The sequence below is a fragment of the Atractosteus spatula genome, chromosome 3 (assembly GCF_055471065.1).
Source record: "Atractosteus spatula isolate fAtrSpa1 chromosome 3, fAtrSpa1.hap1, whole genome shotgun sequence".
Lineage (NCBI taxonomy): Eukaryota > Metazoa > Chordata > Actinopteri > Semionotiformes > Lepisosteidae > Atractosteus > Atractosteus spatula.
Window position 1 is genome coordinate 53259580 of NC_142708.1, and position 144179 is coordinate 53403758.

Here is a 144179-nt window from a genome sequence, read left to right on the forward strand (position 1 = left end):
TGAAAAAAAAGTTTGAATCGATTTCTGTTATCTTTCTACAAGACATGGTCTAATTCCATTAAAAGTTTTCCATTTATTAATATAAATATAATATAATATAATTAATATTAATACAAGACCAGTCTTTCATGCATGGAAATGGCCACAGCCAAAGATAATGCCCTATCCAATCTTACAAACTTACAAAGATGCCCTGGTCTTTTGCTCATTTACTGATCTATAATCTTATTATGAATTGCCTGGCAGTTTTTTAGACTGATCAGCAAAGTGGTTTCGCAAATCATGACATCTCTTCCTATCTGCCCCACAGCCCATACTACTTTACATTCTAATTTGTCCACTTATTACTTTTCAGAACTTTTTTCTCCTTTCTTTATTTTCCCCTGTCTTTAATCAGGGAATTGGTATGACATCTGTCATTTTGCATGTGAAAATCAATAAAAAAACATTTTAAAATGTGAAGACATTTGTAAGGTCCAATAGTTTACATCAAGAAAAAATAAAAGGTAAGTCCTAGAGTTAAGAACTAGAGTTAACTATTTAAATCCCAGACAATACTTGTTACGGTTCGCTGCCCTTCTGGATGTTTGGGGTGGGTGCAAAGGTGTTACATACCCAAGAGCAAAAGAGCTACAGTCCAGAGGTTGTGGCTGGCAAACTCCAGAACGGACTCTGCTTCACAGAGAAAGATAAAGGAAGGAGAATCAGAGAGATTCACCTGAAGCTGGGCAAAACAGAGCACACACCATTGGGGAGGTCTACTGGAGGTGCACCAGGAAGAGATTTGAATGGGGCTCACACTCTCAGAGGGAGTCTACTCTAGAATCCAGACCAAGTCCACTCCAAGACCAGGCTGGACGTGCAGGCAGGAGTGTAGGCTGGACACAGGGCTGAAGTGCAGGCAGGTGAGAACAGAGACCACCATTGCCAGTAGCTGTGCTGAACTCCAGCGCACGATGCTGAGCTGTCCAATGTATGACTTCTCATTACTGTCAGATGCTCCGCACATCTTGTCTCTTCGGCAATCAGTGCTGAAGGCAGGAGGATCACAGGGGGATGGATCTAAAAATACCATATCAAATACCCAACATGTATTGTAGGTACCTTATGCTAATGAAAGTAGATTTTTAAACACTGTTGAGCAACAGTGGTTCAGAAGCTGCTCTTACTTCCCCAGTATACATAATATACTAAAAAATAATACTGTTTCTACGATTCCAGTGCCTTGCAAACATATTTGCCACCTTTCAATGTGATTCCATTTTGTTTGGAGAATTATCTCGTTGGTGGCAGCATTATGTCATGGGGCTGCTTCTCACCAGCAGGTTTTGGGAAGCTTGTTAAGACTGAGGGGAAAATGAAGCAAAATACATTTAAACGTTCAAAGAAAACCTGCTTCTTCCTTCCAAAGACCAAAAACTGGGAGGAAAATTCACCTTTCAACACAAGTCCAAACCTACACTGGCCTGGATCAACCTAAAGAAAGTACATGTTTTTGAATAGCCCAATCAGAGTCCTGATTTGAATCTGACTTGAAGCAAGACTTGAAAGTTGCTGCCCATTAATGATCTCCAGCCATCTTGCTAGTGCTTGAGCAAGCTTGCAAAGAAGAAAGAGTGAAAAATGCACCCTGTGAGCAAAGTATCCAAAAAGATTCACAAATGTAATTGCTTCCACCAAGTACTGATTCAAAGAGGGTCGATACTTATGCAATTAATATATTTTACTTTTTGATTTTTCTATTCAGATTTTGCTGACTGCTTTGCGGACATTTTCAGAAGGGTTAAAATTAAATTTGTCTGATAAGATGAATCATATTGTTTTGTGCCTTAAAAAATAAATGAACATGTTAATGGCAAATGGCACTCAAAGATAACCTAAGGAAAAACGTAATGTTTACCAAACCCCTTTGCCGAGCAGTTTTATCTGTCACTCTGGAAGAGTAATTTCAAAATAAGCAATTAAATGATCAAACAATTTATCACTACCACATTCAGCATCAATTACTTAATAATATAAGCCTATTCCTGCAGCTGAATATGACATTGGTTTGCAAAAAACAAGAATTATTTGTACTTAAGTAAAAAAAAATATGAGAGTGGAACATGGAAAGATAATTTGTAAATTCCTGACTTGTATTATTGATCATTAGTTGAAAAAAGTGTTATTTTTGTTATAAATTTCCAAACGTTGAAATATGGTTTCCAACAAATGGCAGCTATATATAATACAGTATGCCCTTACATTTCTTTCACACTGAAAATTGTGAGATGCTGGTTAAAATATTATTTGTGTTACCCTTCTCTATTAATCAATGTGTTAATGTGATAATGTGTGATAATGTGTAATGTGATAATGTGATAATGTGTAATGGAATAAATATATTAAAATTACATCTACTGCATGTAATGATAATATTATACTTATTATATATATTATACTTATTATGTGTATTGTCACAATAAGTGTAATTTACATTTATGACATTTAGTTAAATTCATCCATTAATTAATACCAAGCTAGCACCACACAATATATGACAGCAAAATATGGGAGACCATTCTTTGCGTATTTGCCTCATGACTGTGACTTACACACATAACTAAAAGAAAATGAACTACAGTAGAAACAAACAGTAACCATGCATCTGGAGGGGCTTCAAAATGGTGTTCTAACAACGAGGAGTGACTGCTGTCCCTTGAGGATCTGTATCAGCCACCCTCAAAGTTTCCTCCTTTCCTAAAACGAACAATATGAAAAAAGAATCAATTCCGAACATCATGCAGGGTCCCTTTCTTCTTGGAAAAAGAGTTCTATTCCCCTGTTTCTTTTAACAAAGAAGGGGAAGTGGAAGTGAAAAATCGTTCCCTGAAAACCCTGGAGTCCTGTTTAAACATATTTTTGTCAAGCTCTGCTGGTGTCCCAGATAAATAGCCCGAAAACCATTGTGCATAACATTAGAACTGGGACAGTACCATTTCTGTAAGGGTGGGGCTGCTAATATGTTCTTGAATGTCTTCTTTAAAAGTCTAACATGTAGTTGATAAGTGGGAAAATAGAAGCTGAGAAGAAGAACCTGACATTGTAATATGTATGGGAGTAACGACTGTATAGTTTCCCATTAACACAAAACACGCAGATGTACTGCAAACTCCCTAAAATGGACAATGAAATGGTAAGATCTTAGTTCAGGAATATTTTTTCTTTGTTAGCATAGTCATTTCCTGTACTCAGTACTATAATTTTTGAAAAATTTACCACTACAGTTACCAAATACGTTTGTCTTTTCACATTCCTAATAATTTCTGACCATTGGGTAGAAACAGACAGAATGTTGATAGTGAAAGTAGCTGTGCTTCTCAGTGTTTCTTTCTCAGTGTCTCCTGTTTATTATAACAAGAAAACATTTAGACTTCAGTGACTTACAAATATCTGTTCAAAGACTAGGGTTAAATATACTTTGACCGACAAAGGTATTTGGATATCAAATATAATATACTTTGGGGTATTCAATTCATACATTTGATCATATTGAAATAAAAACATACTTTGTGTACAACACAGCAATTTCAAGTACTGAAACATCTTTACTTTGAGCAAAAATGTATGAGTATAAATGTCACTATGTGGTTGCACTTCTGTGCAGTCTGCAAACCAATGAGCTCACCAGACATATTCTGTGATCATTTCAGAAGCTTTGCTGCAGCTTCTACCAATCTCTTTGGTTGGTATTACTTGCATGGTCAGCTACACTCCTATAATTAAGAAATATCCATCAATATCACCTGTTTTTAACTTGCTGCAATTATTAGACCAAGGGACACATTCTTGTTGCAGTATGTTTTAACATGTGGCATAGGTATCTGTGTAACAGCAATAAAGGATTTACTCAAAACCAAAAGAGTTTTCCACTTTTATAACAACTTTTACAATTAAAAGCTTTGTTCAGGTGAGAAGAAATAAATATTATAGATTAGCACTGAGTGAAAAGAGTACAATAGTGCAAAATATTTAAGCCTTTTGCACTGCACAGCACTGTACTGTACATTGTTTATACAGTACATACCCAGACCTTCTATATTGATCTTTAATGCAAGTGATTTATGACACATCATTGAACTTACTAATATGCAAAAGGCAGAATTTTGAATTTGACCAAACTATTCCAATCTGTACTGTAAATCATTTATTCCATATTTGTGTTTTTTTTCCCCCACCGACAACCACTAAGATAGACCTGAGGGACTATGTTGTCTCGGGTAATGTAAGTGTTTTCACAGTAATTTTTTAGTGTGCATATTCCTGATGTCTGATCGCATCATGCTAGATCTGTAAGTACTGTTGCCTATTTGAAGGTCAAGGAGGCTACACTGATGATGTTTAGTTGGTAAGATGTGAGCATGCCTTTTTTATGGGTGATTTGAAATGGACATTTATTACTCAATGAACATACACTCTTAACCATCCCTAGGTGACCTTTGATTGGATTAGTTTAACTCTAACAGGAGCGCTGTACAATGGCTGACCCTGCACTCTGACCCCAAGCTTCTCTCTGTCTGTGTGTCTGTGTGTCTCATGGAGAGCAAGCTGGGGTATGCGGAAAAGACAAATTCCTAATGCAAGAAATTGTGTAAGGCTAATAAAGTGATCTTATCTTATCCTATCTTTTCTCATGTGCAGAGCTGTTTATAGTCTAGAGACTATAAACTGGAGACTATTTTGGACTGGAGTTCAAAATAATATTATGTAAATTTCATTAATATGTTTCTAAGGTTGGCAAGCTACTCTGATATGCTGTGAATTGAAAGAACTGTGTGCTGTATTGCAAAATATTTATTTTTACTGTTGATGGCTTCATGCAGAGGCTGCCTATGTTCACTAAGCTCACTAATTAAATCCATTATTTTACTTAGTGAAATACACCAGTCATGTCTGATGTTTTAAGATAAAGGTCGTAACATTATTTATGAAAATACTTCTAATGGTCTAGTCTGCAAATTTTAAATTAACTTCTGAATGTAAAGTAATACAGAAGCACATCTGCCTGTTCTTCCCTTATATTTTCATTAAACTGAAGGCTCTGTTACCTGTAAACATATTTCCCCTGAAAGTAAAAATATGGAAACTCTCTCTCAACAAAATATATCGTCTTTTTAGTGGTTCTCTGTTTCTGTTAATGGTGTGGAAAGCCAATCACAAGGATGAAACTAAGAATGTAAAGAAGAAGTTGTCATTTCCTCCTCTTTTCCTCTTTCTGCTTTTTTAGCCCTGGCAAAAGCCTCATCGTTTCACAGGATGTCTCCCACAAAACTAGAAAAAAAGCAGTGAAAGATTTTCGGCTGCCAAATTAGGTAATGAGATCTAAACTTGTACTGAAGTGAAACCGTTCTGAGTTAATATTAAAACACTTATAAATTGCAGCTTTGTTGAGAAAAGGTTTTGTGTGGTGAAAAGAGAAATCGGCTTTGGTTTTCTGGTTAAAACTGCTTAAGGACTGCATCTCCAATTCTATTTAGGCTGCAGTATATGAATGACATATATCATCTCAGCAAAGCTGGTGCCAAGGTCAAAATGACAAAAAAGATTAAAAAAAATTAACAAAGCTGTTTCCTTATTCTTTTTCAAAATATTGAGGAATGTGGAAATGTGTTAGCCATGCATACATTTTTCTTTTTTATTCTTTACATAATTCTAATAATTGAAATATTTCTTTTGAATGGACTGGTATACCATCCACGGTCTATCCTGCCTTGTGTTTGTTGCTTGGTGGGTTAGGCTCTGGGTCACCCATGACTCTGTACTGGATAAAGCAGTCAAAAAATGGATGGATGGAGTACATTTTTGACATAGCTGATGGTTTGTACTGCATTGTCCTGTTCCCTTTAAATCATTCTCCATTCTGTGCAATAAGTGAGTTAGTGGCTTATTTAACTGACTTAATTAAATCACTGTGTTTGGAGAATGAGATGGCTATCATGGAAATAGTACATATGATAGATAATGTCTCTAGTTGTGAGAGAGTATTGGTGGAGGAAGTTCTTTGAAAATGTAAGCAGCTAAAGCTACAGGCCGGTGCAAAATAAAGGAACTAACTACATAAAAAGTGATTATCTTATTTAAAAAAAATCTGAACCTCTATTTTCAAATCTACTTTCTCATATCTACCAAGACATATATACTGTACACTATATATATAGAATCCCCCAAAAAGAGAATGTGCATGACAAATAAAGCAAACCAATAAACGTTCTCTTTTTTGTTATTCATAAATTGTACGGCAGTCAAACCAAATATTTCACATGAAAACTGCTGGCAATGGAGTACATTTCAGCATAGCTCTTCATAAATATCTTTAATTATACATGCATACTGTACGTCCACTTCATGTCATTCATTGGAAGACATGTAATAACTGCATATTAAGAAAACAGATGGACTGTACAAAATGATGTCATGATTGTCAACAAATAGTGCCATCAAGCACTGGATAACCTTCAAGCTGGAATGGACCAATAAGGTGTTCAGATATTACGGAAACACTTGTGAGATATTACAATCATCATCAAAGACAGGACACATTTAGGACATCCACAAACCTAAATGTAATGTAATACCTGCATAAGACACATGGATCAGGGTCGCACCCCTCAGTCATTTCCTTCCAACAGCAGCTTAAACAGCTTAGCACCCAAGAATGCAACAGCAAATATAGAAGTCATCTTTATGGCCACATTTACATGGCAATATGGCTAGTTACCAGCATTGTTATTATGAGGTTATGAAGTTTCCCCTGGAGCAGACAGGACTACAGAAATAATACAGTAAACCTAAATTCAATAGGATACACTCCTTCCATGGTTGGCTAATTTGTTAGATTTGTCTCAGTTGAGAGCTATCTTTTCTTTCTCATAAACCTATGACAGTTATGGACTTGTGCCAGAAACTGGTCAAAGTTTTAATCTGATATACATGGTAAATCATGGTTAGTGAATATTCACTGCACCTATTGTTGTGCTTGGGATAGACTTTTTCACAGTGCACATCAAAACAGACATAGTGTGCATGTTCTGTGTTGTTCTAAGCAAAACGTTATCAAAGAAATTGTGACGTGAATGTAGTGTCCACAGAAAAGTCATGGCTGCAACTCAAATGAGAAGGGAGGACCTAAAAGTGCTTCAAACCCCTTTCATACTTCTTAGGCCAGCACAGGGTCAGCTATTAGCTGCCTTAAATTTGAGATTTAAGGTGGCCTAAAGCATTTATAAATGCAAGCTGGCTACATTTTGACAAATGCTTATAACATGCTTATATAGCCTAGATTAACACAAAATTAAATTTGGTTTATCACTTTCCCTTTCTGTTAATATTAGTCAAAATGTCTCCTTTAAAATGTTTGATAATGACAAGTATCACTTAGAAGGCATACAAACCCATTAAAATCAGTGTCAGCAAATGTGTTTTTTCCCCAAATTGAGGAGGTAGTTAGAATGAAAGCCTAAATTGTTCATTTTTGTTTAACAACAATATAGAAATTAGTTGAAATAATGTTTGAGTCCATTTTACACCTTTTGGCAAGACAAATCACATTACTTAGGTCTTCCATTTAACAACATACTAGGGCCAGGGATTTATGTAATCTGTATTGTATATTGGTTTCTAAAGCTGCATTACCTATTAAACATAGATTAATTTAATAATTAGTCATTAAGGTAACCATGAACTGTAGATTTTTATTTAGCTGTAATACAATCAGTTTCCTCCCAACGTGTACACCCCCAGTGTACTGCAGATATAATGCAATAGGTATTTCTAACAGTCACTCCATTAAAAAATTATGCAAAATGTAGATGCCAAGTTAAAAATCTTTACAAAGGTAACCAATTAATGTTGTTGCTAAAGACAAATATTACATCTTTTTTCATTTTTCTTATTACTAAAACAGGCATGTTGTCAACTCAAAGAACACCTTAACTTGCCAGTGCAAGAATAGCATTGTTTATGTCTTAAGGAAGCTGGTGAGTTTACGATTGTCTGATTAACTATGTATTCTTACTCTTTATGTGATTCAAAAAGGCAGTCCAGGACAAGAGCACATACATGCACATTTGTCCAACTCTGGAACTGCCAGACCCAGGGTTGCATTAAAACAAAGACTAAAGTTTGGTTACAAAGGCTCTCCTTTTCACTCAGAGTGTTGTTAACACTTGGGAGAAAAAAACAGTCGAGGGCCAGAGGTCATTAGCTATTAGCCTCTTTAAATTACTTTTTCCAGTTTTCTAGGAAAAAAAATGATTTAATATAGTTAAATTGGTCCAATTAAGATAATATGATCTCATTCAGGTACAGTAAGTAGGAGCTCAAGTAGAATGAAAAACAAATCCTCACGATGTACTGTAAAAGAGCATTTGCAGAGAAAATGATATGCTTGTTGTGAACAGTAACATATTCTGAGAGATTTTAAAGTTTGATGTTCTTTAAGACATTTTCAGCTCAGAAAATTATTCTACACCAATAGAGTCTACATTAGTGTACAATTGTTTAGCTAAGAATACAGGGGCCCCTGAAAGGTCACAGACCTCTTGAATCGCCTTAACAGTGAACATGTCGCTAGACTTTTAGTCCATTCTAATTCTAAGCCAAACCACAATAGACCCACTTTAGCCAAACCCTAGGGTTAATGGAACATGATGTAATTAAAAAAATGAATCATTTTGAGACCAAAATGAGTCCAAAGCAGTTTTCAGCAATGGTTCCTTTAAAAGAGAAGTGTACATGAAATTAGAAAATATAGGCAAGAACCATCTTAAATCAAGAGTAAAATTGTCAGCATCAGTAATTATGGACCTTCAACCACTGGACAATACTTTGAATTATTTTCAAGTCATTGTCAAATTTTACTACTGTTGTGTATTAGGAAAGAGTCCTGCAAGCTTATTGTATTATATATACAGTATGTAAATATATAGTGTACATATAGTGTATGTACTGTACGTGTGTGTGGGTTTTGTGGATGGAACTTGCTTTATATTGGTTGATTTGAAGTGGATGTTTGTGGTAAGTTTGTGAGGTCCCAACTTTCACTGGGAAGGGAAAACTTTTCAAAAAACATTAGGAAGTTTTTTTAGGGTCCTGAAACTGTTTCATAAGCTCAAAAAGAAGTTGACAGGGCCATTGTAAATGAATAATCTAATACTTTAATGTCTTGAAAACAAAAAATTATCATCATGAACCCAGAAGAAATTTATTTTAAAACCCCTTTTGCTGAGGGGACAGGGTAGATACTGTGTGCGTTTAAAAGGTGCCAAGCAATTTACATTTAACAGAATTTTTAGATGTAGCACAATACTGTATATTCCTATTCCTTGGTCACTTGCAGTCATTCTAACCTGCTCTATTGCAGTATCAGTGCCACAGCTCTTATGGAGATTCTGCTATTTGCAAATGTAAATTGTAATACTTCTTGGTTTGAAAACAAGGAATTCACAATCATTCAATGATGTGAATACAGAGCATCATTCTCTCATTTGGTACAATCACAGAACACTGACCTGCTCTAATATCACAGTCGATTTTAAGTGTATTCTCCTGTCCTTTAACATTTGTCTTCTTTTTGAACCAAACAGGTTAATGTTCAACCACACTGATGCTGATTAATTACTGACAAAGTTAATAAATTACACATTTTATTTATTACAAAATAATTAGTTTTAAATTACCAGCTTCTAAATAACAAGTTTCTAAATTACCAGCTTCTAAATTACCAGAATTAACTTGACAAAGTTGCAGCAATTTTGTACAAGCATAATAAGCATTTTTGTGCGGTTTGCTTAACAACTATCTCCCATAGCATCTCAATGAATGTTTTCTGAAGAAAGGGAGCAGGAAACACTGACAGTTTAAGAAACTGTTAGCTATATAATACCATTATAAGGTTTTAAACCTCAGCTCTTACAGAAAAATAACTTTTTGTTACTACCTTTTCTGTAAGATTGCAGAAACCTCCTGTGAGAGGAAAATAAAACGAAAAACCAAGTTCTCCAAAACATCAACCACAATCCTGCACATTTCATCTGATTTTAGTACTTTCAACACTACGCTGCCACTGAAATGTCCACAGAAGTGGGTCTTGTTTGCAGATAGATGCTACTCGGACAACAGCACGGACTGCAGAGGTCTGAATGTCCTTCGGCTCTTTTTTCTCTGATCCAATGTGACAGAAGGCTTCTTCTTAGCATTGGGAACGTGACACAGCATTTCATCCAGGTTCAGTGCGGTAACCTGACCTGACATCTGCAGCTTGGCCAAAGCCCCTTTCACTTGGCTGTGCAGCACAGGGATACTCTTGGTCCGGTCTTGGATGGCATCAATCTTCAAATAGATACGAAAGGGATTTTCACTGCTCTTTTCTTAAGCTAAGATCCGTCCTAACTAGGGTAGGGTAGGCTTTCTATGTTCTTGTGACAAACTGATCATCTTTTTAGATCAAGAATAGCACACATATAGTTATATATATATAGCCTACAAGGAACATGTCTCAGAGCATGCAGCTGACGTGAATAATGAGAATAATAATTGGCCCTTGTACTTTCACAATGGGGATGGGGCCAGACCTATCTAAAGAGATGTAGAGGCACAAACAGTATACCACTGTATCAGTGTTCGGTGTTAGCTATGTCCAGCTGATGAGCCGCAAGAATGGTGAAACAGCTGTCTATAGCTGCTAACTTTGAGATTAAACAGGCAAAAGGCAGAAGGAGATCTTTTCAGACCCCTTGTGAAACTGCAAGAGCAAACTTATGTTGATTCTAAATACATGCATGTTGTATTTAAAATGTATTTGCTCTTATATGTCCCCAGGCTAGTTGACTGGTATTGGCAACTTACCACTTCCTGAGAGAATTCAGGCCTTCTTACAAATTTCGGAACATCAGACAGAACTGCAGACGTCAGGAAAGAGAGGAGATCATTCACAGCTCCCGTCATGGCCAACAGTAGGACCTGGCAAGCATAAGTTTAATTAATCAACCATAATTGATGACATTTTATAGATCCTCATAGAACTGAACCATGCATTTGAACAGATCTGTAAGGATTTAATATTGATTACTAAAAGAATATTACACATTCTAAAAAATTCAGATGTCCTACCATTGAATACAGAATCAATCACAAATGTTTCATTCAGAAGTATTGAATTGCAGCATGGAACACAATAATTTATTTTAAAACTGGGAGATTTTTAAATGATGTTTTTTGACTGGCACAATTAAAGTAATGTATGAACGTATAAAGTAATGTAAGAACTTATGTTTGTCCAAAAATTCCAAGTTTTTTTACTGTCCCCAACTGACTTTAAAAGCTAGTCTCTAAAATAAATGCCACCTGCTAACGATGAAGAATTTCAAACATATTTTTGTCATGCAGGCATTTTTGAACATTTTAACATGGTAACAGAATTAAACTTAAACACAAAAGACAATAACCAAAACCTGCACAGAAGAGGCTGTATTGGATTTAACTTTATCAACACTTGTGGTTTAATACTGATGACACAAAGTAATATGCTGCTCCAACAAAGTTCAGATTTATGTACTAAAATATATCAGGTTTCAAATTCTTTACAGTTCTCAATAAGCCGGCAAGAATCATCGACCTTTAGTTTCTTAAGAGAAAGATGTTTTAAAAGGAGAAATGTAATCTAATTTAATCCATTTATGGATTCTATAGGAAGTGCATTCTCTAAGACATTTAACCGTGTTCCTGACCACTTGGTCATTTAAGATCCCATGAATCTATTGAAAGAGTAAGGCTGCTGGTTAAATTCCAATCTAGAACTGTACAATCAGGCCTCCCTTAATTAAACTTTCTCACTTCTCCACTTAAACTGCTGTGTGGTGGGGCTGCAGGTGCATAACATCTAATTAATTTCACTCAGGTGGGTGATGGAATGTTTTTTCTTTTTAAAAATCTAAACTGATATGGGACAAAAACTTTGAGATGACAGAAGAGGTCACAGTGATGTCATTCTATTTAGGAAAGGACTGCAAATACAGAAATAACAGAAGGATAAAAAAAACTTGCCAAATGGCTCTGCTCACTATAAGAGTTTAGACTATAGCAAGCTTTTACACAACCATGGACAGATGCCGGCACACAGTTTTAGTTCTTGGTGTTTTCAACTGTTGCCAAATCTGCTGTTACAATTGCAGACTCTATGAAAAAGACTTACTTTAAGATTCAGGCAAAGTTTGCTCTCGGTATTCATGATCTGTGAGTAAAAGTATCTTGCTTTTTCAACATCCTCCTGAAATTGAAAGTTTCATTATCACATAGCTATGGTTACAGTACACTGCATAGTAAAGCATAGCATTTCTCTTTTGTGTCAAACATTTTTCAATATCATTATTACTTATTACATATAATAATAATTAAATTATTAAGTATTCTTATATTAGTATTGTTATTATTACTTTTATATAGTATAAAATATATTATATATATTTGCTAAAATATATTTAATTACACTAATTATTCATGTGGTCCATGTGTAATACAGCAACATTATAAAAACAAATATGATTCATTGCTCAATAAAGTTGTTCTCTGGTTTCAGGTAAGCACAGCCTCACAATATTTGCACAGCCAAATCAATTCACAGCAACAATGCTGAGAAATCTCCACTTCACCTAATATGATTAACAGCAAAATAAATAATTTTCTCTTAAATGAAGAGCCTTATAAAACACACAACCAGTTACAGTTTATAACTGAACGTAAGTTTGTGAGCTGTCTCTGGAGCGCATTTTTTAACTGTTTAAAAATGCGCTCCAGAGACAGCTCACAAACTTATGTTGGCTGACAAACTGCATAACATATTATACACCCTCTATGATATTCATACATTTAACTGTATACATCCTTTTAATTACTGAACATTTTTAATACAGCAATACACATTGAGAATACTTTAGTTAGATAAGGTTGCAGAACTGACTAACCCTAATCTTCCAAATCATAGAAATTATAATAGAGACCAGACATTAGGAAGCACATGTGACCCACCTGTTTAAGAGCTAGGGCAACTGCAAAACAGTAAGCACGCCTGGGAACCACGTTTCCCTTCATCTGTGATTCTTCCAGGAGAGTTGTGCAGATTCTGAAGGACTCTGGGGTGTTCTGTCAACCCACAACAGCACATATAAAAGGCACATATTCTTCCAGCTTTGCATTTAAACTTTCTGATCCTAAACATTATGCATCAAAATCTCCTTAAAATACTCCTGTTCAGTACTAGGTAATGACTATTTATTTTTCTTGATTTACCAAAAGAATCAAGTTTTATTTTAAGTGCTTACAATGCTTACAAAACAGAAGGTATTTAAAAATAAATTGGGACAGTGTGACAAAGGAAAATGATAAAAACCCTTGGTTAAGACAATGTTTTATGACTATTCATTCTGGTACATATTAAAAATAAGCCCCCTGGATGTACTACTGCACGGCACTCACCAATTTATAGCAGCTTGCAAATGCCAGTGTATATGTGTCCTTATTGAAAGGTAGCCCCTGCCTCTTCATTTCTATCAAAACCTCCAAAGCACCTGGAAATGTAAAGAAATATCATTAAAAACCTGGAGTGGTTCAGCTCCCCATTATATTTAAAGGAGCATGCCTATTTTGCAATAACACATCTGCATTTGTAACATGAACATCAGCTTTCTGTGTGAATGTCAGTATCAGGCCCTGCTTTATGCACAAAGCCAAACAAATCCTTGCTGTGGTTTGGGGTGTTTTGTTCTTGGAGTAGTACAGAACAACAAATACAGTACATGGTCTCTGTCAAGGCAGCATATTATATTGTGGCTTGAAACCATATGAATTCTAATTGATCTGCAAAGCCCACTCTAATAGTGGATTACATGTACCTCTGGTTTGGAATTGCTTACATGGGAAAAGGTTTCAAGTTAATGAAGAAATTAATATGGGCTTCATATCAGCCCATCAGCAGAGGTAAATGTCCTGGTGAGAAGGCCCACGCTCTTACACAATGTCTGAGCTCCAGGGAATCCTAACAGGAAAGAACTTCCTGTTTTCCAAGTCAACAGAACTGAAGGTGTGCTCATTCACGCGCTGAATCTTCCAGCTTTTGTTACAGCAGGGAACACCACCCAAGTTCAAGTTTTGAGCAGTCTGTTATCTTCCTTTAAAACCTTTGGCACCCAATTTAAATGGAGATGCTAAGCTTCACTAAAATGGAATTTCAAATAAAGCTAACATACATTTGCATTACTGGAGTTGATTAAAAATATTTAGTAGCAGACTGTGCATCAAAAGCAATATCCAGATCCTGCTTATTTTAAATCTACTTCAGGAAGGTACTGATGATAGAACTCCATGCATATACATATTTTAACCAGTTAATTGTTCTCCTCTAACTGGGGAATCTCAACTCAGATAAACCTGTGTGATGCATGCTATAATCATGCTGTCCAAACCTGTAATACAAACATTTCAGCCTCTTCCCTTAAGATGTTTCAGAATTTAATGGATTAATCCCTTTCAAGGTGACTTTCTATTTGATAATTAAAGTTGGGGAAGGAGCATAAATCTAAAAACGCAGGCAACACTTGACCTTATAAACATTTCACTTTAAAAAAATTATAGAAATGAAGAATCATGACTTATGCAATTTTACACAATTAGGATTACCCATCGGGACAGTACAGTCAGCTCTGCAGGATTCCAATTATTTTTTGCTAGCAACTTAAATCACATTTGCAGAGGTTATGAACTTAATCTTTTTTTAAATTGTTGCCGACTTACTGTAAATCACACAACGTACACAAAGTTAGCTGCTACATCCTTGTCTGATTTCACAGGAGGCAGGTTATGGCACTCCCCCCATTATTTCCTGATAGAAAGGCAAAACAAATGTTTTTTTTGGTGCGGGGGTGGAGTCAGAGGTATTAAAACTTAGATTTCTTACTCTCGTAGCATCCTTTCATAAACAACATGTCCATCACAATGTTGAAGGAAGTTGAGTCTGAAAAGAATCCTTTTAGAGCCTTAAATAGAAAAGCAAAAAAAAAAACATTACATTAGATGTGTTGAACAGATTCCAGAAAAACAAACCTAATGTAAACAGTAAATAATTCAAAAAGAAATTCATAAATTGATAAATAAATCTCAGGATTACAGTGAAAAAGTGGTTGTTGAAAACTGAAGTATCTCTCACCATGTTGTTCTTGTGTCTGAAGAAAAATGCTTGGAAGTGAACAGGTTCTTAAACTGACCTTGTTAGTGTTACTTACTATTTTAGTTTGCCTATCCCTCTCTCTAGAGAAAAATCATTTACAGCTCTGTTTTTTCCTCAAATAAAAAATGACCATTAAGACATAAAAAATATATACCCTTTTTATATACTGTACATCTTTTAACATTTATTTTTCCTGTTGAATGAAAGCAACTGTTTAAGAAGTAACATTTATAAACAACAGCTCCCTCTGTTGGTTATCATGATGACAAATTGCGATAATCTTTTAAACAGACATCTTGCAAAAACTATTCCACTTCTCTTGAGATGGAAATGATATCTACTGGTTGAGGAAGCTGCATTTTGAGTTAGTTTAAAATATTTTAAACCAGAATACTGAATAAATGGGTAGCACAGAGGCACAGTGGTTAGCATTGCTGCCTCTCAACGCTGGGGCCCTAGGTTCAATTCCATACCTGGGGTCATGTCTGCATGGAGTTTGTATGTTCTTTCTGTATTCGCGTGAGTTTTCTCACACAGTCCAAAGACATACTGATAGGTTAACTGGCTTCTGGGAAAAGTGGCCGTGGATTTAGTATGTGTGTCTGCGTGTGCTCTGTGATGGACTGGCATTCTTAAAATGAGTGACGCTACCAGAAAATAGCTGAATGGATCATATTCAAGTAAATAACATTCAATATGTGCAAGAACTAAATTACAATGACAAACAATATAAAGATACCACAGGAAATGCATATAGTTGTTCCTTGTTACACTGCCAAGACTTACAAAGGCATTAAAGGTACTGATAAACTAGGATAGGTATGATAAATGGGGCAGTTTATAGATGATACAAGAATGTTCTAGAAGAAAATAGAAATATGAAAAGCTGGCGTGATAATGAGAAGACAGATGAACCACATAATAGAGATTTTGAAAAAATAGTTTGAGACAATGATTCATCAAGACACTGAAATTTACACTACAAATTTACTAAACAAATCCATTAATATTCAGTGACATAGCACAGACGTACACAGGTTAATGACCATTTTAAATGAATGCAATTTAGTGATTTACAGCATACTAAAAACTATACTGCAAAGGGATGAAAATATCCAGTTCCATACAAAATGTAGGGTGCAGTACAGAACAACATGGTCTTGTGAACATTTATAAATGACACACCGAGTTTGAAGAAAAAAAATCCTGCAAGCAATATATTTTAAAAAATAAATACTTTGGAGACCATATAGAAATTGATCAGGATAATAACAGCATTAATTCACATGATGGTGATGATTAAGAAACATATGAAGAGCTGATGAATATGTAATCTGGGTTTCTAATGAAAGGATCACCTCATCTTTTATGAGCTCGGCTGCAGTTTCTTCTAAACCCAACTCATAGCACAGTCGTACAAAGACAGGCCCAAACTTGAATTCTCCAAAAGCAAAATTTCTGTTCTCATCATGGTACCTAGAAGAGAAAAAGCAAACCATAACACAGAAAAAAAAATAAGCTCAGTTAGCTTAAAGTGTACTAAATTTTCAAGACATGATGAACCAGTATGTGTCTCATTTTTGCTATTTTGCTCTTCAGTATTGTTTTTTCCTAGGAAAAAAAAAACAAACAACCGTGTTTAAATACCTTGTCATGTCTTAAAAGACAGGTTTGGTCAATCTAAACAAAGCTAATAAAAAGCCTTGTATATAACCTATTCTTTAGTAAACTTGAACTGACCCCTGAAAAAAAAAACTTCCAAGTTTGCTCAGCACTGCTGACACTGAAATTGGAAATGTTTTGCCTGGGAGAGAAAAACTGCATTCCTTCATTCCTCAAAAGGACACTTTTATGTAAGTGTGATGATCTGTAACATTACAACACCCAGTAATTTGGAATTGTGACTCATATCAATTATAGTCATCCTATATATTTTATTTGAATATGCATTTGTTCAGTATATATTAATACACATTTTCTTATGGAACTAGACAAATACACTTACCCATACAATTAAGAGACCAAAAACAATTAAAAACAATTAAAAGATCCAAGTTTTGTTTTCACAATTAAGGGGTGATGTTATGGTAATTCTTTTCAACGTTTTTCTTTTCTTTGAACCTTTCCAATTAATTTGTATGCAAAAAGCACAGGTTTTCTGAGATTTTAGATGGCAGCAATCCAGTGCTACCCTTTCAGCATCTGTGATAAATAACTTTCCTCAAGAACTTACTTGTATATTACATTCTTTGCCATTTCTACATCATCCGGGGTTTGGCACAGATGCAAGAGCAATTTTAATTCATCTTTCAGAATGAGGTCATTTCGCTGTATCTTTTGTTCTAACTTCTGAAAATACTGTTCTGAAAAATAATGAAGCACAAAAAAGCAAAAGTAAATCAATTTTGTTGGATATGAGAGTGTTTCAATAAATAAGGCAACAAAAGCTCCCAACGTGATGCATTTATGTGCAGACAGCTACAGGTATATCCAACGCTAACTCTTTATTATACATAAAGAATTCTCCACATAATCTCTGAAATTGTTCAGGAGCGTGTTAAATTGCTGGACACACGCTTCTTTATGGGACCAAAGAGATAGGATTAACTGAGTGTCAAGTGACGAAAGTCCAACACCACAATGTCAAGGCTTGGCACAGACATGGCAGGCATTGTGTGACATATCATATAAGGGAAGTGCGATCACTTTAATGCTTTCTTTCAAATTGCATGTGGGATTTGAGATGCGTATTCCAGTCTTGCCATGCAGGCTAGTTTTGTTGAGTGGTCGGGATATTGTTGACATATCAACTCCGAAAGACGTTAGTAACCTCACTAGTTTCCTCTCACCCAGGTACTCAGTTCGTCTAGTTAGTGACTCGTTAGTTTTAGAATGCACCTTCAATGTCAACATTTAGTATCTTTGAAAGTTTTTATATCTTTCTCCTAAGATTTTGCACAACTTTATCCCTAAAATGTATCTCAAATCACTTTGGCTTTCATAGATGAATCTATGATTCTATAAAGTCTGAGGGATCTTTAAGAGCCTGGTGTATTTATTCTGAAATCACATGAACCATGATTACTGCACCCAGAGGCCAGTCAAATATCTGTGACTTGCCAAAGTAATGTGTTCACCTGAACTAATATATATATATAATATACAGTATATACAATATAGGTTTGTCATAGCAAATAGGTGAATACTTTATATTTCACTAATATTATCATAATAAACCAATATTTTCGTTTTTGTTTTTTCTGCACAGATTTGTTGACATTTAACTTTGTTCAGCAATAAAAGTGTCCAGCTTAAGCTTTGAAGTTTTGATTAACATGTAACTTAAATGTGTATACATCACTTATAAAACAAAACAGGAATCAATGGGAGAATACTTCTGCGAGGCATTCTAATTATTGCTACTCACCTACTGTATATTAAAATGAAATAAATTAAACAGTAAGAAATAACTATTTCAAATGCAATAAGAAATTCTAAGTGTAAAAGGATACAATGTACAGTAGAAAGAACACCCTGCGCCAAAAGGAAAGGGAGTAACTTGGATCCAGTGCAAGAAATCTTTAATCCCTGTCTGAATATCCCAAGTATAATAGTTACCTTTATTGCCATATGTCTGGTGAGCAACTGCTATTTTTCTTTGTTGGAATTCTTGTAGTCGTATAACATCCTCTGACAATAAGTACCGTTTTGCTGCAAACATAAATTAAATTATAATACAAAAGATTAGAATGTCGTTATTTAACATTGAATACAACAATGAAAATCCTAAATACTATCTTAGCATTGTTATTTGTTAAAAAAATCAATTTTACATTATTCAATAGTTAGTTGTTTTATTTTTTACTTTATATTGCCCAAATGTCCACTACTGACTTGACTGAAAAGACAACAAAATGGATCCAGAATGGTATATGATGTGTTTTTTCTTCTAGTGCTTTTGAGCCAACTTGATTTGTGCTCTCAAATGGTGCTAGGTTTTTCTAACCTTTTTTGTGACAAAATGAAAACAAGGGAGAATATAAGAAGAGTAATTGCACCAGGGGAAGCTTCAGATTTTTGGGGGGAATACTGGGGTTGTCTAGACAGCTAAAAAGGTGGCCTAATAACATAATTTGGGCATATCTGAGAAACCCAGGATAACATATGGGATAGGCAGGGTGGGAACTTTCAGAGATGGAATACTAATACTGTGAATGCACAGTTGTACCACTACAGTGGGAAAAACACCACATTACACTATATGATCAGCCTGCTACTCATCAATTTGTCGTAGTAAATTTACTACAAACAACATAAATAGATACATACACCATACACAGTATGGCATAATTTCCAATTACGCATACAAATGGCAAAATTGGGTTGATGATTTACAAAATTACAATACAATTTGACTTTGATCTAGCTTTGAACAGTAAGACTGAGAATGCAGTCTTCTTGAATGCAAGAAAGCAGATATATCACCTACTGTATAAGGAAGACGAAAACAACTGGCAATACTAAAAATTCTTAAAATCTCTCCTACGAAACAAATTTAAATTGCGTACTCTTCAGAAGTTTATCCGATACCTACATTATATACATACGTTGAAACAATAACTGCACTCGTACAGTAAGTTCAAGTCCAGCCAAACACACATTACACATAGTGTTAACTTAAACTTTTCAATACCGTAAAAAGGTGTAAATCACGTACCGCCTAATCTGCAAGTCCAGCATTCTGATGGCTTTATACCAGAATGAAAAGCTTTGCGTTTGACATTGCATAGAAGATTCCTAAAACAAACCCCCATCCCTCTCAACGCCATGCTGTTCTGTGCCTGTACCAATTGTTTAGAGGGGGTGACACACTTTATTTAAACGATCCGAGAAAGAAAAAAAACACGTTTTACATTCAAAAACTTCGTGGATATTCATGTTTTTATTAAATGTAGTTATTTACTTTTGATGTGTACATTTCTGTAGGTGTCATGAGCCACCTATTTTTAAAAGGTCATTTACACCCTTTGCGTCATCAAAAATTGCTTCATTCCAAAATGGCTGCTTCCATGTTACAACGCTGTATTTTGTCTACAAGGTGCTTAACAAAGTATGCAACACAAAGTATAACAGGTAATATAGCTAAATATGGGGAATTAAATAAGCTACAATAGTAGCGTTGATCTTTTTCCTACTGCTTCTTATTTCAGATTTTCAATGTCAAATTATTGCTGGTAGTTACCTAGCTGTAATAGCGACAGTCCCTTTACCAAGTAGTAAAGACGTCGGTACTCCAGAGGTTAATATTTTATTAACAGAAATGTTCGTTTAGGTTCTTTAATACTGGTTGATAAGGATGATAGTTTTGCATGCGGTTAGGGTAAGATCAAGGATACGTGTTATTTTCTGTGTGCAATGCAGCACCAGGTAACGTTCAATGCTGTGCGATGTTCAACGTTTAGCCGTCTCTTGGACTGCCTCATTCGCCTTCATTGATGATGTAACTAGTGATGGCAGTAACATTTCTCCGTTACATTTAAAATTAGTCAGTCAACAACAATTGGTCAGACAGGTCAGTCTCCAAATTTAAATTTAACGGACCGCGTATTTTACACGATCGAAGAAAAAAATAAATCGGAACATTGGCAAGAACTCAAACTGACTGCAACAGAACAGCTTAGAACAGCTTTTTGCAAAAAAAATCTGGTGAGCTCAATGCGTCGCCAGTTTCATGCAGTTTTTGTTAGAAAGGGATATGCAACAAAATGACTTGCACTCAATGTCTCAAATTTACTTTAGGTAACCTGAAATCTCTGTGTTGAACACAAAGTATGTTCTTGTTCTGATGTGATCAAAAGCATCAGTGCAACTATCTAAAAACAAAACGTTCCAAATATTGTATTTATCATTCATATTAATCTTATGATCACAAATGCGATCACAAATTGCTTAACTTTAAATGCAAAAGTAACAGCTGTGTCTTTGTTTCCCAGTACCTTTTTGAGGATACTTGTGTTATATTGTCCTTTTATTCTTCTAGCTAGAAGATACCTTCTGTCACCGGCATACACAGATACTGCAAAATGGGAAGGGAGACAGAAAGACCCTCAAAACCTGGGTATGTTCAAGCAATGTTACACTTGCTGAAACATAAATTAAACTTGGGTACCAAATGTAACAGAGAATCAATTTTCGCTATCAATATTTCAGCTGATTGTTACCTGCAATCCAATCCTGCAAAAACATCGACCTTTGGTGCATTTTCTGTTAACATTCAATTTCTTTGTTAAATGTGCAGTATCTTATGATATGAAATACGGTGTAAGATCATTGTATATTTTCTTATTTGTAGCGATTTTACCTAACGTCCCTTACAATACTGTCATAGCTGCAGTAAAAGACATACTGTAGGTGCAAAGGTTTTAGGATTATCCTTTACTGTACATGCATAAATAGGAGATAAAAATGAAAACTGAAGGTACAATATTAGTTTATTCCTACAAGTTACCTTGTAATTGTATTCACTGACACATTTCATCCTAGAAAAAATATATTTTTGTTGTGAGGATGACCCTTATACATACTGTGCTTGCTCTCAACCTAAATTACTTAAATTAGAAAGAACAATTGAGGGGCTGTTTGTCCTGTCCTCTAAGTTCAGCCCCATTGAAATGTTGCATAATGTGTGTGACAGGAAAGTGAAAAAGAAGAGTTTTATTAGCATAAATATCCTTTACCCAGGGAGATGTCTGGAGGAAAATGATCAATGTTAAGAAAGTAACCACACTCAGAAAAAGGTTAAAAAAATTAATTCATTTATATCTGCATAATATACAGCACCAAGTGTGTTGAAAACTGATGGATTATTGCAGAGCAAGAAAATGATGGCCAGCTTGTTCAGAATAGTAAAGATCTCTTTGCCAGGACTGAGTGAGACAACACCCATTGCAAATACTTTTACATCACCATAAGTAAAAAATGTGTCAATCATTATCTCTGCATCATTAAAATAATTTGAATGTGATATGAAGTCTTTCTTTTACAATGCAGAACTAAATTGAAGATAAAATCTGAAAAACAAATTCTTTGTTGTCAGCCTTAATTTTAACCTGTATCTTTATAAGTTATGCATGTCGTTGAAAATGGAATAGGCAATTATTTTTATTACTGTATATGATCACTTAATTTTGAATTTCCAAATATTCTAAAATAGAACCTTGGCAGAGATTAGATGCTGATTAGAGGAGAGGAATATCTCTCACTAATGTTCCTTTCAGGAGTTGCAGATTGCCAAAAAGCTGGAAAAGCCTAACTAATCACATCCCTATCTTGGTGGTGCTGTGATCATCCATCCATCAACTGTCAAGCAATACCATTTTTTCTTAGAAGGAAACAGCCTCGCCCTGTGTTAAATTTTCTTTTGCTCTAATCAGTATATATTATTATGAATTTGTAATCTGTGTTCCTTCTGCTTGCCGTACCAAAATGGATGTAAACATTTTTCCGCTGTGTGCACATCTCCTGGTCACCAACAGAGGGCAGCATTGCCTTGCACAAAGGATAGATTGAAAGCACCAGTCCTGGTCCTGGAGAGCTGCTGTATCTGTGGGTTTTCATTCCAGATTGGTTCTTAATAAACTAAACCAGCTGGTTATTATCTTAACTGGGCCAATTTAAGAGCTTCTCCCAGCTATTCAGGTGCTTCTGCTTTAAAACACCAATCCCACGCAGTTTCCTATTTTGTAAATATTTTTAATTCTGAGTGCACTATTCTGGTTTTCAGCTTCTCACCTAATTTGTAATTAACTCGAGAATATCAAAATTTCATGCTGCAGAAATGTAGACGCCTGCTAAGAATCGAAGCATCCATTACTTGCTCATGAACCCACACTTACTTTCAAAGTGCTATGCTAATAAAAAGGCAAAACCATAACGATAATGCCTACAAGGGTCTGATTTTGAGTTCCTTCTTGTCTTTAGCTTTCCTTATGCTATAATTAACTCACCTTTTCTCCTCTACCTATCAAAATTGTCATCATTTGCTCACCCAGCAGGTTTCTCCATGATGACTATATTGCTGTCCAAACACTATATGACCTTTAGTTTTCTGTTTTTTTCACCAGTGAATTTCATCGTTCTGTAAAATGAGGCCCTCTGCAAACATACTTAGAAGCATGGAAACAAAATGACATTACCATAAAAAATGCAATATGTAATTTATGCAGCGATTCAGGAAACATGACGGACATTTTTAAGACCATTCTCCAAACTCCTGCTTCTAACACAAGCCAGGTTTGGGCTTTTCAAAAAAACTTTCCATCTGCAAGAAAGTCCAATGTTTCACAAAGGTATTAGTATGATAAGGTACGGAGTCCCTCTACGTTTTTCTGAGTAGATGTATAACTCTGATGGAAATGATCCAATTTGATATCTTATGGAAAATCTAATAGTTTTTAGCCCTCTAGTTGGTGATGTTTAAGTCACACAAAAACATGCATGGATTATCAATAAACTTTGCTGTGGCTATATACACTTTAATTTGGGATATACACTGAAGACCTCAAAAGTGCCAGTCAGACCTTCTCACGTGGGTGATAAACTGATTGATGCATTTTCATTCCATTAAATGCAGTGGGAGTAGTTATGAAAATTGTTAGTACTGTACATAGGTGACATTCGTACTGAACTGAATTCATATGATGTAAGAGTATATAAAGCTGTCCCAAATTGTGCCAGCTGTTTTCAAGTTCCTATTTCTGTATTTCTGCAAATGCAAAATGGTGGAGCTTCTGAATGTTAATGGCCTAATTAGGATAAGTGAATTTCACAAGCCTTACTGCGGGGGTAATTCTGTGTGTGCTCGTCCTAAGGCACTTTTTTTTTTTTTACCATCATCACACAAATTTTAATTGCAGTGTTAAGGGAACCTTGAGCAAATGCATGCTGGCAGTGCTGTAAAAAAAATTCCACACCTGCTGGAAAAGCCAAGTGAAGAAAAGAAAGTGATTTTATCCAGTTAGCTGGCAGAGCTACTGCACACTGCTTTAAAAACACAATTTGATGGGTTTCAAGACTAATAAGCTTTAAAAAGACAAGCTACTCAACAGACAACCACACATTCATTCTTTATTACCTAACCTTTTTCCCCTGAAGTTTTTGTTCTGTAGTATTACCACAAAGTGAATCTGAATTATGTTAATATGAAAAGTTAAATACATCTATAGGATGCACCAAAGAGAAAATTATTGACTTGCACATTGTTAAAATTTCTTGTGACAGTGTCAAGGTAAAGCACAAATGTGCAGAGAGATAAAACCAACAAAAATAACTATAATATCTGTTGATTCTTATAATTTTAAGCATTAAATTCTTTGAACAATCTTTAATTCCTTAAGAAACTGACAAACCTTGGATGAATCTTGCTATACATTAAGCATTCCTGTCTAGAATACTGCTTATTTCCCTGTGTGCTCAACAAGATCTAAACTTCTAGAATATTTGTATCTACAGTAATAATACATAAATGCACAACACAGAATGCTCAGAATGCTTTTCTTCACCATTCTTTGTCTATTATCAAACTGGGTAACTCAGATACCAAAGTACACAGAAAGAGGCATCTTGGGGATATTAGTCACGTCTTGTTGCATTTGAGAAAAAGGCTTTGTAAGCACATACATTATTTTATCTAGACATCCGAGAGGTATTTCTGAAAGTCTCGTATTACTGTACAAGAAAGGGTATTGATTCTCTCTCTTCATTCTCTGTCTGTTCTGCCTGTCCATAGCTTCATCTTCCTTCTCTTCCTTCTTGAGCTTGGTTCTTTCTCTGTCATGGGGATCTGAGATGCTTCTTTCACATTCCAGACAAAAATCTTTTTTTATTGAGTGAGCTTTGCAATTTCTCAATACAACAACTTTGTATTGGGATTTAATATTAAGAACCCATGTTAATCTGATCTCATTTTTAAGAAACAATTTTTAATATACTTTTTCAAAAAAGTTAAATATTCAATCAATGAAGCTGTCAGTATCCCAGACAATACATTACTTTTAATGCCTTGTTTGTCAGTATTCATACTCTGCAGTTCAGAGAAAGCCCTGATTCCTCTGATGGTAAGATGTCTGCACTTTCTGTATCATACACTGTAACAGCATTTTTTTGCCCTTTATAAAGAAAAAGTCTGGAGTTTCCCTTTATCCATATGTCTTAAGTAAGAGAAGTGTACATTTTTATAATGTTAAGTGCCCATTTCATGCCTAGGTAAATGTTTTGACGTTTTTTCCTACATTGTTTGGACTTGATGGTTTGAGACAAGGAAGATCTGCAGTCAAAATGAGAATAAATTGAATCTGTTATAAGAGATTTATAAAAATAATAGAATATCTGATCTCATAGTCTTCATTTGCTGGTGATACACAATTTAGATTTAGTGATGTTAAATACCGGTATTTATCTTGTGTCCATTTTCCCTCTCTGAAATGAAAGTCACAGAATTGAAAAAGACAAAATGCTTCCTTGGTATTGGGCAATTCTCTTTTAACTAAAATGTTTTACATTAAACTTTAAATACAGCACAGACCTTTACTCTAACATTTAGTGACTGGTTCTGTAATTGAAAACTGAATTAAAATGATAATTAAAAATCATTTTCATATTGAAAGAAATAAATGCATTCTGACTTAATAGCCTGAAGTAATTCAAAGCAGTCCCGTTTGATTATTTTTCAATTAAATAAACTGTCAGTAGTATATTTTACGATGTACATGTACTGTAGGCTTGGATGCATCATCTTGTTGGCATCATTCTCTTGAATTTTCTTTTGTTTCTGCAGGATTACATTTTTGTAATGTGCCATTTAGGTCTCAGGTCTTTAGGTGATGTATTGTAAAAATCAATTGTATTGTTTGTACCTAAGCAGTTATTTTTAACTCAAACAGTAGTTAATGAATTATTTGCTTTATTGGTACTTGAAATTAATAACTGTGAGTTTACTTCCCCTCTAATTAAGCATGAGCATTGTCCTATTTTTATTTTTTAAACATAAGTGCCTAAGTTCTACTTAATTGATCATCTGTCACAAACCCCATTTTAACAGTTCTTGATAAGTTAGACAAGTTTGTGTGTGTGTATTTAAGTGTGTAGCTTCTCTCCACTGTATTTAATCATTTCTAATCTGTCCAAGCTGTTATTAATTTTCTCCAGTGAGGCCATTTTCTCAGATTCCACTGGCACATTATGCCCTATAATTTTCTCCTCAATGTAGTAGTAAATTTGCTGAAAGGTCTTGCTTGTGTGGATTTCACTAATCCTCACTTGCATCACTTGAAATGATGCCAAAAAAATTTTAATTTAGTCAGAGGAGATAACTATTTGTCATTTATTCCTCAAGGAATCTGTAAATCCAGTGTTGAAAAATTGTAAATGTATCAATGTAGACATTGATTTTATGTCATTCCATTGAAGACATCATTGGCAAAATCATAGATATGTTTTAAGAAGCACGGCGATCTGCTACTGTAAGGTGTTGGTAATTTTAATAACCATTAAGATTTTTCTACTTTCTTTAAAGTGCAAGTCAGGGTCAGATTATGGCTTAGTGTAGTATACCAGAGTATTCCATTAAGCTATCCACCCATTCATCCATCCACCCATCCAATTCAGGGTAACAGGGGAGCACCAAAGACACTGATTAACATTAAAAAATTAAGGAATTATCCGGATCACCCAGATGGCATCTTGTACCTCCAGCAACCTTATTTACTGTATCTCTTGCAGTAAATGCCCAGCCATCTACATTGGAGAAACAGAAAGGAGACTCGGAGACCGCTTCTGAGAACATGTTAGGGCTGTGAAGATTAAAGATCTCTCCAAGCCCATTGTTTCTCATTTCACCTCTGATGGCCATGACCACTCTAATGTCTCCGTCTGTGTTCTCAAAGACGGTTTTCCGAACTCATACATCAGAAAGGCTTCAGAAACCCAAATTATCCTGCAGCTAGAATCACACCTTCCCCCTTCTCTTAACGACAGACTACCTTTCTTCTAAATTCTCTCTCTTCATTGTAGGATTCATTTCACACCTCTCTACACCTGTTCTGACTTCACACCTCTTGATTGGCCACTCTTTCTGTCCCTTGCTACCGCCCCTCGCTACTCCTCTCTCCCAGCTTTAGTTCTCCTGATACATTACCTTTGCTTACTTCCCTATCTTTCTCACACCTGAAGAAGGCTCCACGGCTGAAACATTGTGTTTTCTTTCTTCTTTTTTCAGCATGGAATAAACCTATTACTTGTTCCTTTGCAGCCTACGCATACTGACGCAGCTACCCACCTGAACTATTACAAAATTAATATTATTCAGCTGTTTATTAACATCTTCAGCGAATTAGTCATTTGTTAAACCCATAAAATTTAAAAGAAAGAAAAAGGCGTGAAGGAAACATTCTACATTTTCCTATGGAAGTTATTGTAATGATGGCAAGCCTGATTATAGCACGAGGTTCCATATTGCCTGTTATCCAGTGTGGCAGGTTTTCAGAATTGATGTTTGAAAGTCCAAAAGATGTTAAATCTCTGTGGTCCCACCTTCCTGGAAGATGGCAGGATGTGGAGCTGGAGAAGAACTTTATCTTCATAAGAAGCAGACCACCTAGTTGAGAGGGGGCAAATCTTAGTTATTCACTTTCATGATCAGGATGTTTCATATTCCTTTTAACATGAGACCCAATCCACTGATGGAATAAAATAGAAAGCTCAAATTCTTATCACTTTGTGTTTGAAGCATGGCTGCTTAGTCTGATTTACCATAAGAAAGTTGGATGGATGTCTGAAGCTTAGAAAACAAAGTAATACAGCACACCAGAAAATAATTTTGATTGTCATGTTTTTATTAAAAATATCATTTTGGTCATTATACAGCTCAGCTTTTTTCATATGTTGAGGATCTTAATATCTTAGAAGTATTGCATCAGTCTGTGAAAAGCTTTATTTGGTTTCAGTGGATACATAAAATTACATTTTTAAATGCAGAGGAATGACTTAACGTATCATATAAAGTATTCAAACAATCGTGTAAATGATCAGGACTGCCTGTTATCTTAATTATGTCACTCTGTTTTCTCTTTAGACTATTATGAATAGCTTCTATTTTATCTTTTGTTTTAAACAAAGCAGTCCTGTGTAGGGTAGCTTTCTCTCAGGTATTAAAATAAGGAAATCGTAACAACATGGATAGGAATAATTTGATTAAATCAAGGGTGGGATTACTGGCACTAGTTTGTATGTTTAAGTGGTGTTTTTCATTTAAAAAGAAAAGAGGTAATCAGTTTACCACTGTCTAATTATCTGGCTCTTTCTTATCTGAATGTTATTTTCTCCACAGCTGAATTAGCATCTCTAATGGACAAGACTTATGAGAGGAAGTTGCCTGTCAGCTCCTTAACCATAGCACGGGTAAGATGAATGAAAGCTCTGACAATTATTGTCGATAAAATGAGTACTGTATGTGCAGGGCACGATCTATTCACATAATTACCTAATACCTTTAAATGGACCATGCAATTTAACTTATGTTTTAATACTACTAGCTGTTTGATGTTAACATGACTAAACCAATTGGGATGATTGCAGATGAAGCATTTAATCAATGCTTGCTGTGCCTGTTTGAGAGAGAGCACTGAATGTGGTCCATCTTCCCTATTGATACATAAATTCTTCTGCAAAGAGAGTAGTTGAGAAACTTCATTTCTTTTAAGAATGCCCTGTATACTATCCACATTTCGTTCCCATACGGTATGATAGGAATGAGGATTGTATAGTAGACCATTTGGTTTGGTTTGAGTTTTGATGTCACAGTCCTTAAAACACCTGCTGCATTCATTGCTGGCATTAGTTGCAGTGTTTTTCAAGTAATTGTTGGACTGTAAAAATCAGATGTGTGTCTTAAATGTGAGAACTTACACTGGGATTCTGTTCGGTAGATAGCAAAGAAACCTCTGAAATTTCTACAGCTGGATTTTTGTCTTCATTCATGATCTGTACGCTCAGAGTGTGGAGGTACAGTGTTAGTTTCGGTCCACCATGCTTAAATATTCAACTGGAAATCCATCACTATCATTTACCTTGTTTTTTTTTCATCTGTATGGTAGCTTTCATCACCTGTTTAAGTGGTAGTAGAGTTCCAAGCTCTTCTCCAATTGAGTGAGTGGGATGAAATTTACTTTCGTTGACAGTGGATTCTTGATAGAACAAATCTTCAACACCCTCCTTCCACTGGGCATTTTATGCCTCCCTTTCTTTTATCGGGTCTCCCCTTTGATATTTGGGCTATAAACCTTTTTTTACATTGATAAAAAACTGACATTGTTTCCTCTTGTAACATTTAAGTGGTCACAGTGGAATTATTCCATATACACAGACATTGGTGATTTAATGGGGACCTATAAAAACCAATTCCTGGACTAGGATAACACCTCACCTTCTTAGACACGTTTTCAAGACTTTCTGCCTTTCTCGTTGAGATTGTGATTTTAACTTTTTTTTGTACAAAGAACCCATTTTTTGGCTTTCGATTTTGATTTAAAATATTGTATTGAAAACAACTGTTTGTGTAATTATAATGCACCAAGAATGTGTATATTGTATTAACTAGAAGTCTCTAAAACATTGTGTTACTGTAAAAAAAGAATGTTGCCATTTTTCAGGCTTTTGATTTTGACAAATAGCTGAAAATCCTGAAATTGTTTCTGTTTGTGTTGTTATATATCCAGTATTAGTTTAGCATGAGTATTGATGGATATGGTTTACTATGCAGTTTATTCAAGAAGTTTTTAATTTTAAGATGTTCTTTAAATGATTGTAATCATACTGCATAGTTCTAAAATGTGCCTTTTCCTTTGGAGGGTGATTTTCATTTTTACTAAGTAAAAAAGATCATGCTTCAGTTTCCCAGATAAGCACTGTAGAAGAAGAACTCAGGAATAAAACATCCTTAATTGCCCGTACTGCATAAATACACTTAAATCTATCTTTGCTTATAACAGGACTCTTACAGTATATTGTGTTCTAAAAGCAGCACATAAATTACAGTGTGTTTACTATGTGCTTAATGTCTCAAGATTGATTCTGTGGTAACCCAGGGGAATAATTGTTCTATAGTAATAAACCCATAGGATTGTTTTTATTGTATTTGTCTGATTATGTAAATTTTAATATTTTCTGGGAAAACTATAAGATAAAACATTAATGCACGGAATCAGTGAAAACGTACACATTCAGGATGAGTAATTCTAGCAGTTCAGTTCGAACATAGAGATGAGGGTCTAGCAGTAGTAAATAAAAAAAATTAAAAAAATGAATGTTAATGCACATGCCGAAGCATACATTAAGTCTGAATTAACATTCTGCTGACAGAATCTGCTGACTGAGTCTTTCATTTCAGACCAGCACTGTTTTAAGAATGAAATCATAAAGAAGGCTCTCTGTGAACTCTGTGAATCAAATGCAACAGCCATTAGACTATTGCCAACATTATAGAAATGGATGTGAATATTATACCGTACTAAGATATGTGTAGAATTTGTAAAATTGATATGAAAAGCTTTTAATCTATATTTGTTTATATATGTATATTTTATGTATAGATCTTTGTCTATATAAACCTTAATATAGAGATGCAACCAGAATATTTTAACATGTAAACCTTACAAATCTTTATCTGCATAAGACATATTGACATATGTAAAATTAGCTTAAATCCATACCAGGGTGTTTAGGTAGACTGTAATACCTACTTGGCCAGAAATAAGAGTTACAGTTTCATGGGTTATTGTAATTAAAGCCGTGACCAGAATCCCACATATCTGTATCTGTGCATGTCTACATACAAATAACAGCAATTAGTTTAATGGGAATTCAATTTTTTTTTTACATTTAAAACATAACAATGAAGCCATTGATTAAAGCATTGCTATGTCAGCAAAATACATCTGTGAATCTAAGTTATATGATATTCCCCGGTAGACACAATGACAGATCCTTTCCAATGTCTGGATAATGACTTCTAGTGATACTGAAAGCATTTGCTGAGTAGATCCAGTCTTTATAAAGATTAAGTTATTTGCTAATGCACAGAAGTTGATGGGAAAAAAGTAAAGGTGCAGGACTTGGTGGTGGGACCCAAGACACTCAGCTGTGTCCCTAACTGTGTGTCCAGTTAGTCAAATACATGTGAAGAATCCTAGTTGCCTTGTCCTGTCACAGGTATCACAATTTAAGTATTTGATTCTTTTTGAACTTGTTTTAATACTGTAGTTTATTTTTAATCATCCTACTTGTTTATACTGTTATTATAGAGTATATTTATATTTTTTTGACAAAATGTTATTAACTCCTAGTGATGCAGAAAGCAATTGCTGTTGTATATATTTTTTTGTTAACTATGACAAATTCATGAACTTGACAATTTTGTAAGTACAAATGTGAGATTTTGCAGTAGCACAATTTTTACAGCAGCAAGATCTCTGTGGTGAAAAGTAAGTTTTGTCTTTACCAGTGCAGACAAAGCAGGTATTTTTAGCCCAGACTTGAGATAGGACAGACTACATCCTTGCAGCAGACTGTGACAAAATCGGAGTAGCATGTCCGATTAGTAATCGTGAGAGACCGAGCACAGTCAGCCAGGATCCCAGCATCTCCAAAGTGTGCAGGAGGCAGTGATAAAAAATACAGAAAATGGATCTTTCTGCAGGCACTGATGATTATGGGTTTATAGCTTTGAATGTCCAAAAGGAATTGCTGAAATACAAGGCTGGTTTCTTTTTTAGAAAAAGAAAAAATCTGTACCTACAGTATACCTGGCTGAAGAAGCAGCAGAGAAAGTGAGCCAGATGCCTCTCCCAACCCACATTTGCTCACCCCCCCGGTGAGCTCGTCAAAAAGACATTTCATTGCCAGCAACTACTGCTGCATGCTGTATTGCTGTGCATTTAATAAATACACTTTGATTTGATTTGAATTCTTTTGTACAGCTTTGTTGCACAAAGTAATAAAAATGGAGAAATAAAGTTGATTAGATTTCATTCTAAACGTACAGAACACTTTGAGAAGAGAGATATCGTTGGGACAATACAGAATATCGATTAACTGCCATTTTTGGGGGTTTTGGCTTCAGAGGGATAAGTTCATGTAGAAGTAAAAATAATGCCTTGCTCCAGGATACAGCCCACGACCTTGACACTCTCCTCTGATGTGTCAGCCTGATTCGCTGTGCTGGTAGTTGGCGCTGTGCAGCACCGCATGGGCCAGCCATTAGAGACATAATTCATCATGCGGGAGGGAGTGCTGGGAAGGCAGTTCCCAGGCAGCTTTGATGTGTCTGCTTTTCTGCACTCAGGCTGGTTTCCCTGAGCTCATGCCGCCAGACAAATGTGGCTGACCTCCAGCTGTCACTGTCGTCTTGGCCCAGTTGAGTTCTTATGAAAACCCTCCAAACTGCCAGGTGTTGTCTGGCTCGTAGTGCAACGCAGCAAGGCATATTTACTAATCTGGATACCAGGAAAAGCGTCTTCTCCTTTTTTTTCTTGAGGGAAATTAAATTGGATCATTGTGGATTTGTGGTGATAAATAACACACACATTTTAAAATAGTTCTTCCTGTTTTGAATGCACAAAACGTCTGCCTTCATTTGCTCATTTGTTTCTGATCTTGCACAACACTTCGAGAAGAAAAGGGAGCATTGTAATATTTCATAGTCTTAACTATAAAAGTACTTAGTCCCTGTAAGAAAATTGATGGATATAGACTAGTTTCTTTTAGTTTCTAGCTGACTTGATGAATAAATGTTTGACTTTATGGTTGAGTCATGAGGATCACCAGCTAGAATGAAATATTTTCATGCTACAGACCAGCAGATGGTCAGCCCAGGAAGTAGTTTTCTGCCACCTGAATTTTTTTCAGTACCTGCTTCTTAAAATGTATACACTCACAGACAGACATTCACTCAAATGCCATTCCTCACTGCAGGTTGCATTTCAAGTTTTCTTAATACTACATTTCTCTTTTTTTTGTGTCACAGCTCAGCCACCCTGCATATAAACAACAAGTTATATATTCACCTTCAATCTAAAGGCTTTTCTTGCTAGCCAATTGAATAGAAAGAATAGTGTTTGTAGTTTAGAAAATATTTGATATATAATATTCCTTTTTTTAAATCTAGTAACCTATTTCTAAAGGCCTATAACAAGAAAGTTTGATGTGAAGTGCATCAGAAAGCAGGGTGTTGTTAAAAGTAAAACATAAAAATGATTTGTGCAGTAATTTAACTGTAATTTAATTGTACTCTTAATATTATAAATTTGTATCTAATTTGTGGAAAGACTGACAGACTGAAAAGAGTTCTACAGTGATTTTTTTGTTCATATTTATTGCTTTGGTGTGCAATATCCTATATATGTAGTATAGTACTAAGGTATGAAAAAAGTTTTTTGATTTTATTCACAGTGATGTTTCAATTGTTTTTGTCTTTCCAGTTTGTTGACAACATATCCTCAAGAGAAGAGATTGATCAGGCGGAGTATTATCTGTACAAGTAAGTATGGATTGCTGTCTCATTTATTCCTGTATAAAAATGTGAAAATATAAACGCCAGTTCTTGTTTGATTGCCATTAACTTATGGATTCACATCCTGTCCCTTGGCGAGTCAGTATCCTCTTCGTGCCCACACTGTGGATTTTATATTTCCTCAGCTGTTGTGGGATTGTCAGAAAAAACAGCCAGAGTGCGTGGACTGGTTAAAATGAACTTGATAAAATGTCAAAAAGTAAAGAGCAGAGAGAAAGTCCAGACTTCTGCCGGACTAATACAGAGCACCTGAAATTATGTCTAGACTAGTGTCTGACTGAGAGTGAGAGTGGCAGTAGAGGCTTTGTAAAATGATTTGTGAAGGCTCCGTAGGACCCAAGAGTTAATTTTATTTTCAGTCAATATCTGAGGCAGCAGAATCATGTCTAAACCTGGGTGTGACACAAGCATCAGCTACTAAGATTTTTATATGGGCGGAGTGTGGCACTGTGGCTAAGGATCTGCGCCTGTGGCTGGAAGGTTGCCGGTTCAAATCCCGCGGCCGGCAGAGGAATCCTACTCTGTTGGGCCCCTGACAAAGGCCCTTAACCCTAACTGCTCCAGGGGCACCGTATAAATGGCTGACCCTGCGCTCTGACCCCAAGCTTCTCTCTCCCTGTCTGTGTGCCTGTGTGTCTCATAGAGAGCAAGCTGGGGTATGCGAAAAGACAAATTCCCAATGCAAGATAATGAAAGCTAATAAAGTGACCTATAACTACCCTTGCAATAAAACAAATCTGTAAATAAAGATAATGAAATCATACATATATTATCTTGTATTGAAGAACTTCATTAAAAGATGAAAAGTGGATCATTGTAAAAGAGTGAATGCTAGAAGGGAGTGAAGGAAAACAACATTAACACATATTAAAAGTAGAGCAGCAGCTTTAATATGTAACTAATTTAAGTAGGAGAGCATGCAAAAATACCTTAATTTCGCTTCTGCTATTGGTACAGTGTCAAGGGCAGGTCTCAATACTGGTGATATCCTACTTGGGTGACATCTGTCTTGTCTTCTGTATGCCAATAATTTGTATGCCTCCCTCAACATGATGTCATGATGTCAGTTTCTGAAAAAGGAACTGACATTTCTCCTATCTTCTGTAACAGGTTTTCAGTATTTGTATAACATTTCAAGTAGTAAAATAATGTGATTCATGTTAAATTTTAAATAATCATCTTATTAAAAAAAATCTACAAATTGTTATTCATAAGTAATACATAGTTTGATTAATACTTTGATGTAAATGTTAGTGACTGGTGATTTAATTAAAAAAATATCTGCCATAATTATCTCAGTATTTTCAGAGATATGCAAAAACACAAAACATACACCCTAAAAATAATCAAGACTTGATTATTGCTAGTTTTTGTGTGCCTCTTCCTTTCACTGGCTTCCTTATTTTTTTTATGAAAATTCGTAATCTATATTCAAAGAGGACTTCTCTTGCTCTCATAAACAAGATAGAGTACTGTATGTACAGTATACATGGGTCGGGAAGAGGAAAAAACATCATCCAGAAAATAACCTTTAAACATAAAAACATAGGAGAGATTACAAATGAGAGGAGGCCATTTAGTTGCCAAATTGAAGAATGAAAAAATTCATTGTCATGCAGTTGTTTCTTAAAAGAAGCCAGTTTTGACAAGATGGCTGGTTAACTTGATTGATAGTCTTACAACCCTTTGTGGAAAAAAAAATTCCTGTTCTCTTTTTACAGTTTTAAATGCACTTCCTTGTAGTTTCCACTTGTTTTTCCACTGTTGAACCTGAAAAAGTTAATTGAGTTGACTTTACAATTACTGCTTCAAGACTAAATGGATTCTATCCAGTATGAGATCACTTTTTATTAGTATAACTGACGTTTGACTCTTTTAGCATATAGTAATTGTTTACCATCCATAGTAAGATGATGTGAAATCTATGGAAGATTTAGAAGAATTTAAGTATGAGCACATTTTTCCTGTTGGACTGTATTAAATGATATTTGACTCCCAGTTGCCTGTCAAAACTGGAAGTCATCAGTTCCAGTGAAATAGATTATTTAAATTTGTGCCCAGACAGTGTTTTTCTGATACTGAGCATGTACACATAGCATACAGTATGTCTAAAGCTGAAGTGCAATATTTCTTATCTGTAAGTATGCAGACTCACTTACTCACTGGTACCACTGAGCACTTGTTTTTAAAATTATTGGCCATTTCATTTGCATAATGGAATGTTCAAAGTATTAATGGGATTTTTTTAAAGAGGGCTGCTTTCATTCAGTGATAGCTGTTTGTATAAGATATATAATTGCTTACAATGAAAGAGTCCCTTTTAGAATATTAATTAGAATTTTGCTCATTATATCATGGTACTTGAAGTCCTTTCTTCATGATGTCATGAACAATTTCTAAAAGAATGGAAAACGCTTTTCAGTTTTGTCATTTTTGCATTATGTGCAATGCATTAAATATTACTTTTATTTATATATACGCTTTATAGTGCTTCTTTTGACCTTTTAGATGTGTCGATGTTGTAATTTCTGTCACGTCTCTAGCTTATTAATGTAACTGATTAAAAGCAGCTCATATTAAGCAACATTGGAGGTTTAATGCATTAGATTATTTTAAACACAAAGTTTGTACAGCAAATGTCTGTTCTTGTGTATGTGTTGGGTTGGTACTTCATTAATATTGGGTCATCATTTCAGAAAAGGAAAGGAAAATCTACTGTTAGATTAATAGCCAGAAAGTTTTTTGGCTTCTTTTTTTCCCCATTATTTGGAGTAAACGTTTTCTCCCTTTTCAACACGTATGTTGGTAAAAGAGCATACGCGCACTGTATGAGAATAGTGGGTCAAATAGATCAGACAGGTGAAGCTGGTGAGGGCTGAGCTCAGTAGCATTTCTTTCCAGGGCCACTCATCAGGTTGCCTGTTCCGTAATGGTTTCTATGGTGTAATGAGGCAAATCAGCCACTGTTAATTTACCATGGCCAAGCCATTGGGAGAGTGAATGCCAATCTTGTGATTTCCATGGTTCTTCAGCCAAGACCATTTACTTGGCACACACTCAAAACAACTCAGTGTTCAAGTCGCAAAGCATGTCTAACGTATGTTTTGGAGTGGTTTCGCATGGTGTGCCAGTGTGAGACCCTCAGATGGTCTTCAGTTCTGAATACTATATTCATGGAAGACAGTGTGCTTAGCATAAATTGCACTTCGAAAGCCAGATACCACTCTTTTGTCTCTGTTTTGTACCAGTTAGCTTTTAGGTTAGGTTACAAGTACAATTATTTATAACCAGAGTTAAAAGACTATTACACTACTGTCTCCCTTTGTTTGAAATGTCTTAATTGAGCTGTGAAGAATAAAATGATTTTTGATTATTTTTTATTATAAATAGGTATGTGCAGTGTGATCTCCCAGCATGTTGGTGAAGATAATTGTTAATTTTGCACTGCATGAAATGGAGACTCTGGGTAATGAGTCATTTGAATTAATTAAAGCATGTCATTTACAAGGTCTAATGTCATTAAGCCTTGCTTTAAACAAGTGCTTTTATTTTTTAGTTTAGTTACAATTTCACAGGTTTGAATAGCACAACTGAGTGTTTGACAGGCATTGCAGTAACATGCTATTTCCTATATAGACAATAAATTAGGTCTCATTTCAGAATAATACAGTGAATAAGAGATGTGAGTTAGGATGTGTTGTTCGTTTCCTAAAGCATGAAACAGCATTTACACGTCTGATGGGTAATATTACACAATCAGAAAAGTTGGAAATAAAGTTTAACAACTTTAACAGTTGCAAATCATGGCTGTAAATCTGAGTGAGAAACCCATATCGAGCACATCACCAGACTCCTGGGGAAATCTTATTCCTGCGTTGCCGTAGCAACAGCAGCTCACCCCATCGCTTTGTGCTCTGCTCTCAACCTATCGGAGGCCAAGTTAAAAACGCTGGATTATTAATGACATCTGGGGGGTGCAGAATGACGCCACGGCCTTCGTTTTTCAAAAAGTGATTATACAGAAACTACCATTATCTTCATCACTTAAACCAATTAAAACAAGTAAATAAAAACACCAGGATCAAAAGTGAAAGCATTATTTTGCATTATCATTGATTTTGTACCTTTGTGATCAACTGACAATTTCCCAGTTAATTGAAGCTCTGCACAGAGTGCTACCTTTTATTCCTGTTATATAGACTGATTTTTCTTCCTATAGTTTGGTGTATGATTCTGTGTATTTTTTTTTAGATCTCTTGATCTCAATATGGAACTTCTTTGTGTCTCAAGATAATTAACTGTCTTTAACTCGCACATTAATAAGCAGTGTTATGAGTTAAAAAAGCTTTAGCTTAAATGTGTCCTTCTCTTGCTATGGATTGCTTGTTTATTCTTTGCAAATTAATCTACATTGTAAGTTATCATTAAAATAAGAGTTCCTTCTGGAAAATTACATGCACATGCTTTATTATGGCCTTTTTCCTAAATATACAGTACTGTATGCCTTCCACTGTATTTGTGCATTATAATTATACTGATCTTTATTATATAGCACAACATAAAAAGGGTAGTTAAATTTTAAATTATATTACAATAATATGGCGAGTATTGTAATAAAAATATTAATATAATATTGTAATATAAGTAAAATGTATGTAATATAAAAATATATATTATCTCTTCTGACATACAGGTTGTCTTGCAAGTAGATTGATTCTACTAACTTGTAGTTGATTCTGCCATGAATCACTGTGGACTGTATTAAATCAGGAGGAAGCAGCATGAATACAACACATAAACATAACTACAAATTGTGAAAAGAATGTGTGGTACAGTGCACTTGAGTATCTAGTTATCTAGATGTCTCAGGAAAGGAGGTATTGTGAGAGTTGTGATCTTTAAATTGTGCTTTGATGTTTAAACCAGGAGTTCCTAAACCTGCTCTTAAACAGACCTCAGTGGCCAGTGATTTTTAACAGTTGAGATCTGAGCCTTTCATTGTACTGATTGTACTTGTTAATTGCTTTCAGTTTATAAATCTTTAGGTATTTCGGTACATTCATAAATGTTACTTGGTGACCTAAAATCTTTAACTGTTTAGAATGAAAAATAAATAAGGCTTAATTAAGCAAACAGTTTAGTTTGTGAGGCTTAATTTGAATTGGAAATATCTGGAACACAAGCTGGAAGACCCTGTGGTCCCCAGTACTAGGTTGGGGAGACCTGATTTATGATGTAGTTGTATATTATTTTCAGTGCTATTCAAGAAGCCCTGATGCATACTCTAGTAAGATGTGAAAGCAGAAGACCCTCGTTGTTAATACTTCTGAAGGCTTACACTGGGTTGTTTATAGTGTGGGGAATTCATATATCTTTTTTTCAAAGGTTTGTAATTTGCTCCAAAGAGTAACATTTTATCTAATAAAATAAAAACTTAACAAATCTGAGGGGAAGCCCAAGTGGACATCAATGATTTCAGTTAATTGGCAAATGAATACATGCTAAATTCTGTTGCAAAGGTAGAAGGCTGAAGCCATCAATTGCCAATTCTTGTAGTCATTACTCAGGTGCTTTAAATGCAGGATTTAACAGGAATTTGCTGGTCTAATATCATTTTGTCTAATATTAATGGGATTCACACATTGGTTTTTTTTTCCCCTAATGCAATTAGGTTTCGTCATAGTCCAAATTGCTGGTACCTCAGAGAATGGACCACGCACAGCTGGGTTAGACAATGTCTGAAGTATGAGGCCCGTGACAAGGCACTACACACCCTGAAGAATAAGGTATTGTACAGTTTCTAGGAACAAAATCAAAGTCCTACACATTGTAGAATGCAGATAGGTCTTTTTAGACCATACATTGTGACTGTTGGTGGTGTTCTGTCTGAATTTAAATCACTAGTTTTGTCAGCTTTTATTTGTAAATATTCATAAGATACTTTAAAGCTTAATTTGTCTTAGGGGCAGAAGTGCTTATTATTCTGATTACCAGGACCAGAACTAGGGTATGCCCTCCTCTGGGCCCAGTTACAGTGTTACATTTGAAGAACTCTTTCAATGAGTGACAGGGATTCATTTTGTTTTCTTTAATACTTGAGGAATGCTGAGGTCTGGATGCCATGAAATGGTTAAACCATCTCATTCCAGCCCCTCAGAGAGACATGCACTTCATAGTCCTCAGCAATTTGCACAAACTGGTGTTCATTCCCTCCAATCCCTTGTTAAATTCCTGCAGGTACAGCAGTCTGTGCTTGAGGATTGTCTGGAATCCTTTTCATTTTGATATGAAATGTTTATGTTGTGACATAAATAGTATAAAGGTGTCTTTCGTGTCCTATTTTAGAAGTACTTTTCCCTGTATACCATATTAAACTGTATTAAACCATATTATACAATGCCATATTAAACTGTCACCTATGAAGCTTTATCTTCTTCATCCTTTTTTTTGGAAGGATATGGTCATTAATATACTTTATATATATTAATATAAAAGAAACATATGGCTAAGTAGCTGTCACTTAATAAAAGCAATTAGAAAACTTTCTTTTCTGTAGCAGGTGCCCTGACATTTTATTGAACAGACTCAATATTGGCTGGGTGAATTCATTATGCAGATTAACATTTGTCACCAACAGGGCTGATCAACAGGGGATGTACTGTAAAAGTCACAGTCATATAGCATGTGTTGCCACTGCTGGAAACAATAACAAACTGTACACCTGTGATGCATGCTTTGCACCAGGTTGCAGATGCTGTTTTATGGGATTGTGTCCTATTGCTCTCATAGAGTCTGAACTAGAATGTGTCGTTCCAGTGGTCTCTGAGCCCTTCGATTTCACATGTCATCCTGGTTCATTCAATTAATATTCAGTGGGTATCAGGTCTGGGGAGCAGAGCATCCATGAGATAATTGTCACATTCTCATCTTGCATCTAGTCTTTGTTACACGTGCTGCAAGAGGATGTGTGCTGTCCTGCTGCAGTGTTGTCAATAACGTGGTGAGCCTCCAGGAAGGACAGCAAATAAGGTCTAATGACTTGATTAAATGTGGCGCCATGCAGTCGGGGTTGTCTGTCTTTGGCACAGCAGGATTTATGCTTCCTCTAAACAGTCTAAACATCTCTTAGTCTCTTTTCCGGAATAGCTGACCAAAAGCAGTCACACACTCATCTCATGCCTCTCAGTGGCAGATTTGGGGGTATGAATCCTCTCTTCTAATATCCTCTTTGCCCTGTTTGCACTTCTACAGGCAGAACTCTCTCATCCCTCCCAGTTTGTCTGGGATTGTGTTCCCTGTAGGAATCTTCACTTTGTGGTCCCTACCCCTAGGTTCTCCGTTTTCTCTATGTGATTTTCTCATGCGTCTTCCTCTCACTCATCTCATTGTATTGCGGAGAAAGCAGAACTGCCCTCAGCCCTCAGCCCTCAGCCCAGAGTCGTGGGCAAGGGAAACATCTCTGTCATTCCTCTGTCCTGCCTCTGGGTCGCTGTAAGTGCAGAACTTCCTCTCCTCTTCCTGTGTGTTCTCAAGCTGACTCTCAGATATTCATTGCTCCCCATGGCTGTGAGCCTGTCATGACCACTGCCCTCCGGGAGAACAACCACAAGATTTTCTCTCACTCCACAGATGTCCTGCCAAGGCTTCCCCTGTCTTTCTTGGTTGGTAGAAATGACCGGAGCCTGTCTGGTTTTCTCAGTCCGAACCTGTCTGAATGCACTCTTTCTTGGTCCCCCATCAATGCACTGACTGACAGAGTCCTAATCTAACACTTCTTCTCATTTGGCCACAAATTCTTCACTGTGGAATAGAACCAGCCTGGAGACTGAGATGGTTTCCTGCTTTTCTTGCATCACTGATTTGGGTGCAGTTGGCGTTATGAAAGATTACAACAGAAATGACTGTTTTCCTGGAGATAGTGGTCCTTCTATGATTGAGTCTGGGCACAGACCGCAACTCTTTCTTAAACTCACCTAAGAAAGGTAAAGGTGACTGAAATTTCCATGTGAGGCATTTCACTTAAAAGTTTCATGTGAAAATCAATGGGACAGTATTTACACATCCTGACTTTCGGAAGGCTGCTTATACTGTGATTGTGCCATCTCTTGCTGATGCCTTGACACACCATTTTACTCTGCTGTATAGCTGGATTTATCTCATACAAGTTTTAATGAAGTAAACAGATGATGCTCATAACATTAACTACCATCTCAAGCAACATATTGTTGCACTTTAACCAGAGGTGTTGTTTAAATTATGTGCTTCATCCTTTACATTCCATCATGTTCTCCATATTAATTGCCAAAATAATTTGTATCAACATGTGGAAGTTAATTAATAAGCAAACTGTGAAGTTTTTTTATTTTCTTAACATGCTTTCCTGTGTCCTTTTGTCTCTGCTCCTCCTTTGAAAGTAACCCTGTGTATCCTGTATGTCCTGGGAAAATGTTTTATTAATTATTTTGTTCTTCTTTCTCTTTGAATTCTTTTCATTTCATGACTAAAATGGAAACAAATACTTTATATGCTTCTTACTGCTGTTCCAGATACCCCTACCCTAACATATTAAACTAAAGAGACATGAGTACTTTTTTGAAAATTTAGTTAAAAATGTCTCAAATAATATTTAACTAAACTTAATAATTTCCTGTTAATTGCTGGCTTGATGCTTGACAGTGTTTTTTTTCTTTTCTGCAATTTTATTTAAGGTGCAATATGGAATATTTCCAGATGACTTCACATTTAATTTGCTGATGGATTCCTTTTTAAAGGATAAAGATTATGAAGGTAACACTCATGGGAGATACAAGTGTTGTTAATGATTTACACTTACAAAGTCTCCTGGGGGAAATGCTTTGTGATCCTTTATGTTAATATTTCATTTTTCTGTCATTGGCTCTGCCATACAGTATATGTGTTATCTAGTGATTAAACGAGGTGGGAAGTTAGAAACCTGCTTGTGTGCAACCGAATTTAATACAACATTGAAAGATGTGGTGAATAAAATAAATGATCTCTTACTAGAGCTAATTTTAAACTTTAAAATAAAATAATATTAAACAATTAATAGGATTGCTAACTATTATTTGCTGTATCCCATCTACAAAACTTACAACCACACACTAGGCAGAAGAAGAAGTAGTCAGATTTCTCAGACACCCCAACCTTTGAGTCATTCATCTTTTAACACTGTCTCAGGTTGCGCAGCCCTGTGAAAAAGAAACAGCACCTCCTGCTGGACGAGAGGCATATCGCTCATAGCTCGTGTTGCACTAACAAGAGCATTGGGGTGGTCTGAATGGCTACCCCATACCGTAATAAAGAGCTTTCTAGCATGGCATTCCTTAACAGGGGACTGTGTCAATGTGCTATGCGCATTTGGCCTGTTTACATATTACCATTTCAGACAGAGGTATGATGGCTCCGTACCTCCTATTTCCAATAAGTGAGGTTCATGTTGGTCTGCAATGCTGTTGGTTTATAGTTGGGAGAAAAAAAAAAGATATTTCATTCGTCAGGTGCTTTCTCTGTGGTGGTGGAAGTGATGTTGCAAGAGGCCTTTGATCTGCCATCGACTCAGATTTTGTCACTACACGCTCTGACCAAGTATTTAGAAACCAAGCCTGAATTCAAGGTAATTAAGATTCTGATTATGTGGCTGTCTCTAGTAAATGGTTAAATTATATTTAACATCTATTTTAAGATAATTATGTTAATGAATATGTATTTAAGAATCTTTTTAATTCTGTTTCAAAGGTATTGTGATTACAGATTTGTGAAAAGTATAAAGACACAACATCATATTTGTGTTACTACAAATAGCAAATCATTCTTATGTTAAGTGTGAAGCTGCACACAATGACTGCTTGTGTGATAAGTGATAAAGCATGTGATAGCATATCTCAGTTTACATTTCTAACTACCTTCTTGTAAGAGCTGATAGTCTTGTAATATTTTTATTATTTTATAATAATTTATTTTAATGGGGTCAGGGAAAAACATAAAGGCAACAGGACTCTAGCTTGCAATTTAGGAATGCTTGAATCCTGTATTGAAGAGAGAGTACATTGTGAAGTTTATGGCAACAAATCATATATATTTAGAACACTTGAACTTATTATTCATGGAAAAATGATAAGGCTTTGTGTAAAAATGATGGAATTTTTACTCGATACAAACTTCACCAGGCTCCATAGTAATGGTTTGAGAAGATTAGTTTTCTCCAATTTTATGAGTGTGATGTTATCATATAGTTTTATTTTTTCCAAGGCACTGATGCCTTTATTGGTACCGGTATTGAAAGCATTATGTCCTGTCTTGGAAAACATTTTATTTTCCTTCAACTCCATGCTTGCATGTTTTCAACTGACAATTTTTTTAAGCAGCTTTAAAAAGCTGAAAAAAGAATTAGATGACCTCCCTTTGTTATCATCACTGTTCCACTGCTGGGTTACACTTTTGTTTGATGCTTTTTATCAGCTTTGTTTAGCTAGTCTGATTAATCATGAACATGGCTGATTTCCAACTCGCACTTTTTTGTCTTTTTTGTTTTTAAATCCCTCCAGTGGGAACAGGAGAGAAACCTCGGGGCCGCGTTTCTAATTGCAGCTATGAAACAAGAGAACACCGTCGGCTTCAGTTCCCAACTGCTTGGCTACTCTCTTCTCGGTGCCTTGTTGAGCCTTTCTCTTTGATTCTCTTGTGTTTGATAAGGGCACAAAATAATGAACACTTTCATGTTGTAAAATAACCTAATACCCTTTCAACTGTCAGGTTTAGAAGCTGTTTTGAAATGCTATTTTTATGATACAAAAAAATATTTATTTGATTTTTTTATTAAAATTTATTAAAATAATTCATGTTCGTAACTATAAAGTATCTGTATCTCAGATACATGTGTGTGTCCCTATGCATGTCCTGTTACCCTATTATGCAATCCTACCACAAGCATCTTAGAAACATTAGTTGAGAGCATTTAATAAGACAACGATTTGTCTAAAAAAGTTCACAATAGCGCAGTTCCCACATGCTTGTTCTTGTTTAGATTATTTATTGTGTGAGACATTGTTAATACTGTTCATTAAGTAGCATGTGTTCAGATGTGTTATATAGTACTCCAGCTTAGCAAATTTATTTTGGAAAGACCTTTGGCCAGTTTGTTATGCTTGGCTCCTAAAGTGCACCTAGCTGGTTTTCTGCCTTAATGTATGATATTATACTAATTTGAAAGGAAGCGGTATGTGTACAGACTGTTTCTGCTGCCTTGTCTTCAGGTAAAGTGGAACTATGCAAAGGAATCCATGCCGTCTTCCATCAGATGCCACTGATGTGGACGTCTGGCTATCTCAGCAGGGCCTTGGAAGTGATGGAGAAAGTGTCTTCGTCACATGGCGATATCGGACTGTCAAAAGAAGCAGTGAGTGTGAAATACTTTGTGACTTCTTTTTTCTGTGTTCTGTAACACTGAGTTCATCAAACTGAACTTCTGGGAATTTAAAATGTTTTTGATTCGTCAATCCATTTTCCAAGCTTCTTCCAATTCAGGGTCGCGGGAGAACCAGAGTCTAACCCTGGCAAGAAACACCAGTCCATTTCAGGGCAGGCAGACACACAGCACGCACACACTCGCACCAGAGCAGAAGCCAATTAAACTACAAGTGTCTTTTTGGAATGTGGAGGGAAACCAGAGCACCTGAAGGAAACCCATGTGAACATGGGTAGAACGTGCAGACACCACACAGATAGCTCCACAATAATTGAACTAAGGGCCCGAGAGCTGTGAGGCATCAACACTAACCACTGCAACACTGTGCCACTCTGTATTTTGGATCCTTTGTTCAAAATAGGACTTAGGCCATGGATGTTAAAGTTAAAATAGACATTATAGTATGTAATGGTGTTTAACCATGCCTTATGGCTTTGACAAGCATAAGCCTTTAGCTGTACGTTTTTCTGCTGACGTGCAGAAGTGAATTGAGTACCAGAGTTTTCACAAGATTGTAGGTTGTAAAGCTAAGAAATTGAGCTTTTCTTCCTCTCTTGTGGTCTTTTAAGGACAGCTGTTTATTTTAAATTAAACTATTATATGTTGACTGAAGAGAGTATTTATCACAAACATCAATGTTTGGGGTAACAAAAAGCCCTTTAAATATGAAATGTGAAATGGGTTCTAGGAGATGCAGACATCCAGAGTGCTCTATTAGTCCTACACCCTGGAGATAACTGTTTGAATTCAGGACATATCACCCACCTCTAGGACCTCTTAATATTCAATTTAATTAACTACTTAATGTTTAATTGCTGAGGCAATGGGCTCTGTATTCTGTTTGAGAGGACTATGTTAATTCAGGTTAAATGTAATTTGATTCCAAATCTGTCACACAATTAAAATATTGGCAATTGTGAGCAAATGGGAGGCAGAAATAAATGAAGACTGAAGAATAGACTGTATAGAAGGCAGGATGTCTTGATGGAAGGGAGATATATTTTGACAGATGGGTATGCATACACTGATGACTTTCAGTAAGATATTTGTCATTACAGACTTGGTTCTATTATGATACCAGTATGGAACACTAAACCAGGAAAATGCCTCCAGTATAAAGAATGTTTCATGTGTATCTATTCATTAATAAGTGTACTTGTTAAATTTTGTGTGCAGCAACAGTTGAGAAATAAGGATATATTTTGTTATGTTTTAAGCTTTAAGCCCAGTCATGGTAAATAAAATAAAATAGGGTAACTAGCTTTGACTAAAGTATTACAACTATAAAATGTAATTAATCACAGCAGTACAAAGGGTCATTAAAACAATTTTCTTATTGTTGTTTTCTCTTCTGTACTCTTGCTCCTTTCATCTGGCCAAAAGATGTACTTAATACTGCTTTCCTAATTGTTTTAAGTTTATCAGGACTGCCTTACAGAACATCTTTAAGAAATTATTTGAAATATGAACAGTGAAATATGAACAGTGCTTTAGATTGTTGCATATTAGCCTTTTCAGTCATGGGTTGCTTTTCTTTGCAAATGAGTAGAAATAAAAATGTAATTTAATTGTGTTGTTCTTCCTAACTTATTTATGAATCCCTATTCTAGGGTGGGGTGTTTGAAAGAAACAGAAACAAAACATAATTATACAAAATGTAGTGTGAAATTGATGTCAGAATATAACTCTGGCTAAATAAGCATTTTCTGGGCAGGCTATGATTACAGTGTATAGCCAATCAGCTAGAAGTTTTCTTCTGTTGGGTTTTTTGTTCTTTGCCAGGTATCATATAGGCATCCAGAATTATCTCTGAAACACCATGAATGAGAGAGGGAAACTAACAGGGTCCTGACTGGCCTCCGTTTTCCCGAGAGCACTGGCCTTGCACGTCAGAGATCACCATTGATTCAATTTGACTTCAGCATAATCTGCGGATTACATTAATGTGATTTAAAGTAAATGCGGAGAAGTTGTGAGACCACTTCAGGCGTCCTCCCACACAGGATCTGAGGGCAGCAATAGTGTTATTTCAGTAAGGAAAGCGAGACTGTGGGGGATCAAATTCTGCTTATTCTACTTTGTCACCACCTTAATTAAGAAGAAAATAACTTTTCATCTTATTAAACCATACTTAAAAAATTCCCTGGGAGTGCCGTAATTCTGCCTTTGCAATTAATAGAGAGATTTGTAGCATTGCTGTGATGATTTCAGTTTTGAAGGATAAAAGTTCAACTTATTACAAGGAACTTTGTCCTTTAAAAATAACTGTTTAGTCTGTGCTGTTCTATGAATGTATTTACTGCACTGATGGATGTGGCAGAGGTGCGATCATTCAGATAAGGCACCACAAATATGACAGGCAAGCTGTTTTTTCTTTCTGCCCTGAACACAGTCATACCTTCTGGTAGTTAACCTTGACCAGTCAGCTGCTGATGTCATAACGCCTTATTGCACTTTTAACATTCTTGTACCTAGAGCTGTTGTTTAATGTCTTTAAAATTTCACAGATGAAGACATTTCAGTTATGTTTCTGAGGTTACTACGTAGTCATTTACTCACAAAATCTTCCAGTGAAATTGACTCTGAATTGTGATATGCTAAATAAAGATTTCCTTATTGAGAACATTTACCCATAGATACATGTGAGCAGCTTTTTCTTCAGAAACAAAAATAAATTCTGTTCTGCTCAAGATGAATTTAAAATGCCTTAAAACTTTCATAAAAATGAATATGCCTGATAGAAATCCAAAGTCCATACCGTTTTTAAGTCCACAACATGTTCCATCAATGTGTTTGATATAAACCTTCGCAGGGTTTTCTGACACTTAAGAATCTGTATGGCTCTTACTGATAAATATGTAAAACTACACATCTAAGGTTCTGTGTATTTGGTTGAAAAGCTATGGTTTTGAGGCAGTTACTCCTGCTGTGAATGACTGTCAGTTTTATCTACAGTTTTAAATGTTTCATTTTTGCTCGCTAGAAAACAAGGCTTCTAAAGGCATGTGAATAATTTATAAACACTTTATTTAAATTAGCATTTAAAAACGGCAAATATTCTTTCAAGCAGTGAGTACAGGCCAAAGATAACTTGTGAATAAAGAAAAAATAATACTGGACGATTAACCTGCTGTGGAAAATTCTTCATCAGAAGTGCAGGAGACAGACTTGTGCAGAGTCAGTTTTTATTGAGCTAAATAAGTACAGCAACGCTTTGAGTGTTAGTCCCGTTCTTTGAAATTCCTAGTCTTGTTCTTAACACCTTGTAGAAGGAAATTAGTTGCTGCAGCAGCAAGGCAGTGGCTTGGGCAGTTTTACAGGCATGGTGCTGTACACATTGTGTGAGGTCTGGTTTTTCGCAAAGTAAGATGGTCTGAATCAGCAGATTAGATTACACTCATTGGAATCCTTAAAATAACTTGAAACTACTTTTATGTGAGGTAGAGAACCTTAAAATCCATTCTAAATTTAATGTGCAGATTACAGAGGGCGTGAATTATGTGCTGAAGCAGAGTAACTTTTAGTTTGCTAAACTAGATATATTGAAGCCTGTTTGAGAAGATGTCTCAGTAAGACATGTATCAATATTTCAACATCATATAAACAGAACAGGGATTAGGTATTCCTAATATGTGCTTTAGATGAAAACCCAGGGTCAAATGGAACATTAAACTTTCAAATTTTAATCACGGGTTTGGTTTCAGCACTTTCAACAACCACTGAAATCGCAAACTCTGTGAAGCTGATGTTGGAAACCTATGGGCATAACCTAAGCCTTGTCATATATTTTAAAGTTAGACGGACAGATGTAAAGTTCAGAAACCCCAGCGGTCTGTGATTTTAGTCTGCGAGTAAATCAGAGTGAAAAAGACTCGAAGTTTTAGTTTTTTCTTTGTTTTCAGAGAAGCCTATAATCATTTGCACACAGTATGTAGTGAATTTTATCAGAAAAATATAATTATGGAAATGAGAATTATCTTGTAATGTAGCTTCAGCTGTTCTGTGTCCAGGTGTCATATTCCAGGACATTTATGATGGAGAAATAGTAAGCCATTGAGATTCCTCACATATTCCATACTTTTCCTACCGTATTTAATATTGGCTTTAGTTATTAAATTATTTGGTTGCTTATACAAAACAACTGACACGTGGACTGATTTATACAGCCTGGTATTTTAATGGAGCAGTTTGAGTGAAGCACCTTACTCAAGAGTACAACGTCTGTGCTCCACTCAGGTGTTTAACAAACATCCTCATAGTTACGAGTCCACAGCCCTGACACCTCCTAGCTGCTGCTCGCTGCAGCCTTGAATTGGCTGCGTGGTCCATGTGTGGTGCAGTTTTATAAATAAATGTTAGTACCATGATTGTACTTACTTAATGACAATGTTTCATACAGGTATGAAACAAAATCAGGCTTATTCTTCTTTTAAATGGCTGTGTCTTACATTGCATTTAACTACTACTTTTTGATTCCACACCACCACTTCCTAATTCTCTCGTGCAAACTGTTCTGCACATTTCGTCTAGTCTCCAAGACCTGTAAATCTAAAATCGTTTCCCTCCTTGAAAACGCATGCAAGTAAAAAATGACAAAGTGCTTCTCCACTGGATCTTGAAAGATCCAGGTTTGCTGACCAAGCTCTACCGGAAATAGGTTAAGAAAATCCTATATATTTCATTCTGATTTTTTACTCCAAAGCTTAAAATTTACTGCATTCGGCTTTTATTTTAATTCAGAAATTTAAAATGTAAGATTTTTACAGTGATGTTTTTAAATCATACTTTTATGTATTAACTTTTGTTAATGCTCATTTTGTTCTGTTCACCAGGCTATTTATTGAAGAATGCTGTTTTACCTTATTGTCAATACAGAGACGCTCAAGTACCTTTTGTATAATTTGTTTCATGTAATGTTTTTTTTTGCTTTAATCTACCAGATTGAATTTCTGGAGGTGATACTGCTGGACTGCTCCTCAGTTGTACAGGCTACCACAACTGAAGGCACAGATGACTCTCAGGAAACCAAGACCAAAGCAGCAGATCTTGATGATGAGGACCTATTAGAGAGGGAAAAGCTAGCTGAATACACAAACACATTCAAAGTAGGTTGAGCGAGTGATCCAGTGGTATTCTATGGTATTTTAAAGACATTTTCTGATCAATGAGAAAAGACATCTCATGAATGACATCTAATACTAAGGAATTTAACACTTAAATTTGATTACATTAGCAGAATCCGAATAAAAATATTCAGTGATGTCCCAGAGGCTTTTCTCAACACATTCTAATTGCAAAATCAGTGTGGACACCTTAAAATATAGTACAAAGTAATTAAGGGCTGAAACACAGTGTTACCCAAGTACCCCTTGTGGACGATACACTGAAAGTTTTTCATGCTGTTTAGCAACATTTTCAGTGCTTCTCTGCACACAAAGTCCTTGATGTTTGTTTTTTTTCAGAATAACAATGCAAAAAGCAACAGTGGTTTCCATTATTTGCCTTTGTCCCATGAGCCCGGGAAACTTAATTTGAATTGGTTTTATAAGTGGAAATTGTCAATTATATTTAAATTAAATAGAAACCAAATTCAATTCAAAACTACATTTTGTAAATAATGGATATAAAATAACAAAATGCTAAATTCTTGGGATGTAAGACTATAGTTTGGATTCATGACCGCAGTCGTGCAAAATCAAATTGTGGTTTTCTGTTTCCAGCACTCTTCTTGTGCAACATGTGGAAGCTGCTTTGCAAGATGGGTTTCTTACCAAATGAAGCTTTATATATGATCTATACAATAGTGTGTCGACATTTGAAAGGGTTCAGTACAGATAATCATCGCAATAAGCCAAATTTGCATATAGTCACGTCCGCCCCTCTAACATCGCTTAATGTACTACAGTACATAGTATATATGGGCAAAAGACATATGTAGCCCTCCTGTATATGATAATTAAAGTCCTAATGCATTGGCTTTGTTAATTAAAACACAGTTTATCAATAAAAACAAACAACAGTAATCACAAATTTATAGTAATCAGGTAAAAAAAACAACATGAATCTCTCCTCTGTGTCCAGCGGATGCCTGCACTTTCCCTCTCTACCTCTGGGACACACCCCACTGTAATGAGAAAGGTGCCTGTAAAGTCATCTCCAACCTGTCATTCCACATACCGCCGATACAGAACCGGGAGTGAGGTTCAGTCACTAGCTAGATTCATCTCGCAAGTCTAGTCTAATACACTGCTGTTTTGAAAGTCGCATTTAATAACCTTTGGCTTGGATTTATCCTGCTCTGCTCTTCTTCCACACAGATCTATTGTCAGCCAGACTGAATCGCGAATAAGCAAATTTGCAAATGTTAAATTCACAGATGTTGAGATCCTACTGTATATGTAATTTACAATTTGAATTCACAAACTCTTTTACCAGCACTGAAGCCCTGCTGCAAAGTGTTGTGGAAAGTGTTGTCTCTTTAGAGCACCCCTAGATGTGAGTTCTCTATGGATGGATCACTGTCAACAGTCTGTTCTTTTTCTTTTGATAGGAGCTGTGCAGTAGGCTTCAGTCGCTTGACAAGGTCGACTCGAGGAGCATGGTGACCCTTACCGCCCACCTAGTTGACGAACAGCTAGCTTCAGTGGAGGGCGCTGACATTGCGCTGTACGAAAAGAAGCTCCAGGAGTGGGAGGAGGAGAGAGAGCAGCTCATCAGGAGAGAGAGGGAAATTAGAGAAAAGGCACGACTGGAACGAGAGGCCAGGCTGGCAGCCAAAGCGTCAGTATAGTATAAGAGTCTGACAAAAACATCACAAATTTGGACTCTTAATGTCTTCTACATGCCAGGTTTGGAACGGTTCAGTCATACGTCATAGGGGACATATTCTATTTTAATTGGCTGGGTATGTTCAAGAATTCTCATAAATAGAATAAAATAGAATTTTGTTGCATTAGATCCTAAAGGCACATTTGTATTTTACCTGCACACCAGTAATACCCAAAATACCCATCTTCCAAATTGTGAAGATTGGCTACATACATTTGAATAATGTGTAAATCCCAGTAGTAGTGCAATAGATCTTTGTAGATAAGTTACATTCTAAATTGCTGTGCTTGAAAGAATACTTTTAAATCTTTATTGGGGCATTTGAGTAAATACTCTCATTAATATAAACATTAAAATGTTATATAATTCAGGAATTATCATGCAAGGGGAAAAAAGGCAGACATTCAGAAAACCTCATTGGTTTGATTCTGGAGACTCATGATTTATTTGACTTTCAACATCAGTTCTGAATTAGCTACAGTTCAGTTCTTAAAAGCCAGTCCAACGTTTTGAATACTTATTTTGCAGACTATCTCTTTCTGTATAGGAAATGAATAACGTTGTATTTACAATAATGAAAGAAATTGTGTAAAAAAAACTGAAAATTCTTAATTATAAAATGAGAAAAAAGCTCACCTAGTAAGATATTTCTGTTTTGGGGGGCAACAAATATTAGAGTTTCCAGTGAAATGATGTTTTAAGGAAAGGGTCTTCCATGCTTTGACTTGTTGTGGAGTAATGCATTGGCTATAGGATACATGAAAGTACTGTAGGTGCAAATAGTTTTTTCTCTGCTGTTGGTTATGCAGAGTTGTCAGTGCAGTCTGAGAATTGCTGAATGAATCCAGCTCTTCTTTAATATTAAAAAAACATGTATTACAGTTATGTCCTGAATGTATGTAATTGATGTTACACTGCTTTTTAATTTCCTGTTGATATATTTTGCAAATAGCATGGTATGATCTACCTGTAAATCCTTTTATAATGTCAGCAGTTTTTCCATTTTAAAGTCTTTCCAGATAATTCTGTACTGCAAAATAAAAGGAAGAAAAAAAAGGTGCAACATTGCAGTCTGTGGATCCTTCCTCAGGTCAGGTGTGTGGGGGATTGGAATAGAGATGGAATTCATCTTTCAAATTTCCATCTCCTGGACCCCCCTTCTCACCACAGCCCAACCCATTTATGATTTTCCTTTTGTTCTCCTTACCCTTTTCCTTGTTCTCCTTATTCCTGCACACTCCCTCGTTTTACATTTGCTCAGTGAATTAACCCTTACTTGTCAGCTCACATGCTGACACAGCTTCCCACTTTAATCATTTAAAGGTTACGGACCAGGCTCACACTATGTGATTCCTGAGGAGACGCCTCTTGTTGCAAATACTCGTGAAGAACAGATTATAACCGCTTACATGATTTATCAAAAGGTACATCTGGTAAAGAATTATTGTAATTCTGGAAAAAAAGAGTTGTAAGTGATTTTTTTCCTTCCATTTCTTACTGTATGTTCTGTGGATCACTCTTGTGTTAAAAAAAGTAGTACCAAGGTACCTTGTCGAAAATATCTAACACTATATCGGACTTTTGTAATTTTTCACTATGATTTCATAAGGTCTTCCATGCTAGAGGAAATAAGTTGTCTTTTTAAGTAGTTTTTCATTGATACCACAACTTTTTCCATGCTCCTTAGTGAACCTCCCCCATTCATTTCAGTAAACGTTTACTTTTCAGATCTCTATTTCTTCATTTTCTCTTTGGAAAGAAATAGTTTTCAATGTGAAAAAATGTCTTCCCTCCCCTCACACAAAACAAATCTAAAGCCGTTAAATGATAAAAGCAATTAGAGCATTATTCTAAATGTATGTTCCAGTATTTGAGGAAATAATGCAGAATTCACTATCCTGGAGATATAATCTTAAGAATATTTTACAGTCAAAATTTTCTTTGGAACTATCACTCAATAAATACTTAAGATTGTGTTTGCTATTGGTTGTTGCTACTGTATTTTCTATTTTGTCTTTTTTTATTGGTATATTGCATTATCATCTCAGCATCTCAGTAGATTTTGTTTGTCCATTCCAGTGTCATAAATAGCATTGTTTCAGAAGAGGAACCAAACATGATAATCAGTGAATCAAATGTTCTTGTGCAAAGCAGATGATAAAGTCGATAATGTAAACTCTTTTCAGATGTCTTGACATTATTATCTTAACAACAGCTTTCTTAATGTGTAGCTAAACAATTCATCTTGCTAATAGAACTCATTTTTTAACTCGCCTAGACATTGCAAGAAACAGAATGTTTCTTATTCTTTTAAAATCAATAAATACTAAATTCTTGTGATAACAATTTAAAATGTCTATTTTGTTACTCTTTCCATAAAACAAAATTGACTAGCGATTGAATAGTCTTCCAAAATGCAGGAAAGAAACATTGAAAATATTGTTATTGCATATAACAATGTTTCCTATGGGAGACTGCAAAAACTTTACTTTTAAATACTTTGATTTAAACTCGAATTCAGTTCCTGATGAATCAACAAGCATGTTGTTTTTGTTACCATGATGTTGCTGTGATATGAAACAGCAGAAAAGATTTTCACAAACATTCTGTTTAATCCTTTTTAATTTATTCCAATTGCCTGAAGGGATTAGTAAAGATTATTAAATACAAATAAAGCTAAGTAGTAAATCATCTACATTTTTTACAGCTGTCTGTATGAGTTCAAGAAATTTAAAGCTCTTTATAGATGATGTTTGGAATAATTGGAGAAATGTGTTTAAAGTTATAAGAGGTCAGATCTGAAAAATCAATATATTATAATGCTATAACCGACCGATCTTCCTTCCAGAATAGTGATTCAACTTTTTAATAAAAAATAATTCTAAAGAACATGGAAATGTTCAGGGGGGAAAGGTGGCACAGGGCTAAGCATAGCTGTCTCGCAGTGCCAGGGCTCTGGGTTCAATTTTCTGTGGTGCTGTCTGCATGGGGTTTGTTTACTTGGATTTCCTCCAGGTGCTCTGGTGTCCTTCCCTAGACATACTGGTAGGCTAATTGATTTCTGGCAAAATTGGTCTTGGTGTGAATGTGTCTGTGTCTGTTCTACAATGGACTGGTGTCCCATCCAGGGCGTATCCAGCCTTGGGCCTGTTGTTTACCCGGATAGGCTCTAGGTCCTCTAATACCCAGATTTGGATGAATCCTAAGGTAAAAAGGTAAGGTAAAGGTACTGTAAAGTAGGTAAAGTAATGCATGGCAGTCATTTTAGATAACCAGAGGAAAGGTCAAGAGATTGCATGTACTGTAGCTGACGTTGCTTTAACAGCATGCACAGCTTGTGCTGATTAATTCGGTGTAGAAATGGCCAAACCCATCATCAGTGTTTAAATAAAATACCAATCTGGATTGTTACATTAGTGCCTAAAGCCTGGGTGTGAATATAATCACGAGTGAAAATGCCTCAGGACATCCTAGTGGTCCTAGTGTGTTACAAAATAATATTGTGTGGTACGTTTGCCACAAGTGGAAATTTGTGTTTGACAGCACTGCAGGCACTCTTTAATAAATCAATTTTCTGATTTGTCTTCAGAATCATTTGAGATAAGGTCACAATTGCGTCTACTCAGTAGTATGGAGTTTTAACAACAGAGAACAGGACAACCTGAAATACATACATAAGGATTTTAAGACAATATTGGAACTAGATGATATATGAACTTCCCATGAAATATGTTCATACCATAGGCAGCATTGTACAGTGAACAGTAAACTGTTGGTTAAATGTAAATGATAAAGATAAATGCAATTTTTGCAGTAATTGGAATACCCATCTGTCCGTTTAGCTTAAGGATAATTTAAATACAGGTATTACATGTACAGTAGGTTGTCATTAACCCCCTCTCTGCTGGGATTGTGGCTTGCTTTCTTGCCTGTTAGGTATTTGCTGGAGGTCACATCTTCCAGATGACCTACAGTATGTATAGGTAATGAGAACATTCTATGAGAGAGATCTAATGAGACCAGAGGAGCAACAAGGAGTACTGTATAGGAGTCTTGGAAAAGCTCTCGTTTGAGAATTTGTGTTTTTGTTGTACTCCAGATTTGTTTTTATTTTATTATATATTTTTTATGTTTTGGATTTGTTCCATTTTGTTTTTTTATTTTTTTATTTTTGTTAGTCAGACCACGATAGGGAGTAAGGCAGGTTCCCGGAAGACTTTCCTTTTGTGTTTGTTGTGTTTTCAGGTCTACAGCTACAGGTAGTTATTTGTTTTTAATTTCTTAGTGATAGGACCCCATGCATTTCTGTGAGACTAGTTATCATTAGTTACTCAACTAATGTTGTACTTGAAGCTCCTAAATCAACTATTTTTCTCTTTTTTTAAAGCACTTAATTTTTTTTCTTCTGTTTTTCCTTGAGGCTGATTGTTAGCCACAAAGGGCACGCCTTCCCTGCACACTGTGGTAGCCACAGGTGAAAACATTTTTTCAAAGTAAAACATTTTAACATGAATTCCAAGATTTGCTTGTTTTGTTTACAGTTTTATTTTTCACTTCTTTTAGAGGTCTGCGTAAAAAGAAGGGTTGTGACTGAAACTAGAGCATTTGGTCGAAGTTCTGAAGTAGGTGCCTGGGACAAGTCTCGATTTGATAAACTTAATCTAGCCATTACATGAAAGATTTAGCTGCAGGGGTGGCCAAGCCTGGAGAGCCACAGCCAATTTGTAAATGTGTGGAACATATGTGAGCTGTGATCAATTTAGTCTGTTAATTTATTCTCTTTAGTCAGGTATAGTCAATAATTGTCCTTGATATCTATATAATATTGATATTCTTTCAGTTGATGTTTAATCTAAGTAAACAAATCAACTGTTCACTCAATTAAGAGATTGACATGAAATTGTTCCAGGTGTTTAAATGCTGATAAAGGGGTGACCTAGATTATGACTTTCCAGGACCTGTGCTGGACATTCCTGTCTACATGACTTCATTAACAGGAAACCCATTTACCTAAAACTTTCTGCTAAAAGTAAAGAAATGTGTCCTGTTGCCTGTTCTGAATTTAAGAAACACCCTCTGGAATACGCTGTTTCATTGGCACATCAACAAATGGGTTATTTTCATCCAATTAAGATCACAGAAAAGACTTTTACCACCATATTTGGAACACTTCTGTCCAGTAGTACAGTACATTTGAAGTGTCAAACAGTCACGCAAATACCCCAGTATGCAACCTTTTTTGCATGCAAGCTTTTCCATAAAGAAAGATAATGCATACTATAAAGAAAGAAGAAAACACTGAATCCATGATGAGTTTCCACAAGTGGGTTTATTGTGGATGTTTTTTTTAGAGTAGTTCCCTTTACATCAAATGCCTCAGTGGGAGAAGGAGATATTGCACACAAACATCAGAAAAGCACTACTTAACACTTTCACTGGAAACTAACCTCTACATTAGATATGACTGGAAAGGAGAGAATGATGCAAGATTACAAGACAAATACCATACACAGCTGCTGACAGACACTAACAATCACCCAAGAGGAGAGAGGAAAGTGTGAGATGATTCTTAGAGCAAAGTCAACACGGGCAAGTGTATTCTTGAGGCGTTAACTGGTAAGATGTTCATGCGTGTGGTTATAGTTACTGATGTTGTATTCCTGTAAGCCACAATACAGGGCCAACTGCAGTTCAGTGGAGTTTGTTGATCACAGATATTTTGACAAATCCAGGATAAAGTTTGACTGTTGTTGTATGTGCATTTTAAGTTCTGAACAACCTCTAGAAGCTGAACGTCGGATGTGCAGTGTTCCATTATTGTTACCACAGGCTGCTAGACGTAAATGGGGTTAAAACCTTCTATGTTCTATAGGGTAAAAACCTGCTTTGCAGTTTAGCCTTTAATATAAAAAGGTTAAAGTGTGATTATTTTTACCACATATACAAACTGCATCCCATCTCTGAGTAAGCGTTATGTACCCCAAGTTTTATATACAAAATTCAAAGTCTGACTGTAGCACTTTCATGATTCAAGCTGCTAGAAAGTGGGAAGATGTTATTTTTGCTTGTCCTCACGTCAGGAGGCATGAGGACAACCAAGTGTTCTGGTTGTAATCTGCAATGTTAATTCTCCTCAACAGTAGTCACCCGCCCCAGAAAGGAAGCGATTTTTTTTTTGTTAAAGTACAAGGCGCACATCATTTCTAAACCTGAACAAGTGGTGACATCTGGAGGATTTATGTATTTTTTCCAATTTTGAACCAAATCCAGTAACGATAACTCACTGTCCTGATGAATTACGATGTCTGGCATTTGACCTTTTACATTTTTCTTCACTAAATGGGTGCGCACTTTGTTGTCCTTTTCTAAACATTTGTTCCCTTCCAAAACTAAAAAAAACTGGAATACACTGAAAACACATGCACATGTTGCTAAACCATTCACCCTCTCACAAAAGTTATTTATAATTATAGTACAGTATTAAAAAATCCCAAACGTCTTTCTTAAGTTAGGAAAGCATCTCGTTTCACAAATCAAACAAACTCTCCACATTCAAGCCGGCTTTTCTCAACCTGTTGCAAACTTAGCGTGGAGGCCTTATCCGAGAAACTGAAAAGAAAGGTGTGCCTCTTTAAAATGTTCATGGGATTCAACATAATGGACTATTCAATGTGTTTAATTAAAATATATAAAGAATTCGCCCTGCCCTCCTTTTGTTCCACTGTTCTTGTAAATGTTTGTCGTTAAAGAAGCTGCTTGGCGTTGTTCACCTAGTGAGAAATTATTAGAGAATATTTTAGTGTTTTACTAACAGCTTCTATAACAAGCTGAGACACACAATTCAGTTTTAAGGACTCACATTTTCCTTCTCTTTTGGAGAAGGTGCTGAAGGCAGCGGGTGACAAAGGGAGTTCAAAATAATAGCTTATCTTCAATGTCTTTTATAGAAGAAGCAAAATCACTGGTCCCAAACTGGAAGGTTTAAATCAACTGAAGTGCAAAATTATGAGTGCAAAACATATGCTTACAGCAAATAATCAAAAACACATACAAGACATGTAAAATCAAATGAGGTTACTACTGTATATAGAAGAAAACTCAAGTAATACAGTTCTGAAAATGCAATACTGCAAATAGTCAAATGAGAAGTTTATAATCTACAAACATGGATAACAACATCTAACTAGACTGCTCTCATTCCACAAATCCTGCACCACACACTTGGAGTCTGGAAAAATAAGGCTCAAGTATTATTGTTTCTTATGCACTATCCAAATTAATGCAGCACAATATTAGGTTAAGAGTGGTGATCAGGTATCTGTTTTTGACTAAAAAACAAATTGAAAAAACCTTTTGATGAGAAAAATGTACTTTTTCACATATAAATGTGGCCAGTGAAATTGTATCGCTTAATAAATATTTATGGCACTTCTTCTACCATCATATTATAAAATAAGAATACCAAAGTAAAATCAGATCTAGAAACATTAGAAAAGAAACAAAAAGTAAACATCATAAGGACTGTATTTCCAGACATTTCTATCATTTTAATCACATTATCCATTAAGTACTCCCTTTAATTAAGAACGAATAAAACTTGACCTCTTTCATGCTAGATGAAGTTTCATTATTAATATTCTCAAAGGTCTTATCCTAGAAATATTGTTGTTTGTGTTTAGTGAGACAGTCACTCCGTGAGTGCTGTTTTTTAAACCATATTGTAATTACATGTATAAATACACACTCATACATCTTTACCGATTTCTGAATTATGACCTGAATTAAGATGTTGAGCAACTGTTTTTCTTTTGTAATTCCAACAATTTTGATCTCATACACCTGCTGTTTCACATTAAAAAATAAGTGCATCAAGTATCTCTTTTACATTCAAGTCACTTTCTAAGGCATTTTCTAAAATGTGTACTCCCTTGTCCTTTGGTCTATGCTTCAGGGTAAAAGCCAATGGTTAATTATTATGTATATATCATTACTGTTTCTGAACATGCAGGTTTCTAATGATTTAATTATATTGCAGTACAGTATAGACAATTACTTCTGGTGGAGCTGTGTTACTGGGAGCATGCCTTGGGGAGTTATTTCTGTGTATGGGTTAAAACATTTTCCTCTACAAGCAACAGGATTCAAACTACTGCTGACACAAATTAACTCCAAATCTCTTATTTCCATTGGCAAGCCTGATCATAGAGCATTGTGGTTAGATTAACAGCAAAGAAACATTATTGCATTAAAAAATACTATGTCTGTTGGTGTTTTCAAACTAAATACAGTAGATTGAAGCCTGCTTAGGGAATATGTGCCTTAGTGATCATTAATAACTGCATTAAGTTGTGACTTGCATCACCAAGAGTGTGGTTCACTTTTATGGAAGGGAATAGGAAGATTTTTCATATTTGCTCATTTCAATTCCATTTTGTTTCTTTCACATTGATGATTTCACAAAGGAAAGCAGAATCAATGCAAGGCTCGAGGTTTAGGAATCACAGTTCTATCTTACAAGCAGGGAAAGATTCATCTTGCATGACCACGGTGCTGCTGCTTGCTAGCACCATGATATTCAGGTCCTGCTGCTTTTCGTGAGTTTGCTGGTACCATTCTCGCATGACCTCTGAGTCATGGGTCGGGATCAGTGTGACCTGCAAATGAAAAAAAATGTCAAAAACAGGAAAAGGGAGATCTTAGTATTGTAGACGGCACCTGCTATTAAAAAAAAGTCTTAAAACATATCCTACAGTAGTGCTACAACAGAAATATTTTGTTCAGAGAGTAATGCATGCTCTTATAGTGGTTTAATTCAAGTGGCATTATTCTGCCAATGACTCCTAAAAGGACAAACTTGTATGCATGGAAATGTTCTCCTCTAAAGGTTATTCCCAAGTGATTAACTGGCTTCACAAACAGCACAACAAGAATATTTCAACACGGAGTCTGCCTAGCTTGATACCAACCTAGTACAGCTTGTCAGCTGTTACTAAGAATCCCAAGGGCAGCAGTTAATTGGCTGGGAACTGCTGTGAGTTGGGAAGACATTTCCCATAAGGCAGTGCAACGTTCACTTCAACCTGAGTCGGAAATACCTTACTACATTTCCATCACAACTCCCACCAAAAATCAATACTGGAGGAAAAATGGGTTTGCAGAGAAAAACTGATTGTTCGCATGTTACCAAAAACAGCCTGAAGTCTGAGATATTTAATGCACCAATCCCAGATCGTGTCCTAAAGTAGCTGTGAGGAAAAGTTACTGCATTTAAAGAAATGTGCAGAAAAAGTACTATGAAAACTGATTCATGATTATTTTATATCATGTTTCATGTTGGTTAGTGAACTAAAAGCAGGAGGAAGTAAAACATGCAAACTACATGGAATTTAATGTCAAAGCCTAACAGGTTTACAGTTTATGAATGTCTATTCAGAAAAGAGTGAAGCAAACTTCCACTGATTTATTTTTATTTTGTAACTTAAATGGTTTAATGTTCTCATGTATTTCTCACATACAGGCAACAGTTTTCATTATCAACAAAGGAATGTAAATAAAAGAGCATTAACAAATACTCAATCCTGAAATAATAGATTCTCCGAATTATCATACAATTTGAGTTGGCATTTATCAAATCAGACATTTCCATAGACTTCATTAGACGGTCTTCAACTAGTCTGTGAAAACCCTTGAGAAGTCTGTTACAGCTCAAGTATAGTGGATAAGAGTACTGTACCTGCATGTTATTTCCCCACTGAGCCTTTCCTTCCAGCAGAGAGTCCAGAACAGCCTTGCTGGGCTCTTGAGCTGTTAAGTCGTTCCCGCTTACAACATAGTAAGATGATCTGACTCGCTTGAAAAATTCAGAGTCGACATTCTTGGCACTGCAGTGGTTTGGGATGTATACCAGGTCAAGGTACACTGGAGGACAGTTGGGCACAGAATTTCCTACTGCAGCCTTACCACTTCCTGAGCCTTCAATACAAAAGAAACACAGCACTGTCAGAATGCATCTCTATTCATCCTGGAACCAAACTCTTACAACATCTATAAATTTAGTAACCACAAAAATGAAGAAATGTAATCTTCCAAAGCATTTCAATATCTTTATTAAATAAGGCCCAACTTTGTGGAGGAGTGAAAACCACAGGACATTGTTTCCATGCTTTGGTGTGTTTATATAAAATATTGTGTTTGTGCATATTGATATAACAGAAAAGGCTGAACAATAGAATACCAGCACGTAGACAATGGATGTCAGTACAGTATTAAACACATTAAATACACAATATGTAATTATACTATATATTCAAATGTCTTACAAAATGTTAATACTTTAATTGGACAGAGGATGTGATACAAGTTATCTAAGTTTTTTCTGTTCTCCAAAATCAAGACTTTTTAGAAGAGTTTTCAATCTTGATGCCTCAGTTTCTAATCCATAAACTTTACATGATATACATTTTCATGTGTATGTACCGAATGTGGAACATGGCACTTTGGTTACACCACAAAACTAATATAAAAACAATATTTGCTCTTTTTGTTTTCTAAGATGTGTCTATTCCAAAATTCCATGGGACACCGTTTGGGAAAGGCTGTCAAGTGAGAACTGCAACTTACCTGTGGTTGCACTTTTTGTTCCTTTTGAAGCGGAGGTGTTGGTAGCGTTCTTGGCATCTTTTTCCTCACCACACTTCACCTCAGTGTTTACATTTGATTTGGCTGTAGATGGGTTTTTCTTCTTTGGAGACGCTGTTTTTGACATCTTGTCTAAAGCTTCCTTGGAAGCGCTAGTTTTTGCAACCCCAGGGGACGTTTTAGACTTGATATCACTTTTTCTTGCTGGTGAGGAGGGCTTGGTCTTGCTCCCCTGCTTTTTGCTCTTGGTCTTTTCTTTGCCTTCTTTCTTCAGAGGCTTGCCAAGGTTTTGGTCAACTGGTAGCGCTTCTGGATCTACCATGCAAACATCAGGATGAGGGGGAGAAGGAGCCGTGTCTCGGAAAGGAACTGGAGGGGGATCTGCATGCCTGTATGTTAGGGTTCTGTCTGTTGGAAGAGTCTCAGAATCATCTTCTGAGTCTATGTTCGCATCGGCAGTGATGGATGGGCATTCTTCTGTCCCTGGTGGAACATCAGAATCTGTTTGGGAAGGAGCAGATTCACTTACAGAAGTTGGTGGAGTTTCCTCACATTGTTTTGCCTGCTGCCGTCCACCAGATGGGGGCTGTCCTCCACCAGACTGTGTTAGAGGTTTGTCATCTTCTTGAGAATTATCCTCATTTGCAAAAAACTCTAGTGGGCTTGGATTAATAAAGGAGGGGGACAGTTCCGTTTTAGGATGTCTGTATTCGCAAGATGTAACTAAACACAAATCAACATCTGTTCGGGATTGTGGTGAAAGTGTCTTTTTAGAGCTTTCTTCACCTCTTGATCCATCCATGCATTTCACACTGTCTTGTTCTCTTTTTTCAGATTCTACTACTGATTTATGGCTCTGCAACTCTTCGCGGTAAAACATGCTAGATTCTTGTCCTAGTAAATAAGCTGCTGATGATGACACTGATGTAGCAGTCAGTGTATCTTGAAAGCCAGATGAATAAGAGGACAGGGATGGAATTGTAGGAGATGCTGCTTTAGGACTGACCGGGGATTTGATTTCTTGATGTGAAGTTTCCTCAGATTTCAAAAGCATACTCTCTGGTATTGATGAACTTTCTATGATGTTTGAAGAATCAGAGGAAACTGGGGAATATGCAGGAGAAGCAGTCTTAGGAGAGACTGGAGATTTCACCTGATCCTGTTCAAGTTCCTCTGCTTTACTTAATAGTTTTTCTGTTCCCTTTAAAGTGTCCAGGGGGAATGAATATGAGGAAAGAGGTGACACCGAAGGTGATGTTGGCTTTGGAGAAATTAGCGATTTTTCCTCTTCTTGTTTGAATTCACCAGCTTTAAATAAAATGGATTCCTGTTCCAATGAGCTTCCAATGCCAAATACTGAATCAGAGGGTAAGGGTGAGGAAGAAGAAGAGCTTGCTTTTGGACTTGAAGGAGACTTTTCTTGCCTTTGCATAGATTCCCCAGTCTTTAGTGAGATGTTGTCAGGTGCCACTGAACTTCCTAAAACCAGTGATGAGTCAGAGGAAAGTGGGGAATGGGTGAGAGAAGATATTTTGGGAGTTACAGGAGATTTATCTTGCAGCTGTGAAGGTTCTTCAACTTTTAGAGTCAGACTCTCTGGGGATGCTGAGCTACCAAAGCCCAGTAATATAACATCACTGGGCTCTGTGGCCCTTGCAGCATACTCCTCTTTCAAAGGAGAAGTGGATTGTGAAGGAGTGTGAGCAGATGGGGTTGACTGAGATGCGTCTGTTGGAGAAATTGAAGTAATCTGTGCAGATTCCCCAGTCTTTAGTGAGATGTTGTCAGGTGCCACTGAACTTCCTAAAACCAGTGATGAGTCAGAGGAAAGTGGGGAATGGGTGAGAGAAGATATTTTGGGAGTTACAGGAGATTTATCTTGCAGCTGTGAAGGTTCTTCAACTTTTAGAGTCAGACTCTCTGGGGATGCTGAGCTACCAAAGCCCAGTGATATAACATCACTGGGCTCTGTGGCCCTTGCAGCATACTCCTCTTTCAAAGGAGAAGTGGATTGTGAAGGAGTGTGAGCAGATGGGGTTGACTGAGATGCGTCTGTTGGAGAAATTGAAGTAATCTGTGCAGAATCAATATCCTTGAATAGTATGGGTTTCTCTACTGCAGACATGCATCGTTCTGCATAACTGGAATCTGGCATGTCGGAAGGACTGTATTCAACTTCTGTTGGTCCGTTCTCAGTAATGTGCAGATTTGCACTGACTGCTGGATGTTCTGGGGATTGTTTGCTGAAATCTAGGGCTAAAGAATGATCAGGGGACTCCTGTCCAAATTCTACTGACATAGTAGACTGTTCAGGGGATTTTGGCTCCTGTACAGGTGTTCTTGATTTTGCAGTTTTAGGTGAAAAGTCTGGGGAAATTGACATTGGCCTTGGGCACTCCTCTTTAGAGGGAGACATCTCTGTTTCCTGAAATGCTGTTGGGGTCTGGACCACAGATACAGACAGAGAGTCATCAACCTCAGTTGAATGTGGAGAGCCCACTTCAGCATGTAATGAGGGTGAGACATCATCTGCTGTTGGTTCTGGAAATGAACTGGTAGCAAGAGAGGCTGTAGAGGCAGAAGCTACTCCTTCTATATGAGAAAATGTATCCTCTGCTACAACTTCATCAACTGGAGTGGCTGACTTGTCTGATGTGGTTCCTTCTGAGATAGACATCTTGCTTTCCTCCTTAAAAGATCCAAACTGGCTTGCGTCAACTAACACAGGGGATAGATCAGATGTGGCTTTAATTGCACTCTCTGCTCTGCCTTGCAAAGTGTGCTCCAGTCTAAAACATTCTTTACTTTGTTGCAAGTCATGTTCTGATGATTCCTCCTTATCTATGACAGTTTCAGCCGAAGGGTATTCACCCATTGGACTTAAGTCAAAGTGTAACTTTGTTTCTGCATTTGGAGATCTTTCTGTTGAAGATCCAGATCCTATGGGTGGTGGGCTACGAAGAGGAGACAATACCTTCTCAAAAGGTGAGGCAGAATCTGGCACAGGCTCATCCATAGGACTGACTCTGAAGTCAGAAGGCTCCTTTTTGTCAGTTGTGATTTCGATTGTTACTGGACTGTGAGCTTTTGCAGCACTGTCAGATGGTAGAGAGCTTGTCTTTTCATCCACAGGGGACTGGTGGTAGGGTGTGTGACCCGCACTTCCAGGAGCCGACTGTGAGGAGGAAGCCCCTTCTAAGGTTTTATCATCTGGACTAGCCGATTGTTCAACCACTGCACTGGCAACTTCGGAAAGAACTGTTCCCAACTCAATTGGTGCAGTGATTGATGTTGGAGTCAGGTCAAAATTAACACTGCGTTCACTAGTTGGTGTTTTTGTTGGAGGTGAGACTGGAGCTGGGCTAATTTTTGTGTCAAGAGTGAGCTTATCCGGGGTTTCCAGGTTTAATCGGTAACCGCCTTCTTCTTCTTTCGGAGTGGTTACTTCGCTTGCAAATTTTTGGCAAAATTTGTCTTCTTCCATTGATGATGGCGGTGATATGGTGGAGGCTGATGCATAATAGTCCTTCCCTTCAGTGGCATCACTCTTTGAATGATCTGATGTTAAAGCATTGTAACTATCAGGAAGAGGGGAGAGCTTACTTCTGTCATAGTCACCAATCTGCGCTGTTGATACATACTTCACAAACTCCTGAGAAGGTGATTCTGTTTCCTCATTGGTGGTCTCATCACTCATAATATCTCTTGGTGTTGACATTTCATCCATTGGTGTTGGCTCACTGGAGATTTCAATGGTAGATTGTGTGTAGCCTGATGTGGCTGTAAATTCCTCTGGAGGTTCTTCACGGTTCTCTTCATCGGATACTGTAGTTTCACTTTCAGAACCAGCTGGAAGTGTTTCATCATGAATAGATAAATGCTCAACAGCTGGAGACTGAGGTGCAGACATTTTGGGTGGTGTTGCAGCAGGTAAGCTCCGCTTCTCCACTGTCTCATCAAATTCAATTTCTCTCTCATCATCATCTTCATCTTTGTCTTTTTCATCTTTTGCAGTGGTGATCTGTTCATCCTCTTCTTCCTTTGCTTCCTCTTTTTCGATTGTTTCTTCTAAATCTTCTCCATCTCCCGCAGGTTTTATGCCCTTTGAAGCTTGATCACTTAACATCTGTTCAACTTTGGCTTGTTTATTTATTTCAAGTAGCTCCTCTTCTTCAGTGTCTACCACACTCTCCTGAAGCTTGTCTGTCCTTTCCACAGGCTCTTCTTGTTCTTCCACTTCTTCTGTCTCCCCTTTCTCTTCAAAGTCTCCAGCTTCTGACGATTCTTCAAAACCTGTGCCTTCATCTTCAAATTTCTCATTAACATCAACATTAATTTTATCTTTGGGTTCAAGTTCATCTGGGGTCTCTCCACATTCTCCATCAGCTTCAGTTGTCATTATCCCTTCATCTAGTGATTCAGCAGGCTCCTCAACTTCAGGGGACTCTTTACAGAGAACTATTTCCTCCTGTTGTATCATGACAACTGACTCTTCTTCTTTCTGTTCGGTTTGAGGCACAGTTTCAGTATCTTCAACAATTTCTTCAGCTTTGAGCTGCTCAAAGTCCTTTGTGAGATCCTCAGGAGAAGACATCAGGGACCGTTCAGCTTCAAGAGCTGCAATGCCAGTAGCTGCTGCTGCTCCTACCACTGCTCCTGCAGCAGCAGCAGCAATGTTAGTTACACTTGGTTTAGCATCTTTCTGGGCCCCTTTACCCTTTACCTTTTCTTTTTGTTTCCCAGGACTTCCAACATCTTTCTTTGATAATTCCTCTTTCTTTTGCACTTTTTGTTTTGGCACGGGCTTTTTGGCTTCAACCTGAGGTGCTGCTGTTTTCTTTATATCCTTAGATGGTTTCTTTATGTCCTTTTTCACATCCTTTTCTTCTTTCTTTTGTTCTTTCTTTTCTTCTTTCTTTACTTCCCTCATTGGAGAATCTTTTTTCACATCTTTTTTTCCTTCTTTCTTTGGTTCTTTTTTAATCTCTTTTTTCACTTCTTCCTTTTTTACCTTTTCCTCCTTTTTAACATCTTTCTTAGCAACTTCTTTCTTTACTGCTTCCTTCTTTGGTTCTTTTTCCTCTTTTTTCTTTTCATCAGGTTTTTGGACCTTGGCCTCTTTTTTAACTACCTTTTCTTTTGTTGTTTTTGGTTTTGCGTCAGGTTTTTGCTTCTCTGGTGTTTCCACTTTAACGGTCTGCTCTGGCTTGGCTTTGACTTCTTTCTCTGTTGCTTGAGGCTTTGCTTTCTCTTTTTTCACAGGAGGCTTTTCCTTTTTCTCTGTTTTTTGCACCTTTTCTTGTGGTATGTCAGTGTCTACTTTTGCTGTCTCTGAGGCCTCTTCCCTTGATTCTTTCCTAATCCCTTTGCTTGATGGAGGCCTTGAAGTTGATTTTAGACTCTCCTTGCTGTCACTCTTCTGCTTCAATTTAGCTTGCTTCAACCCTGGTGCAAAGTTTTCAGACAATTCTTTCTGGGTTACTACTGGCTGTTTCAGGAAGTCCAGATGTTTAAGTTTTTCCAGACCTTCTAGTATACCGTGTTGTGATGCATTGCCAGGGAACAGAACACGGACTATCTTGTCAGATGGATTAGCAGGATGCCATACTATTAAAGATGAAATAGAGGTTAGATAGGATATTGGGACCTCAGATTCTTTTCCATTTGGAAGCAACACAGTAGCTTTGTCTTGTTCACTACCAGTCCATTGTTTCATAAAATACTGGAGCTCTTTGCTGTTTTTAACAGGGTTTAACACATACATCTCTAATCGACCAACTCCCATTTTCTGAAATAATATGATAGGCTCTATGTCATTTCCGGCAGTTCTGTAAAGAGGCTCTGGTTTTAATGACAATTTGTTCAGGTACTGCAATGTAAGAGATGCTTCCTCAATATTTCTTCTCACCCTGTAATTAGGCTCTGGGTTTTTGAGGTTTTCAGGGACATTAAGAAATACAACTCCAAGGTCAGGTGATATGAGATTTTTCATCCAGTCACTGTTTGCAGTAGAACCCTGCGACTGTTCTTCTTCCAGCTCTGCTATTTTGCGCTGAAGCATGCTGTTGATCCCAGGGAGGTTATCATCTCCAATATGAGTCAGGAGAATGGAGTCCACTCTGTCCAAATGCCTGACAAGTTTCCAGAAACAGGACTTGCGATTTGAGCCTCCGTTGATGAGCATGTTGAATCCATTGACTGCAAACAATGCAGAATCTCCTCTGCCACCTGGAAAGATGTAGCAACATGGCTTGGAGAGCTTTAGAAATCCTCCAGAGGTTGGGGGCTCAAGCATGTCAAATGGTGATGAGATCTCTACAGACTCAGACAGGTACTCTGTGAACTCCGAAAGGCCTTCCATTTCTGGAAGTATCAAGGGAGAGTTCAGCTTCATGTTAATGAAGTCTTGTAGATTATGTTTGTCTAGATTTGAGTTTTTCCAGTCCCCTTCTTCAGGGCAAAACAAAGTAAGACTTGCTTTGTTGGCAGGATGTATGGTGCTAAGCAATTCACCAATCTGTTGGGGGAAAAAGTGATTTGGTAATTCACCATGAAGCCTCACATTTATTGTTGTTTCTTTGTTATCTCTGATATGAAGAAATGGCATGAGACAAGTTGCATTTGAAAGGTTATCTAATGAGTATATGTATTCACTTCAAGTAATAAAAAAAGCCTTGAATGACTGACTGGTCATGACTACTGAGGTGTCAATCATAATTCGTTAGAAAGTGCATCCTGTTCAACTAGATCAAAGATTACTCACCCACAGTACGCACTTATAAAATACACACTGTATAAAATCACATAGGAATTAGAAAATGGGTACTTAATGTGTGTTCAATTAATTCAATCTGACATTAAATATTGTCCACAGCAATGTAAAATGATGAAAAAACATATCAGCAGCTCACCTCCTGATCTGTAAAGATGTCTATGAAGTTCAGGAATGAGAAAGACCCAGCTTGCAGAATCAGCTCCCCAGTATTTTCAAAGCATTGTCCTGTCAATACAAGCAGCTTGTGTCTGGCAGTATCTGTGATCATCAAGCGAACCTAGACAAAAAGAAAGAAAGAAAGATTAATTTCACTCTTTCAAGGGGATTGCAGTTGAAAGGAAATCTTGATGACACTAGAATACTCAATATGCTTTGTTGTTGCATTCAATGATCTTCTACAGCATATCCAAAAATAAGAACTACAAACAACTAACGCTTAATTGTATTATTTAAAATAAAGTTTAGGCTGTCCAGGGGAGGCTGAGTGGGAGGTTAGGTAGGAGGATACCTTGGCAATGTAAATCAAGAAGGAAACTAGTAATTAGTTGGTTAATTTTATAGTGTGTATTATTAAGGCGATGGAACAGAAAATAGATTTCAAATAATAAGCATATAATTTTCTTTGAAAGATTTTAAACTTTTCATTTATGCTGGTGTTATGGAAACTTAAATTATTTATTAAAGAAAGCATGTCATGCCTGTTCCTCAATCACAATTATATGTGAGCTTTGTCTCCCAAGTATTATAGCAGCTTAATCTTACATTCTGTATGTTATTAAGAAATAGAAGACTTTGTATTTCATTAATGTATTTTTTATAACGTATTCATGACCAGATAATGTTTGTTTTTATAATTATGCAGAGAATTTAGTGAGCTGCAAAAGATTTTAATGAACTGTCTTTCTCATCGAGAAAGTACATATGCCAATCATAATCCAATAGCTTTCAACTTAGTATTCAGTTGCTGTATTACATTTATACTGTTCTGTTATCATACACTTACAAAATATGCTTAGACATTTCTATGAACCACAGTAAACATTTATCTTTGCTGCAGAAAACAACTTTTTCCTTCCTCACAGTTATTGTTCAATGTTAACAAAAACCTCTGTTGACATTCATTGGTTGCCTAAAGTCACATTTTCAATTCGTAAGATCTTGTTACTAAGTTCTAAGGCTCTAAATAATCTGACTCTATCATACTGTATATTTCTAAACTCCTTCATGTACCCAATCCCTCGCGTAGACTCTGTTCAGTTGAGTCCTTTGCTCACAGTAATTAGGGCCATTATTTTTCTGTCATTGTTCCATTTTCATTGATTCTTTGACTGTTTTCAGAACAAAACTTAAAACACATGTTTACTGTGGCCTACTGTATGTCTGACTGTCTTACAATTTGTCTTGTTCTATTATGCACAGCGTCCTTGGGTTTGGATAGGTGCTTTATAAATTAAAGTTATTATTTTTTCCACTTTTTTAACTGTAGTTAGAAAATATCTCTCTTTAGGGCAAGTCATATTTAGTAGATTTTAAGTGGGGGAAAGAAGACAATCCCAGCCACTCCTGTGTGCTTACATCCTATGTTAATCAAAACATTGACTATGAGTGTATAACAGTTACTCTGACAAAAACACTTGGAGAATTCAACACGAAGAGCACTTACAGTATCTTTGGAGAAGCTCTTCACTGTTTGTCAAATTTACAATATACTGTGAAAAACAGTATGTTCCGATACCCGTACTTAATCAGAATTCCTAAAAGATATGAGTTGTCATACTATTGGAGAAGCTACACTGCTAGCTGTCGCATGTGAAGTCAATATGTGAAATAAGCACTGTAATGGGTCAGACAAGGTCAACAGTGCACCGGGCTGTTCAAAGTACTGCATTGAAATGGTTCCGCAGGCAAAGAATTGGTGTCCTTATCATATTATAAGAAATCAGCACACAAAACACACTGCTGGATTAAAATTTACAGTACTTAATAAAATAAACTAAAAAATCATTACATTATTAAGAGGAATCATCCACTCAGTTATATTTTCTGAAAGCTCTAAATGTCAAATACAGTTTTACCAATTCTTTGTTCTGCTTTTTTAACAATACTTTTCTTTATTTGAATATCAGCTACTGTACATTACACTGGAGTCCTATCAATATTTCCATTATTGTTTTTTATCTAATTACTAAAGTTGTACTGTACTGTGCTTGCAGTAAAGGGCTGACATGTGGGGGGTCTCGAAGTCAAAAGAGCACATTTATTTTCAAAGACACGAGCCATGTCAATTTATATTATGCAGTACTGTGCCAACAGGCACAGTCATCTGCCTGATGTGACTCACACAAATCTCATCAATTTCAATTGTATTAAATCCATTAGAGAATTAGCTGTCTTTTTCCCCCCTTTGCTAGCGCTGCCTGTCCTGGGCTGCCTGCCAGGGCCCCTATCAACCTACAGTACGGTGCTGTATTGTTAAAATACAGAGCAGCTCTGGACACAATGGGAAGGGGGCTTGTCAGTGAATAGCTGTGCACTTCCATTTAGATTACAGGTCATTGTCCTCTGTTGTCGATACATGTTTATCCTAACTCTTTAATGCTTCATGAGCCACACAGGCACCATGAACAGCCAATGGGAAATTTTCCAGGGGTCGATTGTTTCTCTTATAAATAAACTGATTTATGCAGGACATGAGAGTTTTTAGGTCAATTTGGTGCATGTTATAGCATTTTCCTACAATAATTTAAATGGTGGTATTGGAATTATCCTCACTTCTGTTTCTCAAATGAGAGATGCGCATTGCTAGAACTAGTCTTCTCTACCCACTTATTTGGTCACAGCCCCTGATAGGGCATAACTACATGGGCCTACTGTACATATTGGTTCTATAGATCTGTCTTTCACAGGAACAATGCCTAATGAGGGCTAGGTTAATATCAAAGTTTTCATTTTGTTTTCTAGATGTTAATTGTATTATAATCAATGAATTTGGAATAAAAGGCATAAAAACATTTTTCTTCAAAGAAGAGTTCTGGAAATGTATAGAACTACATGCCAAATCAATAAATTAAAAACACATTTACAATAAACTTCATTTAATATCATATTAATTAAAAAGTGATACAATAAATATTTAAAATGTCTGTTTGATATGTCTGTTGATATCAATATCTGTCTGAACACCTGTCTGTGGTTTTTTACTTTGATACTTTATACACAAAGCAGAATTAGAAGTCTTTTCGGATAGTTCTACTGTCTATTGTCATGATGAAATCTTATCTTAGAAATTCATACTGTAAATCACATCAAAGGTAGCTAGATATCTGAAAGGGTAATAGATAGCAAATTGCAATTCATTGAAAATTTGGGAAAACCTTTAAAAAATAACCCTAGATGATGTGTGTTTTAACATACAGCTTTTCCCATCCAAGACTTCTCTGCAAGTAACCAGTTCTTGCAGTACAGCTGATCTATAGTAACTGCATGAGTATACAAGATAGACATGATTATATTGCAAATTTTTTATCTACCCATAGGAATATAATAAATGTTACAGGTGACAGGCTCCCTTTGTCCATTTTAATCTTCTGGTTGCAAATGAGGCAGAAAGACTGATCAGAATTACCTTTTTTTTTTTTGCTCTAATGCCTGTACAGTATGTTGATCCCTTTTAAGCCTAATGGGAAATTGCTACAAAGCCTGAGAATACATTAGTCATTCCCCTTCTCATAATCTGAGTAGAACCAACACGTTATGTTGTGCTTCCCTTTTCAGGCTTTTATGGAGAAATGGAAGATATAGCTCCCCTGTGACAGTCGCCAATTAAGACTGTCAGATCAAAAGATGAGGACGCTGTTGTAAATGATGTATCTTATTCTATATTTAAAATCTATTCCAGATTTTAACATGATATATTTGTGTGTTCCCTTCAATACACAGTGATTCATTGGCAAAGTAAAATTATTACTGCAAAAAAGTCTTACATATTAAAGAAATCCTCATCACGGTACACTCATTCATATTGTTTGGTGACACACTTGTATAGGACATGCAAAGATGAGGAAATAGCCTGAACTGGCGCGCATTCAAAATGTAGGAGCTTTCAAACAAACCACTTACCTCAGTGCTGACTGCTTCATCTGAGGGATTGATGAGAACAACAGTTTCCAGAACATTGCTTTTGTGGTGTAGGATTTTTTGACCTTGAAAAGTGATAAACAGCAGAATTAGACAAAAGGAACTTATTCTGGAGAACATGTCAACAGCTAAAAACATGTTTATGTTATGTTATGTACATGCTGTTAGGTATTCTAAGACTAACAGATTAAATGTATTGTGAACGCGACAGTGGAATCGGTTTTATGGCTATACATACTGTACTTAAAAAGGTAATAAAATTAAGTTTAGTAGTTAGAGGAATGGGAAACCTGTTATTTCATTTGAAACTAAAATGGTGGTTTTGATATGAGCGTATTTTCAGAATGCATAAATGAATCTGCTTAGAATGTTATTATGTACTGTATGGATGATTAATATAGTGGTACAGTTCCCCCTTAAAATCCTTCTGTTTTTTAACAGTACTTGCAAAGAGCAGAACTTTAGTTTCATAGCTTCATTTTGCTCTGCTAAAACAATGGGGCCCTGCAATGGGAATTATACAATACCAATCAAGATGTGAAAAACACTTTTTAATTAGAAATATTTGTGGAACATTAGAAAAATGTGGAACTGGGAGGATAACTGTAGGTACCGTGTGGCTTGTTTTTTATGACTAATTACAAAAATCAATTTAGAATCAGTTTATAACAGACCAGGCAATACATCAGTATTGTGAAAAATATTTTTTAAATACCAGACTGAAAGAGCTGCACTATACATTTTGCAGAGATACAGTTCTGTGAAATAATATGGTTTTAAGTTCTGTTATAATTTCTTATTGTCCTTAGCCTACACCATGTTACTGTAAATTGATGTTTTTAAATAGCCAGTACTTTCTTCTGTTATTCTAAGAATAAGTGTTTCTGTTTTCATAACAAAAACATTCTTTCAACAGCCTAATATGAATGGTTTTTAATGAAGATCACATTGCTACAGTACAATCTGCCACAATTAGCTCATCTTTAACCGTTTCTGAACATTATTCTAAATTCTATGATTTATTGAAACTTTTCTGCTTTGTGCCGATGTGCCTCATGAAATTGTTCAAATAAGGAGCTTATTGCTGTATATATAAAGTAGTTTCTCCCTGAAAAGTAATAAAAAACAACATTTATTTCTGATTTCTATGTAATATAATATTTCCAAGAAGTACAGCGGACAGCATATGGCAATAAGCCTTTATTGCCAGCGCTGTTTCATGCAGCTGATCAATAAAAAGTGAACTGTCAGCAGTCTGCAGCCCCAGGAGTCCTCCACATACATTATTCTTGATGTGCACATCCAATTACTTGCTGCCTAATGGAGTTGCCACCAGCCGGCCATCACTCCATGAAACAGTCGTGTTAGAGAGAAGCACTGAAAAGAGACTGCTTTATACAGGCTCTCTAATCTCTTCTTTAACACTTTGTCTGCCAGGAACAGTTGTTCTGAAACCATTATACTGATATGCATTTATGTCACCAATTTAATAATTGTTTTATTCTTTGTGCAGATTAAACAGTAAATGGCATTTGTTTTTGAAACAGTATGCTAAGTACTTTATTCTGCATGGCCAGTGTTCCAATCGGCATTGCTATCACACACATCCATCTTTTCTTTGTTGCAAAAAGAGCTCACAGCTTTTGCCCACCACTTAACTATTATTTTTTAAACATACTGTAATCTTAAATCTTCAATTTTATTTAACAACTTGTGTCTATAAACAACTGCAAAATCTGAAAACAATATATTGGTAAAGCATTCCTTAATCCAACTGATGGTATTTCTAGTTTTTTTATATAAAACGAGTATCTTCTGAATTATGCAATAAAGCAGATATGAAACAATAGAACAATACATGCAGCACACCTGTGTTAATTCAATTTCCTAATGTGCATTCATAAATTTATAGATTCCCTGTCTATACAGACAGCACATGTTTTTTCTATCAGGTATATCTTATAATAAAAGATTTTTACCAGATTTTTGAATGACTATTTCCACTATAACAAAATCTTTTTGTTTTCTAAAAGTGAACACCATTACTTTAAAAGACAAGTCTTACTTAAAAAGACAAGCAGACACAAAGATTTCCAAACTCCTTACTGTCATCCATGGAAATATGTTCTACTACATCAAGATCAGGTTGTGCAACATACTCTGTAATAACTTCAGAGCTTTAGGTAATTTCTCACTTCACCCCGAAAATGTTTCTAGCAGTGCCAGGATGAGATGAAATCCTTTTGTGGAAGAGCTACAGAAAATTATACTTGAAGTTCTTGCTTTATCAGTCATGAAACCTGAAGAGGAAACTGTACTGCAATCTTTGACAAAGAATGAAATGAAATGTACAGTAGATTTCAAATGGCACATCCACCAGTATAACCTGATTCATGTCATAATTATGGAAAACGTGTTTTAATAAAGTAATTTAAAATAGCTCTTCAATAATTAAATCACAGCCAACAAAAGGGATATTGTGGTACAATAGTTTGGATTCACTCATAAATATTCAAGTATGGTATTCTTCTATTAGGCTAGCAAAGACAGCTATTCAGTTAATGCAAATATTGGATTTCAGGGGAGACATTTACTGGAGAACTGATTTACTTCCCTGAAAAATATATCTCCCTGTAGATATATAATATATAAGCTTAATACTGTATAGTAATTTCCTCTGTTATTTTTACTCAGCATTTTCATAGGAAATTAATGAATTTTCCAATCTGACATACTTCATTATCAAATTAAAAGAACATGGTGATGATAAAGTAGATTTCTGAATTGCTGTATATTTATTTTTGTTTAAATTTATCATCTTATGTTTTGTGTTCTGTCATATCTAACAGAGAACACAGGTTTCAGATAATGTGCAATGCCCCCAGTTATCCCAAATCTAATATACTGTAATCACATCTGTCATTATACACAAATTGATGTATTACAGAAAGTCCACACTTGTCTGACTCAAGAGGAGAGCTAGGCCTATTCCTATTCTGAAAGGTAGGAACTGTGGTGACAGATTGAAAGACCAAAATAATTTTTAGCCCCTACAGACATTGGCTGAAGGCCGTTCTTCAAAACAAATTAGATTGGTTTTTAATTTCATATGTCATCCATCCATTTTGTTTCTTTTAGTCACTTGAATCTTTGCCTTTTACACAGGGTTTTTTGTTGGTTTTTGTTTAGGAAGTCGTGTTGTTAAATCCACGTAACCTGTATCTTCCTGTAGGTCATGATTATCATCCTCAGACAATGAGCCACAGGGCCTTTTTCCCAGTAGTCATTACTACAGCTTTGACACAGAGAGAACATTTTTATCAGCAATGAGGTTTTCCTTTCCTAATCTGTGCGATCCAAATGTAAAGTGATGTAGGCAAATCTTCATGAGAGAAGAGACCATTCGGCCTGTCTAAAAAATCAAAGTAAATAAACACCGCCTGTTTGATCTCCATCACAAGTAAATTAGCTGACACTGGATAATGGCATTTTTAAAGCCTAAGAATCAATAGCTTTCAAGCCCAATGTATTTTCTCTTCAAGCCTTCTGCTTGCAATCGTTGGTAAACAGTCCTTTGTGACAAGAAAAACTTCTTATTTTTCTTATTCGTATTTGTGTCTAACTCAGAGGAATAAATGAACAAAGTAGAAGAATCAGTTGCCAGGGAAATGGAGATGATATTGTGAAGATTCTCAATGAACTAAATAAAAAATGAAAATTTAGCTACCCAACAGGCTAAATATTAGTGAGGCTGGGTAGGCTTAAGGTTCCCAGGGTGCCCTGATAGCAGTATTCATTACTGACCTCATAATGGTCACCTGTGAGCTTAAGGTGTTATGTGTATAAATGGCTAATTTATTTAAAATGGAATAGATGTGGATTTTCCCATTGCCTACATTGAGTACATTCTTTATAAATAATGAGAGCATCATTCTGGCACCTCAAAACAATAAATGAATAAAAACAAATACTTAACTTTTGGTAATATCAGGTTTTTCCCTTTGTTATTAAGAATTGAGGGAAACTCCAATTATTTGACTATTGCCCAGATGCAGTAATTGTTTTTGTGTAAGTGGCCCGAAATGACATGTTAAGGCTATTGAAAAAATTGTATCCCTCCACTTGAAAGCGTGGCTTTAGACAAACATAAATCATGAAAAAAAGAAAAACAAAACAAGTGTTCTGTTCTGTTCTGAGTGGTCACTTTTAATTTATGGTACCTGTGCCACATCAGAAAAGCCTATGAGCTAAGCAAAGGTTCCCTTTTTCTAAGTTTATACAAATACGAGAACCAAAAAAAATAAAGATTATGCTTTAAACAACATTTATACTGATCAAACATTAAGTTCCTTTTCTTCGATTAGCAGCTGCAGTGGGCATTTCTGAAAAGGCACAGAGCAGCACAAAGCTGATTATGGCGGGAGGTAAATTTGTGTAAGACAATACTCTTAAGGCTACAATTGAAGCTAACAATCCAGCTATCGCAGCACTGATGAAATCCCCAATTCCCTATTTCAAAGGTGTTCACATTTGTCTTACTGTAATTGACCCTTCTCCTGAACTGCTCAATGAAACACTTTATACAACACTAAGCAGAAATAACTACTAAGAGCACCCATAATCATAAATCATAAATGAATCAAGAAGAAACTGCAGAACGTTATTTTGTCCAAAGTTTAATAACAAAACTTTGTCATTACTGTATGTACTCTAGTGCTCATTGTAAGAATACAAGAAGAGGTGAGATGTTCAGTATAGTGGAGGTTTACAATGTCCTGCTGAGGTGGATTGCACATTGGTTGCACAAGCACAAGATTGGTAACATGAAGAAAATATCAAAATAGATCAATGTTTTTTTCTAAAAGTCACTGTTGTTGGTGCTAAGACAAAGCAAAAAGGCACCGATTGCACTGGAACTTTTGTAAATTATTTTATAAGGTCTTGAAGACCACAGGAATGATTATTGAAAGAACTACCTTAATTAGTTTACAATTTCATGGTCTTGTGTACGTTTTCATGTTCTTCAGCACAATGTTGGATAATTTTGAAATGTACATTTGTCTCTCAGAAGTCCAGCAAATGACTGCAAGCTACTGTAGTTTCCGTCCCTGAATCCAGTTTCAAACCATCTGACTCACAGGTGACTACAGGAAAAGGGGTTTCATGTCAGAAATCATGAGCCAAGGAAATAAAGTGGCTGTAATTTTTGAAAGTCATCCATAAAAAAAGCACTTATGCTCAAAAAATCTTCACTCTGTAGAAGGGATTGAAACATTGTTAGTTATATTTGATTTTCCTAGGAAATGTGTTTGTAACACTTTTAAATGCATATTTCTTGTTTTCTAACTGCATGAATAGGTTGACTTCCCCTCTTTATCTTTTTTATTGAAGAACACAACCTTAAACGGCTAAGTAAAAAAATGAAAAATAATGTTGCTCACAATATTCATGATAATAAGATATATTCCCTTTAACAGAATTTTTACAGCATTAAACCAAAATGAAAAGAAAATATTGAAGCACAATATACCACAACAGTAATGGAAAGAACTATCTATTTAGAATTCAATAGAGAAAATCCCATTAAGAAACAAATGGACTGTAAAATGCCTTAGTTTAGCATAAGGTTCAATAAACAGTTTTAATAAACCAATTTATTCTTTGGACTTAAAGTTTTCTTTTACACACTAGGTGGACTGCATGTACAGCAACAGAAGTAGTCAACGAAATTGGTATCTTATATTTCCCAGAAACAGCATTTGATGAAATTCAATGAAATTCACTTTCACCTCAGACTCTGTTTAAGGCGTGTTAAAGTGTAAAAGGATGGGTTCTTAGAGAACTTGCCATTTTTCTCACCACTTCCTTCTCTTCTTTTAGCTAACAATTCTTTAGTGCTGAATCTGCGATCCAGCTGTTGTAGTGAAGTGTACCTTTAGAAAACATCTGCTGTCTTAATCCTTAAGGATATCTGTCTATATGAGGGACAATGCTTTTTACAGGAGCCAAAATGTTCAGTGGATTCTATGCCACAGCCTGCTACACTGAGATGTATAAAAAACTGAAGAGTCTAACTGAATAATTGAGGTTGCATTACAACAATTGTACTTCTTGACACTGTTATAGGGATTGAGGCTTTTTATTATATACAGAAGATAACTTTATTAACTAGTGAAGGAGAGTCTGCTGAGTTTAGAAGATCTGAGACCTCCTACAACCTACAGAAGGAAAAGTAATGTGATATACAGTATACTATGTTACTGTCTGGGACATTACAGAACAGGGGTACATACACATGGTATGAATAGGGTATTCCAAAAGCAAAACTAACATAAAGATATAAAGTGTTGACAGGAAAATAACCACAGAGTTCATAATTATTGTTCTCAAAGGAGAGTACGTTTACAGTCTGAACTTTACATTTGTATTCCAGAAGTGTTTTTCTTTCCAGAGGTTCATTTCAAGCATACATGACTGAAAAATTTAGCACACAAGTGTAGCCCATATTAAATGTGTCTGTAAGAAAGCCAATCCTTTTCTGAATCACTTCCATTTTCTGTATAAAAGAATATATCACATTAATAGCCTTGGTAATGAAGCTAATACAATATGGAGTATTTCAAAGAATACTGTATATTACTTTTCTATTTCTTGCCTACAATAAATGAACACCAGACCTACATTCATTAAAAATAATTTTAAAGGAGCTTTTCCAAAAAGTGATACAAATAAAGAATGTGGGGCCTGATTTAATTCAAGCAAAGAGGAGTAAGGTGGTGTGGATCAAAGATGCAATTTACGTATAAATGTTAAAACAAAAAAGTTTGAGCACCCTTGAAGGTACCTGACAGATAAAAGATTTATCTGTATCACAGCTTCTTTAAAGTAGAATGGAGTACAATAGAAATAATTTAATGGTGTTTTCTACAGTATCAATAGACAAAAAATCCCATTTATTTGTAAACTGCATTGTGATCATTGTTTCATTTATTATAAAAAAATTAGACTCAGGTTAAGGAAGATAATTAGATATACCTTGTAGAATGAGCCTTGCAGGTAAAAGTCTTTGAATTGTTTATATGCATAAGAAATAGCATAGAAAGACTGAGTTTATTAAAGACTGAGATTATTTTCTTTCTAAATTTATTTCTGCGATTTCCCAAATAATAGAATCCTTTTGAGGAATTTGTTTCCAGCCCTGGGGCATTGTAGGTGGTACTAACTAACAGCGTAAGTTTTTTTTATTTCTCCAAATGAATATGTTTTGTTCTTACAAAAATGAATGGCAAGAGCTGTTACAAACAAGAGGAGGATATTAGGCCTATCTAGTCAGGCTTGGTAGTTAGCAGATAATTGATCCAAGGATCTCATCCAGCTGTTTTGTGAAGGAAGCAAGGGTATCAGAATTATCGGCAGGGCTGGGAAGATTGTTCCACACTTCCACACCCCTTTGGTTTTCAGTTTTAAATGCACTTGATGTTATTGGCAAAGGCAGAAACACAAAAGCAAGCCCAGTACGATTTGCTGCTGTTCTCCCTCCTGCAATCTTGACAAAGAAGATTATCAACCTAAGAGCCACAAAAGTCTCATGTCTGAATTAAAAATGACATCATTGAGCAAAAACACAGTTTTTGGATTGGTGATTTCAAAACACGTACTTCAATTATTTGTTAAAAGCATTATCCCATGCTTTACATTTCAGTTATTATGACCATCAATAATGTGGGAATTTCCTAAGTATTTTGAAAATCTCATGATATTCCATGTCAATAAAAAGCCCTGTGACATTAAAGGAAACAAAGACCTTCCAGTTGGACTTATGAACACTGTATTTTTTACCACTACAGATCTTTTTCTTCTTTGCTGATTCTGAAAAAAGAGAAACCCTCTTTTTCAATCTACAGTACCTGTTATGGTGCCTAACTTGCTTTTGCAAAGTTTATCTATCTTCTTCCTGTTTGTCTGTCTAGCACTAACATTTTGCACAGCGGGGTGTCTGATAGCGGTTGTTCAATATCACTCGAGCCTCTGTCCATACTGTTCAAATCTCATAGTGCAGAGGATGAGCTCATAACTTGTTCTTGTTTTGGACAGTGTCGCCTGACAACAGCTTCCAGATTACTTTTTGTCTTGGGTTTCCCTAGTTCCCATCTGCCTGGCTGTGCGTGCCCAGGTCATCTGCCTGGCTGTGTGTGGCCAGGTTATCGGCTTTGCTTTCCAATGGCTGGGTTCTGTCAGATATGATTGTTAGGAAAGCTTTGAGGGCATCAACTAGGACCTGTCCATGTTGCACTTGTTATATGGGTTTCTGAATAACAATAAAAAATCAGTCAATAAAAAATTAAATGCACTATTAGTTAATTAGAATAATTAATAAAACCTTTTTTTTCCATTTTGTCACTGTAATGTATCTTTCATATACCTGGAAGGTACTGTGTGACAAACCAGAGATAAACATGTTCTGTCTAGCTACAGTAGTATGCAGGTTGTGAAACTTCAAAGGCTGTTTTCATGACATCTGCTGTAAAAAAATGATGGAGATTTTTTTTAATTCAGAAATGTAAGTTCTTTTAGTAGAAGGCACAACAGCAATAAAGGATATGTGGTGCATATATTGTGTTTTAATTTAACCCATCAGTTCTTTAAAATAGCATAAGAACATGTAGCATACAGTATATGCAGAACATAAAAGGAACTACTTCAACACTTAGGTGTTTTGTTTTAAAAATGTAGTATGAAAAAAACGATTGATAAATTTATAGTGTATGAATGTACTACGTGAAAAAATGCATGAGGAACAAAAAAGAAAGAAAGCAAAAAAAGGATATAACACCTTTCTATAGCATGCCATAACTGAAAGGTTCAAGATTTTAAAAACCTTGATCACAAATTATAAACACTTTATGTTGTATTCTGCAAGAACAAAGGAAATTAAATTATTATGGAGGAGCCATTCACTACTACAACAAAAGGTTAATCTTAATCTAAATCCAAATACTACACCTACTGATGATGACAGGGGTCTTTTTACATCCATGACAGTTACTTCCTAGTACAATTTCTTAGATTATGACAAGATATGTTTGCCTTTTGTACTTAAAATGAGAATACTAATTATCACCTGTCGGTTATTCATGTACAAATGTGATTCCAAGTGCTTACTGCCAGCAGGATACTGGATTCAGATCCACAGGGTGTGCCCACTATACGTGCATGCGATCAGGCTGCCTGTCCACAGGGAAAAGACTCACTGTGTAACACAGTCTGCGGTTGCTAAGAGAATAACATCCCCCAATAAACAGCTGCATGTGATTACAACGAGAAATCCAATATTCTAAAATGGGAGAAACCCCTAGTGTTTTCTCTTCATTTTCTGTCACAAAGGCATGATGTATGTTCTTCAAACTTATTCGTGATAAATTTGCTTTATATTGTAACTCTTTGAAAAATGACCTGAGTTTGCCTAATCTCTGACACCTGGAATAATCAGTATATTACAATAGCACAAATATACCAGCTATCTGAATTACAACTCAGCCAGTCTAGAAGCCCCACAGGAGAGCAGCCACACTTAGCTGTGAAATCCCAGTTCCATATCACATTTCTTCTCCACTGTAGTTTCTGATCCATTGTCCCAGGACATGATAATGTTAACATGAATTGCAAAGCTGGATTGCACAGACTAATGAGATCTCTTTCTCAGCCCCCCCACCACTCCCCAACCCCGGCACAATGCAAGACGTCTATCTAGCCACACTGCCATCACGGCAGCAGTTGTACAGTGGGACTAATTCTGGCCCTAATTTTAACAGGTTCGAAGGTACTCCTTCTTTATTTCACTTCAAGTAAAGTAATAAACAGCCAAAGCAGGAATGAGGCTTTCACAATTAACCCCTCCCCTTCCGTTCCCTTGATTTAAGTATGATACTGACTAGGCAGTGAAAAATATAGGTCTACTCGTCCTTGGGGGTTTACTCTTTTACAACCTAGTCACTTTTATTGCATTAAAAATGAATTAGCCTAATGAATTTTTAAAACAAAGCAGGAAGGAATTAGAAAGTACTGTATGTTGCACGATAGAAGTAAATAGGCCCTTTTAACTCATTTCAAATATCAAAAAGAAATAAGGGGTGTCAGCTGTTAGACGCCAATAGTGTTTTTTTTTATTTATAAGTGGTAGTTAAAGCTTTCATGTTGTTTCGATGAAGTGCACTCTCCAATAATATCTGCTCTGTAAAATCATGCCCATATTATAAGGTTGGGTATTTTTTGAAAAGCTGTGCCTCATTCACTTCATTCTTTATACTTGTTCTTTAACTAATTCTTACCTCAGTATAATTAGCATTTCAAACATCATTGTTTTCTTAGTTCTTTCAAATTAAGGTTAATAGATGTTTTGTCTAATGAAAGAACAAAATCCAGACAAAAAAAGTTCAATGCTTATCATAGTTAATGTATTTTGAAGGATGCAGGTATTCATTTAACACAGGTCATTTGCCAGCAATCTGACACATTATGAATGGTCATCAATCAAAAATGTCTCCTTTAGCTCCTATAACTGGGGAATTTCTACATCATACCTCATTAAGGGTTAACATATTTGAGATAAAACACATCCGTATTTCAAAAATGTCTATAAATGTAATATTAACATCCATTATACTTTTGGGTGGATTCAGCATTGCACAAACCCAGTAGCCACCAGAACAATGAGTAAACTATTGCAAGTGAACGATCTGCACATCACAGTTCACTTTTCTAAAATAAAAGAAACATGGTATCTCTCTTGGCACAATATGAACAGTTCTAGGGGCAAGGAATTGTAAACATTTCATGTATGTTTTTCATGAAATCAAAATAAAACATTTGAAAAAAATAAATTTCCTATTACAGAGAAAATAATATCAGACTTTCTGAAGGTAAAGAACGTTGCAAACAACAATTTGAGAAGAAATAAATAAATTAAATATCGATCAGAATACAGAAGCTCATACATTATTTCATTATATTCACCATTGTTTTTTTGTGATTTTATAAAGTGGCATAATTTACAGTATGTATATTAAAAGTGATTCTAGCACTTCCAAAGAATTAAGGTTAATCTAACTGATTGCAGCAGTTCTGACAGAATGACATTCAGACTATAAATGACACAGTGCCATCTTTAAATAACCAAATAAAATTGGATTTCCTTTTTCAGTCTGACTAGTCTGTGGAAATGGCCCAGGGCTTTTATACTGCACTTATGAACTTTCCAAAAATGGCAGACAATTGGAAATACTTTTTATCGTAAATACCTCTATGATGAAAGAGTGGCCGTTTTATGCTCCAAATTTTGACAGCTGGAGAAATTTAAGTGAGGTTTTATTTCAAACTGCAGTGAACCTAGTTTAAACTGTAATTTGGGGTTCCTTTGTTCACATTGAACCTGCTTCTGTCTGGGATGAATAAATCCATACGCACAGCACAGCCATCTGCCACTTATCACTAATGGCATCACTTACAGTAGCTCCCTTTTTGTCAGAAAAGATTGCTATATTGGAAGGACAGTAACCCAGGCTCCCAGTCCTCACTGACGTGTTAAAACTCATTTTGTTTGGAATGAATTTGGAATGAATATAGTCATGTCTGTCTCTAACATTGATAGAGTCTGGTTCTTTTTTTTTTCCTTTCAACTTACTAGAATGCTTTGGCCGTAAAACCATACACCTACTGTATACCCAGTATCTTTATTAACAGTTTTCCATTACTGCCTTTGCAAAGCTATACAATTTCTGCACATTATTAAATGTGTTCTGTCAGTTAAGACAATTTTCTGATTTGTTACAGCCGGAGCTAACCTGAGCTCCTACATTTACAGTATACTTCTATGTTTCCAATGGCTCAACATCGAAGAAATACTGGCCAATAAACAGCAAGTGTTTGCTGGTCAAGTGAGTTCTTCTTCAAGATACATGATACATTGTTTGCATTGCACTTGAGAATGAAACAAAAGAATGGTTAGCTACAACAAACCTAAAGTAAAGTCTAAAGTAGTAGACATTTAGAAGAGGGTACATATTGAAATGATAAGTTTGACTTGTGAACACTCTGAGCTAAAGCTTGCATTGTGTTTACAACACTAATGAGTTTTTCCCCATGCAATAAGAAACTTCAAAAAGAAAAATGCCCATCTTTTACCTGGCATTATTTCAGGATTAACGTGAAGCACCATGAAATGAAATGCTTTGGGTGGATCAGTGATTATCAGATAGTGTTAATGTTTCATTATTGTAGGATGAGAACTTTTTTCACGTCAAGCCTAGTGATGGGAAAATTCGATACTTTATCAGAGAATAGAACAGAAAGCAGAGCAGGAAAAACATGATTAATTTGTTGATCGTGTTTAGCATAAGAATGATTTTCCACTTCAACAAGGGATTATAGCTCATTTGGCTAATTTAACAGCACATCATGTGGAAGATTGATCATTCATTAATACCTTTGTAAACAGATCACCCTGAGGTCTTTTCAGTTACTCTTCTGAATATTTCAGACAGCATTTGGATGTAAACATGAACATACTGTAAATATGCTTATACCTTTACCAACCACTTAAAATGTTACGACAAACCGTTACAGTATACATTAAATGTGTTCGTCTTGTTCCTTTGAGCAAATCCCTACCCCAGTTTACTGTGGCTCTTCTTGTGCCTGTGAGCTCCTATTCATTGTGTGAAAAGCACAATCGTGGCATTTAAATGTGTCTCAGTATCTGTTCATATTCCACTGTCATTATACAGCACAGTGCTGTTACATTAATGCATGAATACCATATACTGTATGAGCCTAGCACCATATTTAAGTGTCAGTCCTTGGAATAGTATGAAAATTACTGACTGCAGCCCCCATCAGTCATTTGCTATGATAAACTGATGTGTTCATACTGGGATTGCCAAAAGAGATGGGTACTGAAATGTGTCTTGAAAAGGATCAGTTTTGTTTGGAAATGAGCATGAGAAGTGTGTTTTGGTATGTGATATAAACGGTACTCAAAAGACTTCCCTAGGTTCTGAAGGAACAGATAACACCGTATGAAAGAACAAGAAATGTTATGAACAGATACAAGTTATTCGGTTCTCAATGCTTATCTAATCTGAAAATTTCTTAATTCTCACAGTGCCTGTAGGGCTTCCCAACAGGGCAGAACTCTGTCTCATGTACTTTGAGTACATAAAAGTAGCTACTATAATTGGAGATAGGTAAACATTAAATAGACATGATTAGATTTTAGCCTTTTTTTTAGCCTTTAGTTTTTCCCTCTATAATAATTAATTATGAACATGTCTTCTTTAGAAAAAAGAACAGTGCACTCAGAAAATTGCAAAACTCATCTACTTATATAATGATATTACTAGTATAATTATTGTGGTAATAGTGAGCATTGTTCTATCATTTACTATATTAACCGAACGCGCTGTGTTCTGATTACTTTTGCAATCTACCAATATTGTATTTTACTGGAACTCATAGAAACATTGGTTTCTTCAGTATTGTAATTTGTTGGGAACCCAGAAAGATAAAAACATTATACTGGCAGCTAATTATAAGATACCGTAGGCAACTGAAAGATCAATTTCTTACAGCTGTAAAAGGCTTTTAACAGTATTTCATGTTACAAAACTGACAACAATGTGGATCAAACAATGTGCAGTTAGGACATGATTACATGGTTATTCATTACAGATTTATCATTAAAAGGATGATCATGAGACAAAACAGTTCCTATTATTTCCTTAGGAAACTCAGTCAAGACAAACAACAGACAGCAAAGCAGGGATGGTAGAGTCTAAAACAAGCTATCCTGCCATACCGTCAAAGATGATGCTCTGGCCCGTTTCGGGAAATGGCTGGATAAGATCCTTGAATCAATTAACAGCTAAAAACTGAATGAGCTGGATTGGCTGAATGGCTTCTTGTAACTTGTGCTCTACATACGTAATACAAAGCACTGATAGCAATTAAAAGTTCTGAGATACATTTTCTAGTTCAGATTTTCAATTAATACACACTATAAAATTGTATATATAGGGAGAGAACATGTTGGGATCAGGAAAAATAACACAAACAATACACTTAATTTTCTTCACTTAAAAAGCAACAGCACACAAGCTGGTCAGAACTGTACTATTCCATCTCTTTTCTCTATGAGAAAATCCAAAATTCAATTTAATAAGCCTGATGCAATGAAATATTACATTATGCTAATGACCGCCTTTTCTTATTGCCCTTGAGCAAAACAAGATGTCACTGTGAGCAACAGCAATAGCTATACATGAGCCAAACTCACTGATCATTTCTTATGAACAGGTCATATTAGTGTTATACTAATATTCCGGGAAAGGACAAATATGGTACAGAGTCAAACCATAACCAGATACAACTGGACACAAAAGCCAAAGTTTAAAATGAGAAAAATCTTCACTTGCCATCAAATCTCCTCACACCTTGTACACTACTTATAAGACCACTCTAAAAGGTACTGTATTTGTTTTGAATCTACTATTTTAAAGATCTTTGTAGTTTAGTCTTCCGTTTAGAAGTATTTCAGAGCTGCTTGCACAGACAACCCAGGCAAAACAAGCCTCAGAAGAGTTGCATATCCTCTTGCAGATCTGTTTTGGCTAAGCAGAGTATAATGCTGGTAATATCCTGAAAGCTAAACATATAGTAGGTTGGTTTAAGTGCTTTAAGAAATAATGTCACAGGACAATACACTATACAAGACTGCAGCAAACCAGTGGCTAAATGCTGTGGACTAAGTCATGATGCCACATGCTATGTTGTAAAATTGACCACCAAGTTTTGGCAGTAAGATTAAGCAGCAGCGGTTCGTCATTTTCTGCCAGGTCTTTGCTATGGCTTCCGATAACAAATATGATGTGTCAGTTTTAAAATGAAAGAATGTTTCAGTCAAGCATTAAAAATGGAGATGTGCGTTAAATTCTGGAGTCACCAATGTGACATATTTTATGTGATCAGGTAAGAGACATTCTTTGTGTTCATCATAAACCCATGTATAGGCAATTACAAAATACATTAAATAACTTTATAGTTATTCAGGTAAAGTAAACATATACCATATTGCTGTGAAATGACACAGAATTTAAGAACAATTGCCGTAAATGGCTTCTTATCTACTGTAAGTGAGATGCATATTCACTTTACTGTATGTCTCAGCCAACTTCCTAGTCTTAGATTTAAAGAGGCTACACAAGGACACACAAAGGCTACACAAAGAAATAGTCTATAACTTAAATATCAAAGTATAAGTTTCCAAAGTTATTTGGAAAAATGGATTTCTGAAGTCTATTTACTGCCTGCAAAAGATTAAATTTGTTTGCAGATACTGTATGTTGTAATCATAATGAAAAAAAAACAGGCTTTAACATTACATGGTAGAGATCCCTAATGAATCAGTACTCTAAATGTTATCAAGATGTAGATTTCAGACCTCTGGTATTCAAAACCACTTCCTACGTGAAGTCAGGAGGCAAGAACAGCAACTGAAACTGATCTGTACAAGAGCTTATTATGACCTTATGGAAAAATCTATAGTACATTAGCAATACTGTATTTCCTTTGGGTTCACTTTCAGTTAGTGATTCTTTGGCTGCAAGCAAGTCAGCATTGTAATTAGCAATTGGTGACAAAAATTTGTTCTGGTCTTTCCTTGTTTTAGCTTTGCGTGTATTGATTCTTTTTGACAACTAAATTATTTTTCCTCAGGAATTAAGAGCCTTGCCAGCAATACCAGCAATAAAATCCAGATTGCAGAATCTTCTAACAGAAAGTTATTTGATTCAAAATTAAAAATACCACTGATTAATATTTCCTGCATATACGTATTTTCGGCTGACCTGGTATTTTTCTGTCCTTCTGCTTTATGATTTTATAGAATTGGACTCCAAAGCAGCATTGAATTACTGCCCATTACACAAAGGTTTCCTGAAACTGTAGCCTTAACACGATAGCTCACTTTACACTTTTCTCAGCTTTAAAAAAAGAACATGCAGAATTAGAAAATCAGCTCAAAGTATGATATGATCAATCAGAATTTTTTCTGTTCTAACGAAGAAGGAAAACACATAATTAAATTACTGGATTCCAGGTCTGTTGCTACCAGGTAAATGGTACTTATTTAATACCATATTACTGTTTTGCATGCTAGAAAGGGTCTGTACTGTATATTTCAGTTATAACGCCTCTTCTAAGAGGAATTAGAAGATCCTTGGTTTCTCTCCATTTTAACACACATCACTTCTGTGGTCTCACCTAACACTACTTCTTCTTTTCTTGGTGCTGGAAGAAAGACAAAATCCAACTGATTTACCTGATCCCTTATGTTGTGATATATCGATGTCATCAACATGTTTTCACTTTTGGAAGGTACAACTGTTTCTGAAGAACACACTTTTATGCTTGAAAATAAGTTCAGCTGGGCATAAATGGAGAAATTTGAAAGAAGTACCTTATTTAAGAGCGCAACAACTGTAGCTTATCTGGGATTTGAACCCACAACTTCACAGTTGCACAGAGTAACTACCCTAGGTACAGCTACACAGGTTCCACATTACAATAAAATGGTTGAATAAGCAGGAAAAGAGGATTTAGTTTTCATTTCAGGATGTTAGATGCGACTTAGAATTTTTAACCCAAGAGAACAGTCACTTTTGAAATTATTGTTCTGATAACAAAACATACATTCTTAAATTGACATTTAATTGTATTAATTTAATTTTATTAAACTGACTCCCGAAAGTTCTCTGAGAGCACATTATAAAATGATGCTCCACACATGAATAGAATAGATTGGTTTGCCCTCACACCTTTCTGTAACCTTATAGAATTCCTGTCTAACCTTCTCCCTTCTCATAACTGCAGAAAAATCAATAAACAGATAAAATCCCACTGACACACCCTGACACAGGAATGTCCTATGCACACTAATGGCAATGACAGTACCATTATTTCTGTTTAATCCATATGTCTGCATTTTAGTGGAAATTCCATAAGAATTTAATCTGATTTTTTAAATTTAAGGGGAAAAAAGCATGGCATTTTCAGTATTATTTTTGCTTTGCTAGTGAAAGAAAAGTATTTGTATAAGTATCTCATCTTCAAGATAAATCATACCTGATGCTTTTCCCAACTTGTGGGCTAAAAAGCATACCATTATCCCCACATATTGAGAATAGAAGTCACCAGTTCGTAGCTGTGTTGTAACTCAAATCAGATTAACTAGCTTCCCATAATCATTAGGAGACTAATGACATTCACAGTGCATCAGAGCTCGTGTGCAAATATCTGCAAAGAGGAAACCAGCAATAAAGGTGACAAAGGAGGCAAATGACTTTTATCTGAAGGGTTGAAGGTCAAAGAATACATTACCATTCTCTCTTGTCAGCCTAAAGGCTAATCAAAAGGCTGTGTACTTATCTTTAAATAGCCACAGATTTTTCCCTCAAGTCACATTAAAGGACGGGGACTAGTAGTGAAGATTCTCCAAATGGAAGTATTACCACCATAACACTGATTACACTAATCAAAGTCATCATCCAATTAAAACTTACCTGCTCTTATCAGAAATGAGGGGATTTTATTAAAGGATAAAGGCAAGCCGTACACACTTTTTTCATCACACATTTTGCCATATTAGGGTTATTATTCAATTAATTCAACTTTATGTTTTAAAGTACCATAGGTGATAGTATGCTATTTTTTTCACAAGTAAATGGACAATAAAAAATATTTTCATCAATCATATATTTGAAATGTTACTGCTATACGAAGAGAATTAGCACTAACACATTATAATGTACAAACTCCATAGCAAGCTCATTTCTTCAAAACCTTAGTCTTCGTCAAACTAATTTTCCAGCCTGAAAATTTCTTCCATTTCCAATCTGAGAGTTCTTATGTAATGCAATCAGCATTAAAGAGAAATGATGTCATCTAACATCTGCTAGAAGAAATAGTATTCTGTCTTCACTAAGAATATTTTATTTCATCATTATTAGATGATGATATTTCCAGCCAGAGAGAACAGGAAACAGACACAGGAAGCTTTGCATGGTTAATCCTGAGATGAAAAGTACACATTCTCTTGTGGTATTTTAAAAGTGAAAGTCCACAGCTTCATCTGCCTTCCTATAATGCTTCTACTTTGCTATATTCTGAATTGCACAGCCGTTCTCCACAGCCACTTCATCTCCATAGCCGCTGGATACTGGTACTGTATATTGGTGAAATGTGACATACTTGTCTATTAGGAACACATTGAAGTAAGTAAGACACATGGCTGCTGTTAGCACAGCTGATGTCAGACTCATGAAAGAACACCACCATAGGCTACCATCCAATAATCCATAGTAATTTCCCAAGAAATATTTCATTCAAACCAAGTAACTCATTTTTCAAAATATAGTTTTTTTGCTGTTTTTCACCCTAGCAAGTTATCACAACTTATATCAAGATAAATCAGTTCCTGCATTGTGTGGTTGCATTACAATTTTTCGGGGGATGAGACAAACCACACTAGGTGATTCCATACCTTCGGACTCCTAAAATGTGTATTTATTCTGAGTAATCCCGTATTGCACATTTAATGAGCGTCTTCTGCAAACAGTAAGTAAACCACTACTTTTACAAAAAATAGCAATCTTAAACACACAACTAATGGCTTACAAAGTAAATTATTTAGGAAAATATTTAAGAAAACATTAAGCTTTATCACTCATTCGTCAATGAAGTGCTAAGTTTTTTAACTGTTCAGATTGTTGAAAAGCCCCCAAGATAATTATAAGGCTCGTCATTTATCACAGCATATTCCAAAAAGGTTATAAATCATACGTGACTTCTGACATTGTAACAGATAGTGCTAACTGTCATGGAGCAGAACCAGAAAAGGAAACATAATCAGTTAAACTGGACTCTTGTGCAAATTGCCTGGCAATGATGACTTGCTCATGCTATGCAAAATAAACAACTTGTGCTGTTATTAAAGTTATTTCTACCTATATTTTAGAGTTGAAAAAACAGTATTTCAATCAATGCCTTTATGTGTGTATGTTATGCAGTTGTCTAATGGACAAGGTCACGAGCTTTGATTAATGCTTCCACATTTTGTATTCTGGGATCACATTGTGACACATTTGCTTTAATTACAGTATACAGTATGTGTCACAGTTTAAGATTATAAGCTTTTTAGAATGATAATGTGTTTAAATAACATATTTTAATTAAGATATACCATTTTCCAAATAAAGAGTACAATTAATACCAGATACAATTCAACATACGTGTATTAAATTACTCATTGCTCCCTTTAAAAACAAAGTATTAAGAATTAGGTTTACAGAAAAAAAATGTTTCTTGCTTTTAGTGGCAGGATTCAATTGACACAATGTGTCCAGCAAGGAGACCTTCTCATGTTGGAGCAGTTGCATCATCTGTTAGACATGCCTGGAGAACTCCCTAGAGTCACAGATAAATGCCAGCTTTCCTTTGGGAGGCTAAATGCTTCAGCTCAATGTACACTTCAGGTGCCATTAGGATGTGGTCATCTGGCTGGCATGTGCCCTGAGCTCTTTCATTTCAACGAAAGCTCTCTGACTAAGCCACCTGTTACATACCTGTTACAATACCATAAGAAAATGTGGACTTTTCTTCTCAGGATTAATCATGTAAAGATCCCTGCGTCTGTTTCCTGTTCTCTCTGGCTTTGAAGTTATTAAGTCTGAAGCTTTAAGATACTGTAGATAGTACTGATATGCCACTGTACAGTATGACAGGCTGTGATTATCCTAGTCCCATGGCACAGCAACACTACTTATCTTTGTGTCACTTAAGTGAACGATTACTCTAGCAATGTTAAAAAAGTGTTCAATGTCCTCCCTAAATAGGGCTGTTTGAGGTTAACTCTTTCAGTTTCTTGACAAAATTAGATTTGGCAAACATCCTGATTTTCAACTGACCTTGAAAATTGTGCTGCCAAGACAGCTGATCACAGATTTTTATTTTTTTGTCCAACACTTTAATGCACAGGGTATTGGTGCATAAAAGGGTTTTTTATAACCCTTTATAAAAAATGTCTGCTGCCCACTGGCAAGTGTATGAGTTACATTATTGAATGCACAAAGAAAGGCTTTATTGTGAAAGATACACTGCAAAAAATGTGTAATAAAAAGAGACACTCACAACTCACCTTTAATGCACATTCAACTTCCATTCTACTAGGACATGTATTTAATGGGGTTTTTTTTTGGTTTTCTGAATATTTATTTCTATTCTCTAAATGAGACATCTAAGGTTAAAATTTGGGAAAAGGACAATATATTAGGATGTATGTTAACATGTTCACTTAGAAATAGGATGTACACTGCCAGTCTTTGAGGGCCAAGGTCTTGAAGGTGCTTTTAGATGTATTTATTCCTTGAAGACTATCCCAGACATGGGACAGAAAATATAGTGGCATCTATAGGTATTATAACACTCTTCCTATTCATCAATCACAACTTCAACAGCATATCCATTCATAATAAAATCTGACTGAACATGCCGATCACGTTTTCAAGAACAATCCAATTTTCTTTTAATTTCTTATTGAAGTGTTGTCAGAAGATCCTTTAAAAATGTGTTTAATGGAAACCATAACCTTGATAATGTTGCAATTATGCTGTTTCAGAAGCAGATCAATAGTATACATTCAAGGATCACTTTTTGCACTATCATACAAGATATTGTAGCTGTGACATTAAGAAAAAATCTACACCCAAATTCAGGGTTTAGCTAAGAAATGAATTAATAAAATGGACATGACCAGATGTGTTCAATGGTACCCAACAGGAAAATAGCTGGTATGGGTACTTGTTATTTGAACAAAAAACCTTCTTTGTTACCCTCAGGCTTAAGTCACAACCCCTGTCAGAAGGGGCGGATTATGGCTTTTCTGTTTACACAACTTGTTCATCGCTTTGATACAGACAACAGATGTACTGTACACTGACATCCACAAATATAGCATTTACTGAGTAGTGTTAGAATTAAAAAAAAATCCTAACATTAGACACAGTGTATCTATGTATCATCAGAACAATAATTTTAGTCTGTCTTGCTGCAGAGTCAGCCAGTTTCAGACAAAGGCAAACAGACTCCTGCTCTAATTACAGAGCTGCTCCTCTGCGGTACGTTGCAAGGCAACTGTTTTCACCGGGGAGTCTTCAAGGACAAAGGCAGCCAACCAAAAATCCCAAATGAAATGTTTCAAAAAAGAGTGAAACACACGCACACACACCACAGCAAGGAAAAGCGAGGATTTTAGAGGATTGCTGTTAGGAACTTAAAATGCATGCAGAAATAGCATCTCCCACATTTTTTTATTTACAGTTCACAGAATGACCTCACAAATTAGACAAATTAGACTTCTTTGATTTCTCCTTGTACTCCTAAAAGCAATACCCTGTTTACCCAATGCAGTGTTGCAAATAGCTCGGTCTATAGCTTTATGAAGCAGCTATTATCCTTCCTTTTATTGTTTAATAATTTTCATAGTTTACCTTAACAAATAAGATTACTGAGCCTTGAGAATACTATGTATTACATTTATTATTACGCTACATTTCTGGCCATTACTAAAACAGTAAGGCATTATACAAAATAATATACAGATTAATCTGGAATCAAGAGGTACAGTATAATGGTGTATTTCCATCCATCCATTTTCTAACATCTTTATCCACTCCTGTGTTGTGGGGGAGTCAGTGCACTTAATATAATGAAATCACACTTTGATCACATAATTAATACTTCTAATTTTGTATTTCAAGTTAGTGGAATAGAAGCATGGTGATTTGTATTATTGCCACTGTTCTGGGTTTACTTTCAACTTCAGAAGTATGTATGGAGTCTGCATGTTCCCTTCAGAAGTATGTATGGAGTCTGCATGTTCCCCCACACCAGAGTTTTCATGAACACAGCACAACCAGCACTGCCTATATAGTATTATAGAGAAACAGAACCTTTGTGACCTTTCGGATATTCTGATGATGGAAACCTCCAGTTTAAAAGAAAAATCAAAGCTCAACAGAGTGTCCATCTGTACAATTTACTCTACACAAAACCTTTTTATTTCAGGGAATACATATTTTCCATGTAAAATATTTTACTAAGAAATATCAATATATTTTCTGTAATTTTTTTTGAACAACTATAAATAAGATTAAAAGAAACAGAGGCAATTAGAAATGCACTTAATAAAATCACCACGTTAATTTTTTCTTAGCAATCATTCTCAGAAAATCAGCTAAGTTAGAAACTATTAAATTAATAAACAACATAGTCCTTTTCCAAATCTGCTAAGGAAAAAGTAAAGTTTGAACAAATAACTCTATCTATTAATGGATAAAGCCAATGGTGAAAAGCTTCATGAGTAAAGAGATATCAGAGATATCATATTATAGAGATATAAAAAATTATCGTCAAAAAGCCAGTTTCTACTTTCACCTATATGAACTCCTCTCCTTCTAAAACATAAAAAACTATGCTAATATTCAGTCACAGAGATTGTTTCGAAAAAAATGAGTCAGGTGCTGATATTGAGGCACTTACTGTAGATATACAGATAATTGATTGAGATTTATTTTAAATCTGTTTCCAACATCACAATCCTGTGAGTTTTTATGAAGTGTATCTAAACTGTGAATTGTTGTGCCTTTTAACCTACAGTACCCAGTACAAGTCAAGAACAAGACAGATGCACAACACTTGAAACAGCTGTCTAATTAGGATTTAATAATAGACTGGCCTAAACAGAGTTTATTAAAATAAGAATATTGGTTTTCATGGTATAGCAATGTAAAAGTCTATTCAATTGACCCATCCTCGATGTGTCTGTAAGATTATACATTCTTTATGATTAGCTCAAATGAACGTAACAGGTAAATTAGAAATTCACAAAATCAGTTCAATTGTGTTAAAGGCAAGCCCGTCAACAGTGGTCAACCGATTAGCTATTTTCCTCATGGGTATAGGGTTTTATCCTAAGTAAAATCTTGTCTGACTCTTGAAATGACTTCTGTATAGGTCTCATTAATGATTCATCATTGTTTCTGGGCTTTACATTCAAAGTCACAAAATGTCATATCTGAAACAGAAAAATAAATGTCAAGTACTGCTGTTAATTTGATTGGTGGTTCTAAAAGTCACCTATCCCCTGTAACGATGGGTGTCAAAGAGATTTCAAGATGGCAAATACTGTTCAGAAAATCCTCAAACTTTTTTTCAAATGATAGGAAAATGTAAGAAAAGGCAAAATCATAGAACTACCCACACAGTATCTCTACAAGGATGATGTAGCACCTGCTTCTAATCATCCAGAGCAATAGCTTTTTTTTACAAGTATTCAACCTGTATTCAACACTGAAAACATATGTGAGTGAGGTGACTAAATTCCAAAAGTGAGACCTGATTTAAAAAAAATGTAGACACAAATTACAAGCCAAATTGAAAAGAAAATCTTTCCCTTAAATGTCTTCTACAATTTCAAATCCATTTATTTTCTCCCCATTATTTATTTTTCTAGTTTTTACTTTAAATTGAACTTTTCCACAAAAACTAATGATAGGGCAAAGTCATATGTGGTTATAATGAAAAAACCAAATGACAGAACAATAAATATATTGGTACAGTGCGCAAAACCCACTCACTGTAACTAGGATGCAGAACTGCCAAAGACGTAACACCTCTACATTTTAGATGTCAGGGACATACTAGACCCTGATTACCAGTTCTCATCGGACTGATGACCAGTCTTAGCAGATTCCTTACAATTTACCTAACAACCTGATCTGACCACTTCCTGACTACTGAACATTTATCAACTAAATTGTCAACAATTTCTGCTCCTGGCTTGCAGAAGTAAAAAATGCAAATTGTTTAGGTTATGAATTTACAGTAGTAAGAAAGAGCAGATGTATCAGAAACTTGTGATCTCAGTGGGTTGGGACTTTTGATCTTGCAAAAAACAAAAAATACAGTAAATGGTTAAAAAATGTTCTAAAAAATACTGTATTACTTTTTGTTATTGCCTGCCTTTCGAGCACAAATATATTTACTACCATTTCATAAAAAAACCTAAAATCCAAAACAGTTTATCCAATCACTTAACATATAAAACAGAAATTAACTGAATTCAGCTTAATATGAGTCTATAATTCTTAATAGAATTAATTAAAAGTACATTTGTGCATACATATAGACATATTGACTATCCTGGAAGGAGATATGCACCAGACAACTAATTACAGTACATTATACAAGGACAGAAATCTGCAAAGAAAAACATTGCACTGCTGTCTAGTAAATGCATTACATATCTGAAATGTGCCATCTGGCAGAGATAAAGGGACGAATAAGACAACATTATTACCATTCTTCAAAGCAATTATATAAAGAGACAAATGAATTGTTGATTATTGAATTTTAGAGTATTAAATATTTTTCTTACACTTACCTCTGACATCAGGTGAAAACCTTGCAGAGTGACGTGAAACGAAGAGCTTGAGTTCTTGATCTAAATTGCACTCAATGAGATTGGTGTCCCATGAGCGGATTCCTGTAAAACAAACACACACCACGCCAACTCAGTGAGATACAGAAGAAATTACGTGTCACGCAATTTATCCACCATGTGGTGATTAAATGCCAACAGAAACAGATTCAATATTTGGGAATCAATGATGAATTCATTGCAGACACACATATTTTATTTTGATAGGCACAATGTCACCTTCCTTATCTCAACCTTTCCTACGCATGGTAGTTGAAGAAAAAAAATGTATCCTTTCCAAATGTGTTTTGTAAAAAAATAGTATTTTATCATCTATGATAACAGAAAACCAGAAAGACCTGTACTGTATGTGATTATGTAGCAGAGACTGCAAGACAATTTTGAGATGTCAATAGCTAGTAACGTCTTTTGTAATTATTTAAAAGCAAATGGCACAGTATGTGTTACTGTAATTAAGTTATCCATATTTTTACAAATAAGTGAAGAACAAATTCAGATTTATGGGGTACCCAAAATCCTCTGGTAAAAAGGAATCATTTCAAGTATTCATTTCTCTCAAAGAAATAAACAAATTGTCTACATAACTTGATTTAAAACATCTATTTTACTATTTCCCTTCCCAAGTTAAAGAGCCTGCCCCCTTAATGAAAATATTTTTAAATATATTGATGGCTAGGGATTAACAAGAAAGCAGAATTGTTTGGTATTCATTCAATTTTTAAAATCAACATGAACAAACAACAATTATGTCTAAAATCCCCACTAACTTCCAACATACCATAGCTTCATTGAAGATTTCATTCATCTTTAATTTCCAGTCTTAGTGGTAATCTGCCAATTGCAAGAACGGTAGTTCGAATGGAAAACTGTCCTACCACATAAATTATGAATACATAAAGAAAAAGATCAACTGCTAATCTCATTCAGCAACTGAAAGAATGATTATACATCCTCAAAAACTGTTCTACTAATGTACAACATTCAGATTTTTGAATAAATAAAAAAGGTTTGATAAAATCTAACACAGCAGGACTGAAAATGGTATTTTGCATTCTCTAATGGATGTTTTTGGATGCATTTGCTACTCAGATGGTAAACACATTTTTGGCTTTATTATTAAGCTGATATACATTACCTCCTGCACTACAAAAAACAGATCTATGATTTACAATTTACTTTTTCACATTTGATTTATGTCTTTCATCGTTCCATGCTGACTTACATCTTGTCTTCTCTTTGTAGACCATTCATTGAGCCACAACTTGTTTCAGTCATCATTTTCTTTAAAACCACAAAAATATAACCTTCAATTTAATATTCACCCAAATCCATGTCTATATAAATATTTAACAATACTGGCCATCATGCAACCTACAATTTTTGAGCTTCAGGAAAATGTCTTTGTATGTTGGCAATTGTTTCAGTTTTCAGAAAACAACTACATGAGTCACTGGATAATCCCTGCCCTATACTGGTACCACAGACTGCATGTTAAACAAGACAGATCAAATAGACAGCACTTTGGTTCTTTCACTCAGGGAGTTGTTTTGATTCTTTTTTTAATAAACTATCCTTTAAAATACAAAAGGAACAATGGCTTTTATGGTTCTTATGGAACCAAAATACGGTTTTACTGTTCATTCTGCAGTCCTTCATCAGTTAAACATAATCCAGCAATATCAATTAAAGATACAGATATCAAATTATTGCTTATGATTTTGGAGACATGGTATTGGTATTTCTGGTATAATTAAGTACACACTGAGAAGATTGGCTCAGCTTTCAAAAGCAGACAGTCAAGAAATAAAAGATACCGCCTACCTCCTGGGTGTGACAAAGACAGGCACAAACCTTTATGTGTATTTAGTACTTTTGCAATACTGTACATACTGTTCAACAGCTTCAGTCAAACCCTAAGGTACTTGTCTTAATGAGGGGTAACTGCTGGAGGTACAAATTTGGCTGAGGGAATAAAACCTCATTATAGGATGAGATGCCCTTAGCACTGTACAGTAGGAGCTGCTGCAGAAGGGGCAGAGAGGTGAAGAACACTGAGTTGTAATCAGGTAAGGTCTGTCTGCTCTCCTGAACTTTCATTAGGAACTGCAATTACAAATATAATTATCACACAGCTATAATTCTACTTAATTAGAAGTAGAATAATACTGTAGGTGTTCAATAAAAATCCACAAAAGGGTAAATTTCTTTTGTTTTAGTTCTTTATGCTTCATTACTTTGTTGAGCCTTACAATATTCCCCTTTCACATGCATAAAAATGAAACAGAAATCCAAAATCCAAAGAGAAAGGGGGCATACAGAATACAGAAAATCCAGATAACAGTTGAATTGCTTTTTAGAGTTCTAATTGTCTGCTGCATCTTGGTTACCAAGAGTCTCTATATATCTTTCCTATTTTGACCATCTTTTTACAAAAATATGTCGATTCCTGATTCTGTAGTATTTTAGTTTTTGAATAGAGTATTTTTTATTTAATTTTGTATGAAATAAATATATAGAACATAACAAAATTAAATACTTCCTCTTTATGAGCAGACTTTAATCTGTTGTCTTTCAGCTGCTTCTAGCTGAGAAACTGCTTTTTGTAGTTTTTTTATAATTGATGAGAAATTCAGTAAAATAAGGGTCTACCCCAAACCTAATCTCAAGATCTTTGAACTGGTAGTCCTTCAGTGGGTTATAAATTAAGAATTGGCACATTGCTTTTTTTAGAATATAAACTTACAGCCCATCATCGGTTCTAACACACTGTAAAATACTTTTGATAAAAGGAATCACAGCACGAAATTACAGTAATCTTATCCTAAATCTTTAGTAGGGTGGTGGGATTTTTGTTTTTATGTGCACAGTGCTTTGTGCTACTGCAGTTGTTTCAAGGTCTTGTTTCAACATTTTTGTTTGCTTAATTGGGCAAACATATTGTACTATGTTTCTTCCAGAGGTTAAGCACTGAATATAAAAATACTAATTAAATCTTTCAGCACTGCAGCTCTTTGAGGACTAGAAATTAAGATAATGCTATCACATTATCTGAAGCAGTAGCTGCTGAGAGATGGAATGCACCTGGTAAGGAATTATGACAAAAGACCCTGATTCTGAAGGTCTCCAGCAGCAATGCAAGTTCTGTATACTTTGTAAGGGACATGCCTCTCCTTTGATGATCCTAACAAAGGAAAGCAGTTATGGCTGCCCAGCTCTTAATCTAAGAGGTTTGTGTAAATGATGTACAGCATTGGTACAGAATGTGATGTTGTACATACAAAGCTCAAGCAAAATGAAAGACTGGCGGGTCTATATTTTCTAAAATAGGGTAGCAAATCTATACTTGTCAATCAAAAGCCTAGACTCTGGTTTTGGTCATTCCTTAATGTACAAAAACAGATGGCAGGAAACATATGCTACAATTTGACATTGTAAAAGCAGGTGTTCCACATAAAGCTGATCAAAGATAAGGTTATCAGCCAAAAACTAATTTTAATAATGTCAAAAAGCAACCTGGATGTATTCTTAAACTAGATACTGAACAAGACACAGGTCCTAAAAATATATAAAGAGAATAACTAATTTCTTTAAGGCGTACATTAATATCAAGTGTGTAAAAGTTATTCTGTGTAAATGAACTTCACAATGGCAAAGGTCCTAATTATGATTCTACTTTATACAATATTTGCAAAGTATGCCATCTGAATGCCATCAAAAATCATTATTAACTCTGAGCGGTATACCTGAACAACTTAGTTACTGTAAGTTGGCACTCATATTACTACTGTAGCAATGTTACTACATTGGGCATTGAGAATATAACATTGACAAATACTGTATAAATAGAACCCTCAAATAAATTGTGAAAACGATATAATATACTGAAAATGGCTTCTGAGCTTCCTTTGGTAGTTTATTAACAGTCCAGTCTTTTTTGTTCTTCTTCCTTTACCTTTGAAATAGCCTAAAGACATATTTTCTGAGTATTTGTATGCTTCAGCAGCTGCTCAATCTAACAGAGAATCAATCAGTGGAAAACACTAGTCAAGGGCCAGGATGAAGTATCCATTATGCCGTAGCCTGCTGACAAGAGTTGTGCCTTGCTGTAGATGTTGTGGATGAGGCAGGATTTAAATAACATTTATTTTAGATGATTCAGTGCCACAGTGCCAAGACCGCAAGTGAGATACACCTTCTCATATCATACTTGTATTAAGAATGTGTAATAAAAATCAACACATAAGGAAGAAGGTTTCTTCCCCGGTTAAGCTTAAAAAAAAATGAAATACACAGTACAAACAGGCCAAGGTTAAAATCTTAAACGTAAGTGAAGAAAATACACCACAAAACAATGCAGCGCATTTTTAGAAATTTCATAAAAAACTACATTGCAAAAAGCAGATATTGTCCATTATTACAAATATACAGATCTACAAATATTGGCCCTTGGTAATCAACATTTGTCTCAATTGTTTACTAACCTTGCGTAGTTACCCTGAATATATTCAGAAAGACAAAACTAAAGGAAAGAATGAAAATGTTCAAATGTCTTTAGCCATACAAATGTGACAGAAATGTTTGGTACAGAAGCAGAATATGCTTATTATTGGGAACTTCAAAAATTAACAAAAATTACCAGGAACCTAGACAGATCTGGGAAACCAAGGAAAGCATAGACAAATCTAGAAAGACTAATTTTTTGAGTGGCCAGTTAAAATCCTAGGCTTATGGCCGGTATTGGTTTGGGAGAGCTCCAAGGAAAATGAGTTTTCTACTACAAGTGGTGTTAGGGGCAGTAGGTGTGGCAATCTTCCTTCTGGACCAGATTTGACCAAAAAGAAGCGATTCCCCAGAGCTACAGAATGTGCTGTTAAACCAAGGCCCTGACTACAGGTCATTAAAGATCCCACAGCACTTTTTGAAAGAGTTAACTCTAGTGTTCCTCACAAATTACACTTTTGACTTGTGTTATCTTGCTCTCATGAAAATGGCCCGTTAATTTAATTGGAGATACAGTGTCACAATCCTCCACCTGATTTGATATGTAGTGGGACTGCTGGGCACATAATGGCTGCTGCATGTCACCCAGATGGATGCTGCACTTCAACTGATGGATCAAGTGGGTCTCCTCATATACTTAAAGTATTCCAAGATCCATTGGTATGAAAAGAACTATATAGTAAATTTGCACAACTTATTATTATTAAACAATAAGCTCTGCTCTGATGAGTAACAAAACTGAGTTTTTTTTTCCCACAGGACTGAGCTATAAATCACAGTAGCTCCATCATGAAATTACTGAACAGATATCAAAAAGAAATTATTACAGAATTACAGAAATTGATTGCATTCCATAACTGTGACCAAGGAGGCCATAGATTAACTCAGATTGAGAAAGACTTTTGCTCATATGTGATATCAGATTCATCATTCAAGTTTCTGTCTCTAAAACGATTCAATTTTGGATTGTAAAAACGATTAACAAAATAATGTCATTGTGATATTTGTTATGCTGCAGACTCCTTGTTCCACATACGTTGTGCAGGAGGAACGATAAGTTTTGTCTTTAACTGTGTTCAATGATTCACTTTTACCACGTTAAAATGGTTCTTAACTATATTGCATGTATCTGCATGCATGGCTATTTATACTGATGATGCCAACACTTTAACTTTATTATCCACCATTTTGACCTTTTGTTAAATGCATTAAAGGTTATATCACAATTTTAGTCTGAAACACAAGAATGATCTTCCTCTTCCCCTTCGAAGCATAATTGCACAAATAAAATGCAAATTCAATTACTGCATATTGTAATGTATTTAAAATGTACTTTTTGTAACAAACCAGGCTGTTCTGCTCGCTATCAGTATTCTGACACAAATCCACATGAAATAACTTAGCCACCTGCCAATCGCACATTGCTAACTAAATGCATGTTGTTGATTTCCATTACGTAGTTTATTTTTTACTGGCAGGGGCTTTGATTTAATCCAGATCATACTGCAAAAGCACCCAAAGCCAAGACTTTTATGCTGCAAAAATATCAATTTAAAATGTATTTATATAAAATGTCCCCCTCTACCTCAAACCTTAACAAAAGCATCAAGTTCAGTGCAGAATTAAATACCAAGGTTTGACAGGCAGTCAGCCAATTTACCATCTGACAGGAGGCAGCTGTCGCTACTTACGATCCTTATACTGGACAGGTGCACTCCTCTCTATTTGAACATGAGTTCCCTTTATAGCAGAAGTGTGAGTTAGGAGAGTGGAGTACAAGTGAGACCCCATACTGGAGCCCAGCGAGGAAGCCGAGAAAGAGAGAGAGAGAGAGAGAGAGAGATCCAGAGCCCTAAACGCAGAGAGAACAGCTGTCTGTGCCAAGGGAGGAAGGCAAAGAGATGAACTAAAGAGCCGAAGTTTAAAGTTGAGGCGGGAAGCAGCTCAAGAAATACAGTGGAAGACAGAAAATATTTTTGCTGAACTTGAGTTTTCCATTTATTATGATGAATAGAAAAAAAGAGCATGTTGGCATGTAGAGAGGTTTCCCTTACCAGACTGTAACATAAGGATTTCCCATACTGATCACCTGAGAAGCTTAATGTCGCACCCAGATTCAGCCTTTTCACTTGCTCTATGAGCGTTCACATATTCCCCATCAGCTGTTATCGCTATGGATAATGAAACAATTTGAATCTGCCCTTAACCCATTCACTTCACACCACTTGGGTGTTGCTGTACCTCTACTTCCTTTTGTACTGTTACACCTTCTTCCTCACTCCCTTATTGTTGTGTCCTGGAAGGTGACATAAGAAACCTGGAGAGCGAGGAATACAATATGGGCTTCCCAAAGAAACAGTAGCAGCTGCGAACTAGAGCCTGAACTGGAGTTTTTAAAAATTCATGCAAAAATATAAGTAGGACAGATACTTGGGCAAGGTGTCATAGGATTATTAATGTCCAAAAAGACAGGTCCTTGGTTTAACATCTCTGTCACCACCTCCAATGGTCTAGTGTCCCTGGTCAACAAAGTGTTGGTTTTGAAATTATTGGCCAGAGACAAGAACGCCACCTACTGGCCCACGGACACCATATGCAAAAGCAACCTGGATTTCCTTGGAGGTCTTTCATACAGGTACTGCCAGTGACAAGATACTGCCCAAACTCAGCCTTGCTTGGCTTTTAAGATGTGACAAGATTACTCTGCAGTAAAATGGACATGGTTTATGTTTTCTACAAGAGCTCTATTTTCTTTCACCAGGTAAAAGAAACCACCATTTTGATTAGGATGTAAATATGTTGTCATAAGTGTTGTTTAAAATAAAAACAAAAAAACTAGAAAGTCCAATTCATATGAAGGTGTATTTATCTCTAACAATACCAGTAATAGAACTAGTTTTCCATTTTTGAAAACAAGACTATGCGGCTATGCTACAAATGCAGTAGCATCAAAGTTTTGCAAAAGAAGTTGTGTTTGGTTAATGACAGGAGACTTTTAGGAAAATAATGTATTAATCAAATGAAATGTTTTTGGGATTGTGTGTACAATAGGAAATGTCATTTGATTCATAAAACAACTATGAAAAGAATGACTATAACAACAAGTGTCTCTTTGTGCAGTAGCAAAACAATGTTTTGACAATGTCCTCAAAATTCCAAATTCTGGCCATTAGGGGGGGTTATCCAGAATCAACAATAGGGCATACAGTACATGAAAAGGTCATTAGAACATATAATATTAACAACCTTATTTTTATATAAATGTCAAATACATTTTATGTACTTCGGTGATATTTTCATTAGTCCTAAATGTTAATATTTCAGTAATAAACACCAGAAAGCCACCACAGATGTTGTTGATTCAGTTACCAGCACTGTGTCAAGAATGCCATCAAACCATAACACAAGATTATTTTAACACTTAACTCAAGCCCTAATTCAACTCATTCAAAAGGCTGTTGCAATAGATCTGCCACTTAAAATGTAGGTTTGTTTCTTATTCAGGTTCAATGGCATACAAAGAAAAGATGAGTCATCTTCTGTTATTAAATACAATGTTGAGGAATGCAATATCCTATAATAAAATATCAGACTTCTTCATCTAAAACATGCCATGTTTTCTGATATATCACAGATTTCACTGAACTGGATTTTTGAAAAAGAAATGCAGATACACATCTGTTTCTAAAAGTATACTGCAATGACTCATTTTCCTAAATTATGTCCACGTAGTTATGACCAGCATATAAAAAACTAATTCCTGGTACATTTATATATTGATACATTTATATATCCTGGAAAATTAATATATTGTAATCAGTTGAATTTCAAAAAATGGTAGTCTTCAGTTTTTATCAGAGGTGAAGAGATCAGAAATTTAGTCATCTGCTGTGAAAAATAGTTTCACTTTAATTTACTGTTGTAGATATACCGCAGTTCTTGGATAAATTTTACAGCATTAACTTTTGGAAACCATACTGGTCTTTAATTATGTACAGTATTTTTTTGCTGGGTCTCTATTATTAAAACTCTCATTTTAAAAATCTGAGAAAATTTAAGAACCATAAACTACAGTATGCATTTAATTAAAATTATTCTTTAAATAATTCTGCATTGTTCTTGCATCTTACCGATCATTTATATTTTGTTAAACAACAGCCCAACTGAATTTTAAAATCTATATTACAATATATCTACAGCCAAACAGCAGTAGACAGACTGCAGGTTAGGGTTGTGGGCTCAAATCTCAAGTGAGACACTACTGTTGTATACTTGAGCAAGGTACTGTACTTCTCCTATGGATGCAAATGTAGGTCGCTGTGAATAAAAGAGTCATCCAGATAAATAAGTAATAATGTCCTTTCTGGAATTTATGCTCTGTGTTTGAGCAGTCTATGACTGCATAGCCTACACAGAGCAATAAAGAAGTAAACCTTTTGCTATAGGTGAGTCATTAAGTGGTATCTAACCTAGCTGCATACTGTCCCAGACTCCCAGCACAGTACGTCTGGTTATATTTCTATTGCTTTTTCCCCAAGCAGTCGTGTTTTCTTTTGTCTTCTTTTTATATATGACGCCGCAAAGTGCCTTTTGTTATTCAGGAATACTGTCAAACTAAAGCTTCTAGCGCTGTCAAGGTGTCAAGGAGACATGCCCTGCCTGTCTGTGGAACGCCCTGTGGCGGAAGAAAGTCCTCAGTGAGTTTCCGTAGGGACCGCACTGCGGACTGAACCACGCCCACATGCCGGTATCGGAGACAAGCCGAAATGCAGGGGATGAATGAATGATGAAGTATTTCACCGTGTGAGGCAGGCGCAGCTGTATATTTCAATCGCCTTCTAATCTTAAGAGTTCATCTTTTATTTTTTGCATCATATTGAACAGTGTTCCTTTATTCAGGTACCTTAAGTGCATCTCAAAAACACAAATGCGTAACACAATAACCACTGAAACACTGTTCAGACAGTTTATCTGCAACAAAGGTGAATTAATATTTACAGTACAGCTTTACATTATGAAATGTATTAAAATGCGCAATACCCATGCATTTGAAATACCCCTGGGACATATTTTACATTTTAATTAGAATAGATTTTCAGAATTTCATTTTAGAAGAAAAATTATGAAAAACGTGACCAAATTAAACATATCATGTTTGTCTGTTATGATAAAAACAGTTCTTAGAATTAAATCCCTCAGAGTATAAAACACATAAAAAACAAACGTAATGTGAATGAACAATAACGCAATCTTGAAAGGTATTTCCAGTAGGTAATGCGACAAAGAGCTTATTCAACACGAATTTCGGAAAATACTTAGCGACAGAATACTAGAAACAAAATGCTGAATCATGAATGCGCAGCATCAAGTTAGAGTCGTCATTCGCAACATGTACTAGGATGATTCACGCAGTTTTAATATATTTGAAAGTCTACTCAATTTCATTTTTTGATATAATAGCTGCTAGTTTCACATCACCTAACTGGAAAGAATGCACTATAAGCTGATGCTATCTGTTTGATTTGCGGCACCCGCAGATTTACAGTTACCGAAAGGGAGGGGCTGTGCAGCAGTTTTAACAATACAAAGATAAACAGTGAAATAATAACGATATTTAAAAGAAAAGTCAATCGCATAAACTGCAAACTGATCCAAACAGAACTATGTACTGAATATTTTATTAGATGCACAGCAGAGGTTTGTTCAAGGTTACACTGAAATTATCTAAAAAGCAGAAATAACCTCTAAATATCATTTAAAAACCATTTTTTGAGGCGAATCTGCCATTTAGGTTGTTGTGTCTTTAGCAACGCACAATACAATTATTTGCTTTTTAACTTTTTTTTTTAGTATATGAAATATTGAATTGCACACACTCCCTTCTTACCTCTTTCTATATCTGCAATGGCACATCTCAGGTGATCCTCGCTAACAATTTCTCCGATAACCACCAGGAGATAGAATTTATTGTCGAGAAACCGGTGAGAAAGGCTTGAAGATGAAGGAGAAGATATCAAATTGCCACTACAAGTAGGCTCGGTATCTGCCGTTTCTACTAACGACGCCATCCTCAGCCCCCTGTCCTCCTGACTACGAGAACAGAACAGCTACCACCAGACGGGGAGTAAGCTTCGAAGGAGTGGTTCGCTCTTTTTATACCCCAGACGTTATGACATGCTTAGGACCCAGGGAGGAGAGAATGCATTGGAAACCACGGTGCTTTTTTTTCAGAACTGATGTCATCTGCAGCGAATCAAACCCCCCGGAAGCAAATACATGAGAGAACTAAAGGGGTATTCAACCCCCAAATACTGAAATATATTGTACACATCTACTTTTCTCCTTTGTAATCATTTTCAATATTGGATTGCATATTGTGGTATTGTCATACACTGTAAATTAAGAGGAAAAACAGCAGCTGTAACAGAAGTGGTAGACATGGTTAATGACTGCATTGTTACCCAATTTGTCGGACCACCTATAAGAGGAAAAGCTTGTACTGATCTCTTTTCAGACAATCATGACAGACTGGAGTAAACTGAAGTGATAGAACCATTAGGAAGCTGTGATATAGTGTGCTTTGGAGTATACCTTGAAACTGTACTTACGAAGTCCACATCCACATCAAATGTTTACAATTTCAGGAAAGCAGACTTTGAAGGGATGAGGCAGATCACAGAAGAAGTGCAGTGGGGAAGGACAGGTATGGAATCAGTGAAGAATGGATGGAAACAATGTTAGCAGAGTCTGCTTGAAGCACAAAACAGATCCCAAGAGTGTGTAAGACAAAAGCTAATAAACAGTATTCTGAATGGTTAGAAAAATCAATCAGAAAAACTCTAAGGGAAAGGAATGCACTTTATAAAATAATTAAACATCAGGATCCAGTTAAAGACATGGAGCACAAGGAACTGCAAGTACAGATGAAAAGGGATATTAAAAAGCCAAGAGAGATATTGAAAGGTATTTTGCAATGGAGGCTAAAATAAACAATAAAAAATTATTTCAGTACTACAACAGCAAAAGAACCATGAATTGAGAGTAAAATGTATCCCGGTAAACTGTAAGTAAATATAGATATTAAAAGATACAGTAAATGGCTGATGTGCTAATTGAGTATTTCATTCAGGTGTTCACTAGGGAAGAAACCAACAACATGGCTACATGGCTCAGGCAGCAGAAGAAAACATTTATTTATTAATAAATTGCAAGGCCCTATACTGACACCAGAAACCATTGACTAAAGTCTCTCAAGACCCTGAACTGAAAATGTGTCCAAGTAGTGCCCATCTACAAGACGGGAGGCAAAACTGACCCAAGTAATTGTAGACCAATAAGACTGACATCTGTTACACGAAAGGTAATGAAAGCAATTATTAAAACTAGAATCTAGATGTTCACCTATAGTACATAGAAATAATTCCTAGGTAACAGTCAATATGGATTTAGTAAAGGTAGGTCTTTCCTAGTTAGAGGTTTTTGAACTAAGAACAACAATAACAGATAAATGCAGAGCAAACAGTGTCTGATACAATGTATGTGGATTTTCAGAATGCTTTTGATAAAGTGCCTAATAAAAGGTGAATTCTCAAATTACAGACAGTAGGCCTGATAAGGGGTGAATGCTCAAATTTGGGTGATGCACCTGTAATTAGGGGACTACCACAGGGATTTGTACTGAGACCTCTAGTCAGGTTTGCAGATGAAACCAAAACAGAGAATAGCAAACACAGTAGAAGCACAAATGAAGTTCCAAAATGTCAGCAGCGATTTCTCTCTGAAACTCACAACTGGCGACCCACTGAAGCCAAGCAGGTGTAAGCAGGTGTGATGGTAGACCTCCTGGGAAAGCTAAGGCCGCTGCTGGAAGTGTAAGGCATGCAGCGCTGATGTAGTTAATGGACCCTATGCGGAGTTCTGGAAGCAGGTCAGAAAAGATGTTAACGAGGAAAGTAAGCGGTACTACCAAAACCAAATCGCTAGATGATAAACAAAGTCGAGGATGAGCGAGAGAGAAAGGCGAGGCAAGGCATTCCTGAGGAGCTTCTAATACTGGGCAATGAAATGAGGGTAGGAGAGGGTTTTAATCTGTCTGGATGTGGAGGGTGCAGTAACCAGTGAGCTGTCCTGATTGGTTAATGGATCTGAGCGTTTGCGGGGATTGCCTGCAGCTGGTGCTTGATTGGGGCTAGACCGTTTGTGTGTGGGGTTATTCAATTACTTTGGGTAGGCTAGATTAGGAAAGTATTACTGTACATTTTTTCTAAATTTATCCTTTGAGATAAGAGATAGATAAATTCAGTCTGAATTGGAAAGAGGATCCCATTGGGACAGTTCATTATGGGATAATCACAAAAGGCAACAATGACTAATTTTCTTTCCACAGTTAATCAGAGGCTAGTTCATTAAGAAAATGCTGCATGTTCCCTGTAATTTTCTAGAAAAAATAAATTAGCTTTAAGTCTGTTTTGCCTTTTTCCTGTTTTATTATGATGTATTTTAATATGACAGAGAACTTTGTGCTTTTAAAAAAGTGTAGTACAAGGCTAAAGTGATGTTGGCATTTTCCCGGAGTCACAGACTCTCTGTGGTCATTAAAAATCCCAAGAGTAGGGGTGTAACCCTGGCATCCCAGCCAAATTATCCTTGGCCTTTAATAACCTCCTAATAATCTATGAATTGGCTTCATCACTCTGTTCTCCTCCCCACTGATAGCTGGTGTGTGTTGACCATTCTGGCACACTATGGCTGCTGTTGCATCATCCAGATGGGGTTGCTCATTGGTGATGGAGTGGAGTTCCCATTACCTGTAAAGCACAGTGGAGTGTCAAGAAAAAAGCAATAAATGAGTGTAAGGAATTATTATTATTATTATTATTATTATTATTATTATTGTAATCCAGAAACTCCTGTTGAGGTAGCATGAGGGCTCATCTCAAGCAGTTTTAATGGCCCTGGGTGCTTCTGTCATTCCTAGTAATTCAGTAGAGAGTTAGCTGCATTTAGAATGAAACCAAGTTTTACAAATGCAGTTTCCTAATGGACATTCAGTGAAATAAAAGAACAAAGAGTGCCAGTGGGTCTGGTCAGCTCTCTGAATTTTTTTTCCTGGCACTTCAGCCACATGTTTGTGACCTTTAGAGGAAGGCCCCAAGCTCCTGAAGGAGACCACAAAACCTCTGTAATTTCAGAATCGAAAAGCTTTCCTTAGTGTTTCTTAATCATTTAATTAAAAGATTTTAGATTAGTTTCGGGTCATCGACTGCCTGTATGAGCCCTGAAAAATCTGGATAACAATGCTGGTGCTTATTAAGTGTATCTGATTAATTAATATACAGCACTTTCGACCATCTGCCACACACTGACAAAAATTAAAAAGTTTAAAATACTGACAGCAAACAGTGCTGTCCTTTATAACTCTTTTATAAATCATGGACACATTCCCATGGTTTGCAGAGGTGTTATCTGCTATTGCATAACAACTTGAATATAATTCTGTATAGTTCACCTCTCCAACCTTTAAACAGTACACTTGTAAAGTATAAGTTGTGTTAGTCTGATTTTTTTGGGTCAAGGGCTTCTAAACAACTCTAACATAGATATTGTTTTCCTTCATGATCTTGAAAGGAATCAACATCTTCTATATCATCTTCATAGTTGGCTTCTTCAATTCAGTGTTTTCCATCTTGTATATCACTTATATTTTTGCTAACTAAGTACTGTAACATGCCATGCGTTCATTAAATAACAACAGCCAGGTGTTTTATGCGTTTTGTCTAAGGTTTTCTGAATTTCATTGCTAGCACTACAGTATTTTCTAATGCTTTTAGTTCTATGATACTGTATTTTCCAAACTTCAAACTCCAAACTAGTTTACCACTACTGTAACTATACCATAACCTAAATAATTTAAATCAAATTGAAGAGCAGTGGATCTGACACAGATCCCATGGTGGTTAACTCATTACATCACCCTAATATGAGTATTCACTCCTTATTTTTCTGTTTTCTAACTGCCAATGTCTATGACCTTCAGTTTAAAAATGATCCTTTTATGCCAAATGTCATCAAAGCCCCTTTTTAAAGTTCACATAAGCTTTGAGTACTTAGTAGAACTCTAATTGTCCCCTCGACTAGTTTTATTTTTAAATTTCATAACATTGTGTGCAATAGATGTAAGATATATTGATCTATGATAATTTAGATGATCATTATTGATCTAGATCTGTTTGATTTAGACACACGTTAGTGAAAAGTGTGCATTAACATTCTATTTCTTTTATGCTCTGACTCATTCTTTGAGATCTTTAAGATCTTCTTTCCAGAGATTTGACTCTGCCTCTGTATTTTTTTAAATATACCTCGAAGTATTTTCTGTTATGATGGTTTCCTAATGGTTCTCTCACTCCTGTTTTCCTCATTCTATTTTTATTCTTTGAAAGGTCTGGCCCATTGTAGTTTAAAACCCTTAATTGATCTAGGTTATTGTGTTTTTGATTTGATATGTTTGCAAGGCTCTCCTGGAACACTATGCAACCACAAATGCTAGATTCTACACTTTTATTATCTGGCAGTTTTGGTTCAGTGATTCCAGTGACATCACAGCAAAATTTTACCTCTCTGAAAAATAATTATTGCATTTTGTTTTCTATGCATCACTCAGGCACTGAAATCCCTGACAGTAGAGATGGTGATACCTGGATGGTGTGCTGTTTGCATAAAATGTAACAATTTTCATGTAGATCAAAATGTTCAAATGTAGCAAAATATGACAATTGTTCAAGCACCCTAAATACATTTCCAAAACACTGTACATCGACATAAAAAATACATTGTTCAGCCTGGAGAAAATCCTGATGACACTTTTCTGAAGAAAGAGCAGAAAAAACCATTCCATGCCTAAAGGTGTTCACAACATGTACCTCCTGCAGTATTTCAAATTCCAAAGAACCCACAAAAGGTCAATTTGATCGGTTCATGCGTATTTTAAAGCTTATGAGACATTATTTTACTTCCCTGGTTTTACAAACGGAGACAAGCACATTTAAAAGACTTAAATTTCACTGGTAATTAACTCCTTAAAAACAACTTAAGGCCATTAATAAAATACATTAGACATTGAATACATGCAAATGTCAATCAATTTAAAGTAAGTGTTTCATGCATGATATGCGTTCGAAAATACATTTACAAAGCTTGCCTCTAATTTCTTTTCATTTTATCTGTCTTTGAAACCAGATGCTAGTAGAAAGCACAATGTAACAATTTCACTCTTGGTACTCTGCAATTTACAGCAACCACCTACTGAGCCATAGCAACATTAACGGATTTCACACTACAGAGACATGCCTCTCTATTTAACATGGTTTCACCATTAGTCATGACCTCCACCTATTGCTTTGTTAATTAAGAGATTTTGGGCATTATGTGAATAAACATGACTGTTTTCTACTCTCAGAAATTTTAAACACACATTTCAAAGACATGAGGCCAGTGGTTTTCCAAAGGTACTTGTGCTTCGAATTACACTTTGAAAACAGCTCTGTAAAAAATAATGATAGTGCATCTGAAGATAAACAAGAAGTGGAGAATTAGGACAAAAAGAACCACACAGGCAATAGATCTGTGCTAACATTTTACTTCTGATACATGGCTTTAAAAAGTATGACCTAGCATGTGGAGTCCTGACTATTTAATACATTACATTTACAAATCCATACATAAGTAAACATTAGGAGTGATCAAATTATGTTTATGGTACATATTTTGATGAAGACATTTCCTCATTTCAAACTTGTCAAATTTATGAAATCATGTGTGGAGTTAATTTTCCCCGCGCTTAGATACACTCATGTCAGATCTTACACAGATAAATTCAGCATTTTAACTTTCCTCTAAATAATAGTTTCAATATTTCATTGATCAGATTTGGGATGCTGTATGACATTTCATCAAAAAAGGGTCTTTATCTAGTATTAGTATTACTATTATCTAGTCTTTTTACTGAAGATTTGACGACATCTCTATCCCTATTGGAATTAAAAGGCACAGGGTAAGTACTTTCAACTGATGACACCTGTGCTGAATTATATCTGTTTTTATGTGTACTGTATACCAACAATCAGGATCATTTTTGAAACATGTCGGTAGACACTGCCTCCACTTCATTCTTTTTGTGCTGTTCTTTTTTCTAGAAATCAAGAAAACTTTAGTCTTTACATGGACCTGGATGGTAATATCTACTGCATGGTCCATTCTGGATCCCATGGCTTTGGGATCAGAGTTCATGATCATGTTTAAAACTTTATACACCTTCCCTTTAGAAACAGTTTCAGCAGGCAGCAGCTGTTTTTCCCAGTTTGTCTATGTCTTGTCTTCACAACCCCTAGCTCCAGCTTTCAATTAACTCAGAATACTCAACACTGCATTTCACTCATGAAATATATCTTTACTGTAAATGTTTACTGTATTATGATTTTTCTGCAATACATACAATTTAATAGTTTTATGCCAGTAGACAATGATGTGGAAAGAAATTATTTTTTGCAGTTATCTTCAAGATCATGTCAACATAATAGAAATGAATTTGATTCCTTGCTGGGATTTTTTATATTTGATTATTTTTCTCCTCCTTTTTTTAAATGGATTGGACTATATATTAGAATTTATATTTTGGAAATGTCTTTTTTATCCTGTGTTCTAAACAAGTGTAACAGGGCCTAGACAGTGTAGAATTCACTTACAACAGGGGACCCAGTCTTTTGGCATAGTGAAGTTGGCCATTGTCGAAGAACTGAAGCTCTCTCTAATTTGAGCTCTAAAGTGTCAAATCCTGGTAGGCTTTGTCTACAGTCCCTATCATAAAGATAGTATCTGATATCCCTGAGTATTTCTACTAAACAATAATTCAGATTTTGGTCTCTTGCAGGTGCAGAAACTGGTTTGGCTGGTAAAAACCAATGTTGGCACTGAGTTGTAATGTAAACGTTGTCATCTCCTAGAATCACTGAAAGCTCTCCTATCTTATCATTTACCTTTCATTTCCCTATATCTTTCTACCACTTGGAAGTAATCCAGGGCACAAGGATTTGCAGGGGTAAATTGAAAAGAGGAGGTGGTGGCACGAAGTGCAGCAGCTTGGGTGATCAAATCATTGCTGCAGAGTGCCTGTGTTATATATTTCTAATGCTGCTTAGGGGTCCTTTGGGTTGAGATATGGAATCCTATTGTGTTGTGTGGTTATGTTGCTGTTTCATTCATTGGTTCAGAAAAGTTAAGTACTCATCATAAGTAATAAAATATGATTGTTATTAATATAAAAAGGGAACATCTCAGACTGGAACAATGATAATGAGGATGTTTCTCTAGCCTGTAACTCTACTAGAAGTACATCACTATTAAGGTTAGATTCCTGTTAAAGACTTCAGTTTTAATTCAAACCTCAAAATTTCCTAAATTAACTATAAGCCTAAACCTAATCTTGTTCTAATAAAAATACCACAGTACATCAATACAGAGTAACAGAAAACTCTACAATTACTACAATGTTAGTACTAGCAATTGCCAAAATCCCCAAAAGTTCAGAAATTCTAAATACATTTTAGGTTTTAATTTTATATGTTGTATAACCATAGTTCAGCAAACTTTGTACAATCTGCTATTGAACAAACAGGAAAAAAGTTAACAATATATCAATTTTATTACCTGGAAGAATAAAGCCAATAAATACAATTGCCAGTTTTACGTTTTTTGTGTAGTTACTATACATACAGCTGTGTGTTCACTCACGTCCAGTTGGAAACTCTTTTTTTTCTCTCTTTTTTTATGTGATAGATGTGATAGAATTTACAATAAGCTGTTGTCTTAATTCACTGGCTATTCGAATGAAAATGTAACTAAAGCCTTGGTCTTGGCATTAGATTAAAGGAATTAAGCTAAAACTGATTTGTCTCGTTAATACTTGGTTACTGTTATCCAAATTGTTTTTCAAACATCATAGGTGGGGGAATACATCGTACAGTACTTCCTTAATAATGGCAGAAATGTGGAGGAACTAATACAATTAAGAGATCAAAGCCACTGTACCTACTTGATTTTCCTTGTTTTCTCCCAAGGCTCTACTGATGAGAAACAGTGGATATTATATTCCTAATTTTATAGATTGAGGCTCTGAAACATCTGAAACTTTTCCTTCTAAAAATGCCTTGACCTTGGTCTACAATACCTACAGGGTATGCACAGCAAAAGACTGCTTTCCAAAATCAACTGCCCTACACCCTTGTAGCTTGCAGAGTACTATTTAATAAGGGCACAACATGAGATCAACTTAACGTTTCCATGACAATGTTAGCAAATAATTTGATTTTTAGTCCTTTAAGAAATTGTCACGATTGAAATCCCTCCTCTTAAGGGCACTCCGGCTCTTTCATATTTTGCTGATCATATGCACCTGCCCCCAATCCTGCCCCTCCTTATTTAAGCCTGGCACTCTCACTATTCTGGGCTCAGCATTGGAAGACGGTCGCCCGGAAGCCTGCCTCATTATCCTGTTTTCATGTACACTGTCCATGTACCGGATCCTGTTCTGGGTTATAACCTTCGTCTTGTTTCGTCTCGGATGGATCACCCGGTTTTAGACATTGGACTTCGCCCCGGATTTCCCCCTGGACTCCTTGGACTTGTCTGCCATGGCCATGCCCCCCAAGCACCAGTTCACTGTCGTCTGTGTCGTCCTGTTTGTCAACCTGCCCTGATCCTCGTTGTCTCCTCCCCGTTGTCCTACTCCACTTACTTCCGGATTATACCGTCTGCAAAGGGTCCTGAACTACGCTTCACGGGAGCCTGGACCGGCTCCTGTTACAGAAATTTATTACATGGGATTCACCCTATTCTACCATTTGTTTTGACGATAAATACGGGGCGCAGCTGTCATCCTTCATATTGTTACAATGGCCTTCTAGTTCATTTTCCTGAATATGAAGAAAGAGACTCCTTACCACAACGTTTTTAATGCTATTTTTGTCCCGATGCTCATTGCTTTGTGTCAGTAGTACAGTATCTTTCTTTCACTATGAATAACAATGCCCAAGAATGAAGTGTATTGAAAAATGTTTTTTGAGTGTTTAAGTCATAATAAATTTGGCTTCACCAACCTGGCTGAGGGTTAACCTCCTGGGCACAGGATGAGAACGCTGGTACCCACATGCGGAGTGAGGAGCTACTATGGGACAGTTGCAAAGGTGGAGATGGGGTGGAGGAGAGATGCAAAAGACACATACAGTACATAGGAGAGAAAGAGCTTACATATAGTATAGTATTCATAGTTTTTTTTATATGAAGGAAATGACATCAGGAATGATTACAACTTAGCATAGCTGAAGCTATTGAACTTGATTGTTATTTCTCTTGAACCTTTGTTGTGAACTATATTAAATACAGTTCTTCTTCCTTTGATGTCAGTAACCATATAGCACCTTAATTACTGTCTGGTAAGCAGTCATAACAATTTTGTAGTCTAATTAAAAGATAATCTTAGTTTAAGAGGAGGGTATGTGTGAAAATCATAAAATTAGTCTGTTTTCCATTCTGATTAAAAATATCCTTTTGTCCTAAAATATCCTGTTTTAGCCTTGACAGTACTAGAATAGTACAATAATTCTGGTGGATTTACAGGAGCTTTGTACAGCTTAATCATCACCTCCACAGACAGATCAGCAGTCTTCTAGAAAAAGGGCTCAGAGTACATTTTGGTGCACAAAAGTGCAGGTTGTATTTGTGAGATTTTGTCTCAATTTTTGTTTTTTTTTGTTCTTCTGGGTAATAAAGTAAACCTAAGTATTTTTGCTATGTTTAGATGATGGCTAAATATGAACAGACTAAATATGACCATATATATTTTTAAAGATACTGTATGTGTTTCAGCTTTATCAATTCTAGATATTAAGATATTAATTCATGGTGTTCCCCTAGGATGCCTTCCCATTTAACATTTCAGGTTTGCATAGAAATGTAGTCATGGCAAAGGAACGGCACTGAAGTTAATTATCTAAAATTGCATGTTAGATCCCTGAACAACTAGCATCCCCTCCCTCTTCTCTTAAGAAACACATTTTCAAAAGAAAGAAAATCGACTAGAGCTGCACAGGGACAGGGGAACAGAAGAAAGCCGAAGGAAAATTGACACACTTTCTAGACCATCAGGAATCTCATTGGCATCAGATGCTTTCAACCCACATTTCTACAAAGCAATTAGCATGGCAGGATACTTCAAATCTGTTTGGGCTTTTCACATCTTCATAAAGAAAGGAAACAGCTCTCATAGATCCACCATATCCCAGAGCCAGTAACCCACTGAATATCACAGCATGCACAGATATGCTGCTTTTCACATTTATGGCAGCTGCAGAGGAACTATTCATAGGATTATTAGGGGATATTGAATCTCTCAAGTGAAGAGCTAATCTCAGAAATAACGTGACTTAGTGTGTAGGAATACTCTTCTACTAAAATACGACTTGTACATAAAAATAAAGTACTTTATCACTGAAGAGGGATAACGGATAGACAGTGCTGGCTTTAGAGCACTGCTTCCAGTCCTGATATTTATTTGTCTACTGTACAGTATATTGAAATGTTTTGTTTTTCAAATGTTAGATTTTGAACAACCTGATGTACACAGTGAAACTAGACAAGCACATTAAAAAAGGGGACTTGCATAAACCTTAGAGGGCCAACTCTAGTTGAAAACATGACTTCAAAAAGTCTAATTAAAATGTTGATATACTGTCAACGGTGACTGAAGTTTGTGGTGTACTGAAGATAAAGGTACATTATTCTTCCCAAGTCATTTGCAGTATGTTTTTATTTTTTTTCCTTAGATTTAAAAAGTGATTGCCTTTTAGTAGCACATTTCAGCATCCATACAGTACGGTACATCCACTATTGGTAAGGGTCACAGAAACACCCAGTCTGTTCTGGATGTGTACAGTAGGTAGCAAGGCCTACACCCTGGGTAGCAACAATCCAGAGTTAAACCCAAACAAACAGACCAAACAATTATGAGGCAGCAGTGTCACCATGCCATTGTCTTGTTTTTTTTTCCCCAGAAAAAAAGTACTGTAATGTTCAAAGCATTTCATGTGAACTTAAGTCCTTGTCAATCCAAAACCGCTCTTGAGTTTCTAGTTTACTCCAATTTAGATACTCTCTACCTTACAATTGCACATGGGATATATGTCTGATTAATAGGTGAACATAATATAAGAGTTTATACTACACTATGGATCCCAAATATATTATTCAGATGACATAAATGCCTTTGTATGAATTAACTGAATTTTAAATTTTTTATCTGTACATTGTACTACACAGTAGCACAGATTGAAGTCTACAAATCCATTATCTGAATGGTAATTTGAGTTTGCACACAAACAGTGAGCACATAAATAGAGTAGTATTTGGCAAAAAAATGTTTGGAGTGTAAGACTGAAAGAGTCTGTTTGCCTGATGTAACCAAATGTTCTGGTCTGCAGGTGAATAACATGAGTATATCCATGAGTTTCCAAAGAAAAACAGACATGAAAAGACAGTTAAACGTCGTGTGGTTTGTATGTTTAGCTCTTGCAATGCTTGTACTTAAACTTCTTTGAAAGGATTAACCATAATGTTTGTAATTTGCACTTCCAGTAGAGTGCATGCAAGGTTATCATGGCACAAGGGAAGCAGCAGGGAATTTCTGCTTTGTTCTGGCCTCTTTCTACAACAGCCCCTGTTCAGAGGTCATTTTATAAAAACTACCTTTTATCTGATGGCTACATACTGTAACTGAAGATTAAGTAAATGCTAAATCAGAGATAATCCTCTTCGGCTATCTTCCATGCCATGGAACACTAGTTTGTTTGTGACCTCCCATGCTTACAGTATACAGTAGCTAACTATATATGGTGCACTTTAACAACCACATTTTCATAGTTCATAGCAGAACTTGCTTGTTAGGATTAATGGTTGTCAATTAAAACTCATAGTTGAATGTCTGTTTTTGGGATTGTTTATTTTGATTGTGAAGGATTAAACCCCACATAGTTATGAATATAATATACAATACCTGTCATATACATGCATATACTGTATACTGTGCATGTACAGTATGTGTGATCGGACTGTGTCACTTTGAACATGCTCATGTTCATGTATTAACTGAGTGGCTTTAAGTATATTTTTAAGGATGATGTTCTATATCCTACAGTGTTTGCTAATATTCCATGAGAATTACTTTATGGGAAAAATAATCTGCTCTTGATGAAAGAGAATGGGGAAGCAGTGTAATATTTGAAAGAGTAATGCATTTCATTAGCTTTCTACTAACGGATCCCTTGTCATTAACTTAAAAGTGTCTATTGAGAGTGAGTGCTTTGTTGAATCAATGATGTCAGGCAAACAAAACCAAAAAGATTATCTAGCATTCCAATGAATCAGGTTACTTTCATATAGAACCAAAATTATTTCATAATCCTTTAATTAATATAACTCCAGGTAGATCAAAGCATGGGGAACACCAAATCCAAGCTATTAGCATGACCCTTCATGTATTTCAGTGTTCTGAAAAATATGGAACTTTCTTGTAAAAAACACACACTTTGCTGTTGCAATATCTTGCTACAATTTAATTACAGATGCATTAATACTTTAATCAGCAATGACAGGGGTTCCCAAGCAATTGGTACCAACAATTGGTAAAGGGGCTTCTTGAGAGTGCAGGCTGTGGCCTATAATCCCATCAACACTATTTTGTCATTTGCCCAGTATGAGAAGAATTCCTCAGGCATTGCATTGCAACCCCAGTGAAGAACTGCTGAGATTGGGTATGTCCACTCAAGATGCTCAGGTCAGCACACATTTCATCCTCTCTGTGCTGTCACAACTGGGAGTCTGCCAGACCAGAGGCAGACAGCTCTTTGTAATAATTGTAAAAGCATTCACTATTAGAATAGTGCCATAATAAAAGACCCACATCACTTCTAACCATTTCAGCTGTTGTAGGTGTAACTGTTGCAAAAGAATTATAGCAATGATTTTTCAGAAGCTCTAAGAAACAGAAAGCATTTCATTTGAAATGAACAAAATTAATTATGATGCTACACACTTTTTATGCCACTTAAAACTATCATTAATCTTCCTCACCATTAGATTGACATCATTAGTGGCTTTGAATAGAAGCCACTATAATAGAAGCCAATAGAATAGAATTTTTCTATTGTTTCAGTACATTTTCTGATTGTCAGCCAGGGGCTCAGCCTTGTGCATTCATACATCTTTGAAGAGTTTTAACTATTTCTTTTAGTCTCCATCAGCAGTTAATTTCATTATTGGCAAAGATACAATAAATAGAAATTGTCCAAAAATAACAAAATAAAAGCATCACTCTCTTGTGGCTGATTTATGAAGCCCAAATAATGAAGTAGTTTGCAGTTATATATATACTGTTGCTATTATGAATAGGCACTAACATGTTTGCTGAATAATGCTGAATAATTGTAAACTGGGGTTTATCAACAAGTTAGTACTTTGAGTGAAATGGACTCACCCGATCTTTTTGTCAGGAATCCTTTCTTAGGAAAATGCTGGGAACAGTTTTATTCCTGTGCATGAGTTAAGAAGCAATGGCAAATAACTGCAATGACAGCTGACCTTAAAATGTGGGGTTAAATTAAAATAGTATACAAATCATTTTTTTATTTCGGAATCCTAGATTGTGAGGCCAGATCTCCTTAGGACTTGGACCCAATTTTTATTATTCAAAACACACAAGAAGAATGATGCATTAAACCATTTAATAAACTTTTTTGCTTCGGTAATCCATTATGTTTTCTTCCGTTCTTGCTGCACAAATCTGTTTGTGGGTAAAGACTGATTTATGAGGGCCTTTACTGCCTAGAAAATGCTCTGTTCTCACGGTGAACCAGAAATGAAGATGCTGCTTATCTAATGAAATCCAGGTTCACAATCAGAAAATATTTTTTCTGACATCTCAGAATCATCTCTGAAAAGAGACTTAAGAGGTAAGGTATTTCCACAGTCTGGGTCTTAAATTATTACCTGCAGCGTTTTCCTAGCCAAAGTGCAGATTAGATTAGATTAAATTAGACTACATTGCGGATTGATTTGTACAGTATGTAAATAATTTTACACATTTACCTCAGAGCTGTTCCAAGGAAGAGGAAGCAACTCCACCTATCAATCCTTTTTCGAACTGCTTCATCTCATTTGTGGTGAGATGCACAAGGCAGGATACACCTTGGATGGGACACCAGTCCATCTCAGGTCACAGACACGTACACAATTACACCAGGACCAATTTCATCAGATGCCAATTTACCTGCCAATATGTTTTTGTATTGTGATAGAAGAATCAAACTCAAACTCAGGGAGAACATACAAACTCCACACAGATAGTACCCTAGGTTGGGAATTGAACCCAGGGCCCCAGCACTGTTAGGCAGCAATGCTAACCACTGCATCACTGATTTGCCCCTGAGGGAACAAATGTCAAAGGTAACAATGGCTACTGTTTACCTTAAGGAAGTCACGATTTCTAACCACTGGGAAATAACTGTTGAACCAGTTGTCATAATCTAGAGGTGATGATACCTAAGATAGGCTGAGTCCAGACTGGTATCTGCTTTAAGGAGCTTCACAATCTGAAGTGGTCCCCAGTGGAATGGCCAGTATCTCCCTCTGGTGGAGGTTTCCTGTGTGCTATATAATAAGATTTGTAAGGACTTTCACGTTCCACCTAATCCACCACCATAATTTGAGGGAAATATTGCTTTAGATAAAGCCTTGATTTAATCTTCATTCCATAAATCTACATTGCCTACCATTGGAGCATGATATGGTGAACTGTTTTTGGATTAAAACCCCCAGTTTCTTTGTACTGTATATCCAGAGCCTGCTGTAGGAAAACAGATTTTATTTTCACCTATCACAAAAGGCTAAATAGAAAAATAGATTAGCACAAGATTGTAAGAGCAGCACAAACAAAAGGCTGCCATTCAGACCATCTAGCGCAATTGTTTTATTTTTAATTAACTAAAGGTGTTTAAGATTTCAACTATTTCTTCAAGGACGCCAGGTATCCCTTTCAACGACATGGCAGGGCTGCTCGTTCTAGAGAACAGACGTTTTCTCAGTTTTAAATGCACTGATTTACATTGATCTACAACTGAGAATGTGAGCCACTCTTTACAATCTCAGGCCAAGAGGTAATCAAAAAGATTTAAAGACTTGAGAAAAAAGCAACTCAAGTCACATGTTTAATTGAGAGAACTATCTAGCAAATGTTGAAAACATTTTAATTTTACGTTTCTTTGATACATGGAAATTAATTTTAATATTTGTAAATGAAAGACATAATTACAGTTCTATTTCCTGAATGCAAACAATCCTATCTCAATCCAGCTTTGTTCACAGAAACCCTTTCATCAGAATATAATAAAATCTTATAAAGAACATTTTTATTCTTATTAATCAACCCATATGTAGTAACACTGAGATGCATCACATGCCTCTGTTTCGACTGGTTTTATCTGTCCTTGGCTTTACTATTACATTCTCGTTACTTTTCTCTTACTCACTGTTGTGCTCTTCTCAGAATTTTCTTTAATACAACAAAACTAGCCTGTGCACAGTAACTACTTTTTGTTCACTACTATACCTGAGTTGTACAGGATTCCCAGTTGGTATCTTAGGAGGTTCTTGAAATACATATCCAAACAATGAAGTCAACAAACAGTTGTTAATAAACATATGTGTGCTATATGTACACAGGTATCCATCATTACCCAAGTGATAGAAACATAATTGTTATTCCAAAGCTAAAAATACAGCTGTGCAATTTTTTTAAACAAATTAAATTCTAAAACTGTGTTACTAATGAGGATCACGTTTATCCAAATGTCAGATAGAGCTTGAGATTACAATTAGTGCTCATGGGCAACATCTGCCATCCCACGATAAGACATGTAAAGGTCATGCACATCTTCCATCAAAACACTCTTTAAGAATTTCATATTTTGCAAAGTCCAGATTATCAACCCTGTGAAAACACACACAGTATAGGTGCCAGATTCTACTGACATCTCAGTTCTGCTTCTTCAGTTACTTGGTTTTCTTTGAAAACTTTTCTTAGGCAATATGTAATCAGTTGTGTGTTACCTTTGGGTTTTAAATAAATATTTTTCTAACCACTTCAGACCAAAAAACAGACTTTTTTTTAGCAACCTCTGTTTTCGCTAAGTGATGCTTCTTAAATGTGAGGTCTCTTTTGGTGTTGATTACTGGAATTATAAAGACAAACTGAATAGCAAATGTAAATACACTGTAAACAGAAACTTTAATAGTAAGCCTTAAAAAAATTACATTAACCCATTTAGAGTTATCAAACAAAATTGTCCCCGTTTGTACTGTAATTAAAATGAATTAACCAAAGGAACATGCTGAACAGCTTTGATTGCATTTTCAGTTTCCACCAGTTGTAATAAACAGGGTCATGATTTTTTAAAGAACTCAAGATGTGTGATCTTACTTGCTTTTCTTTTCCTTTTTTGCTTTTCAATTTTGGAATGATTATATCTATAAAACAGGTGTGCATTTTGAAGCATATTAAATGCTGGAGCAAAATACTTCTTAAAATATTGAGATCAGCTGCCATTTGTTGTGAAAAACCTGTTTTCATATAATCGTCATATAACTCATTAAGTTTATTAAGACAATATTATTTTTTAAGTCTGACAATGTGAGGCATTATTGAGAAAACCAACACTTGTTTGGTTGAATCTCTGACATGTGTTACCCTCTACAGAGCTAATATACAGTTTGGCAGATGGAATAAAAGGAATAGGAATTCAGTTAGCTACTGTAGTTACTGGCCTTTTCTTGACATCTGTTCTAAGATAAATTACACTATAATTCTGTCCAGTATTTTTCTAAGATCCTTGATTCATCTAGGTTACGTTCCTGTTCTTTAAGACTTTACTCTTCAATCAGCCTTTTCCTACTCTTTACTCCCTCTCCCGAGACTTGGGCACAAATGCAAACCTTTGCTGTTGATATGAAAGACGGTAATGACTAAATGTTAGAAAACAAATTAGACGCATGATCGAGCAAACAGCTTTTCTTAACTCTTTCTTTCACTTTACTTTTCTTCAATTTCAATCCACGGGGACCATAAACCAAAAACTGCTTCTTAGGCTCTGCCACGTTCCTTCATTTTCCTTTCCTGAAATTGTAAATCTTTGTTTTGGACCCTGTACAGTGTCTAAATAAACTATACTTCAAATCACATTATGATTGCAGTTCCCTAATGGTTCTTCCAACTCTTGTTTCTTTATTCTATCATAATTGTTTGAAAAGACTAGTAGATCAATAAAAGCATTCCCTCTAGTAGCTGTTCAGACAAACCAAGTAAGAAATCAATCGTTAGCTGTGTGTACCATATCAATACGGGCTGCTGATGTCTCAGATGATTTTTCTTAGAGTATGTGAGGAAAATTAAATGTCTTCCATAACATACATAATATACAGTAGGATTCGATTGTGATATATAAATAGACATATGTGTATTTGAATTTGAATCTGAATTTTTGAGCGTGGAGTGTATTGGCTGGAAAGGAACAAACAAATTAATTTCTTGAGATTGAAGTATTTTTACTTTTCATAATGTGAAATAATGTGGACCATTGCATAATCCTACCACTATATCCATCCATCCGTTTTCTAACCTCTTGATCCAATACATGGTTGCAGAGGAACAGTGATCTACCCCTGCAAGCACTAGTGGGCACTAGGCAGGATACACCCTAGACAGGACGACAGTCACTGGGCATCACTGGACACACACACAGACACACACTTACACTTAGGGCGTATTTTCCCAGAAGCCAATTAGCCTACTAGTATGTCTTTGGACTGTGGAAGGAAGCCAGAGCACCCAGAGAACACCCACATACATGGGGAGAACATACAAACTCCATGTAGATAGATCTGGAGTTCTGGAATTAAACCCAGGGTTCCATTGTTGTGAGCCAGCAGTGTTGACCACTATGCCAATGTGCCACTCCCCTTCCACGATAAGTCTATCCAGTATTTTTCTAAGACCCTTGATTGATCTAGGTTAAGTTCCTGTGCCTGAAGGTTGTTTTTGATTTATAGGGCTACATCTTTACCTCTTCCATCATTCCTGTCTTGCTGAAATGCTCTGCACACTAATGTTGTGTTCATCATCATCATTCTCTGTTAGATATTTCTGTCAAAGACATAATAATAGCATGCTAATGCAATAGCTTTTATCTCTTGCCATTCATGGGGTGTCTGTTTATTATGAAATGATAATCCATTTATATTTTGCAGTGAGTTGATGCAGGATATAAGCTAAAGTTAAATATATACTACTGTATATGCTCTCTGTTGTATACCAAACGCTTAAAAGGATTCCCTGCCTGAATCATCACTTTGCTTGATGGAGCAAAGTATATGAGGTATCATCATCCACATTTTTCAGTATTGTGCTCCTTGATTTCAGCAATTGCTGTATTAGGTAGTTACAACAGGGTGGTGTTTGTACCAATAGCCATAGTGTCAACAGTAAGAAAATCGCTAGCCAGGAGGTTATTGGCAAAATACTTGCAGTGATAGCACAATATGTATGTTCAATAAAGAGTTAATCTTAATTTGAGTCTTTTTATCTTATTTTCAACCTTCATCATCAAATTAATAGTGAAATAATGGAGCAGCTACCTCTTAAGAACCAGTTTGTTTCTTAGTAAATTCATATTGTTTCAGTAGATTCAGACAATGCCCACAACCTAAGAGAAAAGAATGTATAAATTGAATCTTATCTAGGATAAAGGGTGACAACCTGAGCATGAAAGCCATGTAGTCAGAACATCCCTTTGATGAATGCAAGGTAATATGGGTTTAAACCTCAGGGGAATGATTCTAATCCGCATTCGAATCCCTTACGTTTGCTTCTTAAACTCCATGATGCAGTGGCTGCTGAGTTTGTTTAGAATCCTGACAACAGGACACTTACAGATTTTCACAGAAAGCGAAAATTGTATAACAGCCTACCTGATTTGATTTTCTGCATGTCAGAACAGAAAAATATTAGCTCTTTGCTTCAGTATATCTTCAAATACTGCATGATACTAAATGGGTTTTGTCACTATGTATTGTGAAAAAGATAAGAATGCCCATGCACACAGCTTAAGCCCATATTTAATCTATAGTGTCCAGGGCACTAAAAGAAAGACAACTAGAAAAAAATGAGAAAAGCCTACAGTATAAGAGACCTGAACATGAGTGTATGAAAGACATGCTGTGAGTTAAAAAATCAGAATGAGGATTTTCTGTAGGATTTGCATTTGCTTTAATTGGCAAACTAGCTGTAACAAAACTCATCTCATAATACCAAATGATAAAAAGGTAAAGTCCATACCTGGACTACTGTGGTCCAGACCTCACCTTGGTTTCTATAGAATTAAGCAGAGAGAAGAGAGAGTGTTATCCCCCCCTCCTTTAGAAATGCTGGTCCTCCTTCATTTAGCTGGGCTACACCAAATGAATGGAACATTAATGGCAGAACAAATATCCTTTGATATGCTTTTCCATATCCTGAGAGCATTAAGAAACATTAGGGGTGATGTATTCATTGGTAGGGTTATGAAGTCTGTGGTAGAATGGTTCAAGGTAGGAGGTTTCAGAAGAGGATTAATATTGCTGGAGCAGCTGACACATACTGTATGCACTGTGTAATTTCCAATCATCTATAGCAAAATACATTTTGCATCTTACAGTGAGTATTACTGCTCCCATGAGATTAGTGAAATCACTATACAATGTTCCATTTCAGATGTGCACATGAATAACCTGGTACAGTGAACTCTGTGAAAGCTGTGCATAAGCTCTAATACTAAAATGCATATTGGCATTACAGGCTGTATGGCATTTGCTTTAAAAATATTAACCCAGGAAAACATACTATTATGATTTTTTCTCCCAAGAAACTTTCATTTTTGACAAAAAACAACATGTCTTATCCTCCAGCTTTATTGATACTTACTATGACTTTATTCCAGTTCCTGTTCTGTCTTTGCAGCATTTTTACTGCCACCTGAAAAATCTGCTTCATCATAGCTGGAGATTTTCCAATTACCAGTCACACTAGAAGAATACTGAAAGGCCCCTGAAAAGCAGGTGATATGATGTCATCCACTATGACATGGTGTTGGTCGGGCTTGATTGGTGTAAACAGATGGTATAGGGCATGAGAGCCTTGCATCAGGTCAAAGTACACTTGAGCTGAATAAAACAACCAATGTCAATAACAAGTAGTAGTAGAAATACAGCATATACATTTTAAAATGTGTACATTGAAAGACCTAAGGTATTACATAGAGGAGGATAGATCAAGGTGCCTCCAGTCCAGCAGGAATTCCCAGCTACAATCTGACGCCTTCACTGCCTGAATCATAACACTGCTGATAGACTTATACTGTGCAGAAAATGGAGGTTTGTAATATGCAAGCTGTAAAGCCCGGTACTCAGTGTAAGTGACCAGTTTTACAGTATGCTTAGAACTGGGAAAATATTACATGCCATCTACGGTTTTAGTGAGTACTGCAGCTGTAAGAAGCTGGAGACAGTTTCAAAATCTTTTGATGATATCTGGAGTGAATGTTTGTCAAATTCTGAGCTGGAAAAGGCATTGGTCTCTTATGTGTGAACTCAGAAGTGTAGGGAATTGCAGACGGTACTCAAGTAGAAATCTCCATCCTTTCAATCTCCAAGAAAATCTTTTATGAGAAGACCCTTCATCCATTTAAAACACTAGATGTGATGGCAGCCAGAGTGTGTTGTTCTTTTGGATTGACTTGGCTCAGTGTGGAGACTTTTTCAACCACTTGCTTGACATCAGATATTTTAGTAGGCAATACCTCCAGGATAGCTTGTGACAGCCGGTTTCCTTGTGGTAGTGATGCCCTGTAATTGCAATAGTAATATACAGTTTTACTGCAACCAGAAATGTGTCTGGAGTTTTAAAATACATAGCATTTGTTATGCTGCATTCATTCACAATTTCAGAACAATTACAGTGCCAGGATGTTCTTCTTCCATCCAATGGAGAGTAAATGGTTTTAAAAATAAATGGAGAAAAAACAGCAAGCCCATCATAGTATAAAACTGAAGAGCAGTTTATTTACCTAAAGAAATAAAGTAAGAATTGCCTTTTTTAGTTTTAAGGAAAAATTAATTTTTGGCTCATTTTGAAGACTATTTCTTCCATAAAGCTAGCAGCAACTTGCATCCTTGCTAAGGTATTTTATAATAAATAGACAGTCTGTGGATTCCCATAGACCTCTGTAAATGGTTGTGTAAGAATATGGCCATGCATGAGATGTTGTTGCTGAAGCTTAAATTATTTCCTTATTGCAGTACCTCAATGAAAGCAATGAGACAGTGTTCCAAAAGCAAATTAGATGGATGAGTAAGCTCTGAGTTGTCATGTCATCTTTTGATTAGATTATATTCCTTTTGTTTGAGCAAGTGAAAAAGGCTATGAGATAAGGACACTCCATTTCCTCAATGTGGCTGTAATTATCTTTTGGATATTATTTTTGTTTGGTAAATTTTGTATATATTTTAAATATTTATGACAAACTAATATTGCATAATATGCATAGCATCCAAACTTCACAAAAAAAAAGCACCCTATTCTGGATTTGAACCCATGTCCCAGTAGCTCTTACACAACAGCATTAACCTCCACTCCACTGTGCTGCCCTTACTTACAAAATGTCTTTGTTCATTTCCCACCATCAAGATTATGTTTATCTCTCCATTATCTGTTTTAAGATCAAAAGCTTTGGTTGAAGAATTGCATTTATGACCCATAATTAAGAGCTAACAAGCAAAATGACTTTAATTTTACTTCCACGTGGAGTTGGACTTCCTTCCAAACAGGGCCATCATAAGCCTCATGATGCAGTCCTTGGTTTTCACGAAATCCGGGCACGTTCACCTGGGGAGTCGAACACCTCCTGGGGCTGTGTGGACTCGCTCAGGTCAATTGTCCCAACCGCCTTCCTCCAATTAATGGATGCTTCTTCCATCAGCCCAGGATATTAAAAATCTGATCTTCCACTGATGCAGTGCTCTGTCATTGAGGTACCTTCTGACCAGAGTAGTGCCTGCTTTCCAGAAGAATACTCAGCCTAAATTCTGCCCGGGTATTTCTCTGTCTGTCTTGATCCCGTTGTGCAATGGCACACATCCAACCCTCCTGTCTGTCATCCCTACACGGCAGCACAGCCTCTATGCCTCATCAGCCCTGATATTTGCACTCACCTACTGCCTCAGAACAGCCTGTCTGCTAATGTCTGTCCTTTTCGGCAACCTGCCTTCGATCTCTGACTTGCTTCGGCTAACTCCATCGTCATTCTCCAAGCCTTCACTGGCATCAAGCTTTTGTTTCTTCGGCCTCTCAAAAAGACATGGCTCTCTCCATCCGCTCGCCGCGTCGCAATAGATTACGTTTGCTCTTTTGAAAGTGCTGCATTATTAAAGAAGCCCTTCCAAGCAGCTGTGCAGAGACTTCTCTCAACACCCTGAGCCCTGTCCTTTTTCTGGATGTTCCAGTATCATAAATAACTCAAATAATATGAGAATGACCCCGCAACCTTCACCACAAAAAGCAGACTGGAAACGGATGGATAGAATGTGGGAATGAACAATACAAAAAGCAGAACAAATGAAATAAACATTATGGTTTGGTTTTAAACAAATCAGACTTATTTTTTAAAAGGAAATTACCCATTGAACATACTTAACAATATACTTGTATGTGCCAACTGTAATCAATGCTCAAGACATCATGCATTTAATGAGATATCTGAATAAGGCAGTGGATGCTTTCAAATAAATTGCTGTCTTAGGCACATGATGTTTAAGTTTATTTGACCTTTGCAGAATGAAAAATGTCATGGAGAGATGAGACCCCCACTTCATTTGTCAAGTCAAAATCTACCTTTGTTAAGAGTCTTATGTGCCTGGTGTGCTTATACAGACTTAGTGGTTATAATGACATTTAACTTCATCTCTTAAAAAATCCATCTATGGCCTTTGTTATAGTGTGCTAAATGCATACTTAATTGATCAGTTTTTAAAATGTTCTATTTTAAACTTTTCTACTTCATATGCCTCATAAGGAGAATTTTTCTGCTGTTTGTATAAATGATACATTTGTTAAATCCTTAAAACAGTGGTCACCTGCTAATAGAACAAAAGTTAGAAAATGTTTACTCAAGAAGGGTACATTTCTAAAGGGCACAGGGACTTCTGGAGGTGTCTCAGTGGTGAAAAATGCTGATCTTCAGCTGTTGCCACATGAATGGCACGGTACTCCCTCAAGAGGCACTGTGGTAAATCTGGCAGTGAGGCATTAGGACAAACAATACTCACTTTGTATGCATGTCTGACCCTATTGTGTTGCAACAGAATGCCCACTTGATGTGTTTCCATAACCTCCTCTTATACAGTACACACAAACTTAAATTCTCAGACCCTCTTGCAAAAACAAACTGTAAAATAATACATGACTGGAAAAATAACCAGAAGACATGTTCAACCTTTTAAAGAAACTGTTATATGCACTGGTTTTAGAAGTAATGCGCAAATCATAAGACATTTCTACGCATGAAAGTCTGATGCCAAACTGTCATGAAATATAAGTGCCTCCATACTGATTTTTTTATGTGACCTACTGCCACTGCTTCTGATCATGGACCTGTGGATGCATTGAAGAGTACATTTGTCTTTCATTATTAGTCATAACAGCCACAGAGATTCATGGATTCACCTCATAAAGAAGCTCCTAATAAAAAAAGTATATATTCCTAATATAACAGAGACCTCAATAAAACACTCCCTGTGGTTCCATTCACTTGCAGGACCATCATCCTAGTCAGCCCAAGGATCACAATAACTGTGCACACAGAAGTAATCACACTGGCCTCTCTTGGCCTGTAGTTTAGGTAGGCTGTAGTGACAGCTGTCAGAAAATGTGCTGTGATCAAATAATGGTATGATCTTCACTGCTGTGGTGTCATGTGTGAATAACTACCTTTAGGATGATAGGGTGCTCAGCAGCACTGTTTCTTTGTTGATAGAGGTGCATCAGTTGAAATTTGGAAAGACAAACTCCAAAATTCTAGCTACCACTTTCATGCTTTCTTCTACTGTGCCCAACTGGAATTGTGATTAAGTACAACCTATTCACCTTAAAAACATGAGCAGGATATACAGTATAGGATATATATATATCTTCTACCAACTTAGACACAGATGGGAGCATATTAATCACATGCTCATCAATTGACCTCAGCAATTGACAAAATCATAAATAAAATTGGCTAAATATTTTAATGATTGTTTCTTAGATCATTTTGAGCATTAGTGTCACATACTGTATATTGCAATCTCTGTATACTGTATACAGTATACTCTGAGTGTATTTCTATATTCTTCATCCCTAACTAATTACATTGGACAAATGTACTCTAAGTCTTGTCAGTGGTACAGGGATGTTTTCACAATTTTGCCTTCATAAAATCTATCATAAAAATACCAATAACAAATTACTAATCACAAATGACTCCACAATGCTGCCTCAGTGAAGGCAACAACCAGCTACAAAAACATTATTGTAGTTTCTGAGGAAAATCACATAAAGTTCAATAGCACCTAGAGAGATCTGTTGTCTCAAGTATTTTAAAAGCCTGACCTACCACTTGTTTTTGCTCACACAGCATCTAGCAGTGCCAGTATTTAGAGTTACTATCATCACTCCAAAATTACGATAATTAGAGGATTCAGGAAGGTCTCTTCTACACCATAATAGTGGATATAAACAATTTATACTACATTTCTAAGAACCTTGCCAGAACCAAAATCAAAGATACATATAATTATTTTGAAGGGTTGCCATATTTCTCTGGCTGTTTTACAAATAATTCAGACTTTCCTATCTAATTTTAATGGCTGTAGGCAATTTTGCCATCTTCAGCAGTGCTATGCTATAAAATATACATTTAATAAGGCATCAGTAGTGTCATACACTGGGGAAAAAGCTGGTTTGAGTCACCATGTTTTGATATTGGATGGTGACCACTACAGGCTAAGGTTTATAAATAATCCTGGTTTAATTGGTTAAATATGTTAAGGCATTAAGGTTGCATGACACCTTTAATTTAAGTCTCCATTATTGCCATGTTGTAGCATGCTAGAAACTCTAAAACATATAAGAAAAATGGATAAAACTGTATATTTAGGCAGTAGAACAGCAAGACATTTAGCAGTGCTGCTTCATAGAACCAGGAGTCTGAGGTTTGACTTCAGCCTCAAGTGTCTGTTTCCCTGTGTTTGTGAGGGTTTTTGCTAGGAAAGGTGGTCAGCTTTCCTCCAAGCTCTTAAAGACAGAGGTTTGTTGGGTTTGTGGGGCTCTTCAAAACTGCACCTTTGGCTCATCTGGTTTTCAGTCTGGTTATGGGGCACTTGTGTGCTTTAAGTCCTGCCTGCGCTTCTGGATTAGGTCCAGTTTGCTTTAGCCCTCAAAAGGAGAAATGACTTTTTGATACTGGCATGGAAAAAATTAATATTTATGAACATGTTGCCCTATACAGCGCCCTCTAAATGAATTGGAACAGCAAACTCCATTTTTTTTTTGCATTTGTGGTCATGAGATTAATATGAATGATGTAATACAATACACAATTTATGTTTACGTAATTCCAGAAATACATTTGATTCATATTAGAACAAAACCATACATTACTTTGAGTTCACCCAAATGACGAAAAGTACTGGAACACATTTATCTAAATTACTATTTGGTTCTATATCTCTTTGAGCTCACCAAACTCTGTGTCATAATTTGGGATGCTTTTCCAAGTCTTTGCTGTAATCTATCAGTTTTTGCCTATTGTTGCTCTGACTGATTTTTCTTCAACCTTTAAAATCCAGGATCAATTTAATTTAAATCTGGAGATCGACTGGCCAGTTCAATCTTTTCATTTCTGCTCCTTCATGAGCTCTTTGGCTGCATGGTGAAGCATTGCCCAGAAAGTATGGAGAACATTGTCTTGTACATAAACAGAAAAACAAAATATTTCAACTTCAGAATTAATTCTGTTGCCGCTGTATGTTAAAAACAAGTTTGTCTGTTCATACCCAGGCCAGGCCATGGTTCACACATAAGGGGGTGTTATTTTCTTGCTCTTCACTTTAACTTTTCCATCATTTTGATAAAGCTTAATCTTGCAGTAATCTGTCCAGAAAATGTCCCAAAACTCTCCTGGCTCATTGTGGTACTTCTGGGTAAATTCTGATCTGGCTTTTCTGTTCTTGCTGATAAGGAGTAGCCTTTGGAATCTTATGTCTCAGTCTTCTACAAACTGTGGACTTTGACACCTTTACTTTGCACTCTGAAAGTTGTTGGTAATTTTAGGATTTTCTTTAACAGCTCTGATGAGTTTTTCTGTCATCATCTATAGATGTTCTGTGGAGTGGACCCAGTTGTGACTGATCTGTAACTACTTTATACCAGCAGTTTCTTTCTTCTTCAGCCATATCACCCTGCAGCTCACAACTGGCAACCCACTGAAGCTAAGCAGGGGGAACCTGGTCAGTACCTGGATGGGAGACCTCCTGGGAAAAACCAAGGTTGCTGCTGGAAGAGGTGTTAGTGAGGCCAGCAGGGGGCGCTCACCCTGCGGTCCAGGTGGGTCCTAATGCCCCAGTATAGTGACGGAGACACTATACTGTAAATAAGCGCCGTCCTTCGGATGAGACATAAAACTGAGGTCCTGACTCTCTGTGGTCATTGAAAATCCCAGGGTGTTTCTCGAAAAGAGTAGGGGTGTAACCCCGCCGTCCTGGCCAAATTTCCCATGCCTCCTAATAATCCCCCTCTATGAATTGGCTACATTACTTTGTTCTCCTCCCCTCCCCTCCCACTCCGATGGCAGGCGGAGCGACGCGCCGGTTGGAGTATTTCTCGGTTGCAGTTAATGGCAACGTCAGCTCAAAGATTTGGTTCAAACCACCAAATGGAGACTGGTGTGCCAACAAGCGGACCCTGCTGATGTGGGATTAACGCTAGGAAAGAGAGAGTTAGGTTTGGATTGCGTTTTTCTTTTAGCAAATTTTCAAATTTGCCTGCATTTCATTAACTCAAAGTTCTAGGGTTTTCATTTTCACTTTCTACTACAGACTCCAAACACTGAGTTCAAAGCAAAACAGGTTAATAGGATGTTCACAACTCTTTTGTGAGTTCTAAGGTATTCAACAAAAAACATGACAAGACACTTTTGTCCCACTGCTTCTGTTCCTTCAAAATACAAGTTCAAACACAATCAGTTTGCTTAGTTGACTCAAAAGGTTAAACTAAATTAACTTTATTCAAAATAATACATTACTTTACATTACTGCACTGTATGTGATGTACTTACAAACCACTGTGTTTATAAGAAAGTATTATATAGCTTTATATTTAGTAGTGAAAATATTTTTAGTTTTTTGCATTAGTGATATTTTTAAAAGCTTTGTATGGACATACTTTGAATGATATACTGTATAGTTTTGCATTTGTGTTCCATTAAAAATCAAAACATTAGCATTATGTTCTCTTGAACTCAGCTATGTTCTCAGACTGTTAATATCTGCATTTGATGCTGTGACTTGATTCTATAAGAAAAATACACCTGATGAATATTAAATAACATTTCCATTTTGTAAAATAGGAATTTTGTATTTAAATATGTATGGTTATTTTGTCTCTTCTTTGTCTTCCACATATGAAAGTGGCTTTTGTTTATTCTGGGCATTACCTAGGATATGCAATGAAGGATTCTTTCTAAATCTCAGATTAATTCTAAGCCTCACTGAGAGGCCAAAGGGTCTGAATGCTTTAAAGAAATGTTCTGATTGATAGCTGTAAAAACACACATTTTCAGTTATATGGCTCATGGAATTATAGTACTATCTCTAAGCGTCAACTTTAATCTTTGTGTTATCTTTTGTGCAGATCAGCAAAAGAGTTCCATAGTTCCGTGGTGATTTTCTGTAGTAAAGAAATTGTGCCAGACATATTTGTTTCTATACAAATCATCCAAAGTTACTCAACAGCATGCAAACGAATAACATGAAATTTAAAAAGGCGTGTTAGATATCTAAGTTATATCATGTATTTGGTTTCAAGAAAGCTTATGGAGCTTTCTCGCTAATGACAGCTGGAAAGGAACTTTTTTTGTCATAGTGGCTTTTCCTAGGATTGTTGTTATATACTTTGAAGATCTTACATTAATACTATAAAACATTACCATTAAATAATTAATTTAGCATTATCTCCTACATGAGTCATGGAAAACACAATGGCAGTAGTATGAAAGGACAATTTACTGTATCAGGATGTTGCTCTGATAGTCAGAAACAGAAAAGGACTATGGTGGCTTCAAATCTTAGTTTGCATATTCAAAAATGAGCTCAATTTAAACCTACTCAGTTGTAAAAACTCCAGCTCTCATGTTCCCATTGTCTGACAGTGCAATTTTAACTAATGGAAGCAGCCTTTGTCTGATATCTGTTTAGACACTAACCCAGTTCTCCGCAAAGCACATGAATACATTTGTATGTGAGCAAGATGTTATTGATGGTTGATTTTATTGCACTTTCCACTGTACTGATTTATGCTCAGCTGAAAAGGCAGAGAGAATGAAAGGAAATCAAATCTATGTTTTCTGCTGTGTACTTGGCACTAGCTTACCCGAAGACAATTTCATGTGGAACTGTTCATTGCCGTAACATGAGAAGCAATCTAAACTAAAGGCAGCAATAACCCTTAATAATAATATTTACCGCAGTACACACAAAGACATAAGCCAACAGGAACATGTACAGTAACTGGTGTATGCATCTTGAAGACAAATTGATACAGCAGTACGTTCTGTATAGTGTTATGAAAAAACGTAGGTCTAAATACCTTAGCTTTTGTAAAATAAAATCTTGTTTTGGAAAAAAACAAAAGAGAAAAAAAGGAATTCTGAAAAGCTGTTGAATCTCAGTCAGTTATGTTGAAGTCGGTTACTGTATGTTGAAAACTCCATTTTCTCTCAATTCCCTTACACTATAACATTAGATGTTTTAGATGCTATTCTGTACCAGTACAGTATAGGTACTATTCAGTAGTGAGAATATGGTAATTGTATTGTGTTGATTGTAATGATTCTCTATCTCCAATGAAGTGTTAAAGGAACAAAATAACTTTAAAAACAATCATATTCTACATATTTTCTGTTATTCTTCCCTTTTAAACTAAAAATGTGCATTATATAAAGGTGCTATATAAAATAAAGTTTATTATTATTATTATTACTATGATTTTGATGTACATACGTTAAGTACAAAAAGTACTTACTTAACCGTAAAACTCATTACCCTCTTTCTCCTGTTTCAATGAAGTAAATAAAATGACTGATAATTGCTTGTTTCAGGGCTGGCTAACAGATTCTAATGAGCTTCTAGAGGCAACAGTGCCCAAGCAGTGCCCTGACTTGAGACAGTTTTACAGTTCTGCTTGACTTCACACTCTTCAGGAGACTGCAATAAAAGTGCGTCTCTGTCTTCAGAAGCCAGACAGTGCTCTCTGACAGCCATAGCTCTGAAATATGGTTTTTCAGCAGGGTGATTTTATGGAGGAACTCAAAAACGTGCCTTGGAATAGTTACTACTATCTATGAAGAACATTTGTCATGTTGCATTTAGTATTTCTGAATGTAAAATGCATCCATTCAATGTAAATGGTGCTCAGATAAAATACTATATGCGTGGGACACTAATTTACTTTAAACCTTTCGTCCATCCTTCCATTTTATAACTGCATTATCCACCACAGGATTGGGGGGGAGGTGGAGTTTAGCCCAGGAAGTAAGGGGCAAAAGGCAGGAAACACCTTAGATGGATGCCAGTCCATCACATACACAAACTGATACAAACACGCACACAATTACACCTGGGGCAATTGACCCAAAAATTAACCTTAAACCTTTAATATGGGTGTTACATAAGTCTCATTTTTATTCAAAAAGAACAAAAGAAAACTCACCTCAAGCATTTTGTATTTCGGGTTGTCAGTGGTAAATCAGATTGAATATTCCAATTAACCGGTGTCTCTCTAGCATATTATAACATAAAGACACGTAGCACCTCAGTATCTAGATATGAAAGTGTTGTACAGCATCATAAAATATAATGATAAGGCATTATGAAACCTATTAAAACGATTAAGCAGAAAAGATTTCACTCAGTGAAAAGCCAGTTCAAATGATGGACAGAACCATTATGGCTTTTCTTTCATAGTGTTGTAGTGGGTCTGTTTTTAAGCACTGGGCTTAAAGTTCAAATTTATAGTGCATGAATTGGGACAACTAAGATAGATACTCAATGTATAATCTACCCCACACATTAGGAAGATTTTTATTTTAATTCCAATGTTTCAACTTAAATGTTTTAGTTTCACGTTAAAACATCTAGAATCATCCATTGAGTGTCTGTTACCCAGCAAATTTTCAACAAGGATTGAAATGGTTATATTACAACAGCACTTCTTATATAGTGATCAGATATCTTTATATCAATTATGTCAAGTGTATGTATTTCATAAAATATTGTAAATGCTCATCATGTTTTCATTTTCCAGTCTTGGAAAGCAGCATTTACATCTCTGGAGGTCATTCATTGGTAGAATGAATTGTCATAAGATTTAAACAGAAAAAGAAGATAGAGCACTATTTTCGTATGAAATTACTTGACATACTGTATGGTCGCAGGGGAGAAAGTTTATTGTTTATCAAAAGTCAATTCTCTTGCAAATAATTAAAGATGCTTTTATATCCCCTTTAATAGATCTGATGCCAACACTGGCCTTCTGTAGGATTGTAGCTGAAAATTGTGCTGCAGCTGACAGCATATAGCCATTTTATTGATTCCCCTTTAGTGCTGTGTTAGAAAAGGAAAAGCACTTAATGTACTCCAGCCCTCTGTGATGCACTAAAGGAAAACTAAACACTTTAACCCTGGTGTAGGTCACATGACTGAACCAAAGATCATAAATTGAGACACAACAATCGTCCTGAGATTTCAGGTCCAAAGAGCAAACACAGTTACTGCCTTTTAAGTTTTGAAACTTGTGTTTTATATGTTCTTCTTCAGTGATTTTTACATTACAGCTTTCTTTTGTATGAAATAATTGATTGAACAATACAAACACCAAAATAAGTAAACATACTCAACCTGTTCATTTCTAAACCTTTCAAAAACTGCATAATCTGTTTATAAAAATCATTATCTAATTGAAATATATATTATATTGTATCACACCTTGGGGATTAATTTAGATATCAGACAAGCAGAACCTCTGCTGTTCATGCAAATAACCACACCCCTCTGCCTATTCAATGCCTATAACAAAAGAACCAGCAATTCATCATGACAAATAAAGGTGTAATTCAATATTCAGTTACAATAATTATGTTGTACAATTATAAATAAAATTGCAATTGTAATTGCATTTGCACTGATCATTGCCCCTGCATTGCAATTCAGTTTACAGTGATAACTTACAATTAAAATATGCAGGGGGGTGCAAATGTTTATTTCCAAATTCAAATATGCTATAATCATAAGCAATAAAGAAAACAATGTATACAAACTAACACTGAAAAACATGCAGCCATTTGAAATACAGAAGTATCATTCACTCTAATGTTACAGCCTGACAAGAAGGCAGTATTTGCAGTACTCTGCATACAGCCACTGTTTTCTCTGAGTCTCTTGAGGCAGCAAATCATACATCAAAAATTTATCATTCGCTGCTGGAAAAGTATAACAATATTAAATTTGCAATAATAGTGTTTCACACTTGTATGGTTTCTATTCCTATGAATTCACAGCAGAACAATCAAGATGGACTTATATATTAAATATATATGTGAAAGTGGGATTTTATCACTTCATGGTTGCACTTTATTATCTGCTTTTATTTTATTCAGTAACACATATATACATTTCATAAAGCAGTGTAAATACAAAATCTCTTACTTGCTAAATTCATACTGATTTATACTAAGCATGTTTTAGTCCCTTTCATAGGCATACCATTTACTTATATTTCAATATATAATTTTGCCTGTTACATATATGGATCAATTAATTAATTGTAGTTGTTTATTTTGACATAATTAAGCAGTTTTATTTTCTTTGTTTTCCAGCACAATGCTGATAGGATTTTCACCTGAAACATCAGATGACAATACTAAGGTTGTTATAAGAATACAATACATAATATAATGCTTTTGAATATCTCTCTCTCATCCTAGCGTTAATCCCGCATCAACAGGGTCCGCCTGCCGGCACGCCCGTCTCCATTTGGTGGTTTGAACCAAATCTTTGAGCTGGCGTTGCCATTAAATGCGACCGAGAATACTCCATCCGGCGCGTTGCTCCGCCTGCCGTCGGAGGGGGGAGGAGAACAAAGTAATGTAGCCAATTAATGGAGGGGGATTATTAGGAGGCATGGGAAATTTGGTCAGGACGGCGGGGTTACACCCCTACTCTTTTCGAGAAACACCCTGGGATTTTTAATGACCACAGAGAGTCAGGACCTCGGTTTTACGTCTCATCCGAAAGACGGCGCTTGTTTACAGCATAGTGTCCCCCGTCACTCTACTGGGGCATTAGGACCCACATGGACCACAGGGTGAGTACCCCCTGCTGGCCTCACTAACACTTCTTCCAGCAGCAACCTTAGTTTTTCCCAGGAGGTCTCCCATCCAGGTACTGGCCAGGCTCACACCTGCTTAACTTCAGTGGGCTGCCAAGTACAGTAAGTTGCAGGGTAACATGGCTGCTGAATATAATGCATTTGAATATCTCACTTATATTAAATATTATTCTACTTAGTTGGAATACTACCTTAAAACAGTAAGAGACAAATATTTAAGCATTTGAGTGATCCAATAAGAGCTTCTGTGACAAATTTATTTTCAATTTCACAAAATAAAAAAAAATAGAAGTCAAACGATGAGTCCATCTAGCTATGGAGTTTTTTTTGCTCACAAATTACCGGAAACTGATGTGGAGTCGGTACCAGAGGAAAAAGATCTCAGAGTTGTCTTGTAAGTAATTTCAATGTTGTGGCTAGCACTCTTGTGTTTCAAAGTTATGAGACAAAGTCATGACCTATCACCCATTAGGTAATGTTCTTACTAAATCTGCTATCGACATCATATTCGGAATGTATACATTTATTTTCTTTTATACATTTACATTTATACTGTACATGTATACATTTATTGTACCTTACAGAATTGTAAACGTAAATTAGAATTACGTGATTTGTAAAATCTCACCGTAGAATCATGTGTGTTATACTGAACGTTAATGAAGAAAGAAGAGATATATTTAAAAACAGCTGTTAAGGGCTGTAGGACTGCACAAGTGCAGGGGCTGAGGTTAGTTCTGCCATTGATATAGCTTTATTTTTTGTTCTTCAAGTACCAAATGTCACATGAAAGCCAGCTAAAATACATTCTGAAATATCAGCAACCACAAGAAAGCTAAAAATATCCAGGGCATCAGTCTCCTTCTCTAGTTCAAGTGCCATTGTTCTGCAGAGTATGTAAATGTTTCTCTTACGGAGAGAATTAATTTCATTGTGGAAGAAATTGGATGAAGCATTGATTATCCTTAAACATAATTGACTGTATTCACTTATAATAGCTTTAAGTTTAAATGTAACTTATTTTGTAAATGTTTCCTTTACTTTAATCTGTTAAAAATATTTCTTAGTTATCCCACTAGCCTATACAGTATATAGGCCAAGTAGAAGGTGGAGTTATAAAACATAAAAATTCAAATTGCAAATAAAAACATTTGTTAAATTATTACATAGGAAATCAAAGAAAGCGTTGTCAACAGTACTTTAACTGCCGTCCCAGGCCAGCAGTAAATTCTGAGCTAATGATGGAAGATAGCTGATGTAAGGTACTGTAGTTGATTATTAGTGGCAGATGGTAGTTAGTAATGGATTAGTTCATGACTGACTTCCAAATCTTAAATGTATGTTGATAAAAACTACATAACATTTCTTGGTTTATCCTAGCCGTGACAGGTAGATGATAGGACAATCACCTGTTGTCATTATAGATGCCAAGTTCTGGTTTGAATGTAGTATTGGATTGATATTTCTGGCTCAAAGTATGATTGCTTTTGGAATAGATAACTGGTTATAGTTCAGTAATATGGATCATTCAGATATTCCTTAGAAGCACAAATTTCAGCTTCATCTTTGCTTTTCACATGAATGTTGAGGTTCTGATTTTCACATTAATTAATTTGATTTCCTTTAAATTGAAACTACAGCAACTGAGGATACTGTCTGGTGAGATTTTGATCCAATGTTGAAAAGCTCTCACTCTCAGAATTGATCTCCTATTATTAATTCAGCAAGATTCCTTCTCACATATATGTTCAACAGGAGGAAAAAAAATGAAAGTATCCCTCAACACAAAAGCTTCTGTATACAAACAAAAACTATATATAATTTCAGTAAAATGTGCAAATAGTTTTACTGTGTTCTGAACTGACACTTCCCTTAAAGGTTTAAACTTCCTCTTGAAAGACGGAAAAGATTGCTGTGTTTGAAAAAAAAAATCTTTTTTAGCCACACAAGTTATAAAAATAGCTTGCTGGGGTTTTTTTTTCCATTGATTTTGACCTAGACAACACAAAATATGTTTGACAACAGAACAAAACCTAAGCCAAGAGGCAAGTGTCTGAAGGCTCATAAAAAACAGCAAAATTAAATTACTAAAGGACTCCTTTCTGACAGTCACCACCCTTTTCCCTGACACGATAGAAGGCTATTTCACATTAAATCTAATTCTGAGCATAAGATTTGCATAAAAGATGCAAACCAGTGGAGATTTTTATTCTGTGTGTCATTCCTATAAGCAATTTTGTTTTGCTGGTACAGTACGTACAAGTAATTGTCTGGAAAAATATTTGGTAATTATGGTGCATAAAGATTATTTTTGGCACTCATGATTTATTGTCCTTTGAAAGAACAACATGTTTTATAGTAATATACTCTGCATGTAACAAGGGCACTAAGAAGTGACCCTTTGCTGTCTATAGAATATCGGGGGACAAAGATTAATTTGAAGT

The 144179-nt window shown here is 35.9% G+C and overlaps 3 protein-coding genes across 3 annotated transcripts; 1 reads left to right on the plus strand and 2 right to left on the minus strand.

Annotated features, from left to right (window-relative positions):
* Positions 1-9229: 9229 nt before the first annotated feature.
* On the minus strand, positions 9230-20102 carry ptcd2 (pentatricopeptide repeat domain 2). The gene is made up of 10 exons (XM_088911836.1): positions 19974-20102; positions 18875-18967; positions 17490-17619; positions 16615-16732; positions 14987-15065; positions 13510-13601; positions 13063-13176; positions 12230-12304; positions 10885-10998; positions 9230-10368 (listed from the first exon to the last, which is right to left on the minus strand). The coding sequence occupies exons 1-10, from the start codon at positions 20083-20085 to the stop codon at positions 10144-10146; spliced, it is 1152 nt and encodes a 383-aa protein (XP_088767962.1). The 5' UTR covers positions 20086-20102; the 3' UTR covers positions 9230-10143.
* A 203-nt stretch (positions 20103-20305) lies between these two features.
* Positions 20306-53254, plus strand: mrps27 (mitochondrial ribosomal protein S27). The gene is made up of 11 exons (XM_088910120.1): positions 20306-20389; positions 21297-21374; positions 28641-28711; positions 33787-33845; positions 39550-39664; positions 42587-42665; positions 43397-43512; positions 44444-44546; positions 45152-45294; positions 50304-50468; positions 51914-53254. Exons 1-11 carry the CDS (start codon positions 20314-20316, stop codon positions 52151-52153), a joined length of 1245 nt encoding a protein of 414 aa, XP_088766246.1. The 5' UTR covers positions 20306-20313; the 3' UTR covers positions 52154-53254.
* Positions 53255-57501: 4247 nt separating this feature from the next.
* map1b (microtubule-associated protein 1B) lies at positions 57502-109066 on the minus strand. Its single transcript, XM_088909856.1, has 7 exons — positions 108736-109066; positions 98292-98393; positions 73724-73806; positions 69741-69881; positions 62812-69346; positions 61925-62163; positions 57502-60845 (listed from the first exon to the last, which is right to left on the minus strand). The coding sequence occupies exons 1-7, from the start codon at positions 108914-108916 to the stop codon at positions 60690-60692; spliced, it is 7437 nt and encodes a 2478-aa protein (XP_088765982.1). The 5' UTR covers positions 108917-109066; the 3' UTR covers positions 57502-60689.
* Positions 109067-144179: the final 35113 nt, after the last annotated feature.

Coding starts and splice junctions, on each gene's coding strand:
- mrps27 (XM_088910120.1), top strand. CDS start 20,314: ATGGCTGCTTCCATGTTACAACGCTGTATTTTGTCTACAAGGTGCTTA. Junction 20,390..21,296: donor TGCAACACAAAGTATAACAG/GTAATATAGCTA, acceptor TTATTCTTCTAG/CTAGAAGATACCTTCTGTCA. Junction 28,712..33,786: donor GCTCCTTAACCATAGCACGG/GTAAGATGAATG, acceptor TTGTCTTTCCAG/TTTGTTGACAACATATCCTC.
- ptcd2 (XM_088911836.1), bottom strand. CDS start 20,085: ATGGCGTTGAGAGGGATGGGGGTTTGTTTTAGGAATCTTCTATGCAAT. Junction 16,733..17,489: donor GCAAAGAATGTAATATACAA/GTAAGTTCTTGA, acceptor TTTCTCTTCTAG/GTACCATGATGAGAACAGAA. Junction 12,305..13,062: donor TTGCCCTAGCTCTTAAACAG/GTGGGTCACATG, acceptor TTTCAATTTCAG/GAGGATGTTGAAAAAGCAAG.
- map1b (XM_088909856.1), bottom strand. CDS start 108,916: ATGGCGTCGTTAGTAGAAACGGCAGATACCGAGCCTACTTGTAGTGGC. Junction 69,347..69,740: donor ACATCTTTACAGATCAGGAG/GTGAGCTGCTGA, acceptor TTCCCCCAACAG/ATTGGTGAATTGCTTAGCAC. Junction 62,164..62,811: donor AACAAAAAGTGCAACCACAG/GTAAGTTGCAGT, acceptor TTTGTATTGAAG/GCTCAGGAAGTGGTAAGGCT.